The following is a 141,787-nucleotide window of genomic DNA, read 5'->3' as shown; positions in this document are numbered from 1 at the left end:
GGTTTAAAACGTTGAGATTCATCAAAACCTCGAAATGGAGTTTTTGGAGGATTGCAGTACTTGAAGTAAAAAGGCAACGGAGAGCCGCAGGAGAAACTCGAGAATTCAGCTGTTGTCCCGTGTAGTTCAGAGCAGCGGCACGAGATTGCCCAGCCAGTGCCTCTCCGACACCAAATGAAATGCCATCAAAGTGTAAACCTGTGAAGAGCGGGTGAGCAAAGGGCTGCAGTAATGAACTACAAAAGGTCGGGCGCTGCCCTGGCGATGGGTAATACCAGATCCGCTAAGCCTAACACGGGCACCTCCACTGTATGTAGAGATGTGTAAGATCGGAGGCTTACGGTTCACACGAGACCCTGAGTGAAGTGCAAAAAGCAGAGCCGAGTGTGCAGCGTCCTCCCGAATTACTTGCTGCTGCCGAGTGCACGGACCACCAGCCCAGAGCTATGAGTAAGGACCAATTAAAGAAAGCACTAAAGGTCAGGGGTTAGGGACCACCGCTACATGGCAGCCCCCCAGTCCTGCCCACCGCGTGAGTGGTGCTGACGTCTGCCGTTCTTACCGTAGTTGAAGGGAGCACGCTGATCTTGACGTTGGTGGCTGTGCCCGCTCCATTTAGCCACACAGAGAAGAGCTTGGTGCCAGTGGAGCAGACTGAGTCCTGTGTTTCATGCCTGCCTGCCGTCTCGTGACTCGTTGCTTTATGCTGCTTTCTCTTGCTTGGCAGCGTTTGAAGAGGCCCATCGTCTTAGCGTCTGATTGTTTGCGGTATGTGCCAGGCCTTGGCAGCGTTTTTATTTGGGTTTTGGCTGTTCGCTCAAGTTGCAGTGAGATTTCTTTCCAGCTGTAAAACACGTTTTATTTAATTGAAACAATATTGCATGAGATGGCTTGTAGCTTTGGCATTTTATGCAAATTCAATGTCTTATCTCAGAGTAGAAATTGCCAGAAATGCCCCCCCCCACCGCCAGTGTCGGGTAGCAGAAACGCTGCCTGCCCTCAAAAACCCAGTTAACTTCTGAATTAAGCTTCTTTCCCATAGAGTCGCACAAATGAAGGGGAATCCCCCAGAAAAATGATCTAAAAGCACTTCAGGTAAGTCCTATGACCTCCTGTTAATGGGGGGTCCGAGGGTGACTCGCGATCTTCTGTCGGCTCCCTTGAATGAGGAGGACTGGCTCACCCGCCAGTCTGGGCTCTCTAGACACACCTGTGGGCACCGCTTGTTGGGTTCACTCCTGATAAGTAGGCATGCGGCCGTTTACACAAAGCATCGAAGTGGCCGCCATGTCCCCTGCGCCGGTGAAGGTACTCGGCAAGAGGCACATCGATGTCATGAGGGTGGCATGCCTGCCCGCTGTAAAGCAATTACAGACACGTCATTTATACGGAGCGCCCAGAGGGTACACCTCCGTACCACTTGAATGAGCTGGTACCCTTGTAGCAGTGCTACTATTAGTTAAAACCGCATCTCCCAGCAGTCCCTGCTGGGGTCAAAGGTGGTCAGAGGGGCTTAAAAGTAGGGCAGGTGTCCAAAGAGGACAAAAAGGTGTTTTGTGTTCCGTTTACCTGTCGGACTGCCTTCTGTTGGTTAAGCCGTATTTAGTCTTTGAGTCGTGGATTGTGACGTCGTTGGGGTCTACCTGTGTGCTTCATTGGCTTCCCCGCTCCTGAACCGTCCACCCGCCGTCACCCTTACGCTGTCCACCGGTAGGCCTGTCTTCTCATTCCCGGTCAGCGTGCAGATCTCTGGACATCCTTCATTGCAGTCGCTGTTGTTTCCATGGACGTGGCTGTGTGGAGTGGTTTGTGTTTATATGTTTAATGTCGCCGTAGGGGTACGGGGGGGTGGTGGTGCTACTGTTTTCATTTATATTCGTTAATTGTTGTTCGTTCCTAGTGCGCTTTATTTTGTCTCTGTTTGCGAGTGTGTGCGGGTCAGGCCAAGGCTGGCAGCGTCCCTGGGATCTCCTCTATAAAAAAAAATAAATGAATCTTATCGGCACCGGACCACCACACCCTTAATAATGGTTCAGTCTCATAAGATGGGAGCGAAAACGTGCCAGTCTCCAGAAGGGTGTGATGAGTGGCAGTGGCAACAGCTGAGCCCTCATGCCAGTCTCACCTCATCCAGACAGGTGCTTATGACGTCCCCTGCACATTCAAGGAACTTCTGCCTTCACGGACTTTGTATTATCGACTATATTTAAGTTACCCTTTCCTTTGTCAAGTTCGTTCTTGGATTGGTCGACTCCCGTACCCTAAATAATAACACACACGCGTACATCGACACACACACACACTCGGACCCTAACCACAACAGTGCCCTTTGAATGACACCCACACAGTTGGCTAACGTTTAGCATTTAAAATACCACACAAATGCTTTCGGTGTAACACAACTTGTCACTCTCTCGGCACATCAAGAGACTTATAAACTATCGGCACGGACAACATGCGATGTTTTAAATCGACCTCAGACTTACCTAAATATTACTTTTGGTCTCCAAGAGAATATTAAAACATACAAAGACTCGGTATCCTTGACCAGAGGCCATTTATCAGCCAAGAACACCTTCTTCTCGCATTGCCCCTAACTTTCGAGCGGCGCCGTCGCTCTCAGCCTTAAAACCCCGCAGCGTAGAACTAAATGGCAAAATCTCCAGCTACGTACGTCAGGTGCTCTTAGAAATCTACCTTATTACTTCAATCACTCTAGACATTAAGACAAAGCATAGAAAGATGAAAACCAGTTACTATTTATTAAAGAACACATAATAAGTTCAATAGTAAAGTCTGGATAAAATAGTCTTTAAAAAGCTTACTGAAAGGAATCAGTGATGTCAAAGATGAAAGTCCCAGGCGGTGGTTGATTTAGCAGTCGATGTTCATGAGAATGCTGTTAGCTGACGATCGGATGAAAGCTGCTTACACGTGTCTTTGTTGTGTTCTCTGACGTGGCTCATCCGTCGTCACTGTTTCTCTTGTTCTTCTGCTTCTGACGTTGCTTAAAATGAGGCACATTTATTATAAAGTTTCATGTCGTGGTTTCACAGCACATGAATGTTCCAGGCACCTGATTGGCTGGCTGTCAGTATGATGGATGAATTTTGCTCCCCAGGTAATAAAGTTCTTTGAGGTTGCCTCAGATCTTCCTTTCTCAGGCTGTAAACCCCATTGATGTCCCAGATGTCCATCCGTAAAGTAATCAATAGCCTGAGGTATCCGGTCAGGCTTTCTTTCTCAGGCTGTAACTGTTATAACAGAGGATCAGTCTTTTTATTATAATGCCTCCTACATCTGAATTCATCTTGTTGAGTTTGAGCAAAATATAATACAGAATAAAATGTAGATTTTTATACACCATAACAGATTTGGTGCCCACGGTGGGCCTTCTATTGGGGGACTCCTTGTCTGTGAGAGCCCCTGATATCTGAAGACCGACAAGAAGATCAAAGCAAGTGGATGGCTGCCTTGACTGTAATTGTAAGCCAAGTTTTATGGTCAAAGTGGTTGACCTTCAGGTGTGCCAATCACCGCAGACATTTTAGTCAATAAAAGTAACGAGACCTCAAAAAAGCAGATCTAAGAACGTGAGTGTGTGCCACCTTGGCTCTCCACACCGCACACTCTGCTTTGGATTAATGGGCCTGTGCTGAAGGGGCCGCAGACCCCCGTACTGTTACTCTTATTGTTCCAACAATGAAGGATGGATTAAAAGCCAGAAGTCTGTATGACCATCAACATCAAGTGACTCCGTGAGAACCCGAACAACAAAGAGGACCGTTTCATTTATGTTGGGTAGAATGCCCAGAGGGGGCTGGGTGGTCTCGTGGCCTGGAACCCCTGCAGATTTTTTTTTTTTTTTTCTCCAGCTGTCTGGAGTTTTTTTTTTCTGTCCACCCTGGCCATCGGACCACCATACTCCTTTTCTATTGTTGTTGTTGTTACTGACCACCATGGGTTAGGGGCGATTTAAAGTGGTCTTGTGGTATTTCAGGATGTTATTGTGATGCTGTTATGAAAAATAAAAACTCTCCAAACTGTAAAATTCTAAACCTTTTATAGTCGAACCACCACATTGTGGGGAGTTTTACGTTAGAAAAACGACCAATGATACGAATCAGCTGTTCAATGTCTGTCGGTTTTCAGTGAGTGACCCTTCAAGGAGAAATGTGCCAGTGGGGTTTAATTTATCCAAAGTGACTTACAAAAGAGGTGAACACCATCGAGTAACGTCAGGCGCGAGGGCCTGTTTGTCGGTCCTGGATTACAATCGGTGAAGTCCTAACCAGCAGTATTAAAAGGTTTTATTTCTTACAAGTCGCTGACTGCACAGATAAATTCCTCATCGATCGCCGAACCTGAACGCAAATGAGGCAGGCAGGATGAGGCAGGCAGGATGGGTCCGGCTGACAGACGACAAAACCAGCATATCCAGTGGCAGCCCACTTAAACTTGACATATTGGTGCTGGTTTTATCAGCCCGTTGGTAGGGGGCTCTGTGCGTGTGTGCCAAGTGTGGGTGTTGGCGGTAATTGAGATGTGTGCCACTCGCTCCCCGAGCCAACACAATTCTAATAGAGTGGCGAGGCGCGAGTGACCAACCGCACTCCCCTACTAGACCACCACAAGTACAGAAGCAAGCGTTGAGTTAACTGAGAATTGTTGTTATGCAGTAAATCAAAAAAAAAAAAAATCTACCAAACCAACAAACAAACGCAAGCCCAGGATACACGGCACACGTAACAAGAGTGAGAGAAGAATGAATGACAGCCAGTCCTTGAAATAAACCCGCGCCTGTTATGGTGAAGGATGCGCCGAGCCGGACCTCACTCGTCCCTCATGCTGGCCGTCTGCTCCGTCACCTCATCCAGAAGAAAAGCAAAACGACTCTTTCTGAGCCGACGTCGGGCTCACCTGACTTTTCCCAGCGAGTTGTCTAGCCGTCCCTCTTGGTTTTTTTGCCGTCTGGCGCGCTCTTCCCTTCTTCCTACGTTTTTCCCGCTGGCTCCTCCCCTTACAGTTTATTTGTCCCTCTGACCCGTGAACCATCAGCCGGCCTTACAATTCTGCCATTATCAGGACTAGGGAAAGGCACAAACACACACTAGATTACGAGTAAGCAGCATGGCGGCCACCTAAAGGTAGTGTCTCGGTGCCGTTTCATCATTCCTGATGATACACGTTGTATACGACCGCGTCGCCTGTCAGGTGTGCGGTCCTCCTTTAAAAATGCTTTTCTCTCCTTGCTGAACAAATCCCCCCCCTCGCCCCTGTTACAGTACCTTCTCAGAAGCCAAACACCAAAATGGATCTGACCCAGCAGGCAATACTCGGCGCTGGCTGATGGCACTTTACAGCCTCCCTTGGCACAGTGTGGGTTTCACACAGTAAGGTGAGTGAACACTCAAATGGCACATCACAAGAACGGCGTTCAGAGGGCTCTTAATGCGGCAGCTGAACGTCTCCACCCCTCACTCATGCTTTGTCTTTCAGGGCCGTCTTGCGCTGCCATCCCCTCTAACTGTTGGTTGGTTTGTTTTTATTTTTCTTCAGTTGTGAATGTCCTGATGTCCATCATTAGTCAAAGTCCACAGAATCATTTGGCGACCATCTTGTTGATCGTGGAGTACAAATCTGCTATTCTCGGCGTGTGGCTTCTGGGAAAGCTGAGCTGCCGAATGATCCGAAGAAGGAGTCCTGTGGATAATGTGACGGTCACACACACACACACACACTGATGGCACTAAAGGTGTAATCTGCTCAGTCCAAGTGCTAAAGCCTGGCACTTACACGAGACTCTCTGCCGTGGCGGGCGTATTTTCCATGTACGTCAGTTTCTTACTCCCAGTTTTCTTTGAGCCTTCAGTCTAGTGGGGTCGGAGATGGTGGGCACGTCTTACTGCTTCTCTGCTGTGGGGGTCTGTTTTCACTTTTTAATTGTGTGCAGCCGGTTTTCTTTATGTGGTTCAACTTATTCTCTTTAGTGAAAGTTTGATTGCACGTGTCTTGCTTAAAGAACAAGTTTGGTATTTTTTAAGACAGTTAATTCTCCCCCCCAACCCCAAACTGTATGCATTGGTTTCTCAAGTAAAGCTGCTCTTATAAATTTAGAAACTGACCGTTCCTGCTCTGACCGTGTTACACTGTTGGGGGTCACGTCCATTTTCAAGCCGAGATTATTCACACGTTGTAAACTGTAAGAGGCGGCCATTTTAAAAGGCCTGCCTCGTCTCTACTGTCCAGTGCCCTCTCTGTAGCTCTCTGTGAATGTGTGAAGTCTGGCACTGTGTCGGGGTCACTGAATCCCCTCCGTTACATTAAATGCAGGTTTGGAATGTGACCTCAAGATCTCGCTGTTAATGCAAAAGGTTTTAAACCTGATTGTCTTGTTTGTGTTTGCTTGAAGGTGCTTCCCTGCCAGAGCTGAAGCTTTTCCATCACTTCTGTGCTTACAAAATGGACGAAGGCCCCTGCAAAGCCCTCACTTCCCGCTGGTACTTCAATATCGAAACTCAGAAGTGTGAGCCTTTTGACTACGGTGGCTGCAGAGGCAACGAGAACAACTTTGAGACTGAAGCCATTTGCCAGGAGATGTGCATTTTACGGAGTAAGTACTTGGCGTGGCTCTCGCGGGCGTGTCATTGGTCCCGCGTGATGAGTTCATTTGTGTGCCCGCTTTTCAAGTGACTTAAGAGTGTTGTGGTGCGTTCAGCCCAGACCCCCTCGATGGCTGTCCCATTCTGTTTCAGCACCTACTTGGAGACGGGGCCATGAATATGAACATTAGGACGTCCATTTGAGTCGCCTGTCCAAAGTAACATCAGCTGAGGATTTTAAAGTCCAACTCTCCACCACTCGACATGGTCATTTATTCCAAGTGTTTGTGTCAAATCTCCCTCTGTGTTTTTTTAAGTAATCTGCTGCCCCCTGTGTCCTCCTTCCTTACGTAAGCTAAGCTGATGGTGTCGCCTACTGAGCTCCTAACCTGAGAAGGTTCAAACCCTTCAATGTCTCCTCGTAGCTCTCGGTGCTGCAGTCCTCTCCCCTTGCTACGTCTTTCTGGTATTCTAGTGACCACAGTCCTCCAGGTCAAGTGCAGGCTCCTTTGACTTGTGCTCCGTGCTCAGGGCGCCATACAACACGATGTTCAATTAGCTTTCATCCTGCCTCCAGTGCACGGTCTTGACGTGGTGTCCAGTCCTTCTCACGCTCTCAGACCTCCCAATGTGTATTGACGTTTTTACTCTCTCTTAGATAGATAGATAGATAGATAGATACTTTATTAATCCCAAGGGGAAATTCACATAATCCAGCAGCAGTATACTGATACAAAGAAACAATATTAAATGAAATAGTAATAAAAATGAAAAAAATTAAAATAAAATTAATGTTAGCATTTACTCCCCCGGGTGGAATTGAAGAGTCGCATAGTGTGGGGTCAGTGGAGCAGGACGGTGACAAAAGTCTGTCACTGAAGCTACTCCTCTGTCTGGAGATGACACTGTTCAGTGGATGCAGTGGATTCTTCATGATTGACAGGAGTTTGCTTAGTGCCCGTCGCTCTGCCACAGATGTTAAACTGTCCAACTTTACTCCTACAATGGAGCCTGCCTTCTTAACAAGTTTGTCCAGACGTGAGGCGTCTTTCATCTTTATGCTGCCACCCCAGCACACCACCGCGTAGAAGAGGGCACTCGCCACAACCGTCTGGTAGAACATCTGCAGCATCTTACTGCAGATGTTGAAGGATGCCAACCTTCTCAGAAAGTAAAGTCTGCTCTGAACTTTCTTACATAGAGCATCAGTATTGGCAGTCCAGTCCAATTTATCATCCAGCTGCCCTCCCAGATATTTATAGGTCTGCACCCTCTGCACAGTCACCTCTGATGATCATGGGGTCCATTAGGGGTCTGGGCCTCCTAAAATCCACCACCAGGTCCTTGGTCTTGTTGGTGTTAAGGTGTAATTTGTAATTCTTTACTTTCATTAAACTTCCTTGTCCACAAATCCCTCCAGGCCTGTTTGCTGTTCAAGCCCCTCTGACGATTTTCTGACCTTCCGCCTACTTTGGTAAAATCTGCAGACGTCTTCCCACCAATCTGTAATTGAGCAACGCCGTACAGAAAGGGATGGGAGGTGAGGGCACAAAACGGGCCTTGTTTTTTATAGTGCCTTTGAAAGCAAAGGCTGCTCAGGAGTTCTTTGCCCTTAGAAGAGTCCAGCAGCAGGCTGACCGCATGTTGCACTTCCTGCTTACTCTGTGTGCTCAAGGGGAGTAATGTCACCCATACTGGCAGTGCCCCACCTGCAGGCATGCCAACCAGTCAGCTCCCTATGCGTAACATCTTCTCTTTTTTTTTTTCTTCATGTGAAATGAAATCAGGAGTGTTTGGTGCCTTTGAGTCTTCTCTGCACTGAGAGACACCCTCCCGTCCAGCAGACGAACTCGGTGGGCTCCCTTTGTCAGAACACGATGCAGAGAGAGCTTTTGGGAAAGTGAACAGCAGGAAGGCAGCAGGAAGTGTTTTAAGATCTGTGCTGATCGCCTTGCGCCCGTGTTCACAGACGGGTATTTAACCCAGTCGGCCGTACCAACATGCTTCCACCATTGCATCTACTTAACAAATCTCATCCATCCTGCCATCGTGCCGCTCTGCTAACATTTCATTTCACGAGGCTAGTTGAGAAGCACATATTGTCCTCTCTGCCTGAAGGGCTTATCGCTCCAGTAGATCACCGAGGATGCCATCACCTTGATTTTTCATGCAGTTCTGGCCCACCTGGTCTTCAAGAGAGATGGAATTCTGTCCGAATGCTGTTTATAGACTATAGTTCATGTAGTACAGTAATCCCCTCTAAGCTCCTCACCGAGTTTGGGGACCCGCGTCTGAACACTTCACTGTGCAATGGGTTTTGAACTTCCTAACTGTCAGAGACCCCAGATGGTCAAGTGGGTGGCCATACTTCCACAGGGCCCCCCTCTCTCTACATGTATGACTTGTGGAAAGACGGCCCCCGGACACACACACACACACACACAGACAGACAGACCCCAGAATGTCCAGAACACACACGTTTATTATTCAACAGCACCACAGTGCTTTATTACCAACAGCTGTCTTCTCTTTCTCTTTCTCTTTCTTTTCTCTGACCTCCACTCCCCTCCTCACAAGTTCCGTCTCCTTCCTCCCAACTTCAGCGCGGCCCCTTTTTATAATATCCCGGATGCGCCCCAGGTGCTCTGTCCAGCAACACTCCCTGGGATTTCTTCCGGCAGCACTTCCTGGTGTGGTAGAATTGCTCCCATCCAGGCGGCCCCCTGGCGGTGGCCACGTCCTCCCATAGGGATGAGCTTCTCGGCTCTGTTCCGGTGGCCCCCAAGCAGACCAGGGCGGCTGCCCTCTTGTGACCCAGGGCAGGTATTGTCCCTCTCGTGGACCTTCCAGGCGTCCCAGCTGGGTAGGGTCCCAGGCCGTCTGCCACAGAATGTACAGCAGCACATGACTTTAACATCCTTGTCAAGTTTGCTGATGACACAGCTGTGGTAGGCCTGATCTCGTACAACAATGAGCACTCTCATCTCGAGGAAGCACAGAGTCTGTCGTACTGGTGTCAGGACAATAGTCCGCTCCTGAATGTCAGCCAGGGGAAGGAGCCACTTGTGGACACCAACAACCCCTTAGTATTAACAGCACTCGGGTCGAGAGAGTGGACACTTTGAGATACCGTGGTGGACATTATGAAGGACCTGACCTGGTCCAAGCACACCATCACCTTAGTAAAGAAGGCATGATGACGTAGTTACCAATTCAAACACCTCTGAGATTTCAGGCTGCCCTCCTAGAATCGGAAGAACTTCCATAAATCCAAGTATCCTGACAGGAACGGCACACAGCGGAACTGAAAAGCTCTACAGGGAGTGGGGTGCTCGGCTGACTGCATCACTTGGGTTGCATTTCCTAACTTCGAGGACATCAGCACCAAGCAATGTCCAACCAGGGCAAAGTAAAGTAGGAGTGACGCCAGCCATCCCAACAGCCACCCCTTCTCTGCACTATGTCTGCCCACAGTCCAGTTTGGGGAGACGGAGGAGTCGCTTCTGTCCACAGTCCATCCCCATCTTGAAGTGTCCAGAAATACTCGGTGCCCTTCTGTTGCTCTCCTCTTACAGGAGGCGATGATGATGATGATGATGTTGTTTTTATCACATACTCGTATTTCTAGTGAGGATTTGTGATCTTTATAAAGCCCTCGGTAGTTGTGGTTGTTGTCCTTTTATATTCTTGTTAAAGGCACGCTCATTCTCACTTCATGCTGTACTGTATGCATAACTTGTGTAATAATTTATTAAAAAGAACACATGATCACATTAATAAATAACAAGTCAAGGCAACCCCTAACCCTGTGTGTCTGTCTGGGACGTCCCGGTCTCCCGCCCAAATTCAAGCTCACAGTGTTAGGCCTGGAAGGGGCTTTGAAAGGAATGACCACTGAGGGACGACCCAGCCAGGCCTTTTGCTGGGATCTCATGGAGCTGTCTGCATGGAACTCCCTCTGGTGGTCCCAAGTGTCACTGCAAGTTGGGGGTCTCCAGCTTCCTCTTAAAGGGTCACACAAATCCAAGGTGAGCAGGAATCCATGTTTAAGTCAGTGGGCCTGCCTGCCACCCTACTGTGTTTTAAGGCTTCCTTTACTACCCCAAACCCCACATGCGGTCATAGTGCCCCCTTTCAGTGGTCTGCTGATCCCACCAGGCCCTTTTTACAAGCCAGTTTCTAGTTGTGCCACACTGCACTTGAGCTGCTCTTGTGGATTCTACCAGTTACTCTTTTGTAACTTCTGCTGAAGGTGAGTGGAGTGCTGGGGTCTCATCTCTCGTAGCTTCTTAGTTCCTCAAAGGGCTGAGAAATTAAATCATCAATCAATGTTTAGAAATAAAAATGATTTACTTTATTTTTTCAAAAAATATACATTTGGAGTTTGCAAAGATGTCAAAAGGTTTCCACACAGCAGACCAAATATTTTTTATTTCACAAACAAGTTTCAGGTGTTCAAGTTTTGGCCATTTTATGGCTGCTCACTGGGGTGGGAGGCAGTTGAACAGGAAACGCGTGCCAGTGAGTGGAGCTTGACGTGAACTCATTCTGTTCAAAACCAGTAAGGCCTGGGGCTCCAGTAAGAGTGCATGTTGGACCACAACTGGTTAACCCACTCGAGGGTCGCGTGGGCCCCACAGACGGACGTTGTGGCTGAAATGGTCCGATGTGCACGAATGCCAACAATGTGCAGATACGTGACGTTTTGTCAATTTGGTCCTCGTACTGTTTGAGGAAGCATAAAAACAAACACCAGGACAGTGCTGGGCATTTGTCGAGTCGTGGGTCACGTTCAGAACCATCTGTTGGCGTAACCCGCTTCTAGTGTTACTTGTCACTACTCTCTGATCCTGGCACATGACGTTTTTAGAGTTTCAAATGTTTATTCTGACTGCAGGCTCCAACTTGACTGTTGCCACAGCTGAGTTAAACCTCATAGAAGGAAGGAAGGAAGGAGTCGGCGCTTAACAAACTCGGCCTGCACATGCTTGTTTAAAAATATTTGTATCAATGACGCCCCGACAGCCAAGGGCCCACATCCACAGTGCGTGTTTGCTTTGAAGAGACATTTAATGCCCCGTTGACGCTGGCTGTGCTTGGACGCTTGCTAATACGCCAGTGACAGGCCTTCATGAATTACACTGCTGGACTAGCGAGCTTCTAATCCGCTTAAAGGCACAACACAATTTGCTACTTGACGTGAACGCGCTCGTTTGTTGGTCTGTCATCGCAGCTTCTGAGGGTTCCACCGTGTGACTCCAGAAATGAGACCTTGGGCTGAACATTTTAGCAGGTATTGGCGAGCCTTTAAAAAGTCGGTTGTGACAGCAACTGATTGGGTCAGTGCAATTGTCAAGGGTGCCATTGTCTCGTTTTTAAATGCAAAGCTTCCCAAAGGTGACCATCATCCTCATCATCTTCTGCCACACTGTGTAATGAAAGGCTGTGCCATACAGGAGTAGGCTGCACCTGAAAATAACAAGTCTGCCCGGCCTGAGCAGCACTTAACAGAATGAAGATGTGTGCCGAGTGTCAAGTGAGGCGCTCCAAGTGTTATAAACATCCCATAATTTATAAAGGTAGGACTAAGAAACCTTTAGCTTTTCCACACCCTTTTGGTTCAGTTCTGCTCCTCCATTGATTTTAATTGATTTTGTGTTGTATTTTAGATGTTTCGTTCACTATGAGAGCGTATTAGTGCCACAGAGAAGAAAAACATACACAGTGAAGGAAAAAAAAGTAGAAATGTTGAGATTAAAATGGAAATGTTGACTTTAATATCGATATAAACGGCGAGAATAAAGTAGACATGGAGACTTTAATATCGATATAAACGGCGAGAGTAAAGTGGACATGTTGACTTTACTCTCGCCGTTTATATCGATATTAAAGTGGAAATGTTGACTTTAATATCGATATAAACGGCGAGAGTAAAGTGGAAATGTTGACTTTATTCTCATCGTTTAGGTCGAGATTACAGTCGACATTTCCACTTTTAACCCTTTGATTTTTCTCTCTCTAGTTTAACTTTGCCACATCGTAAACTTCATTTTAAAGTCAATGTTTATTCGGTTTTCTCCGTCCTAACTAATGCAGCACATTAAATACTTTGTGTTGTGTTTCTTACTTGGGGACACTGAGAGGAGGCGCAGCCAGCGATCGGCACACACAACGCGTTCACTTCATGACAGTCCTGCTGTCTGAACATTTAGAATGCCAAGATAAATACTTGATATCATTGTTATGATGAAATGCATTAAAGTGTGTAGCCTATTAAACATGGGCAAGGGGGGCACGGTGGCGTGGCGGTAGCGCTGCTCCCACTCAGTAAGAGGTCCCAGGTGTGCGCTCAGTGTAGAGAAGAACCTTTTATGGCAGGTGTGACGAGGCTCCTGAAGGCTGGATGGGTGACTGGGCATCGCAGTGCTTTAACTGTGTAAATGTTGGATTCGTGAGCTGCTGGTCGGAGAAACAAACACAGAATTCAGTGGGTGTTCTTCTGAGCGGCTTTCTTTACTGCAGGAGTGCCGTCTCCATCTGACGTACCAAACCCCCAGTGCGATGCCCATTCATACATCCAGCTTTGAGGAGCCTCGTCACACCTGCCATAAAGTTCTCTACACTGAGCGTACACCTGGCACCCCTTACTGTGAGGGAGCAGCACTACTGTCGCGCCCCTGTGCCCCCATATGTTTAATATCCGCCTTAATGCATTTCATCATAGAAGTGGTATCAAATGTTTATCTTATCATTCTAAATGTTCAGAGAGCAGGAATGTCATGAAGTGAATGTGTTGTGTGTGGCGATTGCTGCCAGCGCCACCTCTCAGTGCCTCTGTGTAAGAAGCGGGTAGCGAGTAACAACTGGGACGGGGAACACAACACAAAGTACTTAATGTGCTACATGGGTTTGAGAAAATCTAGGAAATTTAAACATTGATTTTAAGGTTTAAAGTTTACGACGTTCTGCTTTAATGACAAACTACAAGAATAAAGTCAACCTGTCGAGATTAAACTGGAAATGTCGAGAATAAAGTTGGCATGTTGACTTTATTCTCAACGCTTTTTTTTTTTTTCTTCACTGTGTCCGTATTTTTATGTTTTTCTTCTCCGTGGCCCTAATATGTTTCCATAGTTCACAACCCATAAAACCATCATAACTCTCAGCTGTTTCAGGTTATGATGGTCCATCAATATCAAATTGGTGTGGGGTGTGTGAATGAAGGCGCTATGTAGCGCCCGCCCAGACACAGAGGCACGTATCAAAACACACAGGACTTTTCTTCAGCTGGAGGGCACGTCCTCCCCGTGAACCCTCCAGCCACAACACAGTCCCAAGCACCGTAACAACACGAGTAACAACCCTTCTTCTGCCGCCACCACCACTCCTCCCAGGCTACCTGGTCCTCTTCCTCCTGATTCTGGCCCTGAGTGGTGGTTGCCGGTCCTTTTTAAAGCCCACCCAGAAGTGCCCCAGATGCTTGATCACCTGTTCCTGATTGCATTTCTGGTGAGTTGTCCAAACTGTTTCTGGGTTTCATGCAGCACCCCCTGGTGGTCACCCCAGATCCCCACAGGGTTGTAGAGAACTCCATCTCCCATGGAACCCTGCAGGAAACTGAGGCACCATCGTCCGCCAGGGAGGCTGCCACCAAGTGTCCCTGGGAAGGTACTGAGCACCCAATGGCTGCTTCCCCGGATCATAAGTAGAAGGGGCACCCAGGACGGGCATGGGACCCGGTCACCTGCCACAGATGAAAATGATGTCCAGGCCTCCTAAAAGTTTTAGTGGTGGTATTGTCAGAATTCATCCAAACAAGACCCAGCAGGCATTGAATTGAGTCGGCAGTTGTAGGGTGGTGTGTTTCGCCACAGAGCAGGCTGGCAGTGTCGTGGATTTGTGTGGCAGCGATTCTTTATGGCTCTTTTTTCTGACCTTTTTAGATAAGAAAGATGCCTGTAACTTAGACGAAGACCCTGGACCGTGCAGAGGACTGATAACTCGCTACTTTTATGATGTGAGGAAACAGAAGTGTGAGAGATTCTTGTACGGAGGATGCCTTGGGAATGCCAACAACTTCCGAACATCACAGGACTGTTGGGAAAGCTGCAGTAATGCAAGTAAGCAACAGCCATGGAGTGTCCCGCCTGTCGGTGTGTGTCTGGCTTTCTGTCTGTGCCGTGTGTTTTGAGTCGGCATGGTGGCCCAGTGATGAGTGCTGGTGCCTCGCCCGTGGGTTGGTGTTTTGAACCCTCTAGGTCTATTTCTGAATGGAGTTTGCACATTCCCGATTTTCTCTCGGTACTCCTTTTCCCCCGGCAACCTAGAAAGGCAGAAGTTAGGTTGGCTGGTGGCTCTGATCAGACCCTACGTTAGAGAATGCAGAGGTGTGCAGCTTCCCCTGTGATGGACTGGCACCCTAGCTGGTTTTGTGCCCATCTTGCTTGGAAGGGCTGTGGGCCCCAAGTCCCATGTCTGGATCAAATTAATAAGCAACATTCAGCAAGACCGCGGACCGATGGTGCTGCCAGTTACGGCTGCGGTGTGGAGTGTACGAAGTCCCCATGGATTCGTTTAGGATCCTTTGGACATTCTAAAGATGTAACACTAATCGGTGTCACACTTGCCCACAGCAGGACATTTAGAGGGTTGTGAAAGGCTCGATCCCCTCCATGGTTGGTAAACGGCATGCCATTCTGTACTGGAAAGGCTACAATCTGAGGAGGACCAGCCTTCATAAAGTCGAGTAGACCACACTACCAGAAAGCCATGGCGGCCCCGAACTAAAGAGCAAGGCCTGCCCAGGTGGGTTAGAGCAGGGGTGTCCATCTCTGGTCCTGGTGAACTTTAGTGGCTGCAGGTTTTCATTCTAACCGTCTTCTTAATTAGTGAGCCATTTTTGCTGCTGATTAACTTGTTTTGCCTTCACTTTAATTGACGTGACTCGGACCCCCTTAGTTGTTTCTTTATCCTTGCTGAGCAGCCAAACAATAATGAGACACAAAACAAGCAGCCACATGAGTGACTCACCTGAAAATAAAGAAAGGTGAAGGACTCAGTCATGTTGGTCTGCTCAGGTCACCAAAACATCCTGAGGGTGGTCTTAGAAAAACACAGAAAATCAACGCTCTGCTGTGGCAGAATGAGAACAGCAACAAGTCCTGACATAACAGCTTTAATTGACAGCAGGAATCATCAAGGAACTGGCCGGAGTTCGACATTCCAGTTTAGCTGGTCATCTGTTGGCTCGTTTCACGTCTCGTTTCTGTTTGGCTGCCATTTAATGAAGAAACAAATCAATTCGGAGGACTGCATCCTTAAAAACAGGGCTATTGAAATGAAGGGAAAGCTGATTAGGAAAAGTGTGGGAATGAAAACCTGCAGCCAGGGAGCTGGACACCCCTGGGCTAGAGGAATGGCAGACCGTGTGGACTTGAAGCCACTTGGTCAGTACCCGCCTCTGAGCTGCTTTGAGACCCCGAGCAAGTCTGCTCATCTTCTTGTGCTCTAGTTGTAAAAAAATTGAAGGTTCACCATTTATACGGGGGGTTGGGGGGCAGAGACCCATAAGCTGTGCTTCATTCTAAAATGTAGCCGGTGCCCTCACCCCAGAGAGTGCCACTTGGTGCCAGTGCTAGTGCTTTAGTCTTGAGACACAGTGCAGGGGTTTCAGTTCAAAGTCAGTCACATAACTCGCTGGGGTCCATCCTGCCGGCCTAAGGAATGAGGAAGAGTCGCTCCTGAACAATGTGCAAAACTGGGACAGGCGTACTGCAAAAGAATGAAGGGTTGACAGCAGCAAAGTGTCAATGTGTGGGGCAAACTCAGACTGTCGACCTTCTTCTTCTTCTTCTTGTTCTGTTAAGTAGCTACAGAAATTGTACCGTTAGAGCTTTAAGGGTTCACCTCGAAAATACTGAATGGATAAACGTAATGCAGAAAACTGACGACTTTCAAGGGGATTGAATACTTTTGCTGTATAAAGAGATTCAATTTAATATAAAAATGTGAAATAAGAATATAAAGTGGGAGACTTGAAACTTATGAGAAGGACCTGGGAGTCGCTGGCCATTATCCACATTCGAAGAGCGAATATAATGGAAGGAGGGTAATCTCAAGCTATGGCGCATACCGGCGAGGTGGCCTCTGGTGCCAAACTGCACCCATTGGCAATAAAGGCAGAGCAGTGTAGATGAAAGTCCAGAAAAGAGTGACGAGGCCAGTTCTGGGGTGAGCGATTTGTTTTATTGCAGTTTTATAACGTCATGTGACCCGCTCACACGCGCTCAGTGCCAAATGTGTTGTCATGAGAGAGGCCTGAAGCCCATGTCAAATACAAGAGTCTCTTCCTGTAGGCCCCCCGTTCTGTGTTGCACATTTGCCAATACTCTCATAAGAAGGTAAGAAACTTGACAAACCAGAGGAGTCCATTAAGCTTGTTTGTTTAGCCAATAGCTAATTCTTCTTAAAGGTCGTCAGAGTTTCCACATCAACTCCCTGTCTTGGTCGTTTGCTCCAGCTTCCCACAACTCTTTGCGTAAAGCAGTGTCTTCAGTCCTGAACGGCCTCCTCTTTCATTTCCACTGATGTCCTTGAATATGCGATTCACTGTTAGCATCTACGGTCGTGGAAGAGTGCACTTGCACCCGGGGCCATGGCCTCTAGCTTCTCTCGGCGGTCTTCTCTCAGACTTCACTCAGATATGGCGGTCACTGCAGCTCATCTCTCTCTCTCTCTCTCTCTCTCTCTCTCTCTCTCTCTCTCTCTCTCTCTCGTTCTGCCTGGCATTTTAAAAATTGAGCAAATTGAATCTTTAACGATTATCATTAAATATCGAGCAAAACATAATAATGTGGATATCCGTGAATTACAGTCTGGATCATTCAGTAGTTCTGAAAGCAAACAAAGATCAACTCATTCAGTATCGGAACAGAAGGGAGCAGAAGTATGACAAGAAAAGGCCAGAAGAGCTCGCCAGTCCTGTCCACGTATTTCGACCGAGTTGAGTTTTGAAGGTCCCTAAAGTGCTACTGTCATACATAGTGTAGTCACTCCTCAACTCCTGGGCTGTTTAAATGATTAGAACATGGCACCAAGTCACAGTCGCCAATGCTAATACGTACATTGAACCAATGGGGAACGTGGTTAGGTTCCTGAGACCACCAAAGACTGTAACCTGTCACTACAGATTGTTCAACAGACCTCTTTCTGCATAGAACACTTTATAACAAAACATTAATTCTGATAATATACACAGCATTAATGCAGTAATCCTGAAATAACCCCACAAATGCACTCGGGGCTCCCTGCTCTACAAATGTAGAAAAATAATATTCAGGCCCACATCGTGACAAATCGGAATCCCTGTGGGTTACGCTTGTAAGGAAGAAAGGCAGAGACCTGCTTAGTGGAGTTTGCTGCACGCCGACAAATTCTAATATGTCAGATAATACGATATCATTTAGTCAAAGAGGACGTAGCAGTCATGGGTGACTTTAACATGAATTGATATCAGGAATACCAGCGAGGACTGCGGTGGGCTGGCGTCCTGCCTTGCACCCTGTGTAGTCTGGGATTGGCTCCAGCAGCCCCCCCGTGACCCTGTAGTTAGGATATAGTGGGTTGGATGATGGATGGATACCAAAGAGGAAACTGAAATGGTGCCGGTTGGCTGTTTACTCATCCAGTGTGTCTCAAGCGGCACATCTGGTGACGTCTGTCCAGATTTATCAAACAATAAAGGGCGAGTCACAAGAACAGATGTTATTGATACTTTAAGCAACAGCGATGACAACGTGGTGTAATCTGAGATCATCTTTGAAAACACACACATGTTGACAAACCGAGACAAAGACTTACAAGTTGAGGAAAGCAGGCGTTCTGGGGATGAGGAAGAGTCTGCAGAACATCAAGTGGAAAAGCGAAATCTCAGCAAGTAGAAATGGCAGCTGGTGTCGTCCCTCAGGTCTTCTGGTCCAGCTTGTTCTGAAAGCAATAAACCAAAAAGACTAAAACATCGGCCGAGTATTAATAATAATATGGAAAAGAACATTTTAACAAAGCCAGATAGTTCTGATGTCAAGGAATGTCAGAGAGCACAGCAAGAGATCAGAAAAAGCATTGAAACATCAAGAGAGAGGCCAAAATAAAAATTGCTGCAGAAGTCAAACCAACGGCAAGCATTTCTCCGTACTACTTCAGTAAAAAGAGGATGGCAGGCAATTTAAGAAACCTTAGGGACATGAAATCACTGCAAATGAGAAGGAAACGGCAGATGAACTGAACAAATATTTTATAAAGGAAAAAACAAACTGAACAAAGAAGTAAAAACAAACTCCGAGTTCCTAGGTTTAGAAACGGAAGAGTCCGGGGCGGATCTAGAAAATTATTCATGGGGTGGCAAGGGGGTGGCATTAAAATTATGAGGGGTGACAACACTGAAGCAAGCATCCTTGCATGGTTTTTGTGGATTCAAGGAATGCTATTCTTTATTCGGTGTATACACTAGGGTGCACATTTTTACACTGTTCTATAAAAATGAAATAAAGGCTGATTTGTGATTGACTTGAATCTGATATCTGGATTGGAAAGTCAGATAAATTAAATGAGATGGTACGGTATATTTAACTTCTCTTTATTGTGTTTTACGCAAACCTATGCCAAGTTTAATTTACTAAGCATGACAAACAATGCAGACTGCACATTGATACAAAATCTCAATGGGTCGTTAAGTCAAAAACACATAATAAATATACAGAAACCACATTTAAATCACCAACATATGTCTTCAAAATGAATAAAATAAATCACAGTATTCAGTGCAACAACAGCAACAAAATGACATTTTAAAGTATTCAAATATCTTGGATGAGACATAAAAACAAATTCAATAATTTTAATGCAAGTAAAGCAACAAAAGTCCCTTTAAATCCAAGTATCTCTTCTTTTTTTAACAAAACCAACAAATTTGGATGGACCGAAAACTAAATTCCAAATTTTGGTGTAACAAGGTTATGACCAGCAGTCTATTAAACCATCCAACAAACAGCTTTGGTGCATACAGTATGTGTACAGTTGCAGACATATTTACTACTCACATCTAAAGAATGCAAGTAACTGAATGCGACGATTGCCATGTTGTTCAGCAAATCTTTTAACAAAGTCATCTAAATTCAAGGCCTTGGTGCGTTTTGATTCAATGCTGAGAATAGCCAAACTCGACAATCTACTCTCTGCCATTGTAGACCTTAGGTCATTTTTGATTATCTTCAGAGCTGAAAAACTCCTTTCACATGTTGCGCTGCTAACTGGTAACACTACAGCTATTTTGCACAACCTGAACAGCTCAAAGAAAACAAGCTTATATGGTTCCAGATAATGAGCAAACTCCATCAGAGTAGTAGGACTTTCTTTTCCATTCATCTTAAGTCTATCTAGGACTCTCCCTACCTGGTGAAGCTCATGTTTAATATCTTCAACACTTGACTCATAAGCATTAGCCAAAGAGACAATCTCTTCCTCCCTTAAAAAACTACAGCTTGACGGATTTAAAGCCTGAATGCCTTTCATGATGTTGCAATCGGTATCTGAAAAACGTCTTTCCATTTCCCCAATCATGGTGTCCAAGACTGGGTAGAACACTTTGACTCGAAAAGTCTCCTTGCTGTCTGGTTCTACATGCTGTCCAAGTGTGGAAGTAACGATGGAATCTTGAAATTTTGTAGCCATCTGTTTTGACCGCTTTCGGGTGTGAAATGTTGTTGAAATGTGACTCTTTTCACACGTATTAAGTATTTCTGACCATAGGTCTTCAAAAAAAGCCTCACTGCGATAATTTGTCAGTGTTTCTTTTAGTGCGTCAATGAGTTCAACAGCCTTAGAGTGGTCAACAGATTTAGATTGGAGCATCTCAGACAAAATATTAGAGTCACTCAACACCTTTCAAAAGAGCACAAGACATCCAACAAAACTGACATCAATTTGGGCCAATATGCCTTTTGCTTCAACGGCTCTTTGAGGATTCTTCTCATCCGAGAGCTCTTCAAGCACTTGCAAAATAGCAGGCAAGCTATCCATGACATTGCGACGACATGCTACATGTCTGCAAGCCCAGCTCGTATCACTGAGTCGCTGGAGCTCCCTTGATACACCATCATACATGTTCCGCTGTACTTCAAGCCATTTTTGATGGACATAAGATCCAGACAAGAACACAAAAGTCTTTCCAACAAAGAAAAGAAATTCCCAGCGTCTGGCACATTTTTGACGGCATCTACTATGACCAGGTTGAGACTGTGTGCACTGCAATGCACATAAAATGCATGCTTGGCCACTGCTTTTATTCTCGCTTGGACACCTGAATGGGCCCCACTCATTACAGCAGCTCCATCGCACCCCTGACCTACAAGATTTTTCTTGTACTCCAAACCATACTTTTCCAAACAGCCAATTATTTTCTCAGTTAACCCAGCAGCATCAAGCTTTTCTGCCTCTTGAAATTCTAGAAAGCTTTCGTAAATCAGACCATTGTAATAGTATCTCAGAACAATTGACATTTGCTCTTTTTTCTGAACATCTTTAGTCTCATCTACGATCACAGAAAACTGTACACTCTCTTTAACTTCTTTCATGATTTCCTCTTTCACCATTTCTGCCAGACAAGACAGTATTTCATTCTGGATGGATTTACTTGTATACTTAGCATTTTTAGCTTGCTGTTCAAGTCTCTTTTTAACCCAACAAATCTAGCATGGCCAGAAAAACACCTCGTCTGTCTGAGTCTGGAGACTCTCTGTGACCCCGCTGGGCTAGATTTTCAGAAGCAGTTAGGACAAGAATTTCGGCCAATGTTTTGATGTATTTTCGATTCTCTGTTACCTTTTTCTGGTAATGTTCATCCATGACACCCAACAGCGAAGTATTTTTGTCCTGCATTTTTTTGTTCTCTGCCCATGCTACCATTGCGTTTACATGGTTCTCAGATTTGGCATGAGAAGAAAACCCACTATCTTTAAACGTAGCCTTCTTCCAATTACTGTACCCCTCAAAGGAGGTAAAAACACTCTTTGGAGCATCAGGAAGAGAAAAATGTCTACATGCAAAACAGTAGCAGGCATCTCTAGACTGTGAGTATTCAAGCCATGGATGTGTTTGGTACCAATCAGCACGGAAGCTCCTCCGGACTCCGCCTGGAAAGGTCTTCTTTGGGAAGGTATGTAGTTTTGGCTGGGTCGGGCCTTCTGACCTAAATTTTGATATACCTAGTAAAGTAAAATAAAAATCACTTATATTTAAATGTTACAGTATAAAACATTTAACACCTAATCATTCATGTACAGCTACTACTGCAGCAACCTTTGTCTAAAGGTTTTTTTTTTTTTTAGGCATATATCTCAACAATATCTAATAAAGAACGCTGACTGTAACCACGATAAGCAAGGTTAAACATACATTGAGCTATGGTTCTTTAAATGATTATAGGTTAAATAAATCAAATAGGTTGTGCTTATTTTTATTTATGTAAAGAAATATTTGAAAAGCACAATGAACAACATACCATGGACACCTGACAAACAGGGTGCTGGCGTTTCAAGCTCTCTCTCTCTCTTTCAATGTCTGAGCTCTCTTCCTCTCTTAACCCTCTTTCTTCCACCTCTTCACTCACTTCATGCTGGATATCTTCTGCTTCTTCACTTCTTTCTAGCTCTTTGTCATCCATTTCTATATTTCTTTCGTCCAACACTCCATCACCTCCTCTGTCTTCCACAACTTCTTTTCTATCTTATCTTCACCTTCCACTCCCACAGTATCTGATTCTGATTTTCCTTTTCTTTTTGGTTTAAAAAAACTCTGGATGTCAGCCTTTCTTTTCATAGTATCCTGGGAGATGCAACAAGTATGAAGTTTAGACTTTATAGCTTTCTAAACATACACTGCACTGAACAATTTCACCTCCCTAATGAATACATATGAAAACATTAAGCTATACAATAACTCAGTAAATTCATGTGCTCCTATGGAATATTTTGATTGCTGCACTAGCTAACAAGGTAATACAGGTTAACGTTAAATAGAACTGATTAGACATACTTGCTGTTTAGTTGTCATATAACTAGCAAGCATCTACCTCAGGCAACACTAAGACATGTTTAATTAAACATTCATTTGTTAAGTATGAAAGTAATTCAGTACCTGGTTTTGTTTCTCAACTCCAGCATATCGATGGACTGGACACGGCGTTGTTGTCACGTGACGCCACTTATCAAAGGTTCGGACTTGAAAATGCAAGCTACTGAACAACATACTTTTGAAAATAGTTTACAGTTATACTGTTAGTCATTGATGTATGCGAAGATATCAAAATTAACTGCTTCGGTTTGTTAAAAATGTCTGTGATGATCCCGCTGGTTGCACTAAATGTCTTTGATTCACTAAAACGAAGCAGTTCATAAGAGTCGTTTGTTCGGACTACGCTTTAATAGAAAGACGATTTTGTTCTATTATTTACGGGTATATGCTATTTTTATGTCATCATAATAGAGCGTTGCTGCTGTAAATCGGTCGAGGAAACTCTTTTATTTTTAGAACACTGAGATACTAGTGCTGGGGTGGCAAATGGGGTGGCAAGGCTTTTTCTCAGGGTGGCAATTGCCACCCCGTGCCACCCCGGTAGATCCGCCCCTGGGAAGAGTGAAACGTTGGGGACCAATAAAAGCAATGGGCCCAATGGCTTCTTACCAATCATATTGAAAGAAATGAAAGACGTCATCCACAATGTACCCTTCACGGAAGGAGCACCTAGGGACTGTCCTTTAGTCCTGTTGTCTCCACACTTTTGAGGCCTTCTTGTGTTGCATTGTTTCTAAAACCAGTCAGAGGCTCTTCATCCAGAAACTGGGCAGGTTAGAGCGAAGTGCACTTGTGAAAGCAGTTAGAAACAGAAGTCACACTCGGGGTGTTTAGTGTTCTAGTGAAGTGGCTTGAAAAACCATAAAAACGCAGCACTTCTGTTTAGTTACGTGGTATACGGGAACTGGGACAATAAACAAAAAATATCCGTTGTAAAATGGCAGAGTGCCAGCATTTTGGATTTTCTGGGCCAGAAGTAAACGTTTGCTTTCCTGTCCGTAAACGTCGCTGGACACTTGCTGTTGCAGTTTGGTGGATTTCACTTCAACACGCCTCGACCAGGGAGTTTGGAGTTGTCCGTTATTTACTTCTAAACCCGTTTGGTACCCTCCTGAGGTCAGAAAGCTGGTGTCGTTACTGAAGTCGGACTTTTAGTGCCAATCCGACACTGCGCTGGAGTCTTCTGCACTTGTCACTTTGTATTCTGTGCTGTCCGAACACATCCAGTTAAACGCGAACTTTAAGGACAACCACGACAGAATATACAGCGACAAAGTAAAACAAAAGTACTTTAACTAACAAAGCAGGTTTTAGAAAACAAATCTTTAGTGCAGTCCTTCATTTGCTTCATCCCTGAGGACCCGACGCATGACGACAACAACAACAACAACAACAACAACATTTATTTCTAGAGCACATTTTCATACAAACAGTAGCTCAAAGTGCTTTACATATTAAAGAATAGAAAAATGAAAGACATAATTATAAAAAATAAATCAACATTAACATCGAATAAGAGTAAGGTTCAATGGCCAGGGGACAGAAAAACAAAAACTCCAGACGGCTGGAGAAAAAATCAAATCTGTAGGGATTCCAGACCATGAGACCCCCTGACCAGTCCCCTCTGGGCATTCTACCTAACATAAATGAAACAGTCCTCTTTGGATTTAGGATTCTCACGGAAGGGCTTGATGATGATGATGATGGTCACGTAGACTTCTGCCTTTTAATCCATCCATCATTGTTGGAGCATCATGAAGCTTTGAGTAGGTGGAGGTGGCGCAGGCCACCACCACAAAGAAACCGGAAAAAGAAACAGAAGAGAGAGTAGGGGTCAGTACCGATTTTAGAGCCACTATGAATAGTTGTTATGATGAATTGAACATACAGAGTATCAGGATTAAGTTAAATTACGATTAAAGTGAAGTTATAAGAAGGCCATGTTAAAGTCATGTGTTTTCAGCAGTGTTTTAAAGTGCTCTACTGTATCAGCCTGGCGAATTCCTATTGGCAGGCTATTCCAGATTTTAGGTGCATAACAGCAGAAGGCCGCCTGCCCGCCTCACCACTTCTTTTAAGTTTTGTTCTTGGAATTCTAAGGAGACACTCATTTGAGGATCTGAGGTTACGATTTGGAATATAAGGTGTCAGACATTCCGATATATAAGATGGGGCGAGATTATTTAAGGCTTTATAAACCATAAGCAGAATTTTAAAGTCAATTCTGAATGACACAGGTAACCAGTGTAGTGACGCTAAGACTGGTGTGATGTGTTCTGATTTTCTTTTCCTAGTTAGGATTCTAGCAGCTGCATTCTGCACTCGTTGCAAACGATTTATATCTTTTTTGGGTGGTCCTGAGAGGAGTGCGTTACAGTAATCTAGTCGACTGAAAACAAACGTGTGAACTAATTTCTCAGCATCTTTCAGTGATAAAAGAGGTCTAACTTTACTTATGTTTCTTAAGTGAAAAATGCTGTCCTAATGATCTGATGAATATGTGATTTAAAATTCAGATTACAGTCAACAATCACCCCTAAGCTTTTTACCTCCGTCTTGACTTTTAATCCTAATGTATCCAGTTTATTTCTAATAGCCTCATTGTATCCATTATTGCTGATCACTAAAATTTCAGTTTTCTCTTTATTTAACTTGAGAAAATTACTATTCATCCATTCTGAGATACTAGTCAGACATTGTGTTAGTGAATCAATAGAATCGGGGTCATCAGGTGCTATTGATAAGTACAGCTGTGTGTCATCAGCATAGCTGTGGTAGCTCACGTTGTGCCCTGAGATAATCTGACCTAACGGAAGCATGTAGATTGAGAATAACAGCGGACCCAGGATAGAGCCTTGTGGAACACCATATTGGATATCATGTGTCTTCGAGTTGTAATTCCCACAACTAACAAAATATTTTCTCCCTGTCAGGTAGGATTCCAACCAATTTAAGACACTGCCAGAGAGGCCCACCCATTGACTAAGGCGAGACTGAATGACACTAACAGGTGCTTAAAACCGTGAAATTAGGGTTCGTACAGCTGCTGATTTCAAGTAACGGTTATTACCTCGTGAATTTCACACTAATATGAATTTTTCTTCACACGGAATTAGTGGGCTGGAAGTCATTTTGGAGAAATCGGGTGTATATTATTGGCCAGCTTGTTGGCCTGAATGGCTTGTTATCGTCCAAATGTTTCTAGTGTTCTAATATGGAGTGTGTTGCTGGCCTTTGTTTGCGTTCAGAACCGCAGCGCGAGGCCTAAGTACATCAACGTAACTAATACTGCATGCGCCTCGTGACGGTAGCGCTATATAGCGCCCGACCTGGCACAGACTCCCACGGTGGCACGTCTAAAAACAACACAGAAGTCTTCGCCGTGAACCCCACAGGCCCAAATTAAGCACAAACACGCCCTTCTGGCACCACCACTCCTCCCGACTCTGGCCCCTTCTATAGCCCACCCGGAAGTGTTCCAGGGGCTTGACCACCTGGGCTGTGGAATGCATGCAGCACCCCCTGGCGGCCACCCCAGCTCCCAACCGGGCCGCGGAGGACTCCATCTCCCATGGAGCCCTGTGGGAAGCTGAGGCTGCCAGCAAGCGTCCCGGGGAGGTACTTCAAACTCTTCTTACACTCTTCTTGGACAGTCTGCTAGGACGCCCAATTGCTGCTTCACTGCCATGTGGTTATCATAGCCGCACCATAGCTGTTTTTTTCTTATCGTTAAATACAATGAAACTGTCTTGGGAAATGTAATTTTATTAACCTGAGAAGTAAGCGGGCAGCTTTGACATACTCAGTGGGGCATTTCTTGAAAAGATTGGCATCTGTTCTCTGGGCACTGAGAAATGGACAGTGCAGTGCAGTGCAGTCAAGCACACCTGAGCGTAGTTCAAAGTGACACCAGAAAGTCCCTGCGGCGCCCGAGGAGAACGATGAAGAGCCAGGACTTCAATGTGGCTGCGCCTCACAGACGTGGTGGCACATTTGTGTGACAAGGCTTGCTGTGTTGGTGAGCCCAGTGGCAGTCCATTCAGCTCCAGCCTAAAGCTGGTTGGCTTCCCACTGTTACTGGAACTTAATGTGGCAAGTGTGGTGGAGCTGAATCGGTCCTCTTGTCTCTTCCTCAGGTCATATCGGCACAGTCCCTGAAAACGGAACCAGAGGAGTGAGTGGTCACCCAACGGACGCTCCGAAAAAGATGCCATTGGCTTCTGGTAAGTGCTCAGGCTGTGACAGCCATACTGAAAAATCTGCACTTGTGCTATTTTAGGATATCCACTCTTGGATTTGAGACATTCTGGCACACGTGAAGGCTGTCGTGAGTGCCAGAAGAGGCTGGTGTTCAGTTCTCACAGCTACCTGAATGAGCTCAAGCAGGAATGTCAGAGGCGCCTCGGTCTCTCGATCAGACAAGCCATGCCTGGGCCGCGTCTGTCTGGGATATAACAAAAAAGAACAGGGCTGACCATATAGGGAAGAATCGGGATGCTGTTCACTCCTAAACAGCGAGTTGAGAAAATGAAAGGAATGGCTAATCCACTCCAAAACATGGCATCGTGGTTCATGCAGTGCTGTGCTGCCGATCGCAGCTTGAGTGTTCATTGCTTGCCATTATAATTCACTTGAAGTGTGCTTTTAGCCGCAGATATTCGCATTGTGCCCGATGACCCCGAGATAAGCCAGCCCCTCTGTTAGTAATGACACCAAACTCTACTTCAGTTCACGAGTCCGTCCAAGTGACACTAACTTAGCCGAACCTTCCTGCTGTAACGGCTCTGCCTTCACCGTGCAGTTCATGACGTGGAAAACGCTGGGCTTTGGTGCCTCTTTACGTGTGAAGTGAAGTCGATGAAACGAGACGTTTCCAAGTCCTAAATAAATTCACGTTGACCGAAGCATTGATCTGGCACGTGTGAACTTGGGCACCCCTGGCCTCGGATTCAGTCGCATGACTGGCTGTTCTGCAGCTGCCTGCATTGCTGGTACTTTTGTGGGAATACAAAGCATCACCTTTGCCAGTTGGCGCAGGTGAAGAGACAATTGTTTGCCTTTGTTTTTTTTTCCCCCCCTACATGCAAGAAAATAGTCTTCCATGCTGTCACTGAAGGGAAAATGCATCTCCGCAACAGGCTGCTGTGTAGTCTACTGTCTTAGTATTTTATTACATAGAGAGAGAGATGTGTCTGACCTGATCAAAAATCTTTCTTTTATACTTGATCACCCTGGCCTGTGGACCCACCGGAGTCAACCCACACATCAGTAGCTCAGTCCTGTCACCGCCAGATACCCCGTCCAGGTGACATCTTTGTCCTAAACAGCAATACAATAAAATCATAAAATCGCAATGGTACACGTCTGAAGCTGAAAGCAAAAGTCACAAATCTGTCTAACATGTCATGTAACTTCACTGTAGTAGAGGCCCACCTAGTTAACAGGCAGGACACAGTCTGGACCCTCTGGAGGTCATGGAAGAGGAGAAATGAAGACAAATCTGAGTGCCATTATGGACAGCGCTGCACATCCTGTCTGTGACACACCAGCACTGAGGGCTTTGAGCCAACGAGTCGTTCATTTACATTCACGTGCTTGGCCAACACGTTTATCCAAAGTGGTTTACAACAGAGGTGGACGTGCTGTAGTCGAGTAACGCCAGGCGAGGGCCTGTTTGTTCAGCAAGTGTAACAGGACAGGTCACAAGTCGATTACCACAAGTGAAAAGAGATCATCTGTCCAGGATTTGAAATCACCTGTCGCTCGCACACCGCTTGACCTGAAATGTGATGCACATACACTACGAGACTGATGATGACTGACCGCCAACGTTACTCCTCTTTTTATTTTATTGTAGAATCAACTCTCGGCAGCAGCCAGCCGGGCGGCACATGCATACGGGCGCCGTTCTCATCCCTACCACCGTCGCCATCACTTCCCCTACCTCTTCATATCTTAAGTGTTCAATCTGCCTCAAGAACGATTTAAGTGAAAAATTAAAGAGAATGCACTAAGTTGCAACACAAACAGTGATTTGATCAGTTTTAACGTGAAAAGATGACGACGGAAGAAGATCTGCTCAGGAAGGAACAAGCGCATCAACCTCTGAGCAAACGAATGATAAACGTACAGAGAAAGAAAGAGGATCACAGGTGGCAATGCTCAGGTCAAATGTATTCACGTGCAGTGCGCCGTTACTGGGAACTAATAATTTACAATCTCAGATTATAATCGGTAAGGCAATTAATGACAAACGACCAACTGACGGCATCAAAGATCACCAGGCATTCGTGTTTTTTATTTTTTCCCCTTCAGTCAGCTAGCCAGAGATTCACAGAGCAGTTGGGTCTTCAGTTGTTTCTTTCATTCAGCAGATGTCTGTCAAGAAGCTCGACTGGAGGTCCTTTATACCAACGCCTCACTGGGACTTACAAGTCAAAACGTTTTTCTTCCTAAATCTTCCTTTTTAGAAATTCTGGGGTGTGTGTGAGTATGAAGGGATACCCAAAAATAACCAGAATTGAAGAAAAAGAATTGTTTTAATAATTTTTACTTATTGAAACGTCATCAAAGTCCTCTCCATGTGAATGAATGCACCATCCCAACGGTCTTCCCACTGGTGGAAACATTTTTGGAATTGCTGAAGAGGACCGTTGTCCAAGGCCCATAAAGATTTTTTCTTTGATTTCCTCCACGGGAAAAAAACCGCCTTCCTTTGAGTTCTTTTTTCATATGCAGGAACAAGAAAAAGTCACACGGAGCAAAGATCAGGTGAGTAGGTTAGGATGGCAAGAACTGCGAGACACGCGAGTCAATTCAGAAACCTCTTCAATAGTCCGACGACGATCTTCATAAATTGCATTTCGAACTTTTTCAAAATTTTCGTCATTCCTAATTGTGGAAGGTCGGCCAGATCTTGGTTGCTCTTCAAGTGACGTTTCCCCTCGTTTGAAACACACAAACCCCTCGTAGGCCTGCGTTTTACTTAAACCTTCCTCTTCAGGAGCCATTTCAAGCCTCACTACAGTTTCAGCTGCTGTTTTCCGTAAGAGAAAATTAAAATTGAACGCAGACTCGCTGTTCTTTATGTTCACCCATCACAAAGAAGAACTGACATGGAATGGCATAACGAACAATACAGAGCAACGCCACTGGGCAGACTGGCACAGAATACTGTAAGTGTGCCACACCTAGCGGCAAAAGTCGAGATTGCGTGCAAGGTAAAGATTCCGGTCATTTTTGGGTACCCCCCTTGTTTCTGTGTGTTTGTATATATCCTCTTTAATAAAACCCCTGTGTGCGTTCAGGTGTCCGTGTGTGTGTGTGTGTCTTTTGCTGAAGTGCGCATGCGCGGGGCTCAGTGCGATCTGCACGGCACCGTGGACACACACACACTGGAAGCTGGGCACACAGTGAATGGCGTACCCGCGGCCGTGCATGGTCAGCACTCTCCCCAGCAATGCTGTCCTTTATTTGCTTATTGGGTAGTCGCGGCCACACACATAAAATCCGTTGCTGGGGAGATGCCACACATACTGCCCTGCGCATGTTTACTAACCAACTATCTACTAACCCCAAAAAAAAAAAGGACATGTCAAGTAGGACAAATGACACAGACACTCAAATCGTACATAAGCAACATCTCCTGGAAGAACAGTCAGCTCAGCAAGTAAACACCAACAAAAGAAAGGGTTAAGGTTAGGGTTAGGGTTAGACAAAGAAAAATACGAGCAAATAGATCGATTGAAGAAAAAGAAAATGAGCGTCAGAATATTCCCCGTATTGATTTGGCTCCATCCTCTACTAATTTACCCTTTACCTTAAGAAGATGACAATTTCCAGTTACATTAGCCTTTGCCAGAACAATTAATAAAGCTCAAGGGCAACCCTTAGAAAAAGTTGGCATTTACTTGGTCAGTTATATGTGGCATTATCAAGAGTTAGTTTTCCAGATGTTGTCAGCGTTGTAGATGGTCCTGAACAAGGCAAACTGTTGCCAAACTCAGACAGAATATTTACAAGAAATGTTGTCTATAATGAAATTTTATAGAAAAATTTCATGAGGTAAAAAAATAAACTTTTCCTAACTTCAGATATTGTGTCTTACAGATTGTTACAAAGTTTTACACTAAGACAATATTAATTATACTTACTGTATTGTCCTATACGTTTCATATACGTTTCTATTTTATTTTTAATACTAGCAAAATACCCGCGCTTGGCAGCGGAGAAGTAGTGTGTTAAAGAAGTAATGAAAAAGAAAAGGAAACATTTTGAAAATAACGTAACCTGATTGTCAATGTAATTGTTTTGTCACTGTTGTGAGTGATGAGTGTTGCTGTCATATATATACTTATAAATACACCTATATAAACATATATATATACACATACATCCACATACAGTGTATATACATATATATATCTACATATACAGTGGCGTGAAAAACTATTTGCCCCCTTCCTGATTTCTTATTCTTTTGCATGTTTGTCACACAAAATGTTTCTGATCATCAAACACATTTAACCATTAGTCAAATATAAGACAAGTAAACACAAAATGCAGTTTTTAAATGATGGTTTTTATTATTTAGGGAGAAAAAATCCAAACCTACATGGCCCTGTGTGAAAAAGTAATTGCCCCCTTATTAAAAATCACCTAACTGTGGTGTATCACACCTGAGTTCAATTTCCGTAGCCACCCCCAGGCCTGATTACTGCCACACCTGTTTCAATCAACAACTCACTTAAATAGAGCTGCCTGACACAGAGAAGTAGACCAAAAGCACCTCAAAAGCTAGACATCATGCCAAGATCCAAAGAAATTCAGGAACAAATGAGAACAGAAGTCATTGAGATCTATCAGTCTGGTAAAGGTTATAAAGCCATTTCTAAAGCTTTGGGACTCCAGCGAACCACAGTGAGAGCCATTATCCACAAATGGCATAAACATAGAACAGTGGTGAACCTTCCCAGGAGTGGCCGGCCAACCAAAATTACCCCAAGAGCGCAGAGACGACTCATCCGAGAGGTCACAAAGACCCCAGGACAACGTCTAAAGAACTGCAGGCCTCACTTGCCTCAATTAAGGTCAGTGTTCATGACTCCACCATAAGAAAGAGACTGGGCAAAAACGGCCTGCATGGCAGATTTCCAAGACGCAAACCACTATTAAGTAAAAAGAACATTAGGGCTCGTCTCAATTTTGCTAAGAAACATCTCAATGATTGCCAAGACTTTTGGGAAAATACCTTGTGGACTGATGAGACAAAAGTTGAACTTTTTGGAAGGCAAATGTCCCGTTACATCTGGCGTAAAAGGAACACAGCATTTCAGAAAAGAACATCATACCAACAGTAAAATATGGTGGTGGTAGTGTGATGGTCTGGGGTTGTTTTGCTGCTTCAGGACCTGGAAGGCTTGCTGTGATAGATGGAACCATGAACTCTACTGTCTACCAAAAAATCCTGAAGGAGAATGTCCGGCCATCTGTTCGTCCACTCAAGCTGAAGCGATCTTGGGTGCTGCAACAGGACAATGACCCAAAACACACCAGCAAATCCACCTCTGAATGGCTGAAGAATAACAAAATGAAGACTTTGGAGTGGCCTAGTCAAAGTCCTGACCTGAATCCAATTGAGATGCTATGGCATGACCTTAAAAAGGCGGTTCATGGTAGAAAACCCTCAAATAAAGCTGAATTACAACAATTCTGCAAAGATGAGTGGCCCAAAATTCCTCCAGAGCGCCGTAAAAGACTCATTGCAAGTTATCATAAGCGCTTGATTGCAGTTATTGCTGCTAAGGGTGGCCCAACCAGTTATTAGGTTCAGGGGGCAATTACTTTTTCACACAGGGCCATGTAGGTTTGAATTTTTTTTCTCCCTAAATAATAAAAACCATCATTTAAAAACTGCATTTTGTGTTTACTTGTGTTATATTTGACTAATGGTTAAATGTGTTTGATGATCAGAAACATTTTGTGTGACAAACATGCAAAAGAATAAGAAATCAGGAAGGGGGCAAATAGTTTTTCACACCACTGTACATACACACACATATATATAAACATATATATATACACACATACAGTCTTTGGGGTGCGAGCAACTATTGCTGGGGGTGCCAGAATATTATGAACTATCGTTTCTGTTTAATTGTAATTTAAATTTTAAATAGAAGGAATTTTTATTTAGTCGACAGAATATTATTCCGGAATAAATCAACTCCATCCTTAAACAACTTATAATATTTTGCTCTCCATAAAAATATATCCTGTCTAAATTATACAAGTTAGAAATAAAGTAAATGTTAAAAGAACAAACATTCAAATTTCTTTACTCTTATGTCATTTTATATAAAAAATAAACTTAAATTTTAAATATCGCAAAAGATTTTGCTCTCCATAAAAATATATCCTGTTAAAAGTATACAAATTCAAATATGAACATGCTGCATAAGAAAACCTGGAGATAGAAATCAAATGTGTTCTTTTCAGCAATAACAAATCAAATCATTCAGTTGTCTTTGCTCAGATGTCATTTTAGAGCTGGACGCCTGGCATCTTTTTTTGGCCACAAGTTCGTTTCTGTTTGGTGTGAAGTTCTGTGTTGTGGAGATTCTCAGGATGGACTGCAGGTGCTCATCAGTGAGGCGACTCCTGTGTGCTGTTTTGTTAGTCTTTATCACTGAGAAGAGCTTCTCACACAGATATGTGCTACCAAACATGCACAAGGTTCGAGCCGCATGTAGACGGAGCTGAGCATTTCTGCAAGAATGGAGTGAATAAACTGTGCGGGCCCTGCAGTATCGTACTCTGCCTTCAGTGTGCCAATTACACTGCAGCTCAATCACCTCCATCTCAATCTGCACAGGTGCAGTTTCCACACCGACGGCAAATGGGTTGCGAAACAACTCCAAATTCTTTTTTTGTTCTTCAAAGTCACCAAAGCGCCGTCCGATCTCAGTACGCAGTGCGCTCAGTTTATGAGCAAAGTGCGTATTTGGGAACACCGTTGTGCCGACTTGGTTCAACATTACTCGGCAACAGGGAAAGTGGGGCAAGTTGCACTGGTGCATTTGTGTCTCCCATAAAAGCAGCTTCACTTGAAATGACTTTGTGATTGTGTACGGGTAAAACCGTCTGCTGAAGTGTCAGATTCTTATTTAATTCTTCTGCTTTCTGTATCTTGTGCATTGCATTCAGGTCTTTCAGGTTATCTTGATGTTTTGTCTCATAGTGCCGTCTTAGATTAAATTCTGTAATTACAGCCACATTAGCTCCACAAATGAGACACACGGGTTCAGTAAACATATACTCAGCCTGCCATCGGTTTTTAAAGGCTCTATGTTCAGAATTAACTTTTCTCTTCGGCATCATGTGGGCTAGCTTCGCAATAACTTGCAGCATCATAAGCTAGACTTGATTAACGTGCTAAGTGTTCGGCAAGGCAGCTGAAGCGCTGCATTATGGGATCTGTAGTTTATTGTGTTACCAGCGCTTCAAATCCCCGGTCCATTAATAACAATAATATATAAAATGATCTCGCGGGCCGGATGTGGCCTGCGTGCCTTGAGTTTGACACATATGGACTAAATAGAACTTGAAAAGAAATATTTTTTCAAATGTGATCGCGCAATTCAGATCGAGTTGACAAGCACTACAGTACATCGAGCCCGCGTGCTATTGTGGTTTCACCTGCGTGCCTCAGTAAGTCACCCTTCCCTCGCTCTTACTTTTTTACTGTTCATCTAATGAATACACGGAGTGTGGCTTTACCAAAACAATCATTGATGGCGAATAAAGTATCCATTATTCATAAAGCTTCAGTTGGTGATCTGTCTTTCTGCGTTAACCGCATATTTTTTCATACGTCTCCAACCAAGGGGATGCGAGGCTAAACTGAATCATGAAGCGCGCGTACATACTCTCGGGAATTGAACCTCGGACACCGGCGCTAGAGACAAAGCCTCTATTATTGCGCCATGGCGTGTGCTTTATCTATTTGAGCGTAGCAGTGTAATTCGGTTTTTGTTCAGCACTCTTTGGAACTGTTGCTTTTTGTCTGCGCACTGCGTCAGTTCACGTGAGCCGCTGAATATGGTTTTATATGTCACTCGCTCGCTCCTAATTGTTTCGCTGCCTTCTTAATTATATAATGTATGTTTTCTTCAGTGGTTTTTGGAGCTCTTCCTGGTTTTCTACGTACTGCGTGATTAGTTGGGAGGCGTGATGATGTCACACAACTCCGCCCCCACGGCTTTCGAGCTCAACTCCATTACAGTAAATGGAGCAAAATAGCTTCCAGTTATGACCCTTACACACAGAATTTTGAAATGAAACCTGGTTTACCTTTGTAAGTAAGCTGTAAGGAATGAGCTGCCAAATTTCAACCTTCTACCTACACGGGACGTTGGAGAATTAGTGATGAGCCAGTGAGGGCTTTGCCTTTTATTAGTATAGATTATTTTACTTTAGGCTTCTTGCAAAAATATTTTTAACAAAAAAAATTAAGACAACAAACAGAATGAGGTCAAGGTCCCTTGCCATTTAATATAGACTGTTCCCGCTAATGTTTATGCTATATATATATAATTTTTTTTTTTTGTTTTTTTTTAAATATATATAAGTTAGGATATAGCGGGTTGGATAATATACTCGCCATCCCCCGTGGCTCCGCCTGCATATTAGTGACACAGGACAGTGAGGAGGGTCCTGCCCGCCCAGCTCCCCACTCCCCTCACTCCAGCAAGTGAACTCTGATTCTTCGTGCAATGAGAGAAGTCTCAAAATCAACCGGAATGTTCAAGCAAATTCTAGAAAAAACCCGATCTAAATCCGTGAAGTAGTTCCCTGGCGAAAAGCGGACAGACAGACCAACGGGTCTAAAAAACTATAAGAAATTACACGCTTGGACCACAAAATTTTTAAAACCATTTCTTAGTGAGCACCTATGAGCCAAGGGTAACCTACACTCCAGATTTCAAGTCCCAAGTCCTGATGGTTCGGGTGATTTCGTAATGAGAGAGTCCGTGGTATTTGGCTTTTGTATGTATGTATATATATATATATATGTCTGTCCTGTCTGTCTGTCTGTCTATTTACGTATTTAAACACAGTACAACACCCTGCTACTAAAGACCTCCTGTAACAAAAGCCAAATTCCCCCGGGGACTGAAATTAAAGTTCACTCTTGAGTAGGATTTAAAGCCACAGAGTCTGTGATACTCACATAAAGACGAAACAGAAAAAGAAGGGCGTCTTTTACATCCGGGGAACAGAACTCCTGGGGTGTAGCCTGAAATGAAGTGGGCATGTGCTAGTTTATATGTGGCACTCCGGTGAACGAGATGTACCAGGACCGCTTAATTCACTTCAGAGTGTCGTGGAAGATAAACGTGCGTTTTTGTACTCTGCTCCGCTCCGCTCCGCACGCATGTCGAACTTCCCAGGTCAACAGATCCGTAGTACAAATCTACGTACGGAAAAGGCAAAGTTCACCCACTCGCACCACTTCCTGTTTGATTAATTAGCTGAAATTTGGCAGCAGTGCACGTTTAGAGCAGCGAGTACCTGCTAAGAAGGACATTTCAATATTTACAATAGAAGTGAGAACATCCGCTACAATAGAAAAGTTAAACATCCCAAAATCTAAAATCTGCTTTGACTGGAAAAAAGAAAATTAGCTGACGTTTTTTTTTATTTGTTAATAATATTACTGTACCAAGTAGGCTATGGCAGCACATTGCGTCCTTTTGTCGTCTCGATGGGCCAGACGCAGTGCCACTCTACTGTTCTTCCGGTGGGTGTCATTAAAGGGTGCCTACACAGAGTGGCACCCACCAATAGGGTAGATGGGCAAGTGAAGAAGGAATAAGATGTGGCATGGAGGGAGAGCAGGAGGGACGCTCATCAAAGGGATGTCAAGTAAGGTGTTGGCTAGGAAGGGAAGCGAACTCCAAATCTCGAGTCTGGGTGCCAACCGCTGGGTCTCTAAAAACGTTCAGTTCATTGTATGGACTTCCTAAATCTGCAGCCTGTAAATGTTATTAGCATTGCTGTGTGTAATAAGTAAAACACCGCGCAGCGTTGGGACTTTGTCTGGCTGTGGCATTCAGGGTAAGGTGATATTAATAAAATAAATTCAATAAATAGAAGCGCAATCGTACATCTGATGAAAAACGCAAACGCATGAGTGAACAACGTAAACAAATGAAAATCCTCCTCAGAAGACGAATACCGTAATGCTGCTGCATCTCCTCACAGCACAGGTGAACGCTCGACTGCTGTCTGATACCCACGTGGTGCGGCTTGCCAGGGTAGAAATGAGGCGTTCTGTACTGTTTGTTGGACTGTCCAGCGTTTTCAGTTGTGTGCTGCATGTGTTTGCTGTTTATTTCTGTTATTGTTGGTTCGTATTTTTAGTTCCCGACTTTCACCAAAGTAAACTGCTGTTTCTGGCCCTGTTTCAGTTTCTGTGTTGCTTTTCATCTTAACTTTGTAAATGTACGAGGATGCTGATTAAAGAGTTACGTCAGCTGCCTGAGAAGTTCGCATTACTCCTGACTACTGATCGCGTTTTACAAAGACCACCAACAGACCCCAAAATCAGTCGGTAGGAAAAGCAAGAATTCATTTATGGCAGAAATGTTTTGCACAAGGCCTGCTCAGGAGTGAGGAGCTTCAGATTAGGGGATAAAAACCAAAGGAAGAGCAGTTGGCTACAAAGGACATGTAGTCGCGTGGCAGTGACGTCTGCTACTGCAAAGGCTCTGACCTCCAGGCTCCTTTCTGAAAGCTCCGTGCCCAATTTCTCCAGTCCATGCACTTCAAACTGCTGGGGTTTCAAGGAAAGAGCAAATGAAATGAACAAAAGTCCTGACTGACGGAAAATAAAAAGCTGAAATTGCTACGGTGATCCTCACGCGATGATGATGATGGTCCACAGTATCTGAACTGGTGAAGTGTTGTTGGAGTAATAAGCAGACCACCATTAGAATGTAGGGGGACAGGAAGGAGCAGCTTCTTGTATACCGTTTGTAGTGTTTTACGCAGATAACCAGTGTAGCGACTCTGAGGCTGTCAGTTCTGGCTAAGAGTCTTCCTGTGGTGTTCTGGACTCGTCCGTCCGTCCGTCCGTCCGTCCGTCCAACCAACCCAGGGTCACAGGGGTCTGCTGGAGCCAATCTCAGCCAGCACAGGGTGCAAGGCAAGAACAAAGCCCCCGGGCAGGGTGCCAGCCCACCGCAGTGCCACTAATTGAGGTCTCTGTTAGGTGGGCCAGTTAGGAGCGCCTTACCGTAATCTAGGTGACTAAAAACAAAAGCGTGAATTCATTTGTTGGCATCTTGTAGCGTTCAAGCACTTCTCAAATGTTCCTTACATGATGGTAATCTGCGCAATTTAAAGTTTAGGTCACAGTCCAGGATTACGTCCAAATTCTTTCGCTCCAGCAGGAACTTTTAATGCTAAGCGGTCAATTTGATTTCTAACATCCTCATTACTTCCATTTTCACTAATGACTAAGATTTCAGTGTTTTTCTTATTTATTTAGCTTGAGGAAATTACGACTCCAAGGCGGATAATTGGTGCCGAGTGCCCAGAGAGAGCATCGGGGTCATCGGGTGTTACAGAGAAGTAAAGCTGCATGCCATCTGCATAGCTGTGGTCGTGACATCACCGGGCCTAATGGAGGAATACAGATACAGAAGTCCATGGGTAGAGAATAACAGCAGCGGCAGGCAGGCCCAGAGCAGACCCCTGGGGTACGCCATATATCCACCAGTTTAAGATCCTGCCAGAGAGGCCCACCGCTTGACTGAGGCGAAGGCTGTGGTGTCAAATGCTGCACTTCTGTCCAGTTTAACCCGCAGGTCGTCTCTGGACCAGAAGAGAATGTTTATTTAAATAGCCATTTAAGTGCTTTACAGATAAGAAATGGTCAAGGACAGACAATCTGGGAAGACCACCATATGTAAGGCCGAGTTCACGGTCGCTTGGGACGTGCGACCCACTTAAAGGACTTGATCAAGCACGGCAGCGTTGTGACGGACTGCTCTAACCCCTTCTGGTGGTCTCTGCGTCCCACCTCCACGTGGCAGAAGGCACTGCAGAAGCTTGTACCCCTTGGGGGTCCGGACTGTCAACTCCGTGCTGCTGTGTGCAGTCCAGTTGTTCCTACTGTCGGTTTGTCGTTCTCGTCGTCGCCTGTTAGTAGCCGTTCACTTACCGTTTCCTCTTTGGATTTGTTCATAGGGCACAGCTTACCGTTCTTTAGCTGTCTTGTGTTACTTCAAGCCTCTGTATGCCGCAATGACAATAAAGCCCCCTGACGTGACATGCCCGGTGTCAGCATGCCGGTCCTGATGATGAAAATGTTCTTGATTGTATCAACAGCCCCCGGGTCTTGTGGTGAATGCCCTTCTTCCGCGTGTCGCCACATGTGCACAGCCTTCTCACGATGCGTCGCCAGTAGCATTTTACACACCCAAAGACGAGGAAGGACTTTCAACACTCTTTCATGACGGCTTGGCAGGTTCTTGAGCGACGGTGTATGTTTAAGCGCGGCCCCCCTCCTCATCGTGTGCTTCTATACTGCAGGCTCCATCGGAGTGTTCATCACAAAGTCTCTGCCCTGATTCATCGCATCCATAAATGAAGGTTTGTGCCCTAAACGCTTGGTGTGACATCTGATCCACCTGATGTCGGTGACGTCTTACAAGTCACAGAGACGCACTCGTTCAGTTCAGGGTCAGGGGGCAGCACTGAGCACAAGGTTCGAAGGTGCCAGTCCTTCACACTGCCCACTCGCATACACGCCCACACTGGCAGAACATTTAGAGATCTGGGAGAAGGACATTTCAGACCCCACACAGAGAACGACTCGGGAGCAGCGTTGATCACTGTGCCACCCTGCCACCCCAGCCCAGGATAAAAGATGTAACCACTTGTTTAGTAGGGAGAGTGGATGGCACTGGAGAGAGGAGATGTGGGACGATCCGTTTGTGTTTAAAAAAAGCCGCAGTGCAGTCTGTCCAAGATGAAGTCTCTGCTGGGTTGTCTTCCTCGCATTCTCTCTATAAGCACATGAAAGGTTCGATTCGTAAAAGATAAGACCGTCGCATATGGCGAGAGGAGCCAATCACCGCCCTCAAAATGGGTAAACTTGGCGTTAATTTGGATCAGCAGTTAATCTCTCAGTAAAAGCGTCTCACAAATTGGGATTAAAACTCGGCAATTCGGACCCCAAATCTGCAGTCTTAGCCTCCACAGCTGTGCCGCCATACTTGAACAGTGTAAAAGACAGGGGGCGCCACTGAGCCCCAAAACCGCAGACACACCACACTAAACAGTCCCAGGTGCAAAATAAACGGTTTTATTATCACAAAATCCCTCAACACGGGACAGTCCAGCCGCCTGACTCTGATTGGCCGGAGGAGGCTGGGCGGCTCCGACCTGGGGGTGCTGCCAGTACTGGGGCATAGCCTGACGGAAGCGGGGAGTCCTCCCTGCAGCGCCCTCCGGTGGCACCCAAACACCCCGACATGTCCCATCAATCCCTGGGAGGGTCCTTACTGAGTCCATGCCAGCAGGGCACTGCCATCTGTCATACCGTCTCCCTCCTTATCCATTACTCTACCCCTTTGTAAGGGGTGGTGCTTCAGTTCCATCCCGTCCAGGTTATTCCTCCTTCCGTTATGGTGTCCCGGTCGGGAAAGAGTCAAGCAAAGCACTCAGCAGCCGCACTGATTGGCAAGCGAGCCGACGTGGCAGCCCACCTCACTGATTTCTTGTTTAAGATGGATGATGGCACCAATCTATGGAGAATCCGCCAAACTACAGCAGAAGGACTAAGATGGCACCCAGGCTCGGGCAGATGGACTTTAATGTATGCAAATCTAAAGTATGTCATGTAGGAAGGTCAAATGGCAGAAGTGAAACGTGAAGAAGGACCCAGGAGGCCATCGAGAGGGCGAGTAGGATGTGAGGTTCCACAGGACGGCGCCATGATGGGTGCAGAAAACCAAGCACCACCAGAGAAGAACAACTGGTGACCGGGCTGAAGGGCATCAGACCGTGCAGTGGGCGGACTGGCACTTCAAATTTCTATTCACGAGTTTCCGGCTGCGTCCCAAGGTTGCTGCTGATGAACTCATTTCACATAAAGAAATTAACAAGTTGTGTGGAGGACATCAGGACTTCAGGGCCCCTCAGGTCTCAACTTGATGTTCTGGTCAAAAGGACGGCGGGCTTGTTGGGCTGAATGTCCCGTCCTCGTCACCCATGTTCAGGCCGTGGCACAGACCCTGCACGACAGGGCGATAGGAGAGAGCGAACGTTCACTTCATACTGGAGGCACTGAGATCAGGCACACGCCAAGCACTCCTCTACTCTACCCGCCAGCTCCAGGTTTTGGGACCCCCATGTCTGTCACTGCATTCACCAACCAGTTCAGAAACCTGCAGATTTAACGGAAGACGTTTTAGAATTCTAAAACAGTGTGACGTCTGAAATGTTATTAGTTATACAATTAACAAGCACAAACCACGGGGTGCAAAGCAAGAAGAGCATCACAGACGCACCTGAAGCCCCCCGAATGTGAGGCCACGTGGAGTTCGGGTGCAAATTCACAACAGAAACAACGAAGTGACGTTCTTCATCTTGTGCTTTGTAAGTTAAGACTTTTCTGTGTGCACCTTAACCCTGCCCGTGGCCGGCCGATGCCCATCAGGACCAAAAGGCTGAGCGGACCACCGTCTCTGTGGCTCTCGTTCCACCTCAGAGCCCACTGTGGATTTGAAAGTAAGAAACGAGCAAAAAATCTCAGTGGACAGAGAAAGAGAAACTGCAAATGCCAGAGCAGTCGACCGGGGGGGGGCAGCAGACCCCAAAGACCCCCCGACCCGCTTCCCCGTTAGTCAGCACCGCTCAGGGCGAGTCTCCGCTACGGGACGCCGCCTTTCTTTTATTTTTCTTCTCTTGCTTGAAAGCGTTTACTGGCAAAGTCTTCCTGTTTTTGGGAAACCACATAAACACTCACACCCACACACAGAGACACACAGAGACTGACTCGCACACACACTCACATATACATGGTCACACACACACCCACACACACACGCGTACATAGTGTCACACTCAAGAGACACACACACGCACACACACAGAGAGACACGCACACACACCCCATACATTTATACACTCGCACACACACACGCATATATAGTCACACACTCAGAGACACACACACGCACACACACCCCCATACATTTATACACTCACACACACACCCACACACTCGGACACACACAGAGAGACAGACTCGCACACACACACGCATACATTTATACACAGTCCCATGGACACACACGGACACACACACACACCCCCCCATACATTTATATACACACACACTCACACACCCACACAGAGACTGACTCGCACACACTCTCACATATACAGTCACACACACACCCCCCATACATTTATATACACACTCACACACACACACAGAGACAGACTCGCACACGCGTGTGCTCAACTGCTGTTTTCCTCTCCTTTCCTTCCCCGACACCCGAGTTGGTTTCCCGCGCCGTCTCCGCTGAACTGTCCGGTCGTCTCCGGTCGTCTCCACCCTCGGCTGCTCTTTCTGGTTTGTGTATTTCCAGCCTCAGCACTGACCCCCCCCCGCTGGCCTCCACTGGTAACAGCATCTCATTCGTGTCTCTTGTTGATGACCAATTTGCCTTTTGTTTTTTGTTTTTTTTTATTGTTTATCGCCCGCCCTGCCGATAGGACCACTGGGGTGTCTGTCTTGGTCCCCATGTGTCCCTGGACGTCGTTCAGTTAGATGAGGTCTTTATTATTCTCCGATAAGACAGTAAGGTGAGGTGTAAGTACCTCTATATCTAAAGGCCGTACCAAACCCCCCAACCCATGGGCTTACTGGGGTCTATCAAACCAAATCAAAGACCAGTAAATGAGCGAGAAGCACCAGAATGACCATTCGTGCGGTTGAGGCTGGGCCATCAAACCCTGCCGATGACACTAGGTGGCCCTGAGCGAAGTGTCCCACTCCGTTTCATTGCCGTGCGGTCAGCGACTGGGGTAGCGGAGCTGCGACAGCTCAGATTCGGTCCACGAGGTCCTCCAGAAACGAGCGGAGCGGAGACGTGTGGCACCGCAGGACTCGAGGGTGACTGTCGGCCCGCTGTGGTGGTCCCGTGTGGACGTCTGCACTTGGTTTCTGTCCTGAAGGTGAAGCGCTTAAGCAAATGCCCACATCTTGACTTTTGATCCTTTACTGCCCTGTGGCACTGAGAGGTCGGGTGGGAACGCCGGTGCCCCCTCTGTTTGGGCTGCTCTTACATTTGGTTTAATGGCGTTGGCTCCGACGGGCCTTTTTATTTATTTGTCTTTAGCTTGGTGAGCTTGGCTTGGCTTTATTTGGTACTTTTGTGAGTTGGTAGAGCCAATCCATGCCAGCTGGGCCTCGCTCAGTGGGCGACTTTTTCTCTTGACTGGCAGACTGTGTCACTAAAATCTGGAATATTTGACTTTTATGTTTCACCATTTTCTTCCTTTTTCCCTTTTGTCTCGCCTTCTGTGCCTCGTCTGCCCATCGTGGATCTCCACAGAGCCCTACGGCTGCCACAGACGTGCCATGTGCTGGCGCAGAGACCACCTTAAAGTTGAGGAGAGCAGGTGGCCGCTAATTCCTTCTTTATTAATCTTCACAGATCTCAATGTTCCCGACTTTTGCCAAAGTCCCCAAGAACGAGGCACATGCACCGCGGCCATCAAGCGGTGGTCCTTCAGTGCCCATGCAGGGAGGTGTCATCCATTCACCTACAGCGGCTGTGGGGGCAACAACAACAATTTCTCCACAAGAAAGGACTGCATGAGGGTGTGTGCCAAAGGTGGGTGCCAACAGATCTGAACCTTGGCACCAGAGTCAGGGGCTCACAGCTTTGTGTAGATGGACCACTGCTACCTACAGGCAATGCCCTGGCGTTTCTGCCACTTTCAGCTTACGCCGTTTCCTTCTTGTTGTTTTTCCTCACAGGTGACAAGAACCAGGGCAAGATAAGAATTAAGAAGAAGAACCGCAAAGTCATCCTCGGAGGCTGATGCCCGCTGCCCGTGTGTTCAGCGTCTCATCTGCATTTCAGACTTTCTTTTGGGTACTCTTTGTATTTTTATATTGCATCTCATGCTTGGTAGATTGGCACTGGAAAGAACAATAAATACCCGCTGGTGTGTGTGGACTGATCTGCCGGATGCCTTGTTAAGGGTGGGCTTTACCATAGCAACAAGCAGGCTGACGTGACCAGACATCTGTGAAACTGGAGCAGAGTGACCCCCGTGGTGGGTACCCACCAGGCTCCCCATCCAGTGCAGAGCCCAGTTCTTTGAGTCCTGGCACACGCCCAGCGTGCCGTTGTCGGGAGCGGATGTTACTCGTTAGCCCAAGATGGAGCTGCCGGCCGGCCTCGAGGGCAGACGTGGTCCACAGCTGAAGTGTCTGTTTGGGTGGCCATTTGAAATTGCAAAGGAGTGCTGGATCAATGGCACATGAGAGCAGAGCCTGGCACCCTGTGCCAGCCCAGTGTGTGGCCTCCACCCGTCCTGTTCAGGTGCCATGGGCGCAGTCGAGGTTGGTTTGTGGGCTGAGGAGGAAACCTGCTTGAACACAGGGAGAGCCGTGAGATGGCACTGCTGCCAGTCTATCATGGGCACGATGCATTTTCAACTTGCCTGCTTCTTTAGTCTTTATGAGAGAAATCACATGGCATAGGCTGCTGTTACCTACACTGTGCCTGCCCTGCGTAAATGGGTGGTGGGTATATGCCACCTTAACTAACAGCACTGCCAGCGTGGAGCACAGCGGGGTCCAAAGCTCACCCAGATGTCATCGTCCACCACACTCCATGATCACTCCACACATTTTCAGAGTCCACCGCAAGCACCACCCACAGAGAACCAACATGGCAGTGCCAGTTAACATAACCTAAAATGTCACCCCTCTGCATTTATCTAGTGGAGCCTGGCAGGATGGGGTGCCAGTCCAAACACCCACCTACCCTCGAGTGCACTCCTCACAACAGGAAAGTGCACAGAGACGGGCACACGGCGGTACGGTTCAGGTTCAATGTGACTATCGCCTGTGCCCACCCAGTCCCAAAATTACAGAAAGCTTCTCTGATTTGTCATTTCAAACTAGTGTGAAAAAGTAAGTGAACCCCTGATTGTTTCCACGCCAGTGACTCTCACCAGTGCCCACCTTGATATCAAAGCTGCAAGCCGTGCCAAGGACAATAGACATCTGCAGGGTCCCAAAGTCGCTTCATTTTCCAGTGAGACGGCCGATTTCCAAACCGGCAACACCCCCAGATTAAGAAAGCAAAAATGGCCCATCTGTGCCATCTGGGGGCATCTGCGACCAAAGAGCCATGCAGACCCCCAAGCCACTATTCGGGCAGGGGGCTACTTCACACCAGAGGGTTAGGGACGAAGCTGAGTTTTGATCATGCGATGGGACGAGCCCACCAGCAAACAGACGAGTCTGAGGGGGCCGCGGGCTCAACGTCGATGTGCTGAAGTGGGCAGCTGAGGAGTGGCAGGAGAGGGTCAATTCAGGTGGGCACTTTCTTTTTCACATGTGGTGGCTTCTGCCTGTTGGCTTATGTTTTATTTAATAAGAAGTCCAAGCACTGAGAGCCACGGAATTCAAAGACCTGGGGTGCACTTACTTTTTCACACGGCTGTGTTTTTTGCTCCAGTCAGTGGCCTCGTGTTGTTCTTGGGTCTTAAACCTGAGTGGACACCAGGGGGTGCTCTTGTAACGTTTAGAAACATCCAACCAAGGCGGCCGATTTACTTAAGAGGGTCCACCGCATAACCAGAAAGAAATACGAGGGGGGCAATGAGCACATGGCCGGCTGCCCCCTGTCCTCACTCGGCCCACTAGCGTCTCCGGCTTCCCCTTCGTCTTCGTGCCCCATGGCTCCTCCCCTTTAAAGCCCATCCTCGTTTCATTTCTCAGGTCTCTGTGCCCGTCTCTGCTGAGGAGCTGCAGTGAGGGTCCACGTGGTGGGTGGGCCTTCTGCTGGTCTCCCTTTTCATTGTCCAGGCCCCTCTCATCACTGCTGGTTCCCACAGTTTGGCACATGTCGGCCCTGCCCTTTCCATCTTCTTCCTCGGGCAGGTCACCTCCACAGTGCGCGCCCACCTGCGTCCAGCATTGAAGGCCACACCACACCACCGGTGGGCCGTGCAGGTGTGACTCGCACCCAGTCCTCTCCGAGGACCCTGCAAAGTGTGATGGTCACAATTATCAGACCTGACTCTGAAGAGGGCCGCTGGGTACAGGTGGCATCAACGTATCACGTGGGATGTAGCCTCCGGCGTCAGAGGTGATGAAGATGTGGTCATCTGTGGACTGCACGACATGCAGGTGACAGACACCTATGAGTGGCACAGGTGGCACCACAGGGGCATTGGATGTGGAGTCACACCCGTCCATTTGGCGTCTGCTGAGCTCCCGCCTTGTGTGCCATGACCAGCGTGACGTCACTAGCCAGTAGTAATGAATGGTGACGGTGACGTGATGAGCGCACGATGGGGAGAATGGAAACGAGCAGCAGACACACTGTGGAGTTTAAGGTGACAAGTGACAAACCTGGGGAGGCTGGACAAGCCCCAGAAACAGACAGCGGGGACTGAGGGGCTTAGGGTGGCAGTGACGAGACTATAGGTGGCCTTAATGTGACTGTGTTCACTGTCTGGTGTGCAGTTCTGGTCACCAAATGACAGAAATGCAATGTGGGGACCCGGCTGAGGTCACCGAAACAGCTGAGAAATGAGAGGCGGCCATTGAGCCCGTTAGGCTGCTAAGACCCTCCACGGTGGTCAGCTTGTTCGATTCCCATGATCCTTCATCCCATGTTTCCTGCACTCCCTGCGGTGTCCACTAGGTGTCCTCCAGTGCGAGTCGATGCCTTTGGGGTCCCTGCTCAGACGGCCCCCTGATGCATTTAGCCGCTCTTCTCCTGTAGCCCACTTCACTTTAGAACTGCACGGAGGCCACCAGACATGGTCTTCTGCTGTTTGTTTGTGTCCTGCTGTGGTCCCCGGTGCCACCACTCAGGCCAGACGGATTTGTTCCCTCAGCTGTGGAGGTTATTCGGCGCCTGGGGTGGGCGACACGTGGCCGAGGTCTTCTGGGCTCTTGGTGGCGACATTCAGTCAAAACCGGGGACTCAGTGTGATGAAAAGTGACAGCAGGTGACACTTGAGCCGTGACAGTGCAGGCTGCACCGAGTCCTTCAGCACGCACGTCATTCTTGGCCATCGCTGTGACTCGGGGGGGTCTTCGTGTCTCACGTGCCCACCGTGTGCCTTCTCGTTTGAAGAGGACCCCCACTCCATCTTATTTATAAAGCGCCTTTCCCGTGCCCGGTATGTCAAGTCGTCTGACAGACGCTTTGTGCGTAACGAGGAGCCGCCGTGCTGTGAAGTACAACTGACCAATCACAGGCGCCGATCGGGAACCTCGGCTGTCCAATGGTAAGGAGCCCCTTGGCTCCTGGCGGCTCGATGCTTTTGGGGGTCTTTGATGATGCGCTGCTCCTCTTGCGTATTTTCCTAATGGAGGAGAGAAGAGACCCCCAGGTGTTGTTGCTTTTGATTGGCTTGTGGCTTTATTGCAGCAGCGAATCCAAACGACTTTGAAATATGGTGGCGCCCCCTACGTGGCCCGCCGTGAGGAGTCCTCATTTCCTCCATGAAAGGCGCTATACTGAGTGGGTCCAGCCACGAACACACAAGCAGCGACACCTACTGGAGACCAAAGGAAGTGCATTGAGGATGGACTCCTCTTGTGTGCCCCTCCACATCAGGTGCCCTCGCAGATTGTGGTGGCATTTGTTTGACTCTTAGAGCAGCGGTGGGTCTCGAGGGTCTTTCTGACTCCCGGTGGCTCATCAAAGCTCCCTGTCACAGTAAACTCGCACTTGTGATTTTGTTCTGCAGTTGTGTGTCCATGTTGGGGTGTCTGACCCACTTGCGTGCCCTCTTGTGTGTATAGTGCCATCTACCCGGGCCTTCCTTCCCTGCCCGTCATTTGATGCTGACGCGTGTCCTCAGCCCAAAGACCCCAACAGTCGTCTCCTTCCACTGACCATGTGGCCATCGAGGTGGCGGACAAGCCCTCTGCTGGCTTCTTCCCTGGCATTCGGTGATTTTGGATTTTGTTTGCCTGCCTTCACTGCTGTCCCACATCGTATCTTCGTGGTATCTTCGTACCTGGACGGGCATGTGGCACAGGTGGTCTTCAGTGCGCTACACAACTGAATGCCCACTGTGCCACTTGATGTGGACCCTGTCTTTAACTGCCCATGCAGGAGTCGAGTGGTTGGAAGAGGGTGGGCGGCTCGCAGCTTGTAAGATGCCCCTTTGCCAGGGCACAGTGGGTCCCCAATTGCCCTCCACGATGAGGAGCAGTCTCTAAGAATGAATTTGCTTCTGGTCACACGTGTCCCCCACCTGAAATGGCAGGGGGGTTGATGGTGTGACGGTTCCTACTCGCCTGGGCTGCCCGGTGGCTTGGTGTGGAGGTCACCTCCTGATCATTTGCTCTCGGGCCCGAGTCGGCCCCCCAGCGCTCGTGTTTGTAAAGGGTGTGTTAAAGATGCCCACTGTGCCCAGATATGGTGTGAGAACACAGGGTGTCATGTGACTTGGTCTCAAAAGATTTAAAACCGAGATGAAGCTTCACTTTCACAACATTGTGGGAAAAGACAAAAAAAGAAGCAGGAGGCCCACCGTGCCGTGCCAGGGAGATGTCCTTATATGGGCACTGCTTGAGATTCCCAAAAGCCAATTAAGCGACGGAGTGATGGCTGGCACTGGAGAAGATGAAGAGCAGAAGCAGTTGGCGTGCCAAGTGAACGCTGCCTGTGTGACGTGGACCCCTAAGGCTCGATGCGGGGGCTGTGCCCAGTGCCAATGCTGTCAAAGGGCACCCTGGCATCACTGGCACAGATGCCCCCACTATCTCTCGAGCTGTCCACCCTGTGGACTGACAACACTGGGGTGACAAGCTGCCATCTCTGCTTCTGCAGTTAGGAGGAGAAGAGCCCGCTGAGCCCAAGACCCTCGTGTCTGCCACCCAACTCGCTCAATTACTCCACTTAGCCTGTGACGTCCTGCAGGCCACCGCTGATGTCATCAAGCGCGAGGCTGTCTGGCGGTCAATCTGCCCTTACTGGTGGACCAGCCAGTAAAGATGGCAAAGGGGTCCCCAGAAACACTAAATTAGACAACGGACCCCTGTGGACAAACGGCCGGGGGGCTGCCAACAAGCGGGCCTGCTAAAGCCCACTGAGGCACCCCTTGTGTCATTCTGGGCTACACAATGAAAGAAACTGGTGTTGCTGCTATTCTCTGCTGTTAATGTCCGCCAGTCTTGTGACCCCCGACGAGGGTCCTTAAGGATGCCAGCTTGGATCGTCTCACAGAGTTCAGGAAGGGCGGCGTGAATGTGCAGTCTGTGGACGAGGCAGATGGAGCCGCAAAGAGGGTCTCACCGGGGGCCACGCAGGGCTCGTTATGTTTCGTGTCACTTTCTTTATTATTCTTACGCTGTGACCGCGATCTGTGACATCAGCGACGTCACTGGATGCTCCGGTATAAACGTGGCTGTGGCGGAAGTGACCCTATCCCCCAGCTGGATACGCCACACACCTCTTGGCACCACTTGGCATCCTCTGCCAGTTTTCTTAGGGCTGTGTTTGTTTTTCAGTTTGCCCCCCGGATTTTGACTTTTCTGCCTGGCACTGACTGTGACTCCAGTTAACCTTTTAATCCCTTGGGGTCTCGTTTCCACGCTGACATTGAAGTGTATAAGAAGGCTGGCACTTTTACATGGCAGCGCCCCCCCAATGTATGCACGTTTCTGCTCAGCTTTGTAAACTGGCAGCACTCGGTGCCAAAGTGGTGCCACTGTTCCTGTGCCGTCTCCTTCTAATTTCATATTCACCCCCAAATGACTTGCATGTCGTTTCAAATTTCATTGACTTGATTGTATTGAATCTGTAACAACACAACGGGGCACAGAATGGGCAAACAACTCCGACTAGCACAGCTGCTGTAGCATTGTTAGAAGAATTAGAAGAGATGACGATGCCCCAGAGCTCTCTGCCCTCTTGCCGCTGTGCGCTGAACTGGCGCCAACTTTACAAAGGCAGACTTTGAGGACTTGTGCTCCACCTGCTCCTCTGCCAGTCCTGCCCACTCTCGGGTTTTCATCATGAGCTGGCTGACCGGTCGGGTGTTTCTCAGTCATCACTGAGTGGCACAATGCCAGCTGGATGGGTGGACCGGTCGACTGTGCCCACGTTGCTATAAAGGTGCCTTCCGAGAATGAATTTGCTTAAATGAATAGAAAGCACTTCCACTCTATGAATGTGCCACGCTCTAGTCCACCGAAAGTGCGTCGCATGGTGCAAGCGGGTAGCATCCTGCATGCCAGTGGCCATCCCACCTAACCCTTAGATCAGGTCATCCCTCGGAAACTCCGCCTGTTCAGGCCTGGCGAGTACTTGAATGGGAGACCACCTATGATAAGTTTGGGCTGCTGCCAGAAGAGGTGTTGGTGAAGCCCGCAGGTGGCGCTCGCCCTGTGGCCTGTGTGTGGATGCCAGTGCCACCAGTGCTGTGACGGGGACACCAGGCTATAAAAATGGCACCGTCCTTCAGATGAGGTCCTGACTCTCTGTGCTCATTAAAGGCATAAAGAGCAGGGCCTCCCGATGTCCTGGGTGAATTGCCCACCACGGCCTGGTCATTCTGGCCCCCCGATCATCTCCCCGTCTCTGACCGGCAAACTGGCAAGGTGGGCGCCGCACATCTGTGGTGCTTGAAGTGGTCTCTATACACTCACTGTGTAAAGCACGAGAAAGGCGCTATATAAATGTAATGTGGCACACAATCGGGGCTGAAGAGACGCGCTGTGATGACCCACCGAATGGTCAGCCATATTGGCCAGCGTTACAACTTCGTCAGTCATTTCATTTGTGCTCGAAGTCACAGCCCTGACACTCGTCACTTCATTGGCCGCCCGAAGATGTGCTGGGCACAGTGGCACCATCACCACCAGGGGGCACCTTTTGTAATGTTCTCATCTGCTGCCTGCTTGTTTGTTTGTCTCATTAAACATGCAAATTATTCAGACGACTATGAATGATGGGAAGTGAAAAGAAAACTAAAACCCCCCCTCGGCTGCAGTGACGTCGAGCCCCCTCACCCGCCGGTAATGACAGCGCCCCCAGATGGTGGGCCGCGACTTTGATGTCTGACCACAAATCACACAGGAGGTGCCACGGTGGGCCTCTTGACGGCCCCCCAGCCTCGACTCTCTAAGAAGACAAGGGGGTCAACATAACACAATAGACTCAGTACAACAGAAATATTACAAGTGCAGAGCAGGAGATGACATCCCATAATAGGATTCCAAAATGTCCTGGAGACCATCCAGCCAACTGCAGTAAGTGTGCCACCTTCTGTGCCTCCTCCACGCTGTGCCACTTCTCCTGTTGCTTAAGCGTTTTTCTTCACTGAGCCGGACCGCTGTTTCCCATTCGCTGAAATTCTTCTTTTTTCCCCGGACTTTTGCCATTGTCTTTTAACAAAGCCCTGAACAGAAGGGGCTTTTTATATTGATTTGCATATTCAAATAAGGAAGGCGCCAGGCGGGCAGATGCGGGCAGATTCACATTGATTGGGGGGGGAGTGCGTGCTTTTGACTGACATCCCCAGCTTTGTCCGCCCGTACGCCACGTGTGAATTCTACGCACGCCGTTATACGCCAGACCCCCGGTCTGTTCACAGCCACGGCTGGAGTCCTGCCCACTATGCCATCCCACGACGCCACCGTGCCCCATTAGTGAAGCTTCTAACAAAGACCTGCGATCTCACAGGGCATCCCCGAGGTTTACGGGACTTCAGCACTGGCAGATGGCAAAGGGGGGGTCCTAGAGGTTGGCCAGGCTTTGGCCCACCGCCACTCAAGGGGTCTTATGTTTCGCTCCTTCCTTGCTGGTTCTAATTCTCGGCTCATGTGCTCCCAAGTGCTTCATTTGCTCTTAAGGACGCCTGATAACGTCTGCTGAGATATGGAGGTGGTCTCGCTGTCGTTTACGCAGTTTTTATACCCCCGGAATCAAATTCTTTTATGAGAGTCTCCGTTTAAACGTTTTCAACGCCATACCGTGTTGTGTGGCGAGCTTCACGTCAGCCATTCCCAGGATGCATTGGGACAGCACGGCCATCGAAGGCCCACACAGACTCTTCCAGTCGATCCCCCCCGTGGTCCGCGCCTGTTTCTCTCTTTATGTGCTTCTGGTCCTCGCGCAGTTCCTCGACTTGGATTTTCGACCTTTGCCCCCCGGGGGTCTTGGTAATCTATTCGGACCTCTGTGTTGCTTTTTTTGTTTTCCTGTCCCCACTCTGTAAAAGACAGCAGCGTTGGTGACGACGCCTCCCAAGAAGGACCTGAAAGACACTTTGCTGGAGTCCAGAGCACGTCCTGTGGATGAGCAACTGCAGTGAGCTTCTCGTGGACACCAAGTTGAGTTGGAAGCCATTTTACTTTACTTTATTGAAGCACTTATTTCATTTTTGCAATACAGTGCCATCTGCTGGGAACGGGAGGGCAGTGCCCCAAAGTAGAGAACGTCACCGGAGCTTGACGATGTGCTGTCACCGGCCTTTCAAATTCATCTTTGATGTCACCTTTCTTCATTCTTGGGTTGATGTTGACTGTGTGCGTCTTTCTTCATTTTTGTTTTTGCCTTTGTTACATGCCATGTGTTTTGTGGGGCAGATGCCAATCGTTGCCAGTAACCTTCATCTACCCTGTAATTCCCTTCAGCTGGCACCGTATGCCTCTGGTGCTTTTCACAGCTTCACAATATTAAAGAATGAATCTTTTATGTTATCAACATTCAACAAGGCCCTTCTTATATCTGACTGGGGTTTTTCACAGGATTTCCCCCTCTAATGGACATTTTTGGGAGTGCCATTGGGGCTACTTGTTCATGAAACTCTAGCCAACTATGCCCGGCGTCCCTCCTCGTGATGCTCCTTTGGTGCTTTAAGCGCTGGGCACATGCATAGCCTTGGGGACGCCTGACAGCCAATGGTGGCCTGCACTGGGTGCCTCATTTCTTCAGCCGACGTGCTGCAGCGGTCCTGTTGGTGACAAATGATCACTGTGGCGTCGGCAGACCTCTCACCATACCTGTTGAGTACCTTTATCCTTCTACATCTCGATCTTTAACTTTTGTGCCAACAAATGAACTAGCAGGGGTGCCTGGCACTGCCTGGGCTGGCATAACGTGCAGGGGCGCTCGCCTGATAAATTCCCCAGGGGGCCTCAAGCCAACACCTCACTGACTGAACCCACCGTGAACAGCAAGTTTGTATACCTGTGCCAAGTCCCAAAAGCATCGCCATAATAAGGCTCAGGTGTGGCCACTAAATTCAGGAAGGTTCTGGAATAAAGCAGAGCCTGCGCTATCCCCTGTGCTGGGTCTGAGGACGATATGGCGCAGATGTTTGGTGCTGTGGGTTGGCATAGGCGCCTTAGTCATCTGACGAATGGAAAATCCAAAGTGCCTGTGAAACGTTTATGAGGGCAGCGCTGTTGTGCTTCAGCCGGGGCTCACATTCCTGCCTAACGCCCCTCTTCGTAGTCTTCATGTGCCTTGGGGTTGAGGGTGGCCACCTGCCCACCACTGCCCAGTCCCTTGTGGTTCATTGGAACGCGCCTGGGAGTTGCGGAGTGTGTCTGTGGGATTTTGCGGTGCTCTTTTCGCTCTTTTTCGCTGTTCTTGGCCTCTCGTTGTGAATTTCGCTTTGGGTTGCCTTTGCTGCAACTCCTTTGTGCCTTTTGTGCTCCACTCAGCTCACTTTTTGATCAGGCTGTTCGTGTGAGACGGAAATCCTTTTATTTTATGAAGGCCTGCTGTTTGCCTTTATTACTAGCCGGGGTTTGATGCAAATATCTGGGACTTTTGTGCCAAGTAACTCCGGCACGATTATTATAAGCGCTGCCACCCTGGAGCGGCTGCAAAACACAAAATTAAATTTAAAGAACTGATCCGGGGACGTGAGTGACCCGCTCACCAGGCAGACTTGACTTGTAACAATAGCCAAGTTTCCATCCAGTTTTTTGTGACGTTTTGTTATCGACAAACAGAATAAACGTAAAAAAAATGTGCGAAATTTGCTGTCTTCAGCCGGTTTCCATCCAACGGGCTTTTTATCGATCAAATGGTGTGCGTGATGACGTCACCCCCCCGAAAACAAACTGTCGCATAAGTTTTGTTGTACCGTGTACCGTTGTGCCCTTGAGCCGTTTCCATACATAACTTTGTGTGTTGCAAATTATCTACCTTTTGTTCTCCACGTTACACCCCCTCCACTAAACAAAGAAATGGAGAGATAATAGAGACAGGTTTTGAAATTTGCCAGCTTACCGTTATGTCAGTTTCACAAATAATTGGAATTGTACATAATATCCGAAGACGGCAGCAGAATGAAGCAGTTGCTCGTCCGATAGCCTTAGAGCTCGAAGAAAGTACCCCAGGGCGACGAAACCCACGGGTATGGGAGACACGACGGAATAAGACCACCTGGGAGGAGGTGGTGGGGAGAAATCTCTGGCTGCGACATTTTAGGGTGACACGGCCGACGTTTGAGGATTCATTTGTGTGGATTCATCAGTCCTGATGTTGCGCCCATCACAGGTTGCCACCGACCACCAGTTCCAACTCCAAAGCGGAGTGCCATCGCCCTTTACAAGCTGGCAACCTGCGCCGAGTAGAGTAGTTGGAGAAACTTTCAGGGTTAGTAAAACTACCGTCCATCGATGTTTATATGCTGTGTGCACCGCCATTAAAGAAAAATGAATGCGTTGTTATATCAGACTTCCGACTGTAGCGGAGGCCAATGAAATTCCTCGGTGCCACAGATTTACGGTGCGCTGGATGGCACGCATGTGCCGCCTCTTCCCCCAACAGAAGGCTACCGCGATTACATTAATCACAAAGGGTGGCCGTCTATTGTTCTCCAGGCCCTTGTTGATGACAGGTGCGTGAAACGAGACATTTGCGTTGGCACTCCTGGAAGTGCCCATGATGCAGCTGTGTTGGCAGCATCGGATCTGTACTGGTGAGCCCACCTTTCAACATCCCTTCTCAGTGCGATGACAACTGAATTAGTCCTGTAACCGGCTTCCCTTAAGGCTTTTAATTAAAACTGAAGTTTAATACAAAATAACGACGTTTAATCAAAACAAAAAGCTAAAGTTAATATTAATGAGAGAATTTCTCATATATGATAAAACATCTGCCATTTAATAATAAGAAAAAATGTTTCGATAATGAAACACGCGGTTTCTTCAATATTTTGACTGGCACAGGTTTTTGTGTTATTTAGACATCCTGAGAGACCCCCAGGCTACAGTTGATGTGGGGGGAGTTCAGGAGACCAGCCTATCAGCTACTGCATTGGCTCATCACGAGAAATAACGAGGCTCTTCATCAGACCATGCGAACCGCTCCGCTATTCTTGTTTTGATGGCACGGGATGAAAATGGATCACGTGACACAGTTATTTGCGTTAAAGCCCTTTTTCCGACAAAAAGTGTTTCCAATGTAGTTTTTGCGACATCTGAAGTATCGACATGGAATTTATGCGCTAAAGTTAAATGGAAAAATATTCTGTCGACATGTACAACATTTTATCGATAATTAGCATTTCCATCAGCTAGATCAGTAAAAAAATTTGAAGCGCTAAATATTTTTTCGCAAAAACTCCTTGGATGGAAACCTGGTTAATGAGACTTAATGAGCACCGCGCCGCAGCGAATCACGAAATAAAACAATTCACGGCAAACACAAATGTGAAAAGCAAATGAATGAGCCCGGAGTCCTGGAAATCTTCACCGTCAAACACGAGTCTGCGATGGCCGCACCTCCTGTCCTGGAAGACGTACTGCTGGCCCGTCGGGTCCTCGTCCAGAAGAACACAAATGAGAACCGAGGTCACCTCACTTACGCCATGCAGGTTGAGAAGCTTTCCCTCTTGCCTTTTTAGTGGCGTCTGCTTCTCCTTTTGGTCTGGCACTCTCCTCTGCCTCTTCGCCTCCTCTTCTCCGTTTCACCTCCTCTTCCTCTTCACCTCCTTTTCCTCTTCACTTCCTCTTCTTCTCTTCCTCTTCTCCTCTTCACCTCCTCTTCCTCTTCTCTGTTTCACCTCCTCTTCCTCTTTTCCTCCTCTTCCTCTTCACCTCCACCTCCTCTTCCTCTTTTCCTCTTCACTTCCTCTTCCTCTTCTCCGTTTCACCTCCTCTTTCTCCTTTTCCTCTTCACCTCCTTCTTCTCTTCTTCACCTCCTCTTCCTCTTCACCTCCTCTTCTCCTCTTCGCTTCCTCTTCACCTCCTCTTCCTCTTTTCCTCTTCTGCTTTTTCCCAGCACAGATTTACATACAGTTGGCTCCTCCCCTTCCCGTTTGTTGGGCCGTCCGAGTCATGTGCTCCCCTCCCCGTCTACACATTCAGCCATTCCACCCTTACCAGGAATGGGGAAAGGTACACACAGCCAGTGGCAGCTACACATATCCATGACAACCGTTACCAGGGCAGCTTTAGTTGAGTGTGAGCTTAGGCTCCGCCCCTTTATCTGTCTTTTGCCCCAGCTCCTCCCATCTGGGTCTGTTGCTTAGCAACATTTACTAGGCAGCAGGCCCACGATGGAGCGACTCTATGGATGGTGGGCAGCACTGCACCCCGGTGGTCATCTCCTACTGTTCTGGGGGTCTTTGCCACATTGGGTTTGGGTACACAACATCTGGACAAGCTGACAGGAAGGAGCACACGTCCTGGAGGAGAAGCCAAGCGGTCTGGAACGCCGGCACATGTCGCCCTCCAAAGTGGACTGAGGGTCGAGCCCACCATTGTTTGCTTTATTTGACTTTATTATTTCTACTGACGTCTTCTAAGTGTGACTGTCGGCAGCAGCGCTTGTGACCTTTTGTGTGCACATCACAGTTGTTGTGAGATGAAGTCACAACCGAGAACCATTCCAAAGGCAAAAGTGAGTGTGGAGAAAGCGGGCATCTTTATGGCAAAGGTCCAACACCAAGCAAAGCAAACGGCACATTAAAGTTCAAAAAACGGGCATAAAAAGACAAGGAAGAATGGAAGAGGAGGCCAAATGCCAAGAGCAGCAGAAGTCGCGTCCAAGGGGACTTCCATAGTGCAAACGGTCAGGACTGGCGAGCCTGGCTGGGCTGAATGGCCGTCCTCTTCCAACTCCTTCTAATGTTCTAAAAAAGATAAACCAGGAAAGCCAAGGAAGAAATGCAGGCTGACGTGGCACAAGCTCTGCCATGCATGCAGGCACACATCTTTAAAGTCCCTAATCCTCACGAAAAAAGACATTTCAGAGAGAGCAGGAGATGGGCAAAAACTAAAAAAAAAATGAACGGGTGGCCACGGGGGTCAACCCACTGGATCAAGGCAGCCCCAGGACGTGGCTGCCACCCTCGACTGCTACCCAAGTAATGCTGCTAAGCAACAAGCCCAGGAAGGAGGAGCCCAGGCGAGTGACAGGACCACCCATTGCTCAGGCCACTCGATTGGACACGTCACATAGAAAAGAAAAAAAAAAAAACCCCACAAATCAGGCGCAAACCTTCACTGGCCTGGCCAGAGACTGGCCTCACCCCAGGCAGCCTCACCCCAAACTCTACAGCCAGGCTTTGCCCTGCACAGGCCCAAAAGGGAACCGGACTTCCAAAGTTCAATCGGCTTCTTGAACTGTCCCAGAATCTTTAGAAGTGCCCTTCAAAACATAAGGAGCTCTAACACCTCTGGCTGGGTAAGACAAGTTAACAAAATCCAAGAGTCGACAGCCAAACATTGAAACGAAAAGTCCAAAACCTCACCATTAAATGAACACCCCAAAGGACAAAGAGCCACTGAGGGACCCGCTTCATAGCCCCCCGTCTATGGCAGACGCCAGCCTGTCGGCGATGACACCAGCGTGTAAATAATAAATGAACACAACGATCCTCTTTAATAAAACCTCTGTGTGCGTCCAGGTGTCCGTGTGTGTCTGTGCGTCTTCTAGTAAAGTGCACGTGAGCGGGCCGCGCCACACATCGCCCCGTGCCCCGCCCATGGGCACACAGTGAATGGCCTTGCCACGGCCGCGCATGAGAAGAAATAAAGGACACCATTGCTGGGGAGAGTGCTGATTGGGTGGTCGCGGCCGCGCATACAAAATCCGTTGCTGGGGAGACGCCACGGGCACGATTATCAGCTGCACGCCACACATTACATCAGTTGCTGGGGACACTCGGGTTGTGACAGGAAATTAAAGTCACATTACGGACATCAAAGCCAGTATTAGTGCGAGAAATTTAAAGGCACACAATACAGTGACGCATACAAGCCAGTATTACTGTAAGAGAAAATATCACGGACGTATCTACTAACAACATGCCACCCAATAAAAAGGACACGTCAAGTGGGACAAAAGACAGAGACAACCAAATCCTGTATAAGTAACATCTCCTGGAAGAACGGTCAACAGCAACTAAAGAAAGGCTGAAAGACAAAGAAAGATACGAGCAAAAAGATCGACTGAAGAAAAAGAAAATGAGCGTCAGAAAAACTAAAAGAGAAAAACTGAGAAGAGCAAACCTTAGAAAACGTTGCCATTTACTTTCCAGAACCAGCATTCAGCCGCAGTCAGTTATGTTCAATTATCAAGAGTTACAAGTTTTTCAGATGTTGTTGTCAGCGTTGTAGAGATTCCTGAACAAAGCAAACTGTTGCCAAACTCAGACAGAATATTTACAAGAAATGTTGTCTGTAATGAAATACTTCATGAGGTGAAAAAATAGAAAATTTTACCTAAATATCTTCTTCAGATATTGTGTCTTACAGATTGTTACAAAGTTTTACACTAAGGCAATATTAATTATACTTACTGTATTGTCATATACGTTTCTAGTTTATTTTTATTCTTCTTTTACTTTAGGCTTCTTGTCAAAAATATTTTTGACAAAAATTAAGACAAGAAACAGAATGAGGTCAAGGTCCCTTGCCATTTAACATCGACTGGTCCTGCTAATGTTCATGCACTACTGTTACTGTAACGGGTTTAATGTCTAGTCCTTCAATATAAAAGCGGTCGGGATTGTCCTTCTGTCCCGTGAGTGCTACGCAGGCGCGGAGTTTCACACACGCCCCGTCCATTTTGCAATGCACGATGGGATTTGTAGTTTCGTTTTTCCAGGTAAAGATGATTTTCTACTCCAGACTGTGCGATATCTTCTTCTTCTGTCTTACTATTTAAAAGCGATCAGGATTGTCCTTCCGTCCCGTGAGTGGAAAGCGTAGCGGGATTATCCGCTTATCACAGACTTACTACTTGCAGCTTGCGGTACGAAGCGACGCGATATGAGCAGAGTTCTGGTGCGCCCATCGTTCACTTGCTTTTGTGCGCGATGCACTGGAAAAATAGACAAAATGATGTCTCTGGAAATAATTCATGTTGATGGAGTACAAATGCCTCACCGCGTAGTAAATCTCAGGGGGGTTCAAAAGGGCGACCTCAATATAGAAAAAAAGTTTAAATTTCATCACAAAAATAACAGAAACTAAGAGTATTAAAGCAATACCGCTCAAATGCAATATAACCAAATTAATGTATAATGAGTTTGTATAAAATATCAAATTGATCTACATATTGAATTGCCTTAAGAAGTGGTCAACTTAAAAGGCGGGTCAGCCTAGTAATAAATAAAACACCAGAATTAAACACAAGCCAGGGAGGGGGCACGTGTTGGGTACAACGGGGTTAGGACCGGGTGGCAGCCACCACCACGTTTTAGTTGGTTTTCTGGCTTATCATGAGTGCCACCAGCTTAATGCTGCATGTCACCAAGGACGTGAGACATGTTGCTGGACTTAAGTGCGGTGCTTGACTGTCACCTCTCACCAACAAAATCTGTTGTGCAGGGCATGGGATCACCGGGCACCTCATTCTGGAGCTTTTTCAGAAAGAGCCCACGTCTGACGTCTCTATGCCATCCACCTGACCCAAGTTCTCAACACCTCACCGGCCCTGTCACACTGACTTGTCGACTTTGCTTTCTCCTCAGTGCCCCCGCCTGCTGGGCGGCGATGCCAAAGACTAACCGGTAACATCCACGCCGGCTTTTCCAAAAACACACGAGTCTCTTGAAAGAGACACAGATCGGCTTGTTTCCTGTAATGGCGCAAAGCTGCGCTTGCTATAATCAATCAAACTGGCCCTCTCCGCCCCCAGCCCCCTTAAGCCTCTAAGATCCCCATGGGAGTAGCAGCGTGGCCGCGCACGATGCCTATGCGCGCGCTCTCGCGCACTCCAGTTTCAGCACATAGACTTGGAGAGCATTTCGTGCTTTCGCCCCGCCCTTTCAGGCGTCACGCTGACGTCACCGCGGTCGGAGAGCGCTTCAGCGCGCCCGCGCCACAGAGAACTTCAAAGCTGAGCGGCTGCGCGCGACTCGGCCACGGGTGAAGTTACAGCAGCGGCCGGAAGTGAAGGTGAGCCGCCGAGTGCGTGTTGGCGCGTACGCTTGCGGAGGTTGGCAGCGCGAGTCGCGTGGGCAAACATGTCAGTCACTGGGACGGGGGGCGTCTGGACGCGCAGCCCCTGCGCCTTTGCGTGAGTGTGGCGCCGTGCCACCCGAGCCTGCCTGCCGCTCGTCTGATGCTCCATGCCAGGGCTGCGTTCCGAGCAGCTCAGCGCTAATTGCGGAGGAAGTCCCGGCCCATGGGGCGCTAAGGGATGAGCCGTCAGTCCCGCCCGGCCGGCCGAGCACAGTTGTTTCCTGACCCGGGGTGGCTCGGGTCAGTTCAGCGTACAGAGGCGCCCCCGTGCCAGCTGGCTTTTATCTCAAAGTGCCTTTCTGACGAGCGGACAGGACGGACGAGCTCTCCGGTAAGCCTGTACGTGTTTCGGACGCTCGGTGGGGCGGGTAGGCTGGCAGGTCCGAGGCCGGAGTTCGCTTTTCTGTGTGTTGGCAGCATACCCCGGTAGTTGCGGCCGTGAGCAAATGATGGGCGCTGCGAGGTTTGTGCTCGTCGGGACGGCTGATGGTGAATGTGAGGTGGCGGCGTGAGCCCAAGTGCTGGCCCGAGTGACCGGCAGCGCCAGGAGCCGTCAGAACGTAGCTTGTCGTCCACCTGTTTGGCCGGACACGCGCGGACCCCTCAATCCCACCTGCTTGCATGTCGAAGACCTCGCTGCCCACAACGCTTGGCTTTAATGACTTGCCTTCCTCCTCGCCACACGCTTGGCTTTATGAGCCCCGTAATGGGAAGTGCAGGCACTCGGTGGACGAAGTGTTTTTATTGTTGTGTGTGTTTTGTTGTTGGTTTTTTTTTTTTTAATAAGTTTTTGTTCACTGGCCCAGCATCAGAGCACAAAAAAGTTGGAGAGTTTCTGATTTCTTTTTGTTCCCAGGAGGCAATATTGCTTTAATGAATGGAAATTTTGAAATCCTGCATCTCCTGATAAGACTTCTTCCAAGAACTTAATTGTAGAAAAACAGGCCATTTCCTGTCGTCAAAATTTCCTGTGGGCTTTGTGTGCAAATCTGATGGGAAGCTTGGCTCAAACGAAGACCCCCTCATTTCTGTTGTTCTCCATGCCAGGGTTTCAGACAGCAGGGCTGCTGACAGATTCACTTGGAGGGTTTCCTTCCTGCTGGTGGGAGTGCCTGTGCTGTTGTATGAACTCTTCTATGAACTGGGAGAGTGTTGATGAGAAAGCACCCCCACCTCGCTCCTCGGGGGGCTTCACGTCCCCCTCGGCTTGGTCTTAATGCACTTCTTTGGCGGAGAGGATTTCCACTCCCTTCTTTGTCCGTCTTGCCGGCAACTTCAAGCTTGGGCTCGTCTCGCTCAACGCTCTTAAGGTGAGCTTAGCTGATATGAGAGGAGAATGCAGAGTGGCAGAGACCCGCTGAGCCGGGCTTTTTATTGTCTGCCACAGGCTCTGTGTGGTACGCTGACTCGGGGGTGGTGGTTTGGATGGCACACCTTTTCGTGGCCTTACAGCCCCCTGTCCCCCAGGTCTGTGTTTCTTATTCTTCAGGCTTCAGGGTGTGCTGCATGCCAAGCAGCTGTTGGCAATGTCCACTTGGGTTTGGCTTTTTGTTTTTTGTGCTTGTTTATCTTCTGCTTTCTCTACTCTGTACGCGGATGTGGTGCAGATTAAAAATCAAGAGAACTGCCTGCTTGGCATTGCGTTGAATTATTTATCTGTGGCATCAGGTTGCAGAGCAGCAGACCGTGAGTGGAAGGAGTCAAAAGGGGACCCAAGACATGGGTGAGCAGAAAGTAACGCTTCCTGAAATGATCAGCCCATTGGCAGGTATACCCTGGTGCTGCCCACCCAGCTAGACCAGAGATGCTCATCACCAGTCAGCAACAACCACATTTACTTTTCTAGCGCGTTTTCATACAAACAATGGAGCTCAAAGTGCTTTAGAAAATGATTAGGCAAAGCTATTATTTGGTATGTGACAAAGAAAAAGGCCTGGTCTGGTGGCCAGGAGGACGGGGAGAGAAGAAAACCGAAACGAGGGGGTCAGTGACTGTCATCTGTCCAGCTGTCGTGACTGTAAGCTTTCTCTTTTCCTAGGTTGGCACCCCCCCACCAGGGCATTTCACTACAAGATGGACTCGCACTGGACGTTGGCCCTCATCTTTCTCGCTGCGGTGAGTGTGTGTGACCTGCAGGTCATTGGGTTCATTGAAGTTGAATCAGAGAGGACATTGGGAGGGACAAACGGTGATTTTTATATCCAGGGCATTTTGGTGAATGACGCCAAGGTTGATTTTGTTGTCGTTAGGCGGCACAACTGATCTGCTCTTCAGATAATTGCAACTAAAATTAGATCTCTGCCTACGGAGGAATTACGCGGCCAGCACTGCTGGACAGCCACAGGCCACATGCCTCAGTGAAATTGCTCGGCTGTGTTTTCTCGCCTAAGATCTGCCTGATCCTTTTGTATTTAAAGTTCACCTTGATGTGATCCGACTGCTGCGAAAAAGAGCAGTTAGAGTGGGCAACAAATGGGCCATCCTGGAAAGGCCGGGGTGTGGACGTTCTGTTAAGCGGTCTCCTTGATGTTACGTTTTTGTTTTTCTTTGTTTCAGTTTTTTTTGCTAGTGGCCACAGAAGCCAATGACACAGAACTGTCCACTCACAATGTGTACAGCTCACTGACTGTGACCCGGAATCGGATTGTGACCGCTCAGTTTGAATGCTACCAGAAGATTATGAAGGATGTTGAACCCATGAGAAATGGTAAGTCCTGACCGGAAACGGGAGCACCTTTGCTGTGAAGGCCCATGTCCAGTCTAACAGCTCTGTGTCCACGAACGTACAGTTGGCTTCTTGGAGCAAACCTCAGCAGCTGCGCTCTCCTTTCAGGTCCCATTTGTAACAGGACGTGGGACGGCTGGCTATGTTGGGATGACACTCCGGCCGGCATGGTCTCTGTGCAGCGCTGTCCAGACTACTTTCAAGACTTCGATCCGTATGGTAATGTTTGGGGCTGATGGTGCTTTGGGTGGGATGTGCTATGCAAAGACAAGGCTCGTTATCTAAAACCAGGGGCCTCCTGTATATAACGCCTTGAATAAAATTCACACGGAAACTTGGTGCACAGACAATGCTAGAAATGTGCGAACACACGGAAGAACTTCAGCTGCGTAAAACTGTGCGTAAGCCAAGTTCCATGCACTTCCCCTTTGTAAATCCCAGTCAATGTGCATGTGTCTGCAGCCCCACCCTGACTCCTCCCAAAACGTTGCTTATTTAAATATGCAAATCAATATAAATAGCCCCTTCTGTTCAGTGTTTTGTTAAGACAATGGCAAAAGCACATGGGGAACAATTTCAGAGAATGGGAAATGGAGGCAAAGATAAGGAGATGATTTAGTAGCTTAAACAGCAGAATACGCATTAAAAGGAAATGGATGGAGTGGCACAGCGTGGTGGAGGCTCTCAAAAGTTAAAGTTCAGAAAGTGTCGAAAATAAAAAAAGATGTGGCCAGACATCGAAGGCGAATCGCGGCCCACCGTCTGACTGGAGACTTCTGGGGCTCGCACTGTGAGAGGGGTAACGCTGTCTGATTTGGCTGATCATTTGGTGGGTCAGGGTCATCCTACCACTCTGTTCAGGTACGGGCGAGACCCTGATTGTGTGCCACATTATGTACCACGTTACCTGCTTGCCCACTTTCGGTGGACTATACAGCAGCACATTCATAGAGTGGAAGTGCTTTCTATTTACATAAACAAATTCATTCTCTGAAGGCGTCTTTATAGCAACGTGTGTGTGCAGTCGACCCATCCAGCTGGCATGGTGCCACTCAGTGATGTTTGTGATGTGATGATACCCCATCGTTTAGCCAGTTCACATTGTAAAGCTCCTGCGGCTAAAACCCGAGAGCGGACAGAAGTTGCAAAGGCGCAGGTAAAGCACAATTCCTCAAAGTCTGCCTTTGTAAGGTCGGTGCCAGTTCAGCACTCGCATGGTTACACAAATGGTTCGGGCACAGCAGAGTGTGCTGCGAGTCTGTGGCTTCTGATAGGTTTGCGTCTGCCGTGTTCCACCACAAGTGTCGCATGTCTCGGAGCAGAGATTTGCAGCTCTTGAACTGTGTCACCTGTCAGTGTTTGGGGTCTCCCACCCATTTTATTTTTTTTTTTTTTTGTCCTGCACCCCCATACCCTCAGCCAATATAAGGTCACGCGTGCCAAGACTGGCCCTGATTCACAGGCTTCTCCTTTGGCTTCATAATGGCACCTCCTTGTGCCAGTAAATGGAGGCAGTGAGCCACCACTTGCCCGTCTGCATTCCCTGCTCAGGTATTTTTCTGCTTGATCATCACTGGCAGCTTTCCGTATTTGAGATGTCTCACCCTCAGACTTGGCTTCATGTGTTTCAGTTTCCATTCGACACAAAGTTAACTGCTGGTATGCCACTCAGTCTTACTGAAGACTAAATGCACAAATACAATGTGACCGGATGCACAGGCCTCCACATACACGATGGCGACGCATGTTGTCTCCTCTACAATGAGTTACAATCGGTTAGAATTTACACCAAAGTAGACCGACAGTCCAGCACAGCGAAGGTGCAGCGGCTCGATTTGGAGACGACAATTAAACGTGTACGTGAGAGACGGAGGGGTGTTCTGTCACAACTGTGTTTTTGAAATATAAACTCTGGGTTTCATAAAAATGCAGTAAAGCAGGCTTTTGTTGTATGTGAGCGTATAAATCTCAAGCAGCACTCTTGTGATTGTACAAAAGGCACAGCAAACTGTTCACGGGGTAAATCAGGAGTGTCAAACTCGCAGCCTACGGGGTTTTCAGACTGCTGGGGTGACCATTGTTTTTCTCAAAGACCCTCATTAACATGTGTTTCATATGTAGATTGTCTCCGTTTATAGCATGAATTTACACCTGCCATTCAAATACATCTCAAGTGTCGATTCGCATTTCCCTGCACGGCTCAGAGCATCGCGGTTACTAACATGGAGTCAGAATGGAAACTGACCAAAGAGGAAGAAGTGAAAAGTGACGGACCCTGAAACACTCGTTCATACTTTCATCTTCACTACCCGTCTGGACTATTGCAGTGCATTGTTTTATGGCCCCCAGCTAAATATATCAATAGATGACAGGATGTTCAGAATTCTGCTGCTCGTCTACTCACGCACACTAACAAATCTGCTCACGCCACTCGTGTCCTTTGATTTGTATTACTTACCAGTTTCTTCAAGAATCAAAGATCAGGTGGTTCTTCTTCTCCCCTCCTGATCTGTCTGAGCTGCTGCTTCCTTACACTCCTGCCTCCTCGGACGCTCACCTAAACACCGCTTAGTAACTACGGGGAGCGGAGCTCTCGGTGTGATGGCCCCTAAACCTAAACACGCATCTCTTCAGTTCTTGTGTGTCATTTCTGTTGTCTTGGTCATGTGTTTACTGAATTGTAAAGTGTCCTTGAGTGTATGAAAGGCGCTACAGAAGTAAAACTTCTTCTATATTATTAAAAGATGCTGGCTCCACTTCACACTCGTCCCCACTGTCACTTCTCTCGTTTTTCAAAGCCTACACTTACCTGACTTGAGTGTTAAAAAGTGGTCGTTATCCAGGTAGTCCCTGTGCTCCGGTGCCATCTAATGTGACACGTTAGTGCAGCTGTAGGCGGGTGTGCTTTGCTCTAGCTACAGACGCAACGTGACTCAACTTTACGCGCAGACGTCATTTTGTCACTCAGTGTTGATTCTGATCCACTGGCCGCTGTTAGTGTTGCTAACTCGCTGTAATGTCCAGGAATTGCTAGGCAGAATATCCGATTGTGATAAGCTGAGACGTACCTGTGCGCCTTGATTGTGAGTACAGTTCACCAGACGTGTCTGACGTTCTTGTGCTGCGGCCTGCGCTGGGTGTACAAAGTGTTATTGTTGGCCCTCCGTAAAACTGAGTTTGATGAGCCCTGGTTTAAATGTTATCGGCATCCCGAGTCGGTGGCGGTGGGGTGCAGAGTGCCTTCTGCAGTTTGTGTAATCTATCAATAAGATTAGGATCTGTGGAAACGCCACTACTTCAGTAATCGATTTGGAGGCTTGTCACCTTACCCGGCAGGCTGAAGTAAATCTCATCTCGTGCACACGTAGCTGGGCCTCGTTTCTTTTGTGTGTACAGCGTCCTGAATTGCGCTTATTCTGAAAATCATTCGATAAGAGTCAAGACTCCGTGACCCTGCTTAGGATAACGAAAATTAGTGGGTGGTGGAAAAGCGCACGGGCGCACTTGCTTAGTTTAGAATTTAGATAAATGCACACACACACACAGCTGGCATGGCAGGGCACAGTTTTTCACAGTTACCCCTCTAATTCTCCAACACTAATGTGTTGTTTGAGTTCTTTTGACACAAATTGTTAAATTATGGCAAATATTCCGGGGGGGGGGTAATTTGTTTGCATATTTAGGGAGCACATTAGATGGGAATGCAGAATCGGACGTGGGGGTCCGACACCTGCTGCCTGCATACGTGTGCACAAGCTGGCGATTGTTGTTTCACAGTAAAGCCGTTGGTGCAGTTTGAATGAATGTGTGTGTGTGTGTGTTTGTGTGTGTGTGTGTGGATCACCTTGGCAGCACTCGGGCAGTCGGCAAGGACAAATCTGCTGATGAGGACGACCATCTGCATTGATGTTAAAGTGACGTTATTTGGTCTGCAAGGACAAGACTGAATTAGCCCTTAGAGCAAGGGGTGTCAAATTCAGATGTTAATTCCTAGCTGACTACTGCTGCTCACAGACAGGATGCATTTTGCCTTTATTTTAATTGACTTCCTTTTTGAGATTCTGAAGCATTAATTGTTTCTTCTTTCCTTGACCAGCGATAATGAGATTCAAAGTGAGCCAACGGATAGTCGGCTAAACCAGGGGTGTCGAACTCCAACTTGGAAGGCCACAGTTGTTGTTCTAATTTCTTAATTAGAAGCCGATTCTCGCTGTTATCAACGCCTCTTATTTAACTCTCTGGTCTCTTAATGGTCTCACTCTGCCACACCAGCCATTTCCAGATCTGTTGGTTTTCTCAGAATATTTGTTAATACTAGAGAAAAATCGGCATTTCTCACTCTCGCTATTTCTTGAAGAAAACAGATATTGTTTCTGACTCTTAACACTAGAATCCCTGAAGCCTCGTAATCCCAGGCCACCTTTAATTCCCTCGCACCTCGCCATCCACGTCTTTTGTTTTGTTAATGTCTCAGTTGGCACAGGCAGCAGGTGGCTTTAGTACTAATGACAGAATTCTGACGTGAAGTGTATCGTGTGTAAAGACTGAAGTCCAAATATCAAATACAGGGGGTCCTCGGGTTACGACACACTTCCGTTCCTACAACAATGATCTAACCTGAATTTTGGTGTAAGTCGAAACACACCCTAGCCTAAGTCATTTATCTATCCTAACACATTGGCAAAATCCTAATCTAGATCATAAAAACACAACTAAGCCACAGAAAAAGGAAAAGGACATAAATATACTGTACACTGTAGTGTAGTAACAGAAAAAAAATTGAGATGAGGGAAGGAGTAAAGGTAAGGACTTTTTTTACACTTATTTTTTCTAAGTTTTTATGGGAGAGAGTGTTGTAAAATCAAGACGACGTAACCCGAGGACCCCCTGTGGGCACTTTTACAGAAGGTACACGTAGAACTAAACAAGGACGCTTTTATTCAAGAATATAACTGCAGAAAAAGAAATTGGGTTTAGGGTATGCCAAGGACACGTCCACGTGACTGATGTAGCGGTAAGAACTGCTGACTCCTAATCAAGAGGTCGTGGGTTCGATTCTGGGACCTTCCTGCCTTTACCGTTTTGAGTAGTGAGCTGCTCTGGTTGTTCCTATTTTAGAATAAAAATCTACATTTGATTTGAGTCTGTAACAGATGGAGTAAATGAATGGTACTTGTAAGGTTAGCGGGGTTTTTATTTTTTATTTTATTATTTGGTTTTATTCTCAGTGTTACGTTCACGCTCCCCCCCAATCTGGCACTGCTGCGTTAACAGAGGTGACCTCGGATGAGGAGAAAGAAAAGAGAAGCCCTCCTAACAAGAAAGTCCACTCACACATCGGAACAACGCAGCTGCACCAGGCGTAAAGGTGAACGTTGGCACCGTTTAGATGCAGCAAGAGGTCGAGCGTCAACCTGGCAGTAAATCTGCCACACGCATGTCCTTCAACGAAACAGCAGGGTCTACAGAGCTCACCTGCGTATCGTGCAAAGTCCTGTTTGTGATTGTTTTGTGGTGGTCTTCATATGAAAACCATTTACATGTTATTTATATCAAAGCCACATCAAATGTTGTTATTTAGCTTGATTTACTGAGCTCTTCCTACAGCGTAAAGTCACAAGTAGCCTCCAGAGCTTCCTGTGTTTGATCGACACGGGCATGCTGACAGAGTAGATGGGCAGTGCCACTCCTTATTTAGGAAAAGAGCAGTTATGATAAGTGTGATGGCAGCTTCCACCTGCAGATGAAGTCACTTCAGTATGTGAACAACTCTCCACACTAGTGTTTAGATCTGGCAGTGCCATGCTCACGGTGTATGTGCCCATGAAGAAGTCTGTCTGCGTTCCTGTTACAACTGCTCGTGTACTGAAGTGTCTACAGCTGCAGGTGGAAGCTACCGTCGCACTTGAATTATGTTGCTGTGGTGCAGCAGTCTATTAGCCAGCGAAAATGACATGAAGACGTTGTCTGTTGTTACGGTTCTGCCTTTGTCCAGATATGACTTTATGGCCACAGTCTCGGAAAGTCTTTCTCCTGTGGGACGACTGGGATGCTTTCCTAAATAAGGAGTGACATTGCACATCTACTTTGTCAGCATGGCCGTGTCGATCAAACACAGGAAGCTCTGGAGGCTACTTGTGACTTTACACTGTAGGAAGATAAACAACATTCAATGTGGCGTTTGTATCAGCAACATAGAAATGTTTTTTATAGAAAGAACTTCAAAAAACATTCACAAACAGGATTTTGCATGATACCTTGGCAAGATCTGTAGAGCCTGCTGTTTCGTTGAAGGACATGCGTGTGGCAGATTTACTGGCAGGATGACTCCAAACCCCTTGCTGCATCCAAATGGTGCCATCTTTCACCCTTACGCCTGGCGCAGCTGTGGTGTTCTTGTATGCGAGTGGATGTTTCTCGCGGGCTGGTCGTCTTTTGTCTTTCTCCAATGTAGAATCTTCATCTGAGTTCACCTCTGTTACAGCACGTCTTTGTTTGAACGCTAAGTGTCCGATGGGGGGGGGAGCGTAAATGTGACTGAGAGAATAAAACCTGCTAACCTTTACAAGCACCATAAATGTACAGCGGCTGTTACAGACTCAAATGAAATGGATGTTTTAATTCTTTAATGGTAACAAAATGAGCAGCCCACTACTCAAAAACGGTAAATACAGGAAGGGCCCAGAATCGAACCCACAACCTCTTGATTAGGAGTCGGCAGTTCTTGCTGTTGCACCACCCAAGCTGTCGTGTCAGTGCTGTTCCCTAACCCGATTTTCTTTTTCTTCGGTTATATTCTTGAATAAAAGCGCCCTTGTTTTGTTATCTATGTGCCGCTTGTGAAGCTGTTTGATGTTTGGACATCACACGTCATGTCGTCACACATGAGCTTCTGTTTTAGTGTTTCGCATATCCTGTCATCCTCCACTTACGCAGATCGTTGTAGACACCTGAAATGCATGTGATCCAAATGACGAGATATCATTGACCCTCTACAACGCCAGGCACCTCACACCACGATAAACAGACTTGAACTGGGAGAACTTCAGCCCCGTCAGTAGGCGATGGGATAGCAGGCTGCTTGTGCTGATCGACACATTTACAAAACAAAAGGCCCCGATGAGGAGGTGTGAAGGAATTTATGGTGGCCCAGGAGTTTTTTTCGTAGGTTTCAGGGATTCTGGTGTTCAGGCCAAAGTAAGCCTCTTATTAAAGCAAGTTAATAATTAGGGTGTTTTCCATTTGTACAGCATGTGAGCTTTTTAGTAGAAAGCTAAATTTCCCTCATGCTATCTGTGTGCCTCTCTATCAGTCATTTATATAACGACGAGTTGACGATGAGATCAAGTAACATACTGCCTAGTGACCGAGACTCATGCTGAAGGTGGCTGTGGGCATGAGCTTCATGCAGAATGTTCTAGAAAGTAAAATTCATGCTTCTTAAAGTGAGTCCAGTGCTGTTCTAAGTGATTCTTAAAAGATTGTCCCTTCAAGTTGATGGGGTTTCTTGAAGTTGTAGTGCTAGTAACTTGGAGGTTGGCAGGCAGGCATTCTTCAGTGTGCCCTACAATGGTGTTGAGCCCCATTCTCCGCCCAGTGCTGCCAGCATATAAGGTTTTTTTTTTTTTTTTTTTTTTTTTAGTTCAGTGGGTGCAGAAAAATGATTGCTGTGTGAAAAGACTGTCCTTGTTGAAATCCTTCGCAGTCGTTACAACAGCATCGATTAAGCACAAAAGAGAGACACCGCGTTAGAAGCTAGAACATGGCACCCGTCTGTCATGGGCTCCACTTGTTGTGCTGAGCAAAGCCTGCAGCTTGTGTCGTCTTTAACACGGTGCGATCCAAGAGGGACAAAGTGAAGGCCGAGCGGGGCGGAGAGACTCTGCCTCTAAGTCAACGTCCTCCTTGGCACACACTTCATCTCCAGTGGTGGTTGAGCGCACATTCTAGAAACTTCCCATTGTCAACCCTGCATAATAGGTTAAGGACTGCATGGTGTGTAATTCTATATTGGCCAGACTGGGCACAAGGATGGAATCCTGGCTGGGCAGAGTGCCAGGGTATCGCACAGCCCGCTCACACTCGCTCTCCTACAGGCCAGTTTAGAGTTGTGCATCAACCTAACAGCAGCAATTTGTTTTTATATAGCCCAAAATGACACAAGCAGCTCTGCAATGGGCTTTAACAGGCCCTGTTTTGTGACACCCCCCAGTCTTGACTCCCTAAGAACACATGAACCCCCCCAAAAAAAAATGACCTTGTAGGGGAAAAATGGAAGAAATCTTGGGAAGACAGTTCAGAGAGAGACCTCTTTCTAGGTAGGTTAGCCGTGCAGTGGGTGCTAAAACATGGGGTAAATACAATAAAATACACGATCCAGAACACCCACAATCCTCTACTCAGATCTAGATGGCCATTCTATCATTGTCACCTCAGAAGTACAATACAACAATAGCAACAGTACGAGCTACACAGCAAAATGCAAGAGGCGATGATATCACATAAGAGTCCTGGAGACCTCGGCCATCACGCTGCCTCCCCCTACTGGCCATTCCATACCTGAGTCAGCGCTGGGCCAGCCTATCGGATGAAAGGACCCTTCTACCTGACCATTCCAGTGCTTCTTGGCAGACAACTTGGTAGGTGGGCAGTGGCACCATGTGCCACATTTAAGTACCGAGAAGAGAAACTGAATAGGTGAGGGTTAGTGACAAATTACAGCTGTCATGTGACTTGTGTTTTAGTGCTAATGACAGTCTGTACAGTTGATCAGCAGCTCTAGTCAGGGTGTGCTAAACTGAAGTTGTGAGTCTTCAGCCTGAGAGTGACGGGGCGTCTCTTATAGTAGCAGGCAGAGCTCGACCTCCCGCTCTTATTTTATTAATCCTTGGAATCCTAAGCAGACCGGCATCTTGAGATCTTAATGTGCGCTCAGGTTTGTAAGTCATGATAAGTTCAGACCAGTAAGCCGGACCTCCACCATTTAATGATTTATATGTTAAAAGGAGGACTGAATTCTGCCCTAAACTTAACTGGGTGCCAGTGTGAGGATTTAAGAACTGGAGTTCTGTGTTTGTATTTTCTTGTTCTTGTAATAATTCTTGCAGCCGCATTTTGAATTAACTGGCAGCTGAATAAAGAACAGTCTGAACATCCAGTGAGCACCGCATTGCAGTCGTCAATCCTACTAGAGATATAAGTGCAGGAATTCATTTTTCAGTATCCCATATATTTAGAAAACGCTTACATTTCCTAACATTTTTAAGATGGAAGTGTGTTTTGGACAATTTTATAATGTGTGCCTTAAATAACCTGCTAAAGTCAAAGATAAGTCCTAGATTGTGGGCTGATTTAGTAAAACTATCGGTGACTCCAACCGAGTTAAATGATGACAAAATATCATTACAATCTCATCATGCCCTCCAATAATTAACATTTTATTGTTGCCGGAAGACAAGTATTTCTCACCCATCCATTCCTTTAATTCACTAACCCATCTAACTAAAGACAACATCGGAGAAACTTCATTTGCTTTAAAAGAAGGTATAACTGAGTGTCATCTGCGTACGAGTGAAAATTAAAATTGTGTTTTCTAGTGACAGATGGCCGTGGAAGCCTGTAATGTGAAAACAGCACTGAGCCCTGCGGGACACCATATTTAGTTTGAGTATATTGACAGACACATTTCTACACATATTGGAATCAATTTGATAAACGAGAACTAAACCAGGTAAGGACCGTGCCAGTGAGCCCCCCAGTGTCCAGCCTGTGTAGTAAAATAGAATGAATGGTCGATGGTGTCAAACGCTGCACTTTAAGTCTAACAACATAATTACAGTGGAGTTTCCTTCATTGGAGGATATCAGAATGTCATGTTGGTGCCGTTTCTGTACTATGCCAGTGCGGAAACCAGACTGGAATTTCTCAAATAAAATTGTGATGCATCTGGTGTGACTGAAGCTGATTGGTGAGGACTTTTTTAAATATTTTAGACAGACAGGGTAAATTTGAAATGGGTGTATAATTATTAAGTACTAGCAAAATACCCGCGCTTCGCAGCAGCAAAGTACTGCCTTAAAATTTTTATTAAGAAGAAAATTAAACCTTTTTAAGCTGCGGGAAAATATACCAATAATTATTTGTTAAGGATCTCTTTGTATACTAAATTGTGAGTTCGGCCCTCCGGTTGTCATATGACCAAGCTGTGCGCTGAACTTACTCTTGAGCATGTAACGTACAGTCGACCATGTGAACAGTAATCTTGTCTCAAATCTCACAGCTTGGATTGCTGCTGTCATAATCGGTTTGAGTTTCATGGTTTGTTTCAATGACGACAGTATTTGTAGGACTTGAGTTGAAGTGACATTCGGCATCTGTCAAGCGTTGTAAGCATACAACCGGTTTCATCGATAACTTCACATCCAGCTTTTGAGAGTTTAAACATTCATAAACATCAAAGTGTCCACTACTGAAATCGTCACCTGCGAATCTAAATGTTTAAGAGGCATTGGCAGTTGTCCAAAGGTGTAAAATATTTGGCCATTTCGGTACACTTGAAAGCGACAACCGAACAATTCAGCGACAGCCATCAACTCACATGCAGATCCACAGGTGAAGGGCTTAAGCATTTCACTCTTCTAGTGCTCCTGTGTAGTCTAATTATCTCCTGTACGTCATCAGTCCACACCTTGAACTTGTGCCAGTCATTCAATACATAAGACACAATGGATATCAAGAGTGAGCCTGATATGGCCGTGCAATATTTAACACAGAGAATGGAAAAGGTAGGTGGCATCTCCGGGCATGGAAACCACTCTTGATCGATGGTGATCACCTCGATAGACATGTTAATGGGGGTACGGCTGGAATGATAAAGGAAATGGGTACCTGAACAATGTAAAGTAAGTCTAAAATACCTACACAATAACTATAATCGTAATAAACGAACAATAAAACAGCGGAGAAGCCGTGGATTAAATAAAAAGGCTGTAGTTATCAGCAGGGAGACATGAATCCCGTGGTGAAGCAAGGCAGGGAATGTAGAGACTGGAGCGACGGACGGCCTTATATAGGCAGGCAGCCAACAACGTGGGAGGTGTTAAGATGGGGGACCCAACGCCACCTCACATGGTGACCGAGCTGCAGGCTATGGACGTATATATATGTACGCAAGTAGGATTCAGTTAGCGTTGGGAACCCGCGTACCAAATTTCTCGAAGATGGGCCCATAAGTAACAAGTTCAATATGGCGGCCGACAGTGGCATCATACCACCGAAATAAGTACGTGCAGTGGTTTCGGTTAGCGCAGGGACGCCGCCTACCAAATTTCATGAAGATGGGGCCATAAATAAGAAAGTTCAACATGGCAGACGTTGTCGACCGTTGTGACCATTACGCGTAGAATTTCTAAATGAAACCTCCTTAACTTTTGTAAGTAAGCTGTAAGGAATGAGCCTGCCAAATTTCAGCCTTCTACCTACATGGGAAGTTGGAGAATTAGTGATGAGTGAGTCAGTGAGGGCTTTGCCTTTTATTAGTATAGATATGTGGGCATAGGTTTGACTTTAATGGTTTCATGACTGACACCTTTAGAACACCATGTACTGCGCCACACAATAATGAACTATAGACAATGAGGCTAAGAATGTGTGATGACAGAACAGCCATTGTGCTTTTTACGGGTTTTCTTTTCACTGGTCTAAGGAACAAGTAGTAGGTTTCATTTTAGAGCTTAAGACTTCCTGCTCTGTTATAGGATTCAAATTTCTAAAGTGTTGAGCGCAATGTGTGACAGGATCTGCCAAGCTAGTGTGTGGTTTGCACTGTGATGCTGAGATCTGGGATCTTACTTTTTGTCATTAAAGAAGTTCAGAAAGTCTGTACTGCAAATATCTGTTGACATTTTGCACTGTAGATCTGAATTCCCATTTAATTTATGGATTGTTATCATTATTGTTATCCCTTATTTTAGAATAGTAGTCTGAGCGAGCTTTAAAGAGAGCTTTTTGATATTTTTAACACTCTCGGTCCATGCAGTCTTTGTTGTTCTCCATCTGCGCTCCAGTTTTCATCACTAATTTAAGAGCTCGAGTGTTTTCATTAACCCAGGGAGAGGTTCTGTGTGCTTTGATCACTTTTGTGTTAAGGGCAGCCAATGCGTCCAGAGATGTCATGTTATAATGATCAAAATGGTTTTCCTCAATTATACTCGACTTACTTAGCGTATCTATAAATGTTGATTCAGAATTACAATCTAGAACCAAATCAAACGTAATTAAGTAGTGCTCAGAGATGAGTATCACTCCATTAAATGAAGTTAAGTTCTAATTGAATCTTAACATGTGGTTATGATTTTGAGTTGGACCTTTGACAATCTGACAAGAATCCTACTGAGTTTAACAAAGAGGTAAAACATTTGGTGAAAGTGTCAGTTTCCACATCAATGTGTACATTAAACTCCCCCATCAACACTATTCTCTCTCGCCAAATCAGATAACAGGTTTCAAAATCCAGTCCTGAACGATGAATATGACCCTGGGTGGTCTATAGACTGGCACTACAGTTGTGCTGCAATCTGTGTTCATATCTAGAATGAGTGCCTCAGAGGACGTGAAGTCGCCTATGTTTTTAGAAATGGTTTTCATTTTGTAACATGAGGAAAATCTGAGCAACTGCAGTTAAAGCAGAGAGAACATCCAGACTCCACACAGGCCACGACTGGGGGCAGAATCGGAAGGCAGGGTGCTGGGCACCTGAGGCAGCAGTGTTGCCCACTGCACCGTCGCGCCTGCCACTGATACTAAGAGACACACACTGTTGCCTGTCGAGCTGCATCACTGGGCACAGTTCAGGCTGTAAAACCCACTGTATCAGCGTTACATGTGTAAACCACACTAGAGGGGATGCCAGTCCTTCACTTGGGGAGCTCGGGCAAGCGCCCACATGCAGGAACACGCTTCGCTTCAGGTGATGCCATATATGTAGAGTACATTATACACACACACCCCCACCATAGCAGCCTCCCCTCATTCAGGCAGTAAAGGGTTTATTATAACAAAACGTTCGCCCAGATCCTCGTCTTGGACACTTGCATTGCACGACACAAGTCAACTGAGACATTTTGGATTTTGTTTGCTGCTGGTTATGTTGGGTCTCCACAGATGCCCATTTTATCAGGCGGTTTGCAGTCTTCATTCTGCCTGAAAACCGGAGAGTTTTTTTTCTCAGCCTTCACTTCAAACGACTGGGTTTTATTGACAGATTAGGAACGATGACACGAAATGCCACGATGGCTTTTTGCTCCTCTTGGTGTTTGTCGTCTGTGCTTACAGAAAGGCCTAATGAGGACTTCCTTGCCAGCGTGGGACGTTTTCTTGTATCCCACTAGAACTGCAGGCTGCCAGAGGTTTTGTGTTAAATTCTCACCCAGCAGGGTGGGTGATCATTGTTTCCATCTCGGACGGGGGCATCGTGCAGGGTTAGGCAAAACACTTCCAGATGTGTGTACGCTGGCACACACACAGATTCTCACCCAGCAGGGCAGGTGACCACCGTTTCCATCTCGGACAGGGGGCATCGTGCAGGGTTAGGCAAAACACTTCCAGATGTGTGTACGCTGGCGCACACAATAAAGACGTCTTTTCACCTGCATTAAAACTCCCCTGTGCAGCCTTTCAGAAGACCGTTTTCATAAATGTGCAGCACTGTGCACATCAAGCCATTCGGGGGGCTTTGGAGGGCCATTGGGCCCAGCCCCAGGGTAACCGCCAGTGTGTGGTGGCACAAGTGGAGCAGCTGTGATGACAAAATGTCTGTATTGAAGATTGCATGAACGACTTTGGCCCACTTTGGGATTTGTTTCTCAATTTTCAGAAAAGGTGACAAAGATCTGTGATGAAAGTGGCAAGTGGTTTTCTCATCCAGAAAGCAACCGGACGTGGACCAATTACACGAGGTGCACGGCGCACGCCAATCAGAAGGTTAAGGTGGGCGTCTGTCTTCTTGCCTGGCGGTGCGTCCGGAGAGCTCCGTGTCTTGAACGACTCTGAGCCCTGCTTGTTCTCTCTTTGCAGACGGCGCTCAACCTGTACTACCTGACCCTCATCGGTCACGGCCTATCGGTGGCCTCCCTGCTCATCTCGCTGGGGATTTTCTTCCACTTCAAGTAGGTGTTGTCTTGACTGGGGGGCACTGGGACTGGCGTGTAGCTCTGAGATTGATGACCTTCTCTTTCGCAGGAGTCTCAGCTGTCAGCGGATCACCCTGCACAAGAACCTCTTCTTCTCCTTCGTGCTGAACTCCATCATCACCATCATCTGGCTGTCTGCGGTGGCCAACAACCAGCCCCTTGTGGCCGAGAATCCTGTAAGTTGGTCCGAGCGGTCCGCAGGCTGGCGACCCGTTTAGAAAGCCGAGTTAACAAGTCCACGTCCTCGTTCAATAGGTCAGCTGTAAAATGTCCCAGTTCGTCCACCTGTACTTGATGGGCTGCAATTACTTCTGGATGCTCTGCGAGGGCATCTACCTGCACACCCTTATTGTTGTGGCCGTGTTTGCGGAGAAACAGCATCTCATGTGGTACTACCTGCTGGGATGGGGTAGGTGGCATCAGAGCAGTGAGCAGGGCTCGTCTCGCGCCACCAGCTGCAGGTCCGAGGTTGACGCTTCTCCTTTTTTCTCTCAGGATTCCCACTGATCCCTGCATCTATGCACGCCATCGCCCGGAGCCTCTATTACAATGACAAGTAAGTGGCCTCCTCGCCCGTGAGACGCTGCCTCGTGTCACCTCCACTCCTGAAAGTCCTTCTGCAACAACTCCCTCTTCTGGCCCAGGCTGGCACCCACACCATTAATATGTAAAGCTGTCCCACCCCAGCCTGTTACCCGCATCTCCTGCTTTTGCTCTCTTTACCCGACTCCACCACCGTCTGCTGCTCCCCACCCAGACCATGAAAGCCCCTCCTGCTTGGGGACATTCTGCTCACTTTTGTCCCTCCCTGTCTTTCTGCCCACAGCTGCTGGATTAGCTCGGAGACACACCTGCTCTACATTATCCATGGACCCATCTGTGCTGCTCTGCTGGTGAGTGTGCGGTGGCCACGTGCCATTCTTCATCTTTGGTCATCGGCTGTCCCGTCTGAAGCCTGCGGCGTCCCGCGGCCCTTTTTGTGCTTTGGCGGAGGCCGTTGCTTGCCTTTGGACAGCTGGAGCCCAGTTCTCTGCAGGAGGGAGCGAGCGACACACACACACACACACACACACACACACACACACACACACACACGCGCGCCGAGCTGAGTTGAGTCCATCTTTCCCTGCCGATGGCTGCCTCTCCCTTGATCATAGTCTGTCTTAAAGTGGCAGGGCCTGATGCCCATGGTGTTGGTAAAACTGCCCATTCAGACCAGCTGTGCGTACTGAACACCGGGCACACCATCAGCAGGCCTGCTTCTGCCCAGCTGCCACATCCTGTACATGAAGCAGCGCCAAAGACTTTCCTCGTCTTTGTCCCCCTCACTTTGTATCCTGTGCCTTTCACGCCTCGGTCACACTGGCGGTCCAACTAGAGAGGGACGAGGTGAAGCCTTCCCGGGGGATTTCCTAAATGTTGTGACTGGAGCAGGAACCATCAAAAGAGGGTTGGGATTGAGAGGGTGGGACGCAAGAAGACGCCAGGACTTAAGGGGCTGACCTCCGGGAGGAGTGGGGTATTGGCCAGAGTTCTCAAAGTCATCACCAGGAGAGCTCCTCCCTCAGTGCCCACCTCTCCTTCAGACCCCACTGGCCCCTCATGTCTCCTTACTGGGACCAGGGGATCAGAGTTGGGAACCTGGGCCTTTACTGTCAGCGGCGAGAGCAGAAGTCCCTCGGAGTTCAATGAGGGGGCCGTTATGGAGGGCTAGCAGGAGGATGAAGGAGGATTCCAAGATGAGAAGGAGGATTCCATTCCACCCACAAACCGCAGTAGTTTGAGATGGCAGTGCCAGGCTATCTCGATGGCTTTGTGGTGGGAGGGGAGTAGACTTGAATTGGTTACTTCTGTAATCGAAGAGAACTTCATGCGCCCTCAACAAGTTGAAAAGGTGGGCAGAGATCAAGTAAGGGGGTCCGGCTTATAGTTGGAAGGAGTCGTATATTAAGGAGGGCTGCGCTATCATGGATGTTCACCTGCATCACCCAGCTGTGGTGAAGCCTGGGGTGTGGGCATGAATTCTACACATAGCTGCTCCATAGCGCCCCCCGTGTCTGAGTTTGGAGATACTTGAAGCACAATGAGCCTTAGTCACTTGGTGGTCTTCTGGCCTGAGCGCCACCCCACGCCTGTGCCACTTAGCTTTCTTGGCCCTGCTGACTAAGGTGTTTCCTACTGAAGGTGTCCCTTCTCCGCTGCTGACCCCCACTTGGCCCCCCCACCCTGCCAAAGAAGCAAAGTTAATGAAACTCCTTAAAATTAGAGGTGCGTCTCTTTGAAGGAACTTAGTAAGGATTGACGACGACGATGAGGAAGAAGAGTCCCCTCCAGCCTGCGTACAGATCTGCTTCCCCGTCTAATCAGCCAATTCCAGAGGAGCAGGGTCATCAGAGATCTTCTTGGGTGACCACTCAAAATGGCTGACAATCGTGAAGCCACCGGTGGTGTTCTGCTCGGCTGGTGGCCCCCCGGGCTAATCGTGGGCACCACAGCTGGTAAGTGAAGTTGTTATTGGAGTTCCAGACGAATGAAGTCCTGGCGCTCCAAGTTCAAAGATGCACCTGTTAAACGATCTTCAGTAGGTTTGTGCCCGCCTCGGGTAGTCTGGTCTCCGGTGCAAAGGACAGCGGCGCACGAGAAAGTGTCAAATGTAGGGACATAAAGGGCGGGTTACCCTCATAGACGGGCACGGGATGGGAGATGTTCAGCAATTGGGCTCCAGCACTTCGTCGAACTTTCATTGCGCCAGAAAGGGCAGCTGGTGCAGTGGCAGCACGAGGAGCCAAACGCAGAGGGTCCGCTCCTTTTCTCTTGTATTTTACTGCTTTGCCCCTCCTCGTGTTCCTCCATCGCTTCTCGTTTTTGTTCCTTAATCTTTCCTGCTACCCCCTCGTTCCCAGTTCCTTTATTGCTGACATCCTGACTGATGCCATGCGGGTTGGCACTTGTCCTTTTGACGTGCCCACTGTATTCATCTCCTCTGGTTTTTTTATTTTTATTTTTGAGACCCTCTACGTGCCGCCACTTCTCCCAGACCCCCGACTGACCCTCTGCTCCGTCTCGTAGGTCAATCTCTTCTTCCTGCTCAACATCATTCGTGTTCTCATCACCAAGCTGAAGGTCACCCACCAGGCAGAGTCCAGCCTGTACATGAAGGCGGTGCGGGCGACGCTCATCCTTGTACCCCTGCTGGGCATTCAGTTTGTGCTGGTGCCATGGAAGCCAGAGGGCCGGCTGGCAGAGGAGCTGTACGACTACATCATGCATATCCTCATGCATTACCAGGTGAATGCCAGCGTGCCCAGTTTACTTGTGCGAGGTAGGTGGGTGGGTGGTATGGCCAGCCAGCAAGCAAGCAGGTGGTCCTGACGGTGCTCTTTGTTGCCTTTCAGGGTTTGCTTGTGGCCACCATCTTCTGCTTCTTCAATGGAGAGGTAAGAGTGTCGCCCCCCGCAGGGCGAAGGCTGCCATGCAGCTCGACGACCGCTGCTCACCTGCCTGTCTTCCTCGTGCCATTAGGTGCAGGCCGTTTTGAGGAGGCACTGGAACCAGTACCGCATCCAGTTTGGGAACAGCTTCACCCAGACGGACATCCAGCGCTCCACCTCCTGCACGGCCTCGTCCATCACCGAGGTGCCAGGCTCCATCTACAACAGCGAAAGCAACATGGAGCACCTGAACGGCAAGGGCTGCCACGACATCGAGACGGCGGCCCTGAAGGGTGATGCTGCGCTGGCTTGAGGGCATGGCACTGCCACCGCTGGACTGGCCCTCACCAACTGCAGAAAAGAGACCCCGCCCCCAAAGTCCAGGCCGTCCGGTCCACTCTGTCCTGCTAATACCTGAAGGGTGTGATGCCAGCCTGACCGACCAGGGGCTCCTGCCCAAGGCCTTTGTTGTGGAGATTGTCCAGGACCCCTGTGCCACCCACCTGCCATCATCAAAAAGCCAAACTGCTCTCAGTGGCCTTCTGCTGGTTTGCACATGCCCGCCTCTGACTTTTTTTAGGGACGTGCCCATCATGTTTCTCGCACTTCTTTTGATCTTCCACAGCCTGGGTCTTTATTTGGGTTCCTGTCCCACCATCCCAGTACCCAGAAATGCCCTCCGCCCGCCTGTATGCCTGCTTCCTTTACTTGACGTCTGGGCACTGTGTGCCTGTCTTGGGCCACTGTGTTCTCTGAGAGATGTCACGAAGTTCATAGTGAGGTGGCCACACCAGTGCCCCTTCCCACAATGTGCCAAGTTTATTGATGTGGCACGTTTAAAGTTGCCCAAAGCGCTTGCGGCCAGGATAAGCGAGAAAGTATAAAGCAAAAAGTACAAATAAATGAAATAAAATGCCAGCTGTGTCCAGTGTGAGGTGAAGGGGCATGTAGAAAGCAAGAGGTGCCGGTGAGCAGTCAAAGGGCACAGCCAGGCTCCTGAGTGGCAGGTGGGCAAAACTGGGAGGTGAAGGCAAATGGGGGCAGAGGTACCAGTCAGATGTGTAGGTGAGGTCAGTGAGTGGCACGTGCCAGCCTGCTGTGACTTGAGGCCCTGAGCCATGGCATTAATAGGCTCATCAAGTCTGAGGTTGGAGACAAAGGCCATGCCAATGTGTGTGATGGGTGGGTAGAGTGGCATCAGCTGGCACCACCAATGAGGCCAAAAAGAGAAAACTGGGCCTTGAACTGGTGTAGCTGGGCAAAATAGGGGGATGCCATCTAACATGGGAGTGCAGGGCCCACATGCTGCCAGTCAGCCAGTAAAGGCACTATATAACATTCAGATGGATGGAGGGGGAGGTGTGAAGGGTGCAATGTTACATGTTTACAGGGTCCTTACTGCCACCTGTGCTGATGCATATGCCACCTGGTGCCATCATTGATGATGATATGTAGGGTGCTGCCTAATGGACAGGTACAGTACATAGCCTGGAAGGGCGCTCTATAAAGTGGGTTTGGGGTCCTCCCTGTCTGTGCCCTGCAGTGAAATTCTTACCTGGCACATAGTAATCAACATGCCGCTGGCTGTGGGAGGCGCTATATGACAGGTGTCTGTGCCACATTAATGACAGACGTGTGATGTGTAAGGCACTATATAATAGGGTCCGGTGGGCAGTTCACAGGGCACTACATAATGGATGAGAGGTGGCTTTGAAAGTCGAACCCTTCCCGTCACGTGTGCAGGTCCATTGCAGTTCCTAACCTGCAAGTGCTAATGGGTGCCTCGGTGCCACAATAAGTGCCCTGGTCTGCCCGACCGCGAAACTTGTGTCTTCTTGACCAGTAGCCCTCACTGCCCACTCGTCTTTTTATATCATACGATGGTTAGCTGGTAGTGACTTGCCAAATTATTAGAAAAGTATGGTGCCCACATCAGGGGCATCATCTGCATGGCATTCATATGGGACATCACAGTAAAACGGGGAAAAGAAAAAAGGTGCTGTGGGAGACTGGGGGCTCTGCAGGAAGACGAGTGGCTAAAACTGGCAGCACTGGTCCATAAACTGCACGAGGGCAATGCCAGTTCATCACTCAAAGCAGTCAGCAATTATGTCATGGCACACCATGTCAATGGTAACACTCTGAACATATGGCACATGTGCCAGCTTGAAGGGTAGCAGCAGGCCATTAGAAGGTGCCAGGCAGGCAGACCAGGAAGCATGAAGGGTCTGCCAGTGATCAAGAGTAACAAATGGCCGTTTACAGAATGAGGGGCAAGGTTGGGCATTTTATGTTCCATTAGGGTGGCACAGACAGAACCCAATGAAGAATGTGTGAAGAATGATAAAAATATGCAGCCTCTTTAAAGGGGGGTCAGGCTAGGGGGCAAGAAGATGGCATCACGGGAGGACCATGGATGGCCAGAAGACAGCAGTGGTCCGGCCAGTGGGTGTGCTGCCAGGAGTGCCCGATGCTGGCACTGACATCTTTGGGGTGTCTGCTTCATGGCCGTCTTGATGGCCTCTGGCCAGTTGGTCAGATGATGGATGAAGCCCACCACATCAGATGGCTTTGCAGAGCTTCTGGTAACAAAGACGTCAGTGGAGCGGCTTCTCTCGGCAATGTCTTCCGTGGTGGTGCCAATCGCACAACTGGCCAAAGGATGAAAGGTCAGCTACGAGCACAGTGGGCCTTCACCTGGCTCTGGGCACCCATGAGGTTCAGTGGCCCTTGCCAGGTATGTGGGCAGCAGATCGAGTCACTTAGACACCTGAAGGACACTGGCAGCCTGCAGGGCACTCAGGAGTGGACCAGTGGTCTCCATCTCTGCTTCCGTTAAAGCCTGTGTGGAGCTTTGGATTCAAGTCACAAATCAAGATGGCACTCCAGAGCAGGGCACACAGGCACCACAGGCACATGTCCTCTGGGGGACATTCAGTGTCCACATGGCACTCTGAGTGTTAAGATGCCCACCAAGCTTTAGGCACTAGGGGGCCATGTAGAGCAGGTATTTCATTGACTGGTAGACCCTCCATCTCTGTGGTGCCAGCGGGCAGCTTGACACAGGAAGTGACCTTGGGTTCCGCTCTCAGGCTGTGCCACCTCACCGAGTGCCCAGAAGGCTTCCTAGTAACAGAATTCCTGGTCTGTTGTGGCACAATCTGGGCACAAGAATCAAGTGCCAAGTTGACATGACCCGGTAGGAGGGTCACATGGTGTGTCAGAAGGGGCGCTATATAAGAGGAGGCACTGGATAGTTTTTTATAGTGTCCCCTCAAGGTCGTTTGGGCCACACTCAACCTGGGGGAGCCCACCATGAGGACTGAGCAGCACAAAGTGGCATTGCCCCTTCAGTCAGCACAGGTTACTCCCCAGAAGGGTGCCATCAGGTGGGCGGCAGTCCACCATCGGTCACTTATGCACAGAACTAGGCGGGGCCTTGAACATGCGGCACCAAGTCACAGAAGTGCGAATAGCAAAACATGAAAGGTGTGCCTTCAAAGGTATTTTATTAATAATATTAATATTAATAATCCGTCTGTGCGGGGGAGGAGAGCTAAGGCGTTTACGTGACGTCACAGAAAGCAGCCCAACAAGGCCTCTTGATGACGTCAGAAGGTCCCCTCCCTCCCTCCCTCCCTACAGTGCGTCCTGCGCTTCTGCCACTAGGGGTCAGCTGAGAGGCAGCGCTCGTGTCCCGCGAGAACAGGCGGGCCGTTGCCAGGGTAACGCGGAGGACGCGCATGTCCGCCGCCAGACCTGAGCCTCCAGCCGAGCCGACGGTCCGATGTCGCGGAGCAGCACGTGGAGACGAAGCCCGAGCGACGCCGCCAGCTGGCACCAGGACGAGGCGCTGCGTGCCACCATCTTCCTGCTGCGGGAGCTCGGGCCCACACGCTTCGTGCTGCGGGAGGAGGGAGAGAGCCGGAGCGTGACGGTAAGCGCCGGAGTTTAGAGGGAGACCCCCCGTCGGGTCCGACATTAACGAACACTTCCAGTCCGGTGCCATTAACGCCGTCTTTGCTTTTATTTCTCTGAATATTCGCGAAGCGCTTTGGCCTTTAGAAAGGCGCCATATAAATACAGGGGAAGATTAAAATGAGAGGACGGGGGTCCAACTTAATCAAGTGATTGGCGAACTCGGATTATGGGGGGCACGGTAGGCATTGCAGGGCGGGTTTAATGGGGGTCTCCTCGGTCACGTGGACCCCTAAAATCCTTTATTCTTGGGGTGTTCGCCGTCAGCGGAGCCCGTTGTGGTGCCTTAAACGCCTGGAAAGCCCCCGCAAATGTGCAGCTGATGGCCCCCCCTAACCCGCCGTTAATTTAGCAAAATTCGAGCGCACGTTTGATTTTTATCTGCCGCTCTGAGCACCGATCGCGTTAAGTGGACCAGTCGGGGGGCTGCGGGATGTCCGCTGCGCCCCCTCGAGTGACTATCCATGCCCTCCTCATTCATTCGCGGACCCCTTTCTTTGGCAGGTGAGCCTAGGGGACCCCCACACCTGCAGCTGCCCCGTCTTCCAGCGAGAGAAGGACCTCTGCAAACACGTCTGCTGGTATGTGTGCCCACCGATGTGCCCCCCACCACAGGTGCCCCCTCCACTGACGCGCCTCTCTTCTGTTTGCAGGGTTCTGCTCAAGAAGTTCCAGCTTCCCCGAGAGAACGACTGTGAGTGGCTTGTGACTTTGTTTGTGCCCACCAAATGGCGCTGCCACCCAACTGACGTGACTTCCTCTTCCCCATGACAGATGCCTTCCAGCTGGGCCTCGTGGAGCGGGAGATCAGCCAGTTGCTGCTGGGGGCTCACCGAGCGAGGACCCCAAGGGTGACACCCAAGTGTTCTGAACAAAAGGCCGGAGGGGACGGCCTACTGCAGAAGAAGATCGACCCCGAGGACGTGTGCCCCGTGTGCCAGGAGGTCCTCCTACAGAAGCGGCTGCCCGTCTCGTACTGCAGGTCAGGCTTATTGGGCTGAGTTTTGGGATCCACGGTGGTCGTCCTTGATTTATATAGCGCCTTGCCTCACAACACCCCGCTGGGGTCTTCCTCGTTTATATGACATGTACCCTGCTAAGAGAGGAAGGCAGGCTGGCATTGAACTTGCCTGGCACCACAGCTGAGGCTCTGCCATCTTTGGTCTTGGGCATCTCTTTGCAGGTACGGCTGTGGGAACAGCGTCCACATCACGTGCATGAAGGTGTGGGCCGAGCATCAGGCCACAGCGGACCGAGATGCCATGGTGAAGTGCCCGCTGTGCCGTGAAGACTTTGCCCCCTTGAAGCTTCTGCTGGAGGAAGTTCGGAATTCAAGCAAACTGATGAGCCGAGCAGAGAAGGAGCGACAGGACCGCCACCTGGGAATCGTGTGCCAAGGCTGCCAGGTGTGCCCTGTGGTTGGCAAGTGCTTCAGGTGGGAGGCCTTGACTCGTTCTTCTGCCCAGCTGCTTGTTCTTTCTTTTGTCGTGGTCCTCATAGGAAGGCAGCGCCCGCTGCCTCAATGGAATGGCATCACTCACCTATCTCTCTGTCTGCCAAGCAGGTGTACAGCCTGCAGCGGGTACTATCTGTGTGAGCCCTGCTTCCAGAAGCGCTGCCACCCTCTGCACAGCTTTACCTATCGGCTGGTAAGAACCTCTGCTGTCTTGGCTGGTGACCCTGCTCATGCCATGCCATATGCCACCCCCACTCAGGCCCTCTCTGCTCTCTTTGCCCCCAGAAGAGAAACCAGCAATGGACACTTGTGGACGCTGACCCGGAGTGCCAAGGTCTGACCACCAGCCCACCTGAGAGGTAAGTTCAGTGGGTGAAGGTGGGCACTGCCTCTGGCACGCAGCTCACCCTGTGCCCTCATCTGTCTCCGCAGTGCAGTGACGCCAGAGCAGGTGGTGCAGGCCTTGCCCCAGATGAAGGTGGCAGCGAGCAGCAAACTCCTGGAGCCCGGGTGGCAGTGCCGATTGTGTCTGAACGCCTTCTGTGTGGGCCAGCGTGTCCGGCGGCTGCCGTGCAACCACAAGGTGTGTGTGTGTGTGTGTGTGGGCCAGTGGGTACCGGGAGGGTGGGGCGCCTCTATGGCATTGGGTGCCATGGCCCTCTGCTTTTGCTTTTTTTTGTTTTCCAGTTTCACACAAGTTGCATCGACCAGTGGCTGACCAGCACATCCAGCTCGTGCCCCTTGGACGGGCAGGAGGTCTGCACACCCCCAACGTGGGCACAGCCAAACAATGGAGAGGAGAGCCGGGCGCAGCAGGACTTATTTGTGCCAGGCCGAGGACTACTGCTGGGCAGCCCAGCAGGTGGTCAGCGGGCCTCAAAACGGCTTGTAAAGCCCAGGGAGATGGCAGGGCAGCACCATGCAGGACAGGAGGGACTGTGCCAGGGGCTCCGAGGCGTGGCGCTGTGTGTCGAAGTGCTGCCCCCGGGCAGGAGGCACAGCAGGGAGTGCAGGCAGTGAGGTGACCAGTGACAGGCGGGCATCTCCGCTAAGTCCCCTCCGAAGCCAGTCAGCCCACCCCGTTGACCCCGGACAGATGCAATGGCAGGCAGTAGCCACTAGGGGTGCCTTCCTCTTTATTAGTGGCATGGGCCTCATGCCAGCTCTGCCATCAGGTGTGATTCATGGCTCAGCAGTGCCCGGTAGAGGTCGCGGGCTGCCCGCCGGTTGTTGGCATAGCGCACCATCTCCCTGACTTTGTTCTCGGCTGTGCGCTGGGCTTTGATGTCTGAGATGGCCTCTGGGCTGAAACTGGCAGCACCCAACTCATCTGTGATGGCCTCCACGTTCTTCACCCTTTGTGCCAGCTGGGGAAGGCGCATCCGCAGAAACTCAAGCTCATCCAGGGCACCTGCGACACAAGAAAGGCAGAGCTGAGTTGGCCAGACACCCGATGGTCACCCGCATCGTGCCCACCATGCCACACTCACCTTCTTCTGATGAGACCACCTGGGGGCGAGGGCCTGGCCAGTCACCAATCATGATGGGCATGTTGATGGTGCCACCCCCTGCTGTCAGCATTGGTGCCACCGCATTGCTTCCTCTGAATGCCTGCACTATGAAGCGGGAGCCTTGCTGTGCATCCTGGGACATCTGAGGAGGACCTGAGGGACAGATGGGGGACAAGGTGACATGGGGCAGGGTGGGCCGCCAACATCAAATAAAAAGCATAACATAGAGCCCGGGGGTCTCGTCTCTGCTTGACATCTACGTCCAGCCATCCTGATGACCCACAAGATCACATGCGTCAACCACAGGTGGTCATTAGCAGGAGGGAGGGGGCACTGCCCTGTGGTGACCTCACCTCTAAACAACAAGCTGACCTTGAGGGGGCAGCCCGGCTGAAGAATTGTGGTTGGTTGTGACCACCCTACCTTGGTCATGCCCTCTTCACAGAGTGCTCAGCAAAGGACAATGCCACCCAAAGTCATGCCAGTCCTCCATGTGCCCAACAGCAAATGAGGTTGGCACTAAAAGCAAGCTGGGCAGTAATGACTGGCTGAGTGCCAATGGACCACCAAGGTAAATGCCGTCTTTGAAAAGTGGTGGTGGGCCACAGTGAGACATCACGTCACGTCAGGTGTTTAGTGAACGTGGAGCATGATGGCATTCTGGACCACCACACCAGTAGACGGGCGGGCAAGCAAAGCCATGTGTGCCAAACCAGAATAGGGGCACATTGTACAGGTGGCCAGGGGTGCATTTGAAGAGCGGCCACCACTGACCCATCCCCATTTGTCTATGTCCGCTATGTCCCCATCAACACGGCCCCCCCATGTCACACACACAGTCGTGCTCACAGTGAGTATGGCACTGGGGCAGCTGGACCTGCCAGACACATTATGATGACCAAGACCCTCGTTTGCCTGAAGTGCCCCTCGAGATGGCCACCCGCCTGCCACCAGTGTTCACCCTCAGGGGGCTCCACACTCGTATGGCGGGGGTCTTGCCACTAGGGGGCCCTCGGGAGGAGGTGGTGGCTCTGAGGCTGGGGATCTGCATTCCGTAAATGCCAGTCGGGACTCTGCTCTGGTGGGCCCTCAACCTGCCACTGCTGAGCGCTTTGAGTGAGAAGTGAGAAAAGCGGAATAGAAATGCAAAGAATTAATTATTATAAATTATTATAAGAATTTCATATATCATAAGCGACATTGGCAGCGCTGCCTCATTTACTGGACCGTCACAGCGAGGCGCAGAAGCCTGACTGGTCACCAGAGGGCGCAGCTGTCACGCCGCGGATGTCACGTGGTACGACTCCGCCCTTCACATTTCCGAGCCCCTTGCCGCGGGGCGTGTCCGTCCAGCGTGTGTCGCCGCAGCCCCCTCGTCCTCCGCTCCGCCCTGGGGCGACACCCACAGACGCGCCTCTCCTCGCTTTGCGGTTTCATTGGCTGTCAGGTCACTCAGAGCCCACCCGAGACGCGGGGATGTCACGATACACGAGCGCCCGACTCGCGGATTATGCAAATGAGGGCTGAGAACGACAATCGGTGCCGGTCACAAAGTCGGAAGCCCAAGTGGGTCCCCGAAGGCGAGTCCGGGGGGTCAAAGTGAGGAGCAGCAGCTCTGAGTGTGGCATAGAGCCGAGGCGGTCACCTGTCGGACCCCCCGCCTGCCTCGCAGTCGTGTTCGGGGCACTCGATGCCTCTTGTGCCAGTGAATGCTGATTCTCTGCCAGGTTACCTCTCAGTTTATGGAATCAGAACTCATGTGCCTGCAGCAGAGGGCACAGAAGAGAATGCCATCTTCAGCAGTTCTGCCCACTGTAAGTACCACAGGTCACTTCAGCTCATTAAACAAAACGTGATCTGTGCCAGCGTGCCAACATCCTCACTGCCAGTTACTGTTTATCTATTTTTCGCATTGGACTCTTCAGCTGGCTAAATGGACACAGAAGCTGGGCACTGGGCAGTCCGTGCCCCCTGGACACCTCAAGACAGCTGTCTGCCTGTCCCCTGTTCACCGTTGGCACTCATGTCCTATAAGGTCACCCCTCACTCACCTCCTTCTCAATGGCAAGAAAAAGCCAGCGGTCAGGACAGGAGAGCTACCTGGATATCTGGGGACATCATGGGTGACAAATGGCTGACCCTCGATTATCACACAAGACGGACCTTGAGTGTCACATGTGCTGTTAAACATTATTAACCCTGGGGTGCCATGTCACATGTGGGCCAACTCAATCTGCCCATCCCTTTAACATGTCACCATCAGGCCATGGATTCCCCAGCTGACAATTTGGGGACATATTTGATCTCCATTGCTGTATGCCACTCGAGGATGACCACCAGATGGTGCCAACGTATTCTTAAAATTTGGTGTTTGTGCCCGTCTCTTTACAATGATGGCAGCTGCCCGTAAAGCGATGGCTCGCTTTGGGATTGGCACTTCCAGCCCACTTTGAGTGTAACGGCCCTGCATCCCTTTGGCAGATCGTTTCAGGCCTCGTGATATGGCAGCGTCACTTAGTTGTCATCCTAAACTCGAGTGATGCCACCAAGAGCAAATCTTAATCACAATGGTGGCTGGTTAGGCAGCAAAAGTGCAAGGCTGGCACACATGTGAGGAGCAATTTGACCCCAAGTCATCACGCCAGACGTAAAGCCCCTTGGCCAACAGGCCGCCTCCACCACTCTGGCCGCTAACTAGAGTACAGACTGGCATCATCCCCCTGGCACACTTCTCACCCATCACACAGAGAACTCACCCGAGCAGCGAGTGCCCTGGCTTTCCGTTGCGTCCCACTTTGTCACCCGCTGGATGGTCACCGGTATGTTGACTGCTGCTGCTGTGCTGATGACAGGTGCCACCACATTGCTTCCCTCATCTGCCAGGGCACAGTGCTGAATGCCACTCGGGGGTGCTGGAGGCTTCATGCAGCTGCCACTGGTCACCTGTGCGTCCCGAAGCAGTGCCCGCAGAGTCGGGTTGTCTCCCTGGATGGTCATCAATGTCTGTAGGAACTTGCGGCACTTGTCGTCGCCCTTGAGGATCATCACGTCCAGCATGGCGGCCACCTTGCCATCTGAAGTGGTCTGGGAGACGCGTCTGTACTCGCTGCCCGAGATGTCGTCGGCCACACTGGCGAGGAGGAGCTCCACGTCGGCACACAGACACTGGCACAGCTCATCCTTGTAGGCGCGCAGCACGTCAGCTCTGTGGCCACAAAACAAGCAGTAAGAAAGCAGCAGGAGCCCAAGTCCTGTGCCAGGCGCCGGGCAGAACATCTGCACCACCGCATGGTGGGCCACCGCGGGATCTCGACATCACCCGATTCTGGCTATGAGGCTCGCCAGCCCATCTCCGTCACTTGTACTCTTCTGAACCTCTGAGGTGACACGGCTGTGGGCACGGGGGGCAGCTGGCAACTTTTAAATTCATCTTCAGTGTAGGAAGAGTGCCACTGGCACACAGCATGCCATGAAGAGCGGGCACAACACAGGCACATAAATCTCCACTCAGATGCCACTGCTATGCCAGCCCTGCAGCCAATGCCAGGTGAGGCTGCACCTCGGGTCTCTGGCCTGCCAGACGGAGGACAAGTGGAGGTGCCCAGCCAGCCGGCCCACCTAGGGGGTCCAGAGCAGTGGAGACTGGAGGGTCGGGGCTGCACATCAATGCATGGACAAAGGGGCACAATGCCCAGGGATACCAACCCCGAGTCAAAACACATCCCACTGTCTTTAGCACCTGAGGAGCTGGGCAGCGATTCTACTGGTGACAGCAGGGGGGCACAGCACACAAGGGGACGAGACGATGCCTACTGGCTGACCCCCCTTGTCTATGGGCAGCGGTCAGCGTGACACGGCAGTCCTCTCAGAGGGGACAGAGACACGCAGGCTGTGGCTGGATGGAGAAACAGGGTGGGCCGCTCAGGCTGGCACAGCTTATGCCCAACCTGCATCACACCCGTCAAGCTCTAGGCTTCCAAACATTCGTGTGACGTTTCATTTTTATCAACTTCCACCTTTGAAAGGAAGACGGTGAAAAGACCACCGATGTCCACCCTGCCTGCTCCCACTGCCTTCAGGTGCTTAAGGGGCAAAAGTGGAAAAGGAAGTGGTGGCACCACAAGACCCTGCAGACGAGTGCCACCCCCTCACCCCCCACGGCGTGACTGTTAAGACCCCGCGTTCTCACCCCATGTCTCTGGTGTGGCACAGCTCTCCGGCGAGGGCGCGTCTGCCGTTTCACTTCCACAACTCCCAGGAGGAAGTGAGCAGAAGATACAAGGAAGTTGGCCAACTGTCAGCGCCAGTCACAGGAACGTCACAAAAGGGGACCCCTGCCCACAACCCTCCGGTCTGATCGGTCTCTGTCTGCCCACGTGCCCTGGCCCTCATATAACTCTGCCCACCATGCCATGATGTTTGCTCCTCATACCCTCACTCTCTGCCCCTCCCCCCATCTTCTCTCTTCCACTTGGAGATGCTGGGCCCCCCAAACAGACGGTGGTCTCATCGTGGACGCAGTCCCCGCCCCTCTCTGCCCCTGCTCTCGTGGGCGCTGCTTGGCCAGTGAGTGATTGAGCAGGCACACAGGTGTTACCCACTAGGGGCCAAGAACATGGCATTTATTGGGAAGGGCGCCCCCTACAGCTGCAGTATCTCCCACATGAGGTTGGCCTCCACAACACAAAGCGCCCGGAAGACCTCTGTGGCCAGCACGTCACTGGTGACGAAGTCCAGCAGCCTCCTCATTTGACTCTGTGGGGTCTTCTCACAGAGCACCTCCTCCAGCGCCTCCGGGTGCAGCGTCACATGCAGCCGGTCTGCCAGCTGTGCCACCTGCTTCACGCCCTGGATAAGCACCTCCCGCTGCGTGCGCAAGAAGTGCTTCTTATCTGTGCCCATAAAGACAAGTCGGTCAGTTGAGACCCCTGTGTCCGAGTCGCAGCACCCGATCCCACCAACATCGGGCTCCCTCACCCACCTGACACCATGGCATCGGCCTGGCGGGCCTTGGCTTCGTGGTCTGGAGGTGCGGCCCGCGGAGGACAGCCCAGGGCAGCCGGTGCCCCAGTGATGCCGAGCTGCCCAAACCAGGCCTGCAGCTGGGGGTACGTGTCCTGCAGCCCCCGGAGGATGGCGATGAACTGCTGGCAGTGGGCATCTCCTTTGGAGAGGAGGGTGTCCAGGAGCTCAATGACCCTGCCCTCGGGGTCCTGGATGCTCCGCAGTCGCCTGTACTCGCGGTCCGTGACGAGCGCCTGGCACTGGACATGCTGGAGGACGAGCTGGTGGTCTCCGCTCAGCCACTCGATGAGGTCCACTTTGTGCTTCCGTAGGGTCTGCATTGCGGCCAGCAGGGGTCACTAGAAAACAAGAGACAGACAGACAGCTGGACATGGGGGTCGTAGTGCGTAAGGAGCTCCAAAGACCCTTTAGGGGGGCCCACCTGCTGTTCCACCCCAGAACTGGAACTGCAACTGGGCCTCAGTCCTGCCCTGCCCTGCCATTTCATAAGGTCATGTGACAATGAGCCCTCATGGTGGGCACTCAAAGACCAGCCACTTGCTACACTTGTGACCTCTCAGGGGGCCACAAAGAAGGGCAAAGTGCCCTGGTGGTGCTGCCACCATAACATGCCAACTCACCCTGCCTTTTGGCAGAGGGCTATCTGAGGAATGCTGCCCACTGGCCTGTGTCTCTGGTGGCATAACACTGGCACGAGCTGGGCAGACACATTTTGTGCGTTTCCTTACGCCCGAGTCACACTACACGACTTTTCCATCGATTTTCGGCCTTCATTTCTGTAATCTTAGTGAGTTGTGTCCAATCATGGCATGGCTTGTGTGCCAGTCGTCCTTCGTGACGTCTCCAAGTAGGTCTTCGGGCAGCTCCTCGTGACAGCCAATCAGTGCTCAGCTGTAAGTATACGGAGTACAAAAGGAAAGAAGGACCACCAAGCAGAAGAGGGGCTGTGTGTCTGTGGTCTCGGGTTTGTCACACGACCACTGAACGGGAAAGGGACAAGGACACGCCAGGCTGAACCGCCATACCTGGAAAACAGCCATCCAGCCACCATGCGGCACATTAATGGACTGTTGGCAAGATCTTCAACAATCCATCAGCCTCTGCCAGTCTGGTCGTGTAGTCTGCCATCCTCTGGGCATTGAGGTCCGCACCTGCACTACTAAGTGTCACCCACTCTCGGACTCAGAGTCATGCAGCGGACCACCAGCCATAAGAGTTACTGAATAACAAGCACACTAGAGACAGCCCACCTCAGGCCCACCCGCAATATGATAAACTGCTGCCAACAGCCCCGTGTGTGACAGTGAGGGCTCTGAGCAACGGGCACACTGGGCGATGACGGCGGGCTCCTCTTTAAGGGTGAGCCAAACTCGGACACTTCAGCTGTAACTCTGTGCGTGAATGACACTGCTAAACAAACGGGTGAGCTGGCACAGCAGGGGCTTCAATGACATCGCGCTAGACAGTGAGGGGAAGTGGCAGGACAGCGAGGGTGGCAGCACTCAACGAGACACGGAGTGCAACGGCGAGCAGAACATCAAGAGTGATATCGACATCAGGCGTCAGCGAGCATATCGAGTGTGACATCGGCGGTGACCTCGGGAGTCAGCGAGCACAACATCAAGTGTGACATCGGTGGTGACCTCGGGAGTCGGTGTCACAATGACTTGTGCTGTTCGGCTGCGCCCCCCGGTGGATTTTCGTGTTTTTCTGATTTTTCGTTCTCTCCTCCATTTTGTTTTCTGCGCCCGCTCTTCTGCTCCTGTGTGCCTCTCATAAGCAGGTTTGCCACTTTGTGCCAGGGCTTTCTGCAGCTGCCCTCTTCATGTTTAACTTTTGTGTGCAAAGCCCGCCTGTCGCGTTCCTTGCCCATCTCAGGTCAGCCTGAAGGCCTTCTTTGGAGTCTCTTGGGGCCCCGGCATCACAACGGTTGCTAGGCAACACTGCCCTTGCCACAGCCACGTGAGGTACGGGCCAAGAGAACTCAATGCCAAGCGCCACCTCGTTTTGTGTCGGACCTTTGCCTTCTTGTGCTCCGCACTGCCTGCGTGTCTCTCCATCTTTGTGGGCACTTGAGCCCTGATCAGCTGGTTCATGCCAGGACCACTTGACCATTTTGGTTCTCACGGGCATGTGTGTGTGTGTGTGTGTGTGTTTTGTGAAAGTCTGCCTGTTTTGCACCTCGCGCAGGTCTGTGTCCCGACTTTGACTCACTCGGCCACCGATGTCAAGAGGTCATGCCAAGCAGGCAGCGGTCTCTGTGGGCACTGCCAGTTGGTACTTGCCTGATGAGTGCTCCAGGCTAAAGTAATGCCCTCTGGTACCATCATCAGACCTAACAAGAAAGCAAAGAGCATTTTAAGTGCACTAACTGGCAATGGCACAGGCATGGCACCTGGAATAATGCCAGTGAACTAGGCACTTAGAAACACAAGATGACACAAGACAAACACCCAAAACACTGCCATCTGTCTGCCACTGTGCCATGCCCACTTGTCCACTGCACTCTCTTGTTAAATCCTGTCCCCTCCCTCTCATTCACTGTCCCATTCCTCACAATGACGATGACACCCTACACCATCTCCTGGGACTCAGACCACTCACCATAAGGGGCAACATGCCGCCCCCTACTGGCCAGGAGGCACCGTGCTGGGATTCCAACAGCCCTCTGCATGTGTGGAGGCATTTCTAGCCTGGCAGGGCTGCGGGCCTCTTGCCAGCTTCTCCTCAGGATGCCAGCGTCTCTCGCTCTCTGGTGCCCCCGTGGTATTAAGCGGATTTCCGTATCCATGTATAAATAAACTTGGGGACTTTCCAAAACAGCACGAGTGGCGACCGCTGCCCCCGACATGCTGTGCAGTCAGAGAAACACGAAAACGAGTGTTGAAGGCCTGGGAAACCAGCAGACGGGTACATGGGGCGGAGGGGAGACCACTCGCTCGGACATCGACAGAGGGCACATGCCACAGAGGCACCAGACAGAGGGCAAACACACCGCCATGCCAGAAGGGTCCTGAAGTGGGCACTGCAGGTCAATGGATGGCAGAGCAGCTGCTTGTACCTCAAAGGGGGGCACGACAAAAGTGCCAGGGTCCACATTCAGTTTGAAGATTCGGTTGTGGTGAACTGCCAGTGGTCGGCCACAAACCCCCAACAACGGCCGAACTCCCTGGCGCAGCCACACAGAGCCCCCTCCTTTGCTGCACATCATGCCCACCAAGCTCACCACAGGGCAAATCTGCCAAGTGCGATGCTTTGTCATGCGGGTCCACGGCAATACACTTGGCCAGAAGACTGGCACTGGCACCGTGGCGTTTAGTGGCGCCCTGGGACCGAGAGAGAGCTCAGCTGATGTCCCCAGGAAGCACTCTGGTGACAGTCCTCAGAAGTGGTCTCAGAGTTCAACTATTAGCTCACGCTGTAAGGAGACCACCGACGGTTCAGTCCAGCACAGATCTTCAAACTGTGTGGCGGGAGTCCACAGCAATACAAGGGGTGTATGAAGTGACGCCCGCGAGGACAAGTGAGGGGACATCTGACGTCACAAAGGCCAGCGGCGATTCAGCACATTGAGGTGCAGCGCTCATCTTTCTCATACAAGTCTGATGGTGGGCGCTTTTTGTGCATTAGGGCCGTGCCACCCAGCAATGACCTACTGGCAGTCACAAAACCAAAGATGGCTGCTGCCACAAGGGCAACTCGGCTCATCTGGATGCAAATGATTTTGAGGAACGTGTGCCAGGATTAATGTTAGAAATTAGAGGAGGTGAGCGGCAGGACATTAAATCTGAACTGACTTGGATTTAACAGACCCACGCGTGGGTATCGTCAGTGCGCTCTGTGTGGCTCGCCGTGTTCTTAGGGCACCACCACTACCCACTGGCACAGAGAACTGAACTGAAGCGGACAGACCAAAGTGGAAAGTCCGTTCATCATCAAACCTATTGGGGGGTGCAGCCTGTCTCGGCTTCATCGGGCACCAGATAAGCAAGGGGCACCCACACCCACGCTGGGCAGAGTCTGAGTCATCAATGGGCAGAGCATGCAGACTCCAGACAGGCAGCCCCCGGGCGCCAAGCCACACGAGTCAGAGGAGCTGCGACCAAGCAGGCCTTTAACAAACAAACCGAGGGCAACACCGAAAGGCAGCAGCAGTGGGCCTGCAGTGGAAGTGGCGGCTTCAGGTTCTCAGGCTGGACACACGACAACTAAACGTGGAACGCCATCTTAACCCATCACGCCGTCCGGTGGCATCGGGACATGTGGAATACCACGGCCACCAGAACCGAGTCAATCAGTGTGGCGCACTACACGGAGCGTGGGCTCGGAGACGTCCCATTTGACTTACAGCAGGTCTGCCCAATCGGATTTGCCACCTCAAGGCCTCCTCTTTGCTTTGGACTTGCCTGTTGGCACGGTGCCCGTGAAGCTGCTTCCTTGGCTTTAAGTTCTTGGGGTCTGCCATCTTAGTTTTCTGTTGTATTTACGTATTTCATCTTCAGAAGGCTACTCATTCGGTGAAAGCTGTCAGTAAACCTGTTTAAAGGGGGGCCGAAAATGACGCCACATCGTCAACCAGTCGGGGGTGCAAATTGGCATTAAGGAAAATTCTGCAGGTATGCAAATAAGACGTTGGCCTGGCTAAACACAGCAGCAACAGCAACAATAATATCTCTCTGTTATCAAAGTTACTCCTGGGACAGACGGGACTTTGGCCATGAGATTTGATCAAGCCCCGCCCTCCTCTCAAACCACGCCCACAGTCTTCTCACCGCTCACTGGAGTGAAAGCTTTTGTCAGACACGCTTCCTGTGCTCTCAGCTCTTATACATTTTTTTGTTTTCCTCACTTTAAGTTCCCAATAAAAGAAAACGGATTCTGTCCAAATCTTATTGAAGAATTTCATCCCGAAGTGTTATCAACAGAAGAAAGGAGTACCCGGGCAATCCGAGAAACGATGAAGTCAAGCGAGTTAACGCGAAAATTGTCAATCGGTTCCATGGCAGATCGGTGAAATGCGTACCAATAGAGTCCACTGAAACAGTTGGTGGTGATGGTGAGGAAGATGAAAACATCAACTTACAATATCATGAAGAACATCTACAGCCGTTAACACCGTCAGGTCTCCCACCGGCCGAATTACTGTCCCATACTAGGACGTATCCAGGAAAGGTCATGTAGTCCATCTTCACTAATGACATGAGACACCAAAGGAGCTCTCGATACGCCATTCGTATTAAAACGTTGACAGTTTCCTGTTAGAAGAGCTTTTGCAAAGACAATTAACAAATCACAGGGACAAACATTTGAAAAAGTCGGTTTATTTAACAGAGAGAAAGAAACGAAATTCACTCACGGCCAGTTATGTTGTCACGATGAAAGTCCAAACAGAATGAAAATTCAATGCGATATTGACGAAAATTTAATTCAAAAAATTGTTTTAACTGAAGTTTTACAGTAAAAGTGTAAGTTTAAAAAGTATTTTGTGTGTTAATTTCAAAGCCAAGCAGAACAAAATCACATAATGCAATGAATACCTCGAACGCATATAATTATTCACTCTGGTTGATTACTCGCTGCAATGTAAAACAGTTAGGTCTAATATGCTTTTGGAACAATAACCACGAAAATAGCAGTCTGTCTAAATTGTACATCCGCATCACCATCCTCGACCGGCAGAGGCTAGCGGGTAGTCCCTGCCCGGGGGTTGGCGAGCGAAGCGACCAGGGGGCAATGCCCCCTAGTTAATAACAGTAAGAATTTGCTTCTTGACAGATCACTAAAACGAATGCCTCGTTTCTACACCCGCTCCTTACTCGTGTAGTTCTACGTTGGGTCGGGGACTCCGTACTACCGCACGCTTCACGTTTAGAGACGTACAGCAAGTGCCCCGTCACTCGGCCGCCTCTCAGATGCTGAAATCAAGTCGGGCGCTTTCATGCCGCACGCACCTGTCCTTTAACTTGTCGGGCGTTCTTCTTTGTAACATTAACTCTTGAAGCCCCTTTTACAAATCCTGTGGCTAAACAAACAAACAAGTGACAAACTGAGCCTGAACTTGAACGCGCTGCTCCCAACTCTAAATGAATCGCCTCATCTACCTCTGGGTCGCGAGGTGCCAGTGCCTATGCTGGCATTGCCGGCCTGAGCGTGACGTCACTCACTCACTCACCCAGTTCTGACCGCCAATCCGGTGCACCGTTAAGCAAAGCACCGCCTGTCTCGGCAATTCGTCTTCTTGAACTCCGCACGAAGCGTTCAGGCAGTGTGCGCGCCGTCCAGCCACTCGCGCATCGCTTCCGCGTTCGCCTGCAGCCAGAGGAGACGCGCGCGCGCCCGGCGCAGGTTTATCACGTCACGCCTCAGGCGCGATGGGGCCGCGGTGATCTGCAGTGTTGGCTTCTCGTGTTAATTAATAGCTGCTGTCCGCTGTGTACGATCCGTCAGCTACCTGATGATGTCTTAAAATTCTAAAGAAGTCTGTAAAATAAATGAAGGATTGACATTGGTTTCCGGATTAATTACTTGAATGTTGAGAAACTGAGCGACTTTCTCGTAAAGAACTCGCTTCGAGGTGATGGTTAATATAAGGAAGTGATTCATTTCAAAGAAATAACCGATTTTAAAGACGGAGCTTAGTTAAACCTACACCTCTCTTAAATACAAGTAACAATACGCTTAAGAAGGCGCTTGTCAAAGGTTGGGGACATTTGAATGTGTTTCGCTTTCGCTCAGTGAGCCTTCGTATTTTGAAAACCTATTAAATAACTGGTGTGTATTTGGCCGGCCAAACCAAATTCAAAATCATCAAAGATCATCAAAGATCATCAGCAATCCCGAGTCCAGTCCCATACTCGGCCAATAGACGGGATTGTGATGATGTTAGAAAAGGCCTTTTGGTTAAAATGCAGAGCGGCTTGCGTTTTCAATGGCGCCTCACCGTGACGTCATGTGCATTAAGAATGACGTTAGAAATAAAGAGAACTTCAGTCAGTCTGTCCGTCTGTCTCTTTGTCCGTCCGTCTGTCTGTCTGTCAGTTATTATCCAACCCGCTGTGTGGACTCGACTTCCAGAAATGACTTTTCAGAAGCTGGCGCCATGCCCGGGGTTTGTTTCCTGCCTTGTGCCCTGTGCTGGCTGCAGTGGTGGAAAGAGTACTGAAAATTTGTACTCAAGTACAGATACTATTACACTGCTGAAATAATACTCAATTACAAATAGAAGTACTAGTTTTAAAAAAGTACTTAAGTAAAAGAAAGTACAAAGTACTCCTCTCAAAAACCACTCAGACTACTAAGTTACTTTTTAGCTGTTGATATTTAATGAATTATTGATAACTAGCGAGTCAAACCGTGTAGAAAACCGCTACTTCAAACATGTCTACATTACTGATAAACTAAATGAATGGATCACATTCAGGAGATTTGTGTTCTAACAAAGAAACCTTAAACAGGAGTTTTGTCTGTAGTGTGAACTTTCACCAGAGCACTGCAAACTCTGGCCTTTGCCTTAGAGCCTTGGACGTAACAAACATGTCTTGGACAGCTCACCTTCTGAACCTGTTGTTAAGTTTCGAAGTCTGCTTCATCCTCATCTACCTCTGCATCATTCTGGACCCCAAACAGATGAAAGCTTTGATAAAGTTGGATCCACCATCAGTTGTCGTCCTTCATCTGTAATCATGTATTGGCAATGGACATCATCAAGAGCGCCAGCAATCATGTCAAATGTGTGAGACCCTCTCAATCTTCCCAAGGACTCTTCTTCTACACGGTGGCAAGTGACACCAAGGTAACGTTTCTGATGAGCTGACCAACAATCAGTGCTGGTTGCTTTACCCAATTCTGCAGTCACAGTTATCTTCATGTCATCGGCAGCGTCATAGATTGTGGTGTGAACGGTGGACCTGGAGGTGACCTTGGCTTGAGCTTGCAATGTGCTGATTAATTATTTGAAAGCTGGCTGTTCAAGCATTGCAAATGGCTGTCGACCTTCACATGTTCACAAACTGATGATGATAAGCTGGTCAGCAGCTGCTTGAAGGTCACGTTTGCTTCCAGTTGGCAACATGACATCTGGTAACTTGGCTTGCTTTCTTGCTCAGAGCTTGTTTGGTGTGGCGGTGGTCTCTGTTGACGACTGGCTGATGTCACAACGATGTCACGCTACTACTGATCAATCTTTGATGGATGTTTTCTCTGGAAAGATCACCGAAGAATTATACAAAGGAAAATATAAATGACAACATTTTAGTCAGACTCTAAACATCACTTCCTCACATCACTACTTTTATCACCAAAGGAAAAACATTAAAAAAAAAAAAAAACCCATTCAGCTAAAGTAATGATTTGAGCTAATCTTTGATTGTTTAGAATGATGTGTGGTAAATTGTTCTAATCGTTAGTGATCAAACACACACAAATGTCATTTCTCTAGTCGAACCCATTTAGTTATGCAGTTCCAATACTGTACTGTGCATTGGGCCCCAGCGGGCAGAAATGTTCAAAAATAGCGAGCACGTTTGACAAAAATACTGCATGTGTGGATTTGGTTTTTGGCCCAAACTGCATGGGGTGAGTCTTACGTGGACATGTCTGTAAAGGGGAGACGTGAGCAGCACCACAAGCCGTTTTCATTCTGATACCCTAATGCCCGAGTTTTCCCATCACTAAAATGTAGCTCTAATTATCATGGGCGCATAGTTGGTATCTACTGCCACCTTTCTTCTTATGGCTTTCGGTGCTGCCACCCCAGCGGCTCTATGAGGGTTACGTGACTGATGTTACTGATATAACGTGAGGTGATGAGAGCGGCTCCCTAATACTTTGTGAGTGGATTTCATGATAGAAATGAGGCGAGTGTGCGAGTGTGCGAGTGTGAACACAGCTTAGCTACCTCAGAGATACTCGGATGGCAGGCTAGCGGGCGACTTGGCTTCAAGTAGGTCTGGCCACGCTAGCTGGTCACCTCAGATGTATTAAACGTTTTCTTACCATCGTGTGTGTTTGAGATTACAGGCTGAAGTCTTGTATGCTGAATCACTGAAGATGGTGGACAGACGTTAGCAGGCTGTGTTCTGTCCTCCAGTATCACGTGTGGCCAGCGGCACTCACCCTCCAGTATCATAATGGCCAGCGGCACTCACCCTCCAGTATCATAATGGCCAGCGGCACTCACCCTCCAGTATCACGTGCGGCCAGCGGCACTCATCCTCCAGTAGCATAATGGCCAGCGGCACTCACCCTCCAGTATCACGTGCGGCCAGCGGCCTCACCCTCCAGTATCATAATGGCCAGCGGCACTCATCCTCCAGTATCATAATGGCCAGCGGCACTCATCCTCCAGTATCATAATGGCCAGCGGCACTCACCCTCCAGTATCATAATGGCCAGCGGCACTCACCCTCCAGTAGCATAATGGTCAGCGGCCAGCGGCACTCACCCTCCAGTATCATAATGGCCAGCGGCCAGCGGCACTCACCCTCCAGTAGCACTGGTCATGTCCACTGAGTTGAATGTTGCTGTCCTCCATGAAGTTTATTTCTCCAAACCTTCAGTCCTCCAATTACTCCAAAGCTCCTTCACTGTGCGATTTTGATCAAAAGCCGGTGCAGTGTGGCAGTGCCCAGATATCAGGGTCCATCGGACCATCGGACCATCGGATACCTTTATTGGCTACCAAAATGTCAGTCAAAAGTCTCAACAGTAATTCAAATTGTTGGCATACTCAGGAATAAATTGTGATTTGAAAAGTAGATTCCTTACTTTCATTTGTACTTAAGTAAAGTTACAGAATTAAGAAATATACTCATAAGTACAAGAACCCCAGAAAACGACTTCATCACAGGGACGTTGTGAGTAATTCATCACTCCCACCCTGGTTGGCTGCGTTTGGCTCCAGCAGACCCCCGCGGCTTGGATGATTCAAACTGTGCAGAGAGATTTAAAATGAAAAGACGCTCAGCCGGAAGTCGGATTTTATTTAAAGTGGATGGATGGACTTTTCGGAAGGCCAGCTTCTCTTTACGTGTCGTTTGGATGTTCGTCATCGTCCAGTGATGGACTTTTCATCTTCATTCAGCTTACTGTGTTTGGAGTCCTTAAGGTGTTAAATATTTGAATCTTTTTATAGCAACACAATGCATCTTGAAGCCCACCTGTCGACTGGCGATGCTAAACGGTTTATTTATTCTCAGTTCCTGGGGACTGTGGTGCCCCTTTGGTTACCCCGAGTTGTGTGCCATCCAGTGCACTGCTTTTCAAGGTCAGTCCCGCGGACCCCCATGGTGGCCGTTTTGTTTGCTTCGGCTGATTTCGGAGTTAATGCCTCATTTTTACTTTCACTTGATCTCTTTGTTTAGTCATCTGGCCTGCGTAACTTTCTGTGAAGTTCAAATGCTGCCGATTGGCGCGGAGCAGAGCAGACGCGGGTGCAAATAACATTCATGGCTGCTTCACATCATCTGCCTATCGACACCAAATGACCGGGCAGGGACGCTTGTCGCTGACCTCATGGCGGTCCTGTTGTCAGCATTTGGATGCCCTTAACGACTGGAGTGACGCAAGCACCCCTCAGCACTCCCCACAACGCACGGGTGTCCCTTAGGATGTCATGGACACATAAAGGCTGTCCCCAGACGTAGACGTCTTGATCAAAACGGCAGCCACTTCACCGAGCAGTCGCTGTGACGCTCCCCCCATTAGTGCGTCTACTAAACGATGTGACCAAAGACACTCGGTGCCCCGCGTTCACTTTATTAGACCGAAACACAAAGTGTGCACATTTAAAAGCAGAGCCGACGTATCATGTGACCTTACTGAGAGTCTCCAGCAGAGTCCAAATGTCCTGGGCAGCCGTTAGACGAGTCCTTCAGCGTCCAGATAAGCGGCGTCTCTGACGTGTCGCAGCTGCCACTCCCTCCAAGGGACACCTCGAAATGCCTGAACGGGTCCCTTTGTATCCCAGACTTTGACCCCACCACAGATGAAGAAGCACTCGCCCTCTGGCCGATGTTGCTTCTCTTTCTCCGCAGCCCCCCAGGACGCCTACCATGCAGTGGATGCCAGCGCAAGCGTAACACACCTGGCGGCTCACCGTCCTCGAAGACCTGAGGCCACCTACGCTGACCACGCACTTGGCGCCCAGCGCACGACGTCCGAGTAAAGTAAGCGAGCCTACGGGAATCACGACGGGACGCCTCCTGTCCGGCCTGATCTGGCGCTCGGGTCTCAGGTGTTAATGTCCTGACGGTGGGCCGAGAGGATGGCACCTTAGGACCCTACTGTGACAAAAGAGGAACTGAAGGATGTCATGTCTGGGGCAAAATACAAATATGTCCGACTTTCATGGAATTGAAGAACAGAAAAGACTAAACGATGAGAGTGGCGACGGCAGCCGAGGGAATTTGACAGACGCACAGCAGGACTCTTTAGGGCTCGTCAGTCGTTTACGTTGGAGTGGTGGGCTTGAAATCCAGGAAAAGAGCGGCATGGAGCCATTGGAGGACGGCGGGGTGCTGTGGGTCTCCTCCTGTGGACGCGAAATGAGTCTGTGAAGACGACCTGCGTAGGGCTGAAGGGGCGCAGGTCACAAAGTTAGCGTTTCGAGACCCACGCGATATCTTCATCAATAGAAATGGAATTCAGTCGGATAAAGATTTGAAAAATGCCAAAGAAAAGAAAACATTTGAATTACATAACAGTATCATTTGGGTGACCATCCCTGGACGTCACTAAAGTCCTCGGTTTTGGTGGCACTTCTGTTTACATGATCAAGCCTGCGGGGGTCCCCAGATGGCAGGAGGTCCGGTGGTCATGAAGAGCAGTGCGCAGGTCCTCGGCCCACCTCGGGCGTTGACAGGCTGCTGCCCCCTGTAGTCGCATGAACAGAGCCAGCGAAGAAGCACATAGGGTGGTCTATGGCGCCTAAGCCGGAGCGTTAAATAGTGGAAATCGAGGGAGCATCCTGGCATCTGGCAGCAGGTTAGGCCCGGGGGTCTGCACCTCAGAGCTACTGTACTCACTGCACTGGCACAGCTGGCATAGCCTTGAGACCCCCTCAGGGCGCGCCATCCACTCCGCTAGTGTCCAGTTTACGGGCGCATAGGCTGCCATGAGGATTTGGGTTTGCAGACAAATGGAGATTAGCATCGGGGTCTGCTGTACCAGAGAAGGGGCACGAGCTACTGGCGGTGGCGTTGACTTTGGGTCTGTGGATCGAGGGGTTTCCGCTTTGTTTCCAGACCCGGTTCTGGTAACACAACAGTGGTGACAAATTAAAAGTGGCAGCTAACATTTAATTGGTATTAAAGTGTAAATCAGTACACAAAAGATGGTATAAAACACTGACGAGAACCCCGAATGGAGACATGCAGCCATGCAACCCCCTGCCGTGCCATGCAGCGACACAAGTCGTGTAGAAAAGGGAAACGGAGGAATTGTGCTTGTAGCCCCGGAGCGGGTGGGATGTGATGTGTGTAGACGTCCGGGGCAGCAGCCGGGCGCACTCGAGTCGGAGACTGGGGCGCAGCAAAGGCAAATGCCACGTCCCCCTGCCCGCCGTGTCCAGTGAGTCTGCCCCCCCTGGCTTTAGTCATCTAGTTCATGTTCACCAGAGGCTTCTCTTCCCTGCCCTGCCAGCTGCCCTTTTCTCCTTGTGCCTTGCCCTTGTCTTTGCTCAGTCGTAACCTCCTCGTGCCCTGACTGCCACTGCTGGTGCCACTCTCACTGCTGCTCAAGTGCAGGTCCTCCTTGCTCTGAGGGACACTCTGCAGGAATGTCTTCTCTCGCTCCAGTTTGCGACCCGGATGATGTTCATTCATGTCCAGCCCCGAGTCCAGGCTCGTGTCATTACTGTCACCAGGCCTCTGCTTTTTCTGCAGGTCAATAATTGAATGGCGCACTTGTGCCACGGGCTTTCCCTCCAGAGAGACAAACCAGGCACGGGGGTGCGGAGAAGGCTTGCCCTTGGACAGCTCCATCAGCGTCTGTTCCGAGATGCCCTGCAGTTCACTGCAAAACGGGCCCATGGCCACGGCTTCGTTGAGCGTTCCCGGCACGGACACCGACTCCAGCAAACTGCTGTACCTGCCCCAGCTGCCGCCGGGATTGCAGGCCGAGCTTTGTGGACCCTCGAGGACCTGCTGTGCCTCGCCGCCTGGCAGGTGAGGGAGCCCCGGCATTTTGGGAAGCGTTTGTGTGTAGCTGTCTTTGCTGGAGGACGGCATCCCTTTGTTGTACGCAACTTGGGCCTTCCTGGGCAAAGTGGCAGACTTGCAGCCGGCCAGCTGCTCCGAGGCGCCAAAGAGCTCCGGGGCTGGCAGGATGGCGACCGGCTGGTTGTAGAGGTGTGCCAGTCCGTAGACCGCCTCGCTCAGAGTCAGGTGCACCTCTTTGTGCTCGTCCGCCTGTTGGGCTCTTGCTGTGGCTTGTGAAGGACAACGGCGTCCATCCTCGGCACAGTGTTCCTGGGAAGGTCGCTTCTCCTCCGTCTTGCCGTTAGTGGAGGTTGTCTGGTCCTTCTTTAAGGTGTCCGCTTTAGACGCCTTTAATTTCCTTCCTCGGGGGGCACAAACCGAGCCTCTGGGAGAAAGAGCAAGAAAGAGCAATTAAAGACAGGTCCGAAAGTCGCGGCCACACGATGGACAGTGCAGCGGGAAACAGCAGTCAGTTAGAACTGGACACAACGGGCACGGCACACACGGTCCAGTTAAGAAAGGGGCACTCACTGGCAGTAGCAAAAGAGCAACGCAAAAAAGCCGATGACGATAAGCACAGTCCCAGCCAGGATTGCCATGAGCAGGTGCGTGTGATACAAAGCAAAGTCCGCCATTGAGGAGCGGCCAAAGGAACCTGTAGACACAGAAATGGCAAAAATATCACCGGTTAGCCAACGTCTGGATGGCACCTCTAACCTGTCCTCTGCAGGGATGGCAGCCAATAGGAACAACATACAGTAGGCACTGCCCACCACTCTGCTAAACGTATTCTTATTTATGTGGCAGACACGTAACAGAAAAAAAACGAGATCTGGGGCGCAGTCTTAACGTGCAAATAGAAAGGCCACGCGCCAACGCAGTCATCAGAGCGGGCGACATGCCCACTTCCCACCTCAGTACCAAAGCCAACTCTTCTCTGTGTTCGTCTCTCACCTCGCGCACTTTGTTACATAATCCCCTGGCACTTCCTCCACCTGAGCACTGGGCACTCACTTGCCTGGCAAGAATTAGAACGGTGGAGACGTCAACAGGCCATTCAGCCCAACAGAGCTTGCCAGGCCACTTCTCGTGAACGTCTTTGTGTGTATCAAGGAGTTGCACTTGTTCGGGTGTTTCGTTACTCCTTAGATTATGGATCTGTTGAGCGCATCTCTCTCGTTTGAAATTGTCCAACCTGCGGACGTTGCACTCGAGCTCCAGCCTCACAAGTGTGCGCCACATGGACAGCATTCTGGACCAAAACCTTTCAATGCCTCTCAGACAGCCTTGGGGTCCCAATGACTCCTAATCCACTCCCCGAGGGGCTTCAAGTGGAGAAGGACAAACAAACTGTCATGGCCTTCACTTTACTATTGGCACGTACGGTGGACTTGTCTCGCTCAACCGAAACTCACCTCCTTTAAGTCAGTGGGGAAGTAACTGATGTTCTCACTCCGAGGGTCTGTGCACAACCTGGCAGGACCTGATGGATAACGTTATAGAATGAGCTTAATGTCAACTGGGGGGAGGTGGCGCGGTGGGTAGCGCTGCTGCCTGGCAGTAAGGAGACCCGTCTGGGTTTGCCTCCCAGGTCCTCCCTGTGTGGAGTCTGCATGTTCTCCCCGTGTCTGCGTGGGTTTCCTCCCACAGTCCGAAGGCACACAGGTTAGGTGCATTGGCCACCCTAAATTGTCCCTGGTGTGTGCCCTGCCCGGGGTTTGTGCCTGCCTTGCGCCCTGTGACCCTGTGGTTAGGATATAGCGGGTTGGACGATGTCTACCCGACTGATTGTCTTCCCTGCTCTTAAAGTTGTAGGCTCTCTCCTGGCCGAGGGTTCATTAGATTTGAATTTCGTTTGGTCAGGTCTGACTGGCTTGTGTGGAATGCTACTTGCTTTTTATCTCCTGTCTCTCTCGATGTATAAAATCCTAAGCCTCAAGTGCAGTGATTCTACTGTATGTGACGTTGTTATGTCATGCTGTAAATCAGCTTATTTTAAAACCTACATCTACACGTTTGGTGTCATTCTTTTCAGAATTTATCAAACTTTAATGCGATGTTGTTAGATTTTCAGATTCTTATTCCATTTCTACATTATAAACTAAAATATCAGGAATTCACGTCAAGCGAGACAAGACTTTGTGCAAAGACATTTAACCACGCCTGGGACCGGAAATAAAAGACAAAGAGTAGATGACAAGGACAGCTGCTGTACAGGCTTTTAAAAGTTCAAGATGAAGATCACGCGGCACAGCAGGAGCAGCAAGCCAGCAGCTGATCGAGCAAAGAGGGGGTGTCACCGTGTAAGAGGGGGCTTCGGAGGAGCATTCAGCCCCCCTCTTCACAACGCGAGCGGCAGAGACACAAAGTGGCTGGCGCGTAGTTCAGGCCCTTAAGCCCCCTAGTAAATTCAATAAAATGTTAAAAAAAAAGATTGTCGATCTGATACTCGTTTGGTGACTGGAAGCTTGATTGTAATTGTATAAATACAGTGGTGTGAAAAACTATTTGCCCCCTTCCTGATTTCTTATTCTTTTGCATGTTTGTCACACAAAATGTTTCTGATCATCAAACACATTTAACCATTAGTCAAATATAACACAAGTAAACACAAAATGCAGTTTTTAAATGATGGTTTTTATTATTTAGGGAGAAAAAAAATCCAAACCTACATGGCCCTGTGTGAAAAAGTAATTGCCCCCTTGTTCAAATATCACCTAACTGTGGTGTATCACACCTGAGTTCAATTTCCTGATTACTGCCACACCTGTTTCAGTCAAGAAATCACTTCAATAGGAGCTGCCTGACACAGAGAAGTAGACCAAAAGCACCTCAAAAGCTAGACATCATGCCAAGATCCAAAGAAATTCAGGAACAAATGAGAACAGAAGTCATTGAGATCTATCAGTCTGGTAAAGGTTATAAAGCCATTTCTAAAGCTTTGGGACTCCAGCGAACCACAGTGAGAGCCATTATCCACAAATGGCAAAAACATGGAACAGTGGTGAACCTTCCCAGGAGTGGCCGGCCGACCAAAATGACCCCAAGAGCGCAGAGACGACTCATCCGAGAGGTCACAAAAGACCCCAGGACAACGTCTAAAGAACTGCAGGCCTCACTTGCCTCAATTAAGGTCAGTGTTCACGACTCCACCATAAGAAAGAGACTGGGCAAAACGGCCTGCATGGCAGATTTCCAAGACGCAAACCACTGTTAAGCAAAAAGAACATTAGGGCTCGTCTCAATTTTGCTAATAAACATCTCAATGATTGCCAAGACTTTTGGGAAAATACCTTGTGGACCGATGAGACAAAAGTTGAACTTTTTGGAAGGCAAATGTCCCGTTACATCTGGCGTAAAAGGAACAGAGCATTTCAGAAAAAGAACATCATACCAACAGTAAAATATGGTGGTGGTAGTGTGATGGTCTGGGGTTGTTTTGCTGCTTCAGGACCTGGAAGGCTTGCTGTGATAGATGGAACCATGAATTCTACTGTCTACCAAAAATCCTGAAGGAGAATGTCCGGCCATCTGTTCGTCAACTCAAGCTGAAGCGATCTTGGGTGCTGCAACAGGACAATGACCCAAAACACAGCAGCAAATCCACCTCTGAATGAAGACTTTGGAGTGGCCTAGTCAAAGTCCTGACCTGAATCCAATTGAGATGCTATGGCATGACCTTCAAAAGGCGCTTCATGCTAGAAAACCCTCAAATAAAGCTGAATTACAACAATTCTGCAAAGATGAGTGGGCCAAAATTCCTCCAGAGCGCCGTAAAAGACTCATTGCAAGTTATCGCAAACGCTTGATTGCAGTTATTGCTGCTAAGGGTGCCCAACCAGTTATTAGGTTCAGGGGGCAATTACTTTTTCACACAGGGCCATGTAGGTTTGGATTTTTTTCCTCCTAAATAATAAAACCATCATTTAAAAACTGCATTTTGTGTTTACTTGTGTTATATTTGACTAATGGTTAAATGTGTTTGATGATCAGAAACATTTTGTGTGACAAACATGCAAAAGAATAAGAAATCAGGAAGGGGGCAAATAGTTTTTCACACCACTGTATATTAGGCCCATTTTTCATTTTATTCCGCTCACTGCTGGTCTGTGCGCTCGTTGCTAGGGTTACCGCCCACCTTGTTAGGGGTGTGTCCTCAGAGGTCATGACGTTTAGACTCCGTGCTCACAAATGTACAGTATGTGCGGTTCTGTTCTTGTTTCTGGACCTTCAGGCTTGTCGTTTTCTTCCCTTTTTCCATATTTCTAACCTTCCTTTCTATTTTGTAAAATATTATGAATGCTCAATAAATATTTAAGAAGCTTTGTCTTGTTTTCATGGCCCGGTTGTTTCTTCTTTTGTTATACTTTGGACTTTTAAGCCTCTTCTCCATTTATGGGCCTGTGCAGACCGTAAGCCTGCATCTTGAGTTTGGAGCTTGGCTGCATAAAGCGTTGTGGCCTCCTACATTGGTGCAGACCTGTGGTGGGCTGCAGGTCTGGACTTTGTCATCCAGCGGGGTCCCCTACATATTGCAAAGGAAGTTGTTGCTGCCCCCTGTCAGAATGAGGACTTACTGCTGTGTGACTGGTAGTGCCCCATTGCCCCTCTCCTGACTTTACCCAGCGGCACGCTGTAATGCCCGTTTGTGCTTTTTCCCTACCAGACTTTATATTTTCTCTTTTGGCTGCTTACATTTCCTGATCCAACCAGTCACGACCAGTCACATAGACACAAACCATATAAAGAATACATTTGAACATCTCTGAGAAAATGTAAAGGGGTAACAAGCAATAAGGAAGAACATGTCAATAAAAAAGCGCAGGAGCAGAGTAAGTGCATGTCCAAACCAGCCTTACATTGGCATTACGACTACCGACATCGAGACGAAAAGCAGAGCGGGAGGTAGGAAGATGATTTGTGAAGAGAGAAGAAATGAAAAGGAGGTGCAAGCAGAAAATGCAGGGAGAGGAGCATCTGGAATGAGGCAGAAACAGAAACTCCAGCAATGAAGCAGGAAGATGAGCTACACGTCAAGTGCCAGCCTGGCGTACCTGAAGTCCCGGGCAGAGGTGCCGCCATCCAGTAGCCCAGGTGTGGAGCCACATAAGACCACACAAGGCCTTCCTCTTCCTGCCTGATGGTCCCCAGACCTCGGCTCAGCCAGCCACCTGCAGATGACATTACAGAGGCTCAGAGAGACTCACTTGACTAGTAAAGCCTGCAGAAGAAGAGGACGTTTGTGCCCTTAGTGCCCTTAGTGCCCTTAGTGCCCTGCAGTTTACAGGCTGTCCACAGCACACATCTTCTTCAGTTTGCACTCCTCGCTCACCCGCACACCCTCAATTACAAATACATTCGACGTCTGTGCTCTCGCGCTGGCCTGGCAGCGCAGTCTCTGATGTTTTCTGTCACTTTGACTTACTTTGTAGCCTCCCCTGAGGTCATCAGAATGGATAAAGTTCGCCTCTTTGATTCTCAGTGACTGATGTTCTGCTTGCTGATATCTCAGGATCTTTGGTGTTGTGTCCCATCTCCTCGGCGTGCTTTAAGATTGTGAAATTACAACTGAGACACCTAGGGGTCCGTGGAGTCAGACCTCTAGGAACGTCTGCTTTAATTTAGACAGCTGGCAAAGTCATGTGTGGCGTTGCAGACAAGCTGACCGCACCGGGCACACATCAGACCCCCGGCCCCCCATCTAGACATGCAGTGTAAGCTGCAGCTTTTATGCTCAGAGCTCACCGACAAAGGCAGAATTTAAAAGAAAGATGGGCAGACTGATAAGACGGGGAGAAGCTGCAGTTACTCCAACAGTGGAGGGTTTGTCGAGTTCACCTTCACAGCATGTCTTCTGCAGGTGTCCTTCCTCAACAGCAGGCCGATGCCATTTTACAGAAAACAAATGTTTGGCTCCCGCTCGGTGACGTGTGGTCTGAGGTGTAAATCGTTCTTAGCTTACGTACCGGTTTTCATGTCAAAGGTCCAGGCTGGAATCGTATCTGCTGGCCCTAAGCGAGTGCCCTCTGGCAGTGGCAGCAGGATCTGAACTGGGCCAGCCACTTTAACCTTCTTGCCGCCGGAGAGCAGATGCACACTGAGAGCTGCGATGGGCTTCAGCTCAAAGCTCTTGTAACCTAAAGCGACAAAAGCTCGTAAAGTTAGACAAGCTCCGTAAAACTGAAGCACTTTCTGAGTGCCGACCTCCGCTTCGACACTCGTGATTTGCCAAGGCTTCATGTTGTCGCCCAAAAGTCTCCCCTTGTCAAATTCCTAAAGCTGTACTAATGTAAGCCCTCCGTGTATCTGGCTGTGCTAAAGGCCGTCTTCTCTGTGCCAACTCAAAGACTTCCTCAGCCCCCCTTGTTACCCTGAAGCCTGGCACACATTCAGCCTGGAGCAGTTCATTTCGTTATCTTTAGCCTGGCATTGCATGCCAAGCAGCCTGCCACATAAAAAGCACATAGAGAGTAAACAAACAACCAATGCCAAATGAGTGTCTTAACATTCTATACACGCAGCGACCCCAAACACAATGACCCCAGAGCCTCGCCACCGCGCCGCCCCACACCGCTCTCGTGTGCCTTCTCCTTTCCTTGACTCCCATTGCTCTGCAGCTCTCCCTCTGCCTGTCGAGTTTCATTCCTTTTCTATTTTCTGTGGCAGCGTTACATTAAATAAAGGTAAGCACACTGACCTGATTTATGACTGAGCACCCCCATGGTGTATGGGAAGCAGTCCCTTTCTATGGGCAGCTGGGGCTGCGTCAGGTAAGCGGTCACACTGGACATGTTTGCCCGGTCTGGCAGCTTCAGCAAGCCTTTTGCGAACTGGACACTAGGCTGCGACCTGCCATCTGGAGAGACATACACATGCTCATGGAGTGGTTTGAACCATACAATGTATTGGTGAACGCTGTTGTGATTGCCACGCTGAACAGACAAGATGCCAGGGCAGATGTGACCCACTGAATGGCCACTTCATTACAGGGAGGCAGTGGACTGAAGAGACAACGGACACTGATGCAGGGTAACAGGCTGAGCGGAGCAGAATGCACGCTGGCAGTAGGTGCCCAGTGGGCAATGTGATGAAGAGCCACTTTATAATAAATGTAGAAAAGGACATACCTGATAATTTTCCAGTAATTAGCACAGAATCTTCAAACAGCCAGATGTTGCCTTGGCTTTGTGGGTGCAATGAGAGAGTCACAGACGAGAAGACTACAAAAGACACAAGAGCAGAGCTGGTGAGCAAATGGACTGACGAGCGGGACCCCACATACTACACATGTACTGCACGGACCCCACATACTACAGGGACCCCACACTCTACACACATACTGCACGGACCCTGCGTACTGCCCACGTACTGCACACGTACTGCACGGACCCCACATACTACAGGGACCCCACCTACTGCACGGACCCCACACTCTACACATGTACTGCACGGACCCCGCACTCTACACACGTACTGCACGGACCCCACACTCTACACACGTGTCCTATTCCCAGACTGCACTGCTTTGGTTCAAAGCTGCCATCAACTACAAGTCCGCTGTTGTTGCTAAGAGAATGTGTGGAGGAAGGACTTTAAAGCCCGAAGTCATTTGAGCTGCAGACACGTAACTTGTTGTGATGGACTCGTACCTGGCGAGTCACTTTGGGTCACATGCACAGCCCTAAATAAACTCACACATCAGAAACGTCACTCTGCATTGTAATGAGAGGCGCTGGGGATCAAAGCAGTTAACTGCACCTCAATTCTCGACTCCTCTCATTTCTTTGTAAATGTTTAGTCCAAACGGGCACTGCCAGGTGCAAATGGTGCCAAGCTGACTGGCCCCAGCTGTAAGTGGCCTCTATTGTATTTATACCTGCCTGCTAGTTAAGGAAAAACACTGAGCATCTTAATAAGAACGACCTTAAATGAACAGACAATGCGGAAAATGACAGCAGCCATCTCTCTGATTCTGACCTCGAAATAAAACGCACTCTCTTAGCAATGTCTGACATTACAGACTGTCAGCTGAGACTCCTCATCATCCACTGAAGTGAAAAGAGCTGCCACCCTGACATGCTGGATTGTGTGTCCCCAATGAAGCCACTTATTCGATAAAGTTGTGGCTATGGGGCAGTCAAGAGGACAATAATAGAAAAGGCCACTAGATGTCAGTGCCACATGGCCTTCTAGAACACGCTCTAAGCCCCTCCCTCCACGTGGAGGAGGCTCCTCAAACACAGCAAACCTCCGTCCAATGATTCGCTTCTGTCTCGGTTGCGTCTGCCACATTGCCTTCCTATTGGTCCACGCTGTTGCTATGAGGATATCCATGTATGGCCAACATTGGATAAACAAGTGGAGTCTGTCAGTAATGAGGCCGATCGCTCAGCACTGATGAAATAACAAAGTACAAAGAAGTTTAGCAAGCCCAATGAAACGCTTCCTCAAATACTCAGGCCCGAAGTGTGGACTAATAATAAGAATAAGACGCAAGCAGTTGCAGGTCAGAGCTCACAATCTGATCTTGTAGGTCAGAGTTCAGAGTTTGTGTAACCTTAAGAAATGAGAAGGCAGCGTCCCAGAGGACTGAGTGCTGTACCCCCCGCCTCTCACGCTTAGCCCCCCCCCCTTAAGTCCAAGTGCTTAGACAAACAAGCGGGCATCCTTTATTTTAAACATCTTCTATGGTGATGACCATCCCAGAGAGCTTTATGGGTAGAAATGTAGCCGAGGACCACAGGCAGGCAGGCAGGCTAAATGACCCACTCTGGTGCTGAACTAACTGGTGATTCTGTGACTTTATTCCAGTCCAGCCACTACACCGCTGGCATTACTGCTCCACATCCCCAAACAAAATGGTGCCACAGTCTGAATTCTGAGCACAAACTGCCACAGGTCAGTGTGAGAACACGGCGGCCTACTTGGCGACCATTTCGCTCTTTGCTGATCCTTACAAAAGCACTGCTACAAATTCTGCTACCTGGCAGCACCAATGGTCACTCACTGGGCATTTTGCTGGTTTTCCAGGGCAGTGGCTTTAGCATAAAGCCGTCCGTATGGGCAACAATGGTGAGAGGCAGCCCCAGTGAGTAGGGGACCTTCAGCACAATGGAGCCGTCGTCATCCGTAAAGCCCGAGTTGGTCTTTGAGTGGTTCACAAATACTTCAACAGCCGCCTGCCGCAAGTGCTGATGGCTCATCAGATCGTTGACTTGGACCCTCAGTGTGAAGACTGAGCCTGTAAGAGGGGACACAAGAAGGCAGTAATTAGAGCCTCACGTGGGCCAGGCGCAGGTTATTCTTATACTTCAGTATTCCTCAGAGTGACCTCCACCACGGCCAGTAAGATGAGAAAGCTCGGCATGGCGTGAGGTCAGGAGTGGAGTCTATCTGGGACCGTCACTCTCATTTCATCTTGACAGTCACATAGTAAGTAGTGAGGGCACAGTAAAAATATCTGGTAGGGTCAGGAAACAAATTGGGCCAAAAACCTGAAAGGAATATGGACAAGTGCTATTTGTAGATAACAAGAGCACAAGTCAAAATGCAGGGGGCATGGCGGGGCAGCAGTTCACAACTCGGCGCCCGCCGCTGCTCATTCACTGCTTGTAAGGGTGAGTGAGTGTTTCTCGATGGATGTCTGATTTTCCTCCCAGAAGATGCACGAGTCTAAATCGGCCTGTGATGGATAGTGCCGGGTAGGCTTTGGAGCCCCATGACTATGAACTGGGTGAACTGGGTTTATGAATTTTACGCTACTCTGAGAATAAATAAATCCAACTCTAAATAAATAAGACGGGCAGGACAGACTTTAGGTACGAGGTGAACTCCTCCAGCTGCTCCATTGATTTCGTAGTCTCATAGTGTTTCAGGGCTGCTTTTGTTCAGTTATTCTAATCAGTCAAATGGTGGTGGCAGCTCAGGGCACAGGGCAGGACCCCAACTCTGAAGGAGGTGCCAGTCAGTCACAAATCAAACCTGCATAGCTACACACACACAGTCACTTACTGTATATTTTAGAGGGCCCGTCATCCCAATCAGGGACATCTTTGGGGCCGAAGCCGTAGCTCACCCTGCAAAAGGTTCAGAGAAACAAGCAGGGAGAACTGTAAAGCTGTGCAGCGCCCAGGGGCATTTCAAAGGTTGGCAGGTATCCATGTCTTAGCCCTCCCTTTGAATTTCACACGTTAATTAAAATGAAGAATGGGGGTGGGAGTCCCCCTTGGGGTTTAGCTTGCACTCTTCACGGTCTTTGATGTAAAACTGAAGAATGAGCAGTGGGGGGCATCCACCTCTGGGTTTCGTGTATGAGGTTAGAAATATTTCAAAAGGAAGGGGTTTAGGGGTGGGGTCCCCCTTGTGGTCTCACATATCTGAATCCAAAGAGTTGTCACAGTGGATTAAAGCCACTAGAAGAAGCCATGTAGATGTAAATATCTTACATACACAAGAGGAACTGTCACCTTCACATTGTGACCAAAGCCATCAGTTCTCGCCTTAGAAGGAGGTCTCAGGTTAGCTCCTTGTGAGTTTGTCACTCTCCGCTGCTCCTTGGTACACTGTCAAGTCAGGTCAAGGCTGGGGTGACCCTCAGTTAGACTCACATGCCATCCCCTAAAGACTGTGGACCACAGCTCCAGTTTAAGAACAAGAAAATACGAACACATAACTCCAGTTCTTAAATCCTCACACTGGCGCCCAGTTAAGTTTAGGGCAGATTTCAAAATCCTCCTTTTGACATATAAATCATTAAATGGCCGACTTATTTGAAGTTATCATGACTTACAAACCTGAGCGCACATTAAGATCTCAAGATGCCGGTCTGCTTAGGATTCCAAGGATTAATAAAATAACATTGGGAGGTCGATCTTTTAGTTACAGGACCCCTAAACTGTGGGGTGGTCTGCCCGCTACTATAAGAGATGCCCCTTCGGTCTCAGCTTTTAAAGACTCACGACTTTAGTTCAGCACTCCCTGACTAGAGCTGCTGATTAACTGAACAGACTGCCATTAGCACTCAAACACAAGTCACATGACAGCTCTGATTCGATACTGACCCTCACCTATTCTGTTTCTCTTCTTGGTACTCAAATGTGGCACTTGGTGCCCATGGTCCACCTGCCAAGTTGTTTTGCCAGCCTAAGGTAAAGTCATCCCTGATGGAGGATCGCAGGAATCGTGGGATAGAGGAGTCCTTTCATCGGATTAGCGCTGTCTCAGCTGTGGAATGGCCAAATAGGGGAGGCAGCTTGATAGCTGAGGTCTCCAGGACTCTAAACAAATCCTATTATGGGATATCATCAACTGTTCAATTCTGCTCGGCACTTGTTACATTTTTATTGTTATACTGTATTGAGGATTTACTCTGTTCTATGTATTGTATTGTATTGTATTGTATTGACACCCACGACACGCCCAGCCTACCTGTAAGGGGTCTCTCTCTTTGCCTTTCCGGAGGTTTCTTCCATTTTATCCCTACAAGGGTCTTTTCTTGTCTCCTTAGAGAGTCGAGGCTGGGGGGCTGTCAAGAGGCAGGACCTGTTAAAGCCCATTGCGGCCCTCCTTGTGTGATTTTGGGCTGTTCAAAAATAAATTGTATTGTATTGTATTGTATTGTATTGTATTCCTTGGATATCAACTTAGACTGCAGTTTAGGTTTCTTCTCTGCCGTGAGCCTACTTTGGCTGAATTTGTGGATATATTAACATTTATTTATATTCTTACTGGTGGCACCCTCAAAAAAAATGAAACAAGTCTGACATTTTTCCAAGTCAAATTTATTTCTTTAAAACCACGGCATGTATGAATTTACCACATGAAACGGACCACTTTCATGGGCATCCATGATGATTCCTGCCAGTGTCTTACTGGGATAATCAACTTCCTGTTGAGTGGTGGCTGGCAAACCCAATGGACTGCTGTTCTCTCACAAATCGTCCCACACTGACATGTCACACAATGAGTGGGGCACCACATGCCATCTAAAAGTTGAAAAGCCAAGCCAACATTTTTCAGCTCTCACGCCAGTGCTATTTTGATAGGTGGCACCAGGTGCCATGCTGATTTATGAATGTTGCCTCTGCAGGTGTTTTGATGTTTGTTTCTATTCCTCACTCAGATATTAAAGGTCAGTGTTAGATTTTCATGAGTGCTTGATCGCTGATTCTTTGCTGGTCACATGAGTTTACATTAAAACACGTAAGCAGACCCGATGAAGGACTGTCCACCTATCAGTGTCACGCACGTTTTCTCTGTCCATTTCGAGTGGCACATCAGAAGCAACAGTCCATGACTGAGGAGGACGTCGTGACTTGGGATGCTGGAGCTTGGAGGAGCTTGGAGTGACTTGTTTACTTTCATTGTTCCTGTCCCTTGAACACGCTCGTGACATTCTCGTGACGATTAAGTTCTTGAACTGTAAAATGCGTATTTCTGCTTCAGCGCTGCGCTCGATATTTTCAGTTTGATATACAAGTTTCAGTTTACTTGTCGTTTTGGCTTCTTTGTTTTATCGACTGAAAGTCAGGAGATAACGGCTGGCAAGCGCTGACCTGTGAAACGGACAAGTCTTTAAAACTGTTGCACTCCAAGGTGAGCAGAGCATTTGATTCCACGCCATTTCATTTATTCTGAAATGTGTGTGTAGAATATTAAAAATGGACATTTATAGTTTTCTGGGACTCTCTGTGTCTTGATTTAAGAAGACCAGGGGCTGCTACAACATCATCATCATCATCATCATTATCATCTCCCAGATGGCCCTCTGCTCGGTCACACACACACACACACCGAGCTGTCCTTGTTTCACGTCTCCCCGGCTGTTCCACTTTTGAGACGCACATGACGTTCAGACAGAAGGTGGTCTCTCTCAGTTAAACGCAGACTACGCTCCATCGATTAACATGAAACGCTGACATTTGGTTGTCTTTGTTTCAAAGTAGAATAAAAAGGAAGACCACAGAAACTCTTTGACTTGGTTTCAGACTTTGCTGTGAATGCTGCCAGGGGGTCGTTTGTGCTCTAAAGTGAAGGGTTGTTAGAAATGCCTGGTCTGCTCCTGCACTTCAAAATGGAGGTGAAGAGCATCAGAGTGAGGGTCAGCCATCAAACTTACTGAAGACGTCCATCTTTCAACAAGACTGTTATATTTTGTGAGATTCGGCCATTTTCAAGGGAGCAGCCGTGTGCTTCACCTCACTTCGTCTTCATCCCCCTGCATGGGTTCCTTTCCTCCATCCTATAGTGTCCACCTCATGAAATCGTCCCCAGGCACTCTTATTGACATTATTGAATGTTGAGACCCACATGTGACTTAATGTCTCTGTTCTGAAGACCCCTACACAATCACAACTGAAAAAAGGTCACCCAATAAGTCACAGTCGCCAAGCTTCCATACAACAAGCCCAGAAAAAAAGGAGACGGGTGTAATTTAGTTGACGGTCCCTGAAGGACTAAACGCTTATGGTATTCAGCGTTTAAACTGGTCGTCTCCCGCACTTTAACACAGCAGTCGATCTGAAAATACACAAGCAGAAGAGGACTAGGTGAGGCAGGAGTGACAGCTCTGCTCCTTCACGCGGCCTAAACGCACTAAACTTTAGCCACATTAGAGCTACAGTACGTGTGCGGATGTCTGTCCTTGTCACTTGAGTGCACACTCCACACGTGTGTACTGACTGGAGGTAGTCAGAGACAGACAAGACCCTACCATCGGTCAAAAGCAAAAGTCAGAAAGACAACCAGAAGTCAAAGTCAAAAAGAAACACAAAGATCGCACCCAGAAAGAAGTCACAGCTCGGGTGACCAGTCAAGTACAGTTTACAATACAATTCAGTTTATTGTTGTGTAGCCCAAAATCACACAGGAAGTGCCGCTTTAACAGACCCCGCCTCTTGACAGACCCCAGCCCTGACTCTCTAAGAAGACAAGGAAAAACTTCCAAAAAACCTTGTAGGGAAAAAATGGAAGGAACCTCGGGAAAGGCAGTTCAAAGAGAGACCCCTCACCAGGTAGGGTGGGCGTGCAGTGAGTGTCAAAAAGAAAAAGGGGGTCAATACAATACAATACACAGAACAGAACAAATCCTTAATGCAGCATAATAATAAAAATTTTAGAAGTACGGAGCAGAATTTAACAGTAGATGATATCCCATAATAAGATTTGGATTTTTTTAGAGTCCTGGAGACCTCATCCATCAAGCTGCCTCCCCATTGGCCATTCCACGGCTGAAATGTTGCTCGGCCAGCCAATCCGATGAAAGGACCCCTTTTTCCCATGATTCCTGTGATCCTCCATCAGGGATGACTTTACCACAGGCAGGTAAACAACTTGGCAGGTGGGCCGTGGCACCAAGTCACTGCCACACCATCCCAAAGCATGATGGGACTGATTTCCATGGAAATGCTATGTGAAAAACCCAACACAGCAGCAGCCAGACTGAGGCTAAAACATTCTAAACTTTGAAATAATGTTTCCAATCAAGAACTTAATATCAGAAATGAGTTCTCTGTGTAGGACAGCAAATGCGCATCAGGACCGCTTGCTGAAGCCCCCCAATGCCATGTGTGCAGCAGGTGACGCCTTTGACAAATAACACAATATGATCCTTTTTAAGTGGTGACATTAAGCTTCATGTGACTCAGCATGCATGCCGGCCTTAAATCTCCAAACTCCACTCCTGATGTCCACTGCGAGCTGACAAGTAAACGGGTGGCGTATCTTTAGGTCACGAAGTCAGCACTGAGACCCTGTGGTAACTTCTGTTGTCACAAGCAGACCCCAGAGACCCTCAAGGCCATTTTCTAAAATCAAAACCTCTGCGGCTTCAAACTGGGCATCTCCAGCAGTCTAGTAGGCTCTTGTTTTGGTATTCGGACCCTGCTACTCCTCACTTCCATTTTGAAGTAAAGAGCCGTCTAGGTGCTTTTAAAAAAATGAGAAAACAATTCTTAACTTTAGAACACAGTTTCACTTGGCAAGTGAATATATACCATGTGTTACAAATTATTCTCTATATTTTTATTATTATATTTTGCTCAATCCCAACGAGATGTATTCAGATGTAGGAGGCATTATAATAAAACAGCATCTCCTCTCACCTTACACCTCACTTTTATAACAGTTGTTCACAGCGCAGTGCTAACTTGGTATTACAGCCTGGGAAAGGAAGACTGAGTCGACACCTCAGGTTATTGAGAACTTTATGGATGGACATCTGGGACAATAATTTAGTTTACAGCCTGGGAAAGGAGGACATGATGCAATATCAAAAAACTTTATTGTCTGGGAAAAGAGAGATTAAAGAGTTTGAGCAAAATTCATCCATCATATTGACAGCCAGCCAATCAGGTGCCTGCAACATTCATATGTTGTGAAACCCCAGCATGAAACTTTAGAATAAATATGCCTCATTTTGAAAGCAACGTAAGAAGAAGAGAAACAGCGACAACGGAAGAGCAACATCAGAGAAGAAAGCAAAGACACGTACGACCAGTTCTCATCCAATCATCAGTTAACAGCATTTTCATGAACTTCGAATGCTACATCAAACGCTGCCCTGTGACATTCACCCTTGTCATCTCTACTTTTTCCGTAAGCTTTTTCTAAAGACTATATATATCCAGACTTTCCTATCAGTACCTATTTTTCTATTATTTCTTTGTTCTGGTTGCATTATTATTATTCTTGTAATAAATACCAAGCTGCTTTTAACTTTCTATCCTTTGTCTTAATGTCTAGAGTAACTGAACTAATAAGGTTGATTTCTTTGAGCACCTGGTGCAGCCGGAGATTTGCCATACACTCTGTGCTGCCAGGTTTATTAAGGTTGGGGGTGACGGCGCCACTCAATAGTAGGGAACAGGATGTGAAGAAGGTATTCGTGGCTGATAAATGGCCGATAGTCAAGAGTGCCAAGTCTTTGAATGTTTAAATGTATTCGTGTAGACCAAAAGTAATATTTAGGTCTGAGATATCATTAAAAACATCGTATGTTGTTCGTGCCGAAAATAAGTAAGTCTCTTGAAGTGCTGAGTGACAGGCTGTGTTATTCCTAAAGCACTTGTGTGGTTTAAAGTACTAAAGGGTTAATCAGCGTGTGTGTGTGTGTGTGTGTCATTCATGTTGTGGTGAGGGTCTGTGTGTGTGTGTGTTCATCTTAAAGTGCAACAGTAGACCAACCCGATAACAAACTTAACGAGTACACTTACTCTAGGGTAAATAGAGGGAAATTCTACAATATTCTCACCATGATTGTGAAAAAATAACTTCAAGTTGAAAAATTCTGGGCTTATCCTCTAAAATAAGTCCAGGAGATGAAGGTGCACTTGAACGAGGATCTCACGTGGTGGCCTTTATTGAAAGCTTTTGTTTCATCATTTTTTTCTGTCAAGTGTTGTGAGATTTGCAGTGCAACATGCTGTGCATTAAATGACAAAACCTGAAAATATCAAATGAGGCCCTAAAAAGGACACCAGAAGAGGCTTTAGGACATGTGGCCGGCTTAACATGATCACCTCTGTCTGTGAGAAGAAACAACTGAATAGACTTCAAAAATGAGAGGTGAGGTGACACAGTAAACCTGCAAATCATGAGACATCCTGCTGAGGATCTCAGACGTCACAACAAGACGAGTCCTGAGCACAGTCCAGGGGCCTCGTGCATAACCCCGTGCGTAGAATTCACACTAAAACATGGCGTACGGACAAAAGCAGAAATGTTTGTACGCACAAAAAAATCCAGATGTATAAATCTGTGCGAACGCCAACTTCCACGTTCTTCCGCTCCATAGGTCCCAGTCAGTGTGAAAAGTAACGCACGCACCTGGTGCCACCCCAAACTCCTCCCAGAATTACAACTCTTTGATTATGCAAATCAATATAAATAACCCTTAAGCTCAGCATTCTGTGAAAAGGCAACAGCAAAAACACAGGGGGAAATAGAAGAATTTCAGCGAATACCAAGTGGAGGCAAAGGAAAAACGTACTATTTGTTGGTTTAAACAGTGGAATAAACAACAAAAGGAAGTTGATCGAGTGACATAGCATATCAGAGAAACTCGAAAGCTCAAGTTCACAAAGTCGCACAGTGCCCAAAATAAAAAAGGTCAGATATCAAAGTCGCCGTGAAAAGGGGAGTCGTAGCCCACCGTCTGAGTGTCATATGAAAGATTATTAGGGTACGAAAAAAAAATAGGGACACAGTGGGGAAAAAAGCACGAAATGTCAACTTTAATCTTGAAATTTACACTTTTATCACGTAGTTTATTTTGTCATTAAAGTAGAACATAAACGTCATCTTAAAATCGTTTCATTTACTAGTTTCGTAAAGTTGCACGTTAAATGCTTTGTTTTCTATTTGATCTTCTATGTGCTCTGTGTGTCAATCACTACGTGCTTCTTAAACCGGCTTTATCTTCCTCCGACAAGACACAGAATCCGTGACATTCATGACATTACAGCTCTCTCTGAATAACTAAAATACTGCGATGTATATGTGATATCATTTTCATGATTATAGGAGATAAAGCACGTTATTAAACTGTGGCGCAGTGATTGTGAAGAGCTGGCGCCCTGTCCAGTGATTGTTCCTGCCTCATGCAAGATGCTTGGTGCACGGTGTGCAACCTTCGATGAAATAATTTATTGCAGCAGGTCTGTCTCTTTCAAACGTACTAACCTCCAATTCCTGTCCTTCCTTTTCTTTCTCCAAGTAAACATTTGCCACACAATCAGCTCTGTAATAGATGTTAAGCCATCTGTAAGCTTAGAACGCCAATTCTTCAAAACAATTAAGGAAAATTAAAATATCTTCATAGTACGTGTTTAATTATTCTGTCCATCTATCCTTCCAGTGTCGCGTCAGCACCAGCAGGAATACAGCGTGAGGCAGGAACAAACCGTGAACGGAGCACCAGATCATCACTAGCACTGCGGCACCGTGTCCTCACATGTTTAATTATTAACAATGTAGATTATTTAAATGCAGTTAAAGTTTTATCTGTATAATATAATAAACATATTTTGCTGCATTTCATCTTAATAATGATCTCGTCATCATATGTAAATTTATAAAGTGGCTCAGGTTGTGTGATGTTCTAACTGTATCTCAAGTTTCCAGTGAGGTGATTGTACTCATAAGTCCTCACAGGTCTACGAGGAGCACTCGATGGCTGACTGAGTGCGTTTAGAGCTCTTGGGGTGAAACTGTTTGTGAACCGCGAGGTCCGTACAGGAAAGGCTCTGAAGTGTTTGTCATACGAGAGCAGTTCAAATAGACTGTGTGCATGGCTGAGGCGGCGTGTGCTTGATGCTGTATCCTGATAATTCTCTTTGTGATCAGCTGCTGTGATTCTCATTCAGATACAGTGATATAAATACTCCGAGTGGTGCAATGAGACTAATATGGAGAAAGATGATCTGCTGTGGCAACTCCTAACAGAAGCAGCTGAAAGAAGAAGAAGAAGGTGCAGTGAGAGTAACAACGTTAAAGCAGTTCTGGTATTTAGAATAGTTTGGCCATTCTGTGGGCCATTATATTGTTACTGGTTAATCACAATCAAATACATTTAATTAATAAACAATATGCAGTTAATTTCAGTGTATTTGATAAAGCCGCGTCACGCATGTGGATCTAAAAAAGAAAGGGTAACCACACTGGAACAAAAGCACTGCTTTGACGCTTGGTGCCGCCAGTCCGCAAAACCGAACGCAGAACTTGAGTACGCCAGGGATTGAATTGGCGTAAAAATATGCGTGGTTTTACGCTAAGTTTAGGTTTTATACATTGCGATTTGAACATGGAAACAGGAGTAAGCAACATTTTTGCATTTATACATGGGGCCCCAGGTCACCAGGCTGTGGCACAGCACTGAAGCATTGGAGGCTATGCCGAGAGCAGGAGACAAGAGCCCCCTGGACCAAAGGGCCCGTCCTACTCGACATCACATTTTTACTCCCTTTGTGTAATTCTTTACATTTACTGACATGAAATTTCATCGTCCACAAATCTGCACAAGCCTCTCTGCGGTCCAAGTCCTTTAATGATATAACAGATTCCAAATTATCTGCCAATCCACCTATCTTGGTATCATCTGCACACTTCACCAGCTTGTTCCTTATATCCATCCATCCATCCATTATCCAACCCGCTATATCCTAACTACAGGATCACGGGTGTCTGCTGGAGCCAATCCCAGCCAACACAAGGCGCAAGGCAGGAAACAAACCCTGTGCAGGGCGCCAGCCCACCGCAGTGTTCCTTATATTCCTATTTAAATCATTTATAGATACTATATCATACCTAGCAGTGACCCTAACACTGCCCCTAACCCTTTGCATCTTCTTAGACCAGATGACCCTCTATAAGCAATGTCTGATGTTCTGTGCTCAGAAGGAACACAACAGACGTGTGTTTTATTGGCATGAAATGCCATGTGAGTGTTGTGATGCAGCAGCACCAAATGCTATAAAGAGATGAGCAGGCCTCAGAATAAATAAACCTCTGACCAGGTCTTCACTGATCACCCCAGGCAGCCAGACCCCAATCTCAAGAAGCTGCTGTTTAGGGCTGCATAGGCTCAAGATGGGGCCCTAGTGTAAACAGTTCAAAAGTACTTTTAAATATCCTAAAAACACATAAATACGCTTCAAGTGAGAAGAAACTGTAAAAAACTGGCCAACGAAGAATCTTTATGAATGAAAAATGTATTCACAAAAATCAAAAAAGGAAAAACACAAAATCAGGATAAAAGGATTGACTTAAAAAGGCAATCCAAAGCAAACAGGAATAAATCTGCTATCCAATACCCAGACTCCAAAAAACAAATCACAAATCTCAGAAAAATCAAAACAATGAGTGGCTGTCCACCAGCCTCAATGACACTCCACTGGGACCATCTCCTCTACCTCAGTATGAAGGCAGCAACGTCATAGTGGCCACAAAACACAAGGAACATATTCAGTCAACCTAAATACACAATACATACAGTCATACTACATCTCTCTATTATAAAAGAAAATCTCGAGATGAGACAAGACTATTGCCAGGAGATTTTTTCGAGGCCCGCCCTCCTCTCACCACTTCCAGTTAGCGGCCCGCAGCCTCTCACCTCTCATTGGTGTGAATGCTTTTGACCGACTCAGTTCTGGGTGCTGGGTTACACAGCAAATGGTGAAATGCGTATCAATAGACTCTGCTGAAGCAGCTGGTGGTGATGGTGAGGAAGATGAAAACATCAACTTACAATATCACGTAGAATATCTACAACCGTAACACCGTGTCGGGTCTCCCACCGGCTGAATTACCGTTGACAGAAGGACGTATCGTAGTGTTATTATGTAATTTACGTCTGAGTGATGGGCTATGCAATAGGATGAGATTAGTTGTTTTCAAAATTGGTCGAACAATTGTGACATGTCAAATTTTAACAGAAAGGTAATGTAGTCCATCTTCGGGGATAACATTAGACACCAAAGAAGATCTTGATACGCCATTCGTATTTAAATGTTTACAGTTTCCCGTTAGAATAGCTATAGCAAAGACAATTAACAAATCACAGGGGCAAGCATTCAAAAAAGTTGTTTATTTAATAGAGAGAAAGAAACAAAATTCACTCACAGGCAGTTATACTTTGCGTTGTCACGATGAAAGCCCAAACGCGGAATCAAAATTCAATGCGATATTGACAAAAAGTTAATTCAAAAAATTGTATTTACTGAATTTTTACAGTAAAAGTGCTAAATTTAAAAAATATTTTATGTTAATTTCAAAGCCAAACAGAACAAAAAGGTATAACGCAATGAATACCTCGAACGCAACATGAAACATCATTTTTTTAATTACGTTTTACTATTTTTAATATAGTTAATTACTCGCTGTAATGTAAAATAGTTACTTCTATTATGCATATGTAATAATTCACATGAAAATAACAATCTGTTTAAATTGTACATCCGCTTCACCATACGCGTGTGGCAGAGCCGCGAAGGGTTGGCGAGTGACACAAGCAGGGGGCAGAGCCTCCAAAGTGATAACAAAATAAAAGTATTAATTACAAGAACACAGAAAGACATTAAAAATAATCATTCATACACAATAGAAAAAACAACAAAACAGAAAACAAACATAAGCAAGGGAGCAAACGCTGGCTGTAACATAACGGTAAGGAACAGAGTATGTGCAGGAAGCCTGGTGATCACGTCACAAAATCACCTCGCTGGTGACACAGGGGTGAGCTGCCATTTGAGGCCACGTCCTGGAAGTCAACGTGTGTCTTGTGAACTCCACAGAATAACCGAAACCGGTCATGAATTTCTAAATCTTTCACCTGCTAGCCATAAGGTCAAATACATATTTGCACTTTTTCTTGTCAGATAAAGCAAGTTCTATCCCGTCTGAGTATCTCGCGTTTAAGCTAAAGGCTGACGTATCCTGGTGGCTTGACAAACCACTTCTTCAGACTCTTACGTTTCACCTTTGGCTGATTCCTTCCTGATTATTACCCTCCTGAACTCAGTCAAGGAGTTGCTATCTTAAAACATTAGCATGCCATTCTTTAAAAGGAGCAGCACCTTCTTTGTGACTGGTTTGGAAAAGTGCTTTACTGATCACGTAAAGTAAATGAAACTAAAGCGCACGCTACACTTGACCGTCTAATATTCCTGCAGTGAAAGCCAGCCATGCGAAAGGACATTTGCTGACACACAGCATTCCACTAGACGTCTCTACAATGTCTGCCCTGGCAAGTAATATGCCTAGCTTAGCTCAGGGTTACACACAAGGGTGCCAACGAGGGAAATCTAGCCCTTGATAGTGCCAGGCCTTTGCCACCAGAGGGCCACACTGGCCTAACAGCCTGCCCACGGGCACTTCCTACAGCTGACAAGTGCATTTTCCCTCAAAGTGCCCATAAGTCAAATATCATAAGTCGCCTTGGATAAAGCCGTCAGTCAAGTAATGATAATAATAATAATAAGGAGGAGGAGGAGGATGTGTACCGTATGACCTCCATGCTATAGCTCAGCTCTCGTTTTCTTTGTTCTTTCACACTTACAACAAAGCCTGCCAATCCTATTTCTTGACTGTCTTGAAAGTCCCTAAAGTCAAACTGTCTGTCACATTATCTGGTGATTTATTCTGTGTCTCTGTAGTCCTCTGTGTGAAGCACATCTTTCTAAGATGTTTATGAAATATACGCTGAGCAATTTTCCACCTGTGCTTCTGAGTTCTTGCAGAACCCGTTTTAAAGTCACATCCTCTACTCATCCCCTTCACACTTTGATCCTGCCACCTCTTCTCGTCTGCCTGCTCAAACTGGAGAGGTTCACCTCTTCCTCCAAATCTCTCAGTCCCTTAACCAGGCCCGTTGCTCTCCTCTGGTCTTTATTTAGTGCTTCTTTGTCTTTTTTTGGTAACCAGGTGAGGCCTCGCCAGTGCCTTACATGCTGTAGATTAGGCCTAACGTCTCGTGACTCGCACTCTAAATGTCCTCCAGACCAGACTGTATCTGACAGAGAGAGCCTGCGGCACAACTCCTGGTCCAGGCTGTGGTCTCGTCATATCTGGACTGAGGACCAGCATGTGTCACCAGGCCACTGCTGATGATTCAAAATGCAGCAGCATGTCTGGTGTTTAAGTGGTCTAAGGTCTCCTGTGTTCCTCTCCTCTTCAGATCACTACATTGGCTCCCTGTAGCAGAACATCTTAACTTCAAAACCTTGAGACCTGCCAACAGAGTAGTTAGTGGGTCAGCACCTGTACAGATATGGAGACACTAGTGAGGTCCTTGTCACCCACTAAGGCCTGCTGATGAACAGTGTCTGGTGGTGTCACCTCTGTGTGACATCAAATCTCAACTCTTTCCATGTGTACACTGTAAGAAATGTCAGTAAATTTAACAGTAAAAATACTGCAAATGGTGAAAGTAAAAGACCTTTTCTGAAAAAAAGGAAAGTTGCCTTATGTTCTACTGAAAATGACCTGTATATCTTAAACAATACGTTTCATTATTTTTAACAGCCAAGTTCTGTAAAATCGATATTTTTCTACCTTTAAAATAAGCTACATGACGTTTACTGATGCATTACAATTACACTGAAAAAATCTGTTAATTTTACAGAGCAAAACTGTTAAATAGTAAAGGTAAATACCTCAATATGTGCGTCTTTGGAACTGCAGGTCAGACATTGTGGTCAGCAGCACTGCAGCGCCGCAGCAGACTGGACTTTCACCGGTCCTGTTCAGCCAACATACATCGGACTTCCAATACAACGTGCAAAAGTTCACTGACGACAGGATCATCTCCAGACAGAGGAGCAGGAGCAGCGGCAGACTGAGGAGACCCCACACTATGACTACGACTCTTCAATTCCACCCAGGGGAGTAAATGCCAGTTTTATTTCTATTTAATTTAATATTGTATTTTTTTTTTTTGTATCATTATACTGCTGCTGGATTATGTGAATTTCCCCTTGGGATTAATAAAGTATCTATCTATCTATCTATCTATCTATCTATCTATCTATCTATCTATCTATCTATCTATTATATAGTGCCTTTCACATCTATCTATCTATCTATATCTATCTATCTATCTATCTATCTATCTATTATATAGTGCCTTTCACATCTATCTATCTATCTATCTATCTATCTATCTATCTATCTATCTATTATATAGTGCCTTTCACATCTATCTATCTATCTATCTATCTATCTATCTATCTATTATATAGTGCCTTTCACATCTATCTATCTATCTATCTATCTATCTATCTATCTATCTATCTATCTATCTATCTATTATATAGTGCCTTTCACATCTATCTATCTATCTATCTATCTATCTATCTATCTATCTATCTATCTATCTATCTATCTATCTATTATATAGTGCCTTTCACATCTATCTATCTATCTATCTATCTATCTATCTATCTATCTATCTATTATATAGTGCCTTTCACATCTATCTATCTATCTATCTATCTATCTATCTATCTATCTATCTATCTATTATATAGTGCCTTTCACATCTATCTATCTATCTATCTATCTATCTATCATATAGTGCCATTCACTCTATCTATCTATCAATCTATCTAAACAACTGTAAAATGTAAAACAGTAAAGTGCTGAAGTTACGATATTTGCATAAGGACACGCCCCCGTTTACCACGTTGTTCCTGGTGAACCGCATACCTTTGAATAGTAGAGAAAAAAACTTAAACTGAGTTAACAAACGTATTTTTCGCTGCGTGCTGAAGGTTTTTTGAGCTTATGGAAGCTGACTTATGGTGGGTTGTATTCGATAAGCTGGCACTCCTGTAGGACAGCAGACACCACAAAAGCAAACTTTACTTCCCCAGCAGACAATGTGCCATAACTTCCTTAAACATTGAATTGTTTTCAATGTGTAAAATTAAATGGCACATGTTTGCTGTTGGCACTACTTTATTGATATAAACTGTGTACAGTGGATCCTCGGGTCACAACCATAATTTGTTCCAAAACTCTGTTCGAAACCCGATTTGGTTGTGAACCAAAGTAATTTCCCCCATAGGACTGTATGTAAATACAATTAATCCTTTCCAGACCATACAAACTGTATGTAAGTATTTTTTTTTAAAGATTTTTAAGCACAAATACAGTATAGTTAATAATACCATAGAATGCACAGTGTAATAGTAAACTAAATGTAAAAACATTGAACAGAGAAAACTAACATTGCAAGAGTTCACGCTATAGTCTTACGAACCGCTCGCTGTAAACACTTTTTTTTAATGAGTTTTAAGCACTGGGAAAAAAACAAACATTTGAAAAATCCGTAATTTAATAAACAACCAAGAAAAGTAACATTGCAACAATTCACACTATGAACCAAAAAATGAACATTTGAAAAATCCGTAATACAATAACATCGCCTCGCTTACGCTGTCCTCTGCAAGCTGCTTCTCGTTCAGCCACACTAAACAGTTTTTCCACCTCTTCTGGCACTTGAGGCCTCTGCTTGGTTGACGCTGTAACTCCTTTTGCAACATCAGCTGCTTTAATGGCCTCTTTCTGCTTTAGAATAGTCTCTTGTACTCAGCGGCAAGATCAGTAACACGAACGCCACGCTCATACTTTTCAATAATTTCTTTTTTTACTTCAATTTCAGTTTTCTTCAAAACTTTCTTCTCACCACTCTTCACTTGCTTAGAAGCCATGGCTAACTGCAAAAGCACACGTAATTCTGTAGAGCACAAAGAGATCACAGGTAAAGCACGCACGTCTGACTGAGAACAACGCATGGGGAGAGGCTAAACACGTGCTTACATACAGTAATCGGCGCGTACAAACTGAAAGGGAAACGAAATAGAGCCCAAAGAGTTCACAGCAAAAGCAGGCACGTCTGACCGAGAACAATGCAACACGTGTGGAAATCATCAGCGCGCACAAACCGAAAGGGAAACTGGCTTGTTGGTATACCGAGTGTGTGGCCGTGAACAGATGCAAAAGTTTGGCGAACTTTTTGGTCGTAAACCGATCTGCACGTGTACCGAGACGTTCGTAATCCAAGGTTCCACTGTACTGGGGTTTGACCCTGACAATGCTTTCTAAAGATTTATTTATTAGCATATTTGTTACACTCTATCAATTTCTGCTTCTGGTTAAACATTACCTTCTGTTGGAATGTGTTGTAAAGAAAATGCAGTTATTTACTACAAAGTTATACCATAGGCCTAAAAATATTGTCACCTTATTTATTACGGTAACATTTTGGCAACCCAGCTTCCAGTTTTTTATCGTAAAAATAACATTTTTTTTACAGTGATAGCTCCTAGGTGGTGGAACAAGCTGCCCACCTCTATGCAACCTGCTGATTCCCCTCAATGTGTTTAAGACTCTGTTGTTTGATGAATGGGTGGCACGGTGGCGCAGTGGTAGTGCTGCTGCCTCGCAGTTAGGAGACCCGGGTTCGCTTCCCGGGTCCTCTCTGCGTGGAGTTTGCATGTTCTCCCCGTGTCTGCGTGGGTTTCCTCCCACAATCCAAATACATGCAGGTTAGGTGGATTGGCGATTCTAAATTGGCCCTAGTGTGTGCTTGGTGTGTCCTGCGGTGGGTTGGCACCCTGCCCAGGATTGGTTCCTGTTGGCTGGGATTGGCTGCAGCAGACCCCTGTGACCCTGTGTTTGGATTCAGTGGGTTAGGAAATGGATGGATGGATGTTTGATGAATTTCTGTCTGTTAGGTTTTGTAACCTAGGAATTCTAACTCACTTGTAAATTATTCTGAGCTCTTCACTTGATTCTCAGGCTCTTCTCATAAGTTGCATTTTCAATTTTCAAATCTAACTTTGCCACTTCCTTTCCAGTGAGTTTTATTGCCCACAGAACTGCCTGTGTGCCGTCCAGGTCCCTCTGTGGTAATTCGTCTGGCTTCATCGTCAAACTTGATCAGCGCGTCCTTTATATTCTTATCAAATCATTTGTACATATTAAACGTATCAGCAGACTCAACAGTAACCCCTGAGGGATGCCACTTTTAACATCACCCCCCTCTTCCCATAACCCTTTGTTGATGCCAGTTTGGCGCCCGTCTTCACACTGTGCCTTCAGCTCCCCCTTCTTCTCTCACCTCTCCTCTCAGTCTGGTGTTCATAAGCCTGCTGTTTCCCGTCATGCTCTCTTCTTTTATCATTAGATGTTCTCGTTTACCTCTTCTCTCTTTTCTGTTCTTTATTAATTGAACGTGACTTATTTTATTAGCTTGATTCACCCCTAAAAACACGAACTACACGAGCCAATTCAGCGCACATCCTCAACAATACAAAATTCTAATCTGCGTTTTCCTCCCATGCCCATCTGCGCGACACCCTCGTGCCATCCTACCTGGGCCGCTCGCTGACGCCATTCTGCCGCCCGGCTGCTGCTGCCGCTGCTGCTCCACGACGACGATGCCTTGACTCCCGGGCTCGGCCCTGCCGCTCCCTGCCTTCCCGTACTCGACGACAAGCAGTAGCACCAGCAGCGGCGAGAAGGCAGGCAGGTGCGACATGGCGAAGCATAGCGAGGCATCCAGGAGATTCGGTCCTCCTGTCTGCCAGTCCGCAGCTCGAGGATGCGGCGTCATGGCAACAGGCGCGTAGACGGAGACTGACGGGCGCCCGCTGGCGTACCGCGCATGCTCCACACTGGCGGGAAAGGTGCCAGGTGACGTAACGCGCGTGCTCCGCTTCCCGCGTCTTTAACGTACAAGGCCGGCCGGCGGAGCCAGCGAGCTCGATTTGAGCGGCGGACACGCGGACTACACGGGGTGTGAAAAAGGAGACCCTGGAGCGTCGTTTCAAGTCACCGTTAATTAGCATCTTTGTATAACCTGCTTTTCATTTGTAAGATTCAGGACGCTTCTCTGTTTCCATCTGCCGTCTCTGAGATGCAAAGCAAGCAAGGAGATGAGCAGCTAACTGGGGGCCCTCCACTCGGGTCCTTGGGGGGCGCCGTTTTAATGCCAATCAGCTTCTTAGTCAGAAGCCATCTCTGGGTGTTAAAGAAACCCGATGTCTGAAGTTTATTTGTGCTCCACAATGACCTTCTTCTTTCTGAGAGCCCCTTTAGAGTGTCTGGTGGTCTTGAACAGACTATTAGCTCTCAGACCTTCTCTCTTTTCTTTTTAAATGTTTTATTGAAACTGAACTTGTCTGATAGACAACGCGACTAAGTGAAGTCTCTTGATTGTTTGGCTGCTGGTTAGGGCCAAAAGGAGAAAAATGAAGGGAATCTTAAAAATGAAATCAAAGGGAACCACGCGATTTAAGAAGCTGAGCCTCCCACGGCAGCTGATACACCGAAGGCGACCCGCTCTTACAACACGTTCAGCAGACATCTGGATGACACCTGAAGGCTCCTGAGTGTCCTGGAATATCCAAATATCGAGTGCAGGGTCTCATTAGTAAACCTTTACATTTATAATCTTGGCAGACGCTTTTATCCAAAGTGACTTACAAGAGAGGCAAACACAATCGAGTAACATTAGGCGAGGGCCTATTTGTTCAGCAAGTGTAAAGGACAAGTAACAAAAGTGAAAGATGTAATAATTCATACTTTACAATCAATAAATCAATGACACTTGAATTGCCAAGAATATAAAGAATCACAGCGCAAAGTTTGGGTTTTCTCATTTTAGTTAGCCAGATATTCACCGAACAGAAGGGTCCTCATTCGCTTCTTGAATACATCGATGGAGTCAGCAGTCCGGATACAATAAAATACAATACAATTTATTTACACACAAGAACTTCCTCAATGAGTTTTAACAGGCCCTGCCTCTTGACGGCCCCCAGCCTTGACTCTCTAAGAAGACAAGAAATGACCCTTGTAAGGAAAAAATGGAAGAAGCCTTGGGAAAGGCAGTTTAAAGAGAGACCCCTTACCAGGTAGGTTGGGTGTGCAGTGGGTGTCAAAAAGAAAAAGGGGGTCAATACAATAAAATACAATACACAGAACAGAACAAATCCTCAATACAGTATAAAAATAAAAACTTTAGAAGTACGGAGTAGAATTTAACAGTCGATGACATTCCATAATATGATTTGGATTTGTTTAGAGTCCTGGAGACCTCATTCATCAAGCTGCCTCCCCCATTTGGCCATTCCACAGCTGAACAGCGCTGGGCCAGCCAATCCGATGACAGGACCCCTCTACCCCACGATTCCTGCCATCCTCCATCAGGGATGACTTTACCTTAGGCAGGCAGGTGGGCCGTGGCACCAAGTGCCACATTTGAGTAACGAGAAGAGAAACAGAACTGTCATGTGACTTGTGTTGTAGTGCTAATGACAGTCTGTACAGTTAGTCAGCAGCTCTAGTCAGGGTGTGCTAACCTGAAGTCTTGAGCCTGAGACCGAAGGGGTATCTCTTATAGTAGCAGGTAGACCACCACACAGTTTAGGGGGTCCTGTAACTAAAAGCTCGATCTCCCACTGTTATTTTATTAATCCTTGTTATCCTGAGCAGGCCGGCATCTTGAGTCATGATAAGTTCAGACAAGTAAACCAGACCTCCGCCATTTAATGCTTTATATGTTAAGAGGAGGATTTTGAAATCTGCCCTAAACTTAACTGGGCACCAGTGTGAGGATTTAAGAACTGGAGTTATGTGTTTGTATTTTTTTGTTCTTGTAAAAATTCTTGCAACTGGAGGCTGAATAAAGAACAGTCTGAACATCCAGTGAGCACCGCATTGCAGGAGTCAATCCTACTAGAGATAAAGGCAGGAATGAATTTCTCAGAATCCTGTTTATTTCGAAAGCGCCTTCATTTCCTAACATTTTTAAGATGGAAGAAACCTGATTTGAACAACTTTGTGATGTGCTCTTTAAATGACATGCTAGAGTCAAAGAAAACTCCGAGATTGCGGGCTGATTCAGTAAAATTAATGGGGATTCCAACTGAGTTAAACGATGACAGAATATCGTTGTGATCAGCGTCACTCCCTCTAATAATTCACATCTCTGTTTAAAGACGAGTCGTTCTCATCCATCCACTCCTTTAATTCACTAACACAACTAATTAAAGACAACATTGGAGAAACTACATTTGATCTAAAAGAAAAGTAGAACATACGAGTGAAAATTAACGTGATGTTTCTTATTGAGAGATCCCAGTGGAAGCCTGTGAAGTGACAACAGTGACGGTCCGAGTACTGAGCCCTGCAGGACACCATATCTCACTTCTGTGTATAATGATGGAGTCCTGTCCTGTCAGCACATTTCTGTACATATTGGTATCGATTTGATAAATAAGAACTAAACCAAGCGAGCACGGTGCCTGTAAGCCCAATGTCATTTTCTAGCCTGTGCAGTAAAATCGAATGGTCAATAGTGTCAAATGCTGCACTTAAGTCCAACGACATCATTACAGAGGAGTTTCCTTCATCAGAAGATATCAAAATGTTGTTTACCACCCGCGTTAGTACCGTTTCTGTACTATGACCAGTGTGGAAACCAGACTGGAATTTCTCAAATAAATTGTAATGCGTAAGGTGTGACTGAAGGTGCTGACTGGCGACTACTTTTTCTAGTATTTTAGAGAGAAAGGGTCAATTTGAAATGGGCCTATAATTATGAAGTATGTGTGGGTCCAGGTCTGACTTTATAAGTAATGGTTTAATGATGGACACATTTAGTGTATCAGGTACTGTGCCTTGCAATAACGAACTATTGATAATGGTTAGAATGGGCGCTGCAAGAACATCCGTTGCACTTTTTACTAGTTTTGTTGGCACTGGATCAGGGAACAAGTAGTGGGCTCATTTTAGAAATTAAAGTTAAGACTTCCTGCTCAGTTACATGATTAAAATTACTAAAGTGCTGAATGCAATGTGAGGCAGGGTCTGCTAAACTAGTGTGCAGATTTGTACTGTGATGCTGAGATCTGGGATCTTATATTTTTAATTTTCTCATTGAAGAAGTTCATAAAGTCTGTACTGTTAATATCTGATGGTATTTTGCACTGTAGATCTGAATTTCCACCTGTTAATTTAGCCACAGTTCTAAACAGTACCAGAAGATTTTTATTATCGCTGTCTATTATTGTAGAATAGTATTCTGAGCGAGCTTTAAAGAGAGCTTTTTATATTTATTAACACTCTCTGTCCATGCAGTCTTTGTTGTTCTCCATCTGCGCTCCAGTTTTCGACACTCTAATTTAACAGCTCGAGTGTTTTCATTAAACCAAAGAGTTTCTATGTGCTTTGATTGCTTTTGTTTTAAGAGGAGCCGCTGTGTCCAGAGCATCTCTCGAGGTCACGTTATAATGTGATGTTAGCTGATCTCAATGGTTTTCCACGATTACACTCGACTTACTCATGGTATCTATACTTTTTGAAGCAGAATTACAATCTGGATGTCACACTGTCTTTGTTTTAATCTGTGAGTGTGTTGGCAAGTGCAGGACTAAATCAAATGTAATTAAGTAGTGATCGGAAATAACTTTGTTTAATGGAGTAATATTTAAATTTTGAATTTCAACTTTATAAGTTATAATTAAATCTAATGTGTGGTTATGATTATGAGTTAGACCTTTGACAATCTGACATATCCTACTGAATTTAACAAATAAGTAAAACATTTGCTAAAAGTGTCAGTTTCCACATCAATGTGCACATTAAAATCCCCATCAGTACTACGTGATCATAATTCATAGCCAAATCAGATAGAAGGTTGCTAAATTCAGTCATGAACAATGAATATGGCCCTGGTGGTCTGTAGACTAGCACTATAATTGTGTTGGAATCTGTTTTAATATTTAAAATGAACGCCTCAAAGGATGTAAAGTTGCCTAAATTTTTAGAAGTGATTTGCATTTTGTTATAATGAATTATTCCAAGTCCTCCTCCTCGACCTCTCAGAATCTCTAGACTTATGAAGGAACGAGTATCCATCTGGCGATGCCTCAGCTAGGGGAACAGTGTCATATTTACTAAGCCAGGTTTCAGTGAGAAGACACAGATCAGATTTTACACTTAATATGATATCATTTACCAAAACAGCTTTACTGCCAAGAGAGCGAATGTTCAATAAGCAGCATTTAAAACTGCATACGTCTTTCTGAACTGCTGATATATTTTTTTTTAATTTCTATTCCAGATGCCCCTGGTGGAGGGTCTGGTTTTATCTCTTGGTCTAATTATACTCCTTATTTTTTGGTTATCAAGTAATTTAAGGTTTGTATCAAGACTAAATTTACTGGATGCCCCACAACAGGGATTATGGGTAACGTCTTCAGGACAGTAACACGTGGGATAAACAACAGCCTGTGATTTAAGATCACATGACGGCGGCCTGGATGGTGCTCTGATCAGTCAGCCATATTTTGGGATAATACATAAGATCCCCTCCAGTTAGGATGAAGACCACCTCTTTTGACAAATCCAGGCCTTTCCCAAAAATCCTCCCAGTTGTTCACAAACGCTCTGCTTTTATTTGCACACCAGGTTTCTAGCCAGCAGTGAAGGGAATGCAATCTGCTGTATATGACGTCCCCTCTATATAATCTTGGTAAGGGGACAGATACAACTAAAGGGGATGGCAGTGGGCAGCCCGTTCCACCAACTCAGAACTACACAGGTTAAAGAGTCAGGATTGAGACTTGATGCCATGTAGAGATGGCATCACTGGACGCTGTTCACTGGCAGACCTGACTCGGCACCTCACCAGTGTCTCCATATACTCAGGTGCTGACTCAATGACTGCTCTGTTGGCCAGTATCAGGGATTTGAACTGAATGTGTGCTGCTACAGAGAGGCAGTGTAGCCACCTGAAGAGAGGGGTGACATGTGCCCGTCTCAGCTGGTCAAATACAAGGCGGGCCACTCCATTCTGGACCATCTGCAGTGGCTTGATAGCACATGTGTGTCCTCCTGCCAGAAGTGAGTTGCAGTAGTTCAGACGCAACAAGACCAAAGCCTGGACCAGAAGTTGTGCTGCATACTCTGTCAGGTAAGGTCTGATCTTGCAGATGTTGTACAGCGTGAACCTGCATGAACGAGTGGCAGTAGAAATGTGGCTTATCAATCACCTGCCCAAGGCTGTGAAATGACCTGGTGGGTGTTAGCGACAGTAAACCAAGCTGTACAGAGACAGGGGATTGAGCAGACTGCCTGGCCAGGATCACAAGAAGGTCAGTTTTAGCAGGCTAAGCTGTAGGTGGTGGTCTTTCATCCAGGGGGAGATACCAGTAAGACATGCAGAGACTCTAGCTGATACCGTATTGTCCTTTGGAGGGAACAACAGGAACAGCTGTGTATCATCTCCATAGCACTGATAAGAGAGCCCGTGTGATTAAACGATGGAGCCCAGCAAGGTGGTGTACAGAGAGAAGAGTAGAGGACCCAGCAGCCATCCTTGGGGTACACCAGTGCATGATTGGTGTGCCTTTGACAGCTCCCCTCACCAGGACACACTGTAGCATCTGCCCAAGACTCAGGCCATCTGACAGCAGTCCCAATTGTGCCAGTTTTAGAGAGGGTGGCAAGAAGGGTGTCACGGTTGGCCGTGTCAAAGGCAGAAGAGAGATCTAGCAGGATCAGAACCGATGCCATCTTGGTAGCTCTAGCAAGTCGTAGCTGGTCGGCCAGTCGAGTGGCTCCTCTTAAAGCCGCACTGGTTGGTATCAAGCATCTGATTCTCTATGAGGGAGGAAGAGACCTGGGTAGAAACAGCACCTTCTAGAGTTTTGGAAAGGAGAGAGAGAGAGAGACAGGCCTGAAGTTGTGAACTTGGTTTTTGAGAAGTTGGGGTACCAGAGCATGTTTGAAGGTATGAGGGAAGGTACCAGAGCTGAGTGAGGCGTTAATGATGTGTGACTGCAGGAATGAGTGAGAGGGAGATGACCTGATGACCTGAGGGAGATGTGAGGGGATAGGGTCAAGTGGACAGGTAGTCAGGTGATTGGAGAGGACGTCAGGAACATGAGTGGCAGACACTAGAAAGAATGTGGAGAATGTGGGCTGTTGCTTGAAAGGAGGCATAATGGGTGGCAGCGAGGGTGAGAAATGACTGATGATGGTGACCACCCAATCCTGGAAAAAGGTGGCAAAGGTGTCAGCAGACAAGGAGGTTGAGGGAGGAGGAGGGAAGGTGGAAGTGTGTCTTGGTGGTGCTGTTCATTCTGGTCTGATAAAACGTCACCTTAGTGTTGATGGTGGCAGAAGAAAAGGACGTTAAAAGGTATACTTGGCCAGGTCTTCTGAGCCTTTGACTTCCTCCATTTCTCTTGAGGTGGGTCCATTGATTGTGGAGTGCTTTGGAAAGCCATGCACTTGAGGGTCTTTAATGTGCAGGCCTGGAAGAGAGAGGACAAACATTATCAAGACTGGAGGACAGAGTCGAGCAAAGGGTGTCTGTGGAGTGTTGGTGTCGAGAGAGGAGAAGTGGTCAGGAGGGGGGAGAGCAGAGGAGACCATGGGAGAGAAATGGGCAGGAGAGGGGGGAGCGGAGGTGTTGGCGGAAGGAGAAGTGGAAGAAGAGGGAAGCTGCAGAGAGAACTGAATGAAGAAGTGGTGAGGCGTGTGCAGAGGAGTGACATATGTGAGAGTGCAGCCGCGTGAGAGGACGAGGTCAAGCAGACTGCCAGCCTTGTCAGCGGGTGAGGTGTGCAGCTGTGTGATGAGGAAGGAAGAGCGAGGAGGGCCGTCCAGGTGGATGTTCAGGTCCCTGAGAATTAGAATTGGGCTGCCATCATCTGGGAGGGAAGACAGCGGCCCATCCAGCTCGTCGAGAAGATCCTGAGTAAACCTGGAGGGCGATAGACAACAACAAAGGTCATGTTAAATGGAGAGGAGACAGTAATGGCATGGAACTCCAAGGTGGTGAAGCTGCATACATTACCCAGGGAGGAGAACTTCCAGCACTTCAATGTAAGAATACAAACCAGCGGAGCGGCAGGCGTGGGAGAAGGTGAAGGCAGATGAGAGGGCTGCAGGAGTTACTGTGAGAAAGCTTGCATACGCACAAGAAGAGACTTGAAACGGGCGAGCGGAACTTCAAATGTAAAATTCGGGATTTCTGAAACAATGCGAAAAACTTGTGAATGTTTACGGCAACTCTGAGCCACGCGTACGCAGCGTTTGAGAGAAACTGGGAATTGACTACTTGTTGTCACTTCTCTGGGAATGGGCAGAGAGGTCAGGAATACCTCAGCCATCATACTGGAAAGTATGGAATGGCTGGTGAGGCGCTACATCCAGTATCCGTATGTTGGGGTGTGCAGACATGAAGATGTAAAGAGCTTCTGTACAAAGCCCACTGCGGACCAAATAAAGTTCTGTCTATCTAATCCTGCCAACTACGCTATCTATCTATCTATCTATCTATCTACCTATTATATAGTGCCTTTCACTTCTACCTAATGTCACAAGAACGAGACATAAACAGATAGAGGTTTGGGGCAACCACCCGTATAATATGGTATCCTGGCTGCAAAGTTGTTTTTTATCAAATACACAGCACTGATGTGCAGACAACTGAGTCCAGAACGAGACTGAGGGAAAAGGGAAAAAGGGCAAGCTTTTAAAGGGGAAGACAGGAAGTGAGGTCATAAGGATCGGGCACGTGTTCTTCAGTCATTGGATCAAGCCCGGACGTGACATCCGAGGTGCCGGAGCTGGTAAGGTCTACTTCCATTGGCTCGGTCCCGGAAGTGACGTCAAGAGAGCCAGGTGGAATCTCCCGGGAATGGTCTACAGGAAAGGGAGAAAAAGAGTCAGTGCACTCTGCCACATCCCGGCATGACTTAGAACCGCCTTCACTTGAAGCCCTTTAGCTGCCTCCCATGCGCACGTGTGTGACAATATCTATCTAACTATTATATGGTGCCTTTCATATCTATCTATCTAGCTATTATATAGTGCCTTTTGATCTATCTATCTATCTAATATATAGTGCCTTTTGCTCTATCTATCTATCTATCTATTATATAGTGCCTTTCACTTCTACCTATCTATCTATTATATGGTGCCTTTCATATCTATCTATCTATTATATAGTGCCTTTTGTTCTATCTGTCTATCTATTATATAGTGCCTATTGCTCTATTCATCCATCCATCCAGCCAGCCAGCCAGCACTGCTATGTCCTTTTCTAGCTTGGAGACCCAAATGTCACCCAGGACTCCAAATGAGGCCTCACCAGTGCATTATAAAGGTTGAGCATAACCTCCTGTGACTTATACTCCACACATCAAGGTGCTATATAACCTGACATTCTGTTAGCCTTCTTAATGGCTCCTGAACACTGTCTGGATGTGGACACTGACCAGTCCTTCTCTTTA

The 141,787-nt window shown here is 47.8% G+C and overlaps 6 protein-coding genes across 11 annotated transcripts in view; 3 read left to right on the top strand and 3 right to left on the bottom strand.

The window, feature by feature from the left end:
* tfpia (tissue factor pathway inhibitor a) overlaps positions 1-44,009 on the top strand; it is a 74,786-nt gene extending 30,777 nt beyond the window's left edge. The window contains exons 1-6 of one of the 2 annotated variants that reach the window (XM_039757927.1): positions 1,046-1,095; positions 6,413-6,613; positions 14,546-14,722; positions 26,867-26,953; positions 43,469-43,648; positions 43,795-44,009. In XM_039757927.1, the coding sequence (XP_039613861.1) occupies positions 6,463-6,613; positions 14,546-14,722; positions 26,867-26,953; positions 43,469-43,648; positions 43,795-43,859 (660 nt within the window). In that variant the 5' untranslated portion in view covers positions 1,046-1,095; positions 6,413-6,462 and the 3' untranslated portion in view covers positions 43,860-44,009. Of the gene's footprint in view, positions 1-1,045; positions 1,096-6,412; positions 6,614-14,545; positions 14,723-26,866; positions 26,954-43,468; positions 43,649-43,794 lie in introns of those variants that run through there. The other variant, XM_039757926.1, reaches the window with a different exon arrangement.
* Positions 44,010-60,276: 16,267 nt separating this feature from the next.
* calcrlb (calcitonin receptor-like b) lies at positions 60,277-81,726 on the top strand. 4 transcript variants are annotated; one of them, XM_039757918.1, is made up of 13 exons: positions 60,277-60,397; positions 62,502-62,578; positions 63,020-63,170; positions 63,297-63,407; positions 77,062-77,174; positions 77,262-77,353; positions 77,427-77,553; positions 77,633-77,786; positions 77,873-77,933; positions 78,204-78,270; positions 80,447-80,665; positions 80,773-80,814; positions 80,900-81,726. In XM_039757918.1, exons 2-13 carry the CDS (start codon positions 62,537-62,539, stop codon positions 81,119-81,121), a joined length of 1,401 nt encoding a protein of 466 aa, XP_039613852.1. In that variant the 5' UTR covers positions 60,277-60,397; positions 62,502-62,536; the 3' UTR covers positions 81,122-81,726. The 4 variants fall into 4 exon arrangements, with proteins under 4 accessions (XP_039613852.1, XP_039613855.1, XP_039613856.1 ...); XM_039757921.1 differs by lacking the exon at positions 60,277-60,397 and adding an exon at positions 60,451-60,794; XM_039757922.1 differs by lacking the exon at positions 60,277-60,397 and adding an exon at positions 60,451-60,802.
* Positions 81,727-81,840: 114 nt separating this feature from the next.
* On the top strand, positions 81,841-87,372 carry zswim2 (zinc finger, SWIM-type containing 2). Its single transcript, XM_039757923.1, has 9 exons — positions 81,841-84,745; positions 85,291-85,367; positions 85,440-85,480; positions 85,561-85,768; positions 85,970-86,221; positions 86,351-86,435; positions 86,528-86,601; positions 86,675-86,825; positions 86,930-87,372. The coding sequence occupies exons 1-9, from the start codon at positions 84,596-84,598 to the stop codon at positions 87,260-87,262; spliced, it is 1,371 nt and encodes a 456-aa protein (XP_039613857.1). The 5' UTR covers positions 81,841-84,595; the 3' UTR covers positions 87,263-87,372.
* Positions 87,373-87,382: 10 nt separating this feature from the next.
* Positions 87,383-92,022, bottom strand: LOC120531986. The gene is made up of 4 exons (XM_039757924.1): positions 91,943-92,022; positions 90,510-90,958; positions 87,733-87,906; positions 87,383-87,653 (listed from the first exon to the last, which is right to left on the bottom strand). The coding sequence occupies exons 1-4, from the start codon at positions 91,945-91,947 to the stop codon at positions 87,397-87,399; spliced, it is 885 nt and encodes a 294-aa protein (XP_039613858.1). The 5' UTR covers positions 91,948-92,022; the 3' UTR covers positions 87,383-87,396.
* Positions 92,023-92,300: 278 nt separating this feature from the next.
* Positions 92,301-104,964, bottom strand: LOC120531987. The gene is made up of 4 exons (XM_039757925.1): positions 102,260-104,964; positions 98,951-100,977; positions 92,735-93,116; positions 92,301-92,645 (listed from the first exon to the last, which is right to left on the bottom strand). The coding sequence occupies exons 3-4, from the start codon at positions 93,096-93,098 to the stop codon at positions 92,395-92,397; spliced, it is 615 nt and encodes a 204-aa protein (XP_039613859.1). The 5' UTR covers positions 93,099-93,116; positions 98,951-100,977; positions 102,260-104,964; the 3' UTR covers positions 92,301-92,394.
* An 89-nt stretch (positions 104,965-105,053) lies between these two features.
* Positions 105,054-133,110, bottom strand: LOC120531983 (protein FAM171B). 2 transcript variants are annotated; one of them, XM_039757916.1, is made up of 8 exons: positions 132,849-133,110; positions 114,982-115,215; positions 113,102-113,194; positions 112,672-112,830; positions 111,941-112,111; positions 111,029-111,145; positions 106,506-106,629; positions 105,054-106,359 (listed from the first exon to the last, which is right to left on the bottom strand). In XM_039757916.1, the coding sequence occupies exons 1-8, from the start codon at positions 133,087-133,089 to the stop codon at positions 105,375-105,377; spliced, it is 2,124 nt and encodes a 707-aa protein (XP_039613850.1). In that variant the 5' UTR covers positions 133,090-133,110; the 3' UTR covers positions 105,054-105,374. The 2 variants fall into 2 exon arrangements, with proteins under 2 accessions (XP_039613850.1, XP_039613851.1); XM_039757917.1 differs by lacking the exon at positions 112,672-112,830.
* Between the last annotated feature and the right edge of the window lie 8,677 nt (positions 133,111-141,787).

Source organism: Polypterus senegalus, chromosome 6 (assembly GCF_016835505.1).
Source record: "Polypterus senegalus isolate Bchr_013 chromosome 6, ASM1683550v1, whole genome shotgun sequence".
NCBI classification, from domain to species: domain Eukaryota; kingdom Metazoa; phylum Chordata; class Cladistia; order Polypteriformes; family Polypteridae; genus Polypterus; species Polypterus senegalus.
Note: the sequence above shows the minus strand (reverse complement) of the source record. Positions and strands in the feature narration are given on the sequence as shown.

Excerpts from the sequence above, each read along its gene's own strand:
- calcrlb (XM_039757918.1), top strand. The coding sequence starts at position 62,537 with ATGGACTCGCACTGGACGTTGGCCCTCATCTTTCTCGCTGCG. Across the intron at positions 77,787-77,872 it reads GTACTACCTGCTGGGATGGG|GATTCCCACTGATCCCTGCA; the intron begins GTAGGTGGCATC and ends TTTTTCTCTCAG. Across the intron at positions 78,271-80,446 it reads CCATCTGTGCTGCTCTGCTG|GTCAATCTCTTCTTCCTGCT; the intron begins GTGAGTGTGCGG and ends TCCGTCTCGTAG.
- zswim2 (XM_039757923.1), top strand. The coding sequence starts at position 84,596 with ATGTCGCGGAGCAGCACGTGGAGACGAAGCCCGAGCGACGCCGCCAGC. Across the intron at positions 85,481-85,560 it reads GCTTCCCCGAGAGAACGACT|ATGCCTTCCAGCTGGGCCTC; the intron begins GTGAGTGGCTTG and ends TCCCCATGACAG. Across the intron at positions 86,222-86,350 it reads GTGGTTGGCAAGTGCTTCAG|GTGTACAGCCTGCAGCGGGT; the intron begins GTGGGAGGCCTT and ends TCTGCCAAGCAG.
- LOC120531986 (XM_039757924.1), bottom strand. Across the intron at positions 87,907-90,509 it reads CCAGGGCACTCGCTGCTCGG|GTCCTCCTCAGATGTCCCAG; the intron begins GTGAGTTCTCTG and ends TCTGTCCCTCAG. Across the intron at positions 87,654-87,732 it reads GGTGGTCTCATCAGAAGAAG|GTGCCCTGGATGAGCTTGAG; the intron begins GTGAGTGTGGCA and ends CTTGTGTCGCAG.
- LOC120531987 (XM_039757925.1), bottom strand. The coding sequence starts at position 93,098 with ATGCAGACCCTACGGAAGCACAAAGTGGACCTCATCGAGTGGCTGAGC. Across the intron at positions 92,646-92,734 it reads GGCCGATGCCATGGTGTCAG|ATAAGAAGCACTTCTTGCGC; the intron begins GTGGGTGAGGGA and ends TTATGGGCACAG.
- LOC120531983 (XM_039757916.1), bottom strand. The coding sequence starts at position 133,089 with ATGACGCCGCATCCTCGAGCTGCGGACTGGCAGACAGGAGGACCGAAT. Across the intron at positions 112,112-112,671 it reads GGTGCTCAGTCATAAATCAG|GTTACAAGAGCTTTGAGCTG; the intron begins GTCAGTGTGCTT and ends TTGTCGCTTTAG. Across the intron at positions 106,360-106,505 it reads TTGCTCTTTTGCTACTGCCA|AGGCTCGGTTTGTGCCCCCC; the intron begins GTGAGTGCCCCT and ends TCTTTCTCCCAG.